The sequence below is a fragment of the Artemia sp. Qi Xiang Cuo genome, chromosome 7 (assembly GCF_049724085.1).
Source record: "Artemia sp. Qi Xiang Cuo chromosome 7, ASM4972408v1, whole genome shotgun sequence".
In the NCBI taxonomy this organism is placed as follows: domain Eukaryota; kingdom Metazoa; phylum Arthropoda; class Branchiopoda; order Anostraca; family Artemiidae; genus Artemia; species Artemia sp. Qi Xiang Cuo.
In genome coordinates this window covers 44,664,124-44,786,019 of record NC_142800.1, presented here as the reverse complement: position 1 = coordinate 44,786,019, position 121,896 = coordinate 44,664,124, and the positions used below count along the sequence as shown (strand labels likewise).

The 121,896-nt window shown below is 34.5% G+C and overlaps 1 protein-coding gene and 1 long non-coding RNA gene across 5 annotated transcripts; both read left to right on the top strand.

Moving 5' to 3' along the window:
• The first annotated feature begins 5,461 nt into the window (after positions 1–5,461).
• LOC148950320 (uncharacterized) lies at positions 5,462–17,684 on the top strand. Its single transcript, XM_089092297.1, has 2 exons — positions 5,462–5,585; positions 16,990–17,684. Exon 2 carries the CDS (start codon positions 16,990–16,992, stop codon positions 17,599–17,601), a length of 612 nt encoding a protein of 203 aa, XP_088948423.1. The 5' UTR covers positions 5,462–5,585; the 3' UTR covers positions 17,602–17,684.
• On the top strand, positions 17,005–59,247 carry LOC148950319 (uncharacterized). Of its 4 annotated transcripts, XR_016141997.1 has the most exons (6): positions 17,005–17,139; positions 17,704–17,818; positions 18,854–18,944; positions 22,095–22,212; positions 23,583–23,754; positions 58,956–59,247. It is a non-coding gene; the product is annotated as an uncharacterized LOC148950319 (long non-coding RNA). The 4 variants fall into 4 exon arrangements; XR_016141999.1 differs by lacking the exon at positions 23,583–23,754 and having other exon boundaries at positions 58,956–59,243; XR_016141998.1 differs by lacking the exons at positions 23,583–23,754; positions 58,956–59,247 and adding an exon at positions 26,254–26,453.
• Positions 59,248–121,896: the final 62,649 nt, after the last annotated feature.

Below are 121,896 nucleotides of genomic sequence, written 5' to 3'. Positions count from 1 at the left end.
ACTCAGCAGGTTTTTTTTACCTTTCTTAAAAATCTGCATTTCAAAGAAAACACCGATTGGTTTAAAATCGGTGTTTTTCAAAGAAAACAACGAGATAGGTTTAGAAATAACAGTCGCAAGAGTAGCGAAAAAGTAACCGAAGTGGGTTAATGTGGCATTCAATTCACGTGAGGAATATTATAGACGGTCAGTTTTAATTCCCCTGTTGGACATGATTATTCTTGACTTATAAAGCCGTTTTTCCGTTGAAATACTGGACACTTTTAAGTTCAGTTTGCTTGCCAATAACACGTCGGTGATACGATTTGTGGCTTGTCAGCGCGATACCGGTCAGGGTTTTCCCCTCCCAATCGGTTTGTGAATCTGCGCTGACAGGAGAACCAACAACATGAAAAGATCGGTGGGTTTGTCTGACAGAAAGCTATGCAGACACATAGAATTTAAATGAATAAAGGAATTTAATTTAAAAATTTCTTTCACAGGATGGTTGCCGAATTTGAATTTTCGTCACAAATAGCACTAGTATATATATATATATATACTATTGCTCCAGTATATATATATATATATATGTTTTCCTGTAAAGTTTCCCCTAGTGTTTCATCAAAACAACAATCCATGGAATCACGATCCAGTGAGAATCAAAACAACAATCCATGGAATGGTGACATTCATCATCACCCAAAAAAGTGAAATTTAAGCAAACAATTTCTGCCTGGGAAATTTCACTTTTTTGGGTGATGATGAATGTTGCCATTCCATGGATTGTTGTTTTGATTCTCACCCATTTCCTTACCATTCCATCACTCATAATGTTTTGTCTGTAAACTTCACAGATCTCACGATGAATATCGATCAGTTTTACGCCTTTAGCACTAAAGAAATCGTATAACCGCCCGTACTTCACAATCGGCGGGACTCACGATTGTCGGAGGCATCTTAAACACTCAGTAAACAACGTATACAGTTAAAAATCAGACTGTAATGGCGTCAGTGCGTAGACAAGAGATGTAGGTAACCAGCGTGCATGCGCAGAACGGCGACCGTAGCACTGGCGGCGTAATCGTAAAACGGTACTTACTTAAAAAACATGCCTCGTATATATATATATATATATATATATATATATATATATATATATATATATATGTATATATGTATATATATATATATATATATACATATATACTAGTGCTATTTGTGACGTAAAATTCAACCCTTGCCCTCAGACTCTGGGGTTTGTGTCAACCCCAAGGGCCTTGTTATGTGATCTTTGGACTATTTTCAAACAAATGGCTATCTCAAAGTTTCTACCAGATGCATTTAGAGAAAATATGACGTGGGTGGGGGTATAGCTGCCCTCAAATAAATTTGACTTTTAAAAGGGCCCTTAAACTTCCGATTTCCAATCCAATAAGCCCCCTTCGAAGTTTATACGACCACACTTTCCATTAAAACCTTACATTCCCTTGGTGCATAACTTACAAACCTTGCCCTGAGGTCAATGGGGGGGATTTCATCCTCAAAGATATGATTTCTGGACCTTTCAACTGCGCTGAACAAAATGTCTATCTAAAAATTTTGATTGGATGTGTTTGGACAAATGATTAGAATAGGAGGGAGGGGCTGGTTGACTTCCAATTACTTTTGACTGTTAAAAAGGCCACTAGAACTTTTGATTACCAATCCAATGAGCCCCCTCCGAGGTTTATATGACCACCCTTTTTATAAAAACATAATACCCCCCAGGACATAACTTACAACCCTTGGCCTGAAGGTTGGAGGGGGGGGTGTCCTCAAAGTCATAATTTTCGGACCTTTAAACTACGCTGAACAAAATGGTTGCCTCAAAATTTTGTTTGGATGTGTTTCAGGAAATGATTTGCGTGGGGGATTGGCGCTGGGTGCCCTCCAATCAATTTTGACTATTAAAAAGGGCACTAGCCCTCTCAATTTCCAATCGAATGGCCTCTTTTTGAAGTTTCTACGACATCGTTTTCTATAAGAAGTGCCCTTGTAAAAAAAATGAAATAAATAAATAATACATTGTGCCCACATCACTCTTTAGTCAGGCAGCGCTATCGCGCTGTTCATGATATTTTTGTTTTGTGATTTCTATTATACAGCTTTGGAAGTGCCGACTAGACCAGGTAAGCCCCCCTAACATTCAGCTTATGGGTGCCCTTGGAAACTATATCTTTAAAAAGTCAGAGCCCCGCCCATTGTTCAAGCATCTGGCAGCTGGTTCAAACTGTACCATGTAAAAAATTCTAAAAGTCTGTCACCTCTGCTAGCCACTTTGAATTTCCAAAATAATATCTTTTAACGTCATGACTATTTTCGGCTATATTTGGTTTGTTAGACTTTAGCACAGTCTTGTTCTATGTGTTATATGTGCACAGTCTTGCACAATCTATGTTTTTGCCCCGCTCAACAGTATTTTAACCACATCACTGTTGAGCGGAAGAGTTGAGGATTGGGTCAGTATTTCGAAAGGTAAGAACGAAAGTCTTAAACACTATTTTTCAGCTTGAATGTATATTCCATAAATTATTTAGCTGGTGCATTGTCGAGATTTGCGATTTACATGGGATCGACCACCATTTTGCGCTTTCAATCTGCATCAATCCACGTTTAATCACAGCCGATTAGCTTTCTGGTAAATTTAGGTGCCAACAGTTTCCAAACAGCTTGTGTGACAAACTATAAATAAGGAGCGACGCGGCTCAATAATAACTAAAACTCTAAATAAGCTGAATTTTAATATCAATAGATGCACCAAAAGAATTGGCTTATTATGCTGATTTCAAATATATAAGATTCGTTACGTTTACTGTTACCTATGAAAAGCTAAGCAAGTGGGAAAATTTGCCTTATTTTCAAAAAAGGGGAGAAACACACCCTAAAAGTCAAAGCATTAGATTCAGCGTATCTGAGAACTCTATTGTAGAAGTTTCAATCTCCCATCTGTAAAAATGTGGAATTTCATATTTTCTTGGCACAAAGAAAGATCACGGATGCGTGTTTATTTTTTTTATTTTTTTCCAGGGGTGGTCGCATCAAACCAATAGTCCTAGAATATTGACGAAACAGATCATTTGAATGGAAATTAAAAGTTCTAGTGCCCTTTTTAAGTGACAAAGAAATCAGAGGGTAACTAGCTTTCCTCCTACGCCACTTTTCCCCTCAAAATCATCCAAACAGAATTTTGAGATAGCCGTTTTAGTATTGTATAAAATTACCAAAGCTATGCCTTTGGAGATAACATGACCCCCTCCCAACCTCTAGGGAGAGGTTTTTAAGTTATAAAAGTTGCCCATTGTTACTTATGGTATTTTAATTGGGAAGTATGCAGATATTTTTGGGGGGAGGGAGGGGGATTTTGTGCTTGGGGTGGGTTTCTTAGGGGATTTTTTTTTGTGTGGAGGGAAATTTTTAGGGGGTGGACTTCCCTGGATAAATTTTAAACTAGGATAAATTTTAAACTAGGGGGGTTTGAAAGATTTCCTGTATGAAATTCTTTTTATTTGTCTTGCTCTCTCTTTTCTTACTCAATTTTGCGTGTGGAGAAGTTCCAGGAGAAACTTTCAGAGTGTTTGCATTTCCGGGAGGGCAACTAGTACCAAAACTTTAACTTTGGAGATAACATGACCCCCCCCCCACACAAACCCCTGGGGATAGGTTTTTAAGTTATAAAGTTGTCCCATTGTTTACGTATAGTATTTGTTATTGGGAAGTATACAGCCATTTTTCGGGGGGTGGAGGATCGGAATTTGTAATTGGGGCGGGTTTTCCTGGGGATATATTTCTGTGGAGAGGGAAATTTCCGGGGTTCACCTTTCCAGGTTAAATTTTACAGTGGGGGGATTCCTATTTGAAATTCTTTTTATCTGTCTTACTTACTATTTGCCTACTCAATTGTCAGGGGAAATTTTCAGTGTGTTTGGATTTCTGCGAAATAATTTCCACGCAACGGAGAATTTCTTGAGTAATCGGAAAAACGGTCATAACTTAGTCTATTTAAATTTTAAGTGGGCCAAGGAGAATTTTTCAGGTTGAATTTTGTGCAAGAACTTTCACGGAGGGGGAGGGGATTTTCAGCAAGGATGGAAATGCCCAGAAAAATTTTTACTGGGGTATTTATGTGGGAGGACCTTTCCACGGAGGACTTTCATAGGATGGGAGGATATTTTTCATGGATGGTGAGCTAGATTTATCGGCATTATTTGAAAAACAACCAGAATTAAATAAAAAACAAGGTTTTTCAACTGAAAGTAAGGAACAGCATTAAAACTCAAAACGAACAGAAATAATTCGCTATATGAAAGGGTTGCCCACCTCCTCAGTACCTTATTCTTTACGCTAAAGTTTGACTGTTTGTCTCACTTTTTTAAGAACGACTTCTGAAACACAAGGGCCGTTCAATTAGAATAGGAAGTTGTTTTTTTTAAGTGTTAAAAGTTTTACCATGAAGAGCAAGGTATTGAGAAGGGGGCAACCCCTTTCAACTACGGAATAATTTCTGTTCGTTTTGAGTTTTAATGTTGCTCCTTACTTTCATTGATCCTTTCTTGTTTTTTATTTAATTCAGATGAAAAACCGAGGTATTCAAAATTGAATCTTGCCTTCATTTCGGCGAGCGAATAATCACTGATGTGGATGTGTCGAAAAATCGGAATTGAATCCATTTTCGAGTCTTAAAATCCTGAATTTTCATTACAAGCTCGGTTTTTCAATTATATGGAAAATCCCTAGATATCTCAATCATCCCTGAAATTTCACATTCCTTTTAAAACAATTTCTGTATTAAGCGTAGATATCCAGCTAAAAAGAATGTACCAAAGAAGTGGAAATACTACTCTCTTTCCCCCAAAATGTAAAATTGTGATCCATTCGTCAAAAGTGATCGAAGGGCAACCAGCCCCCTTCCCTCCCCCTTTTCCCCGAATGCATCCAGTCAAAATTTTGAGATAACCTTTTTTTCAAACAAGTCCAAAGGCCAAACACTCCCATGGTTGACATCAGCCACAAGCCAAGAGCTGTAAGTTATGAAAATTGCTTAGATACTGTTTACTTTTATACTTTGATTTACTGATATAAAGGGCAACTTTGATTTACAGGGCAATGGCTCTAAGTTATGCAAGTTGGTTACTGTTATTTGAAAAACTTCTTTTTTGGACAGTTTTTTTCTATTAATAATTTTTTTAAATCAACCAGTTAGCCCATTTTTACTTGACACCTGTATGTTCATTGGGGAAGAGTTGATACGCCATCTAGAAATACAAGGCTGTACTGTTCTAAAAAGAATGTGAGTAAATAAAATTTATATATTGATAAGTATTTTTTTTCTTAGAATTTTAATTAGTATATGAGTACCAAACTTTCCAGAATATCTTAAATGATAGTTCAAATTTTATAAATCTTAGACCATTTTTGCCGTTAAACCTTGAAGAAATAATATTGCCACCGCCATTTTAATTACGCTCTGATATTTATGCCTGCAGAATAAAGCTAATTTTAAGGAATATAACTGTCAAATTTTTATTCCAATTGCTACAAGTAATTTTATTGCTGCTCAGATTAAGGTAAGACTTGAATTATAGGCCTATGTGTAGATTGCCTTTTTGGATACAGGCTAGGCCGTTTTGACCGTTCCTTGTGAATAGGTTTTGGTTGATATTTAGCTTACAAGATTCCATAACTGATATGGAGACAAGGTGAACACACTAATTGATCACTTAGTTATTTCCAAGTTTAAGCTCTTTCCAAATATAATAATCATTTTTGTTGGAAGTGAAATTTACCCCCACCCCTAGGCTGTATACCAATTTAGGGTATATAGGCTATTTGCACATTAGGGGGATGTGGGTAAAGTTTAAACTCACCTCTCATTGACATCAGAAATAAAATTGGTAAATTTTTACCAAATCATACTATTGACTTACAAATAAAGTAAGTAAACCACTTGATGCCTTTTTTTATGTTCTTTCCAAATATAATAACCTAATGATTTGGTAAATTTCTACCAAATCATATTATTGAGTTAGGAATAAAGTGAATACACCATTTGATGCCTTTTTATGCTGATTACAAATATAATAATCATTTCTATTGGAAATGAATTTCAGCCCCCCCCTATATATGTCAATTCAGGGTTAGGTTAGGTTGTAGAAATATATACCCTGAATTGGTATATATATATAGGGGGGGCTGAAATTTATTTCCGATAGAAATGATTACTATATTCATCAGCATAAAAAAAAGGCATCAGGTGGGGGTAAATTTTTTTTCTGATGTAAATGAGAGTTAAGATTAAACTTCCCCCCCCCCCCTAATGTGCAAATATATACCCTGAATTGGTATATATGGGGGTGGGGGCTAAAATTAATTTCCAATAAAAATTATTATTATATTTTTAAATAGCATAAAAAAAGGCATCAAGTGGTATATTCACTTTATTTGTAAGTCAATTATATGATTTGGTGAAAATTTGCACCCCCCCCCCTCCCCTAATGTGCAAATATATAGCCTACCCTGAATTGGTATATGGTAAATATTTACCAAATCACATTATTGAGTTACAACTAAAGTGAATATACCACTTGATGCCTTTTTTATGCTCTTTATGAAAATAATAATCAGTTTTGTCAGAAATGAATTTTTGCCCCCACCCCTATATATACCAATTCAGGGTATATATTTGCACATTAGGTGGGTGGGGGTAATTTTATTTCTGATGTAAATGAGAGGTAAGTTTAAACTTTCCCCCCCCCCCCCTAATGTGCAAAAACATACCCTGAAGTGTTACATATAGGGATGGTGACTCAAACTAATTTCCGAAAAAAATGATTATTATATGTTTAAATAGCATAAAAAAAGTCATCTATTAGTAGGCTATGTTCACTTTAGTTGTAACTCAATTATATGATTTGGTAAATATTTACCTGGTATATATAGGGGTGGGGGTAAAATTTATTTCCAACAAAAATGATTATTATATTTAGATAGAGCATAAAAAAGACATTGAGTGGTATATTTGCTTTGTCCATAAGTCAATAATATAAACAAAAAAAAAATTACTGCAGTTCTTGTTATGGTAAGATTCTAGATTAGGAAAATGAAACTTTCAGGGATGGGTCTATAGGCTAAGGTATGTCCTGGGAAGGTATTATGAAGTACCTACCTTCACTCCTTCCCACTCTAGAGGTGCCTGACCTTTGGTGACCTTTAAAAATCTGTGTGTTATAAAAGTGAAACCTTGCAAAATAGATCTTCTGCTTAAATGAAGTACAACAAAATTGTTTTCAGCTTCACAACTTTGCTCAATCCTAATTTATAAGGTTTAAAGATATGCAAATACATTTCCTAAATTTTGAGAGAAAAAACATTGATATGGCTTAAAATTCTACTCAAATAACAGGAATTGCATTTTCAGAGCTAAAGCCAGAGAAAAAGAAATGGATAACTATTGAAGTAAAATGTTGTTTTGTTGATAAATTTTTTGTAGTTCATATCATTGACTTACAAATAAAGTAAACATCAAACAGTTTGTGGTAACAAACTGTAAGTATGGAGCAACCCGGCTCAATGATAATTGAAACTATAGAAAACGGAATTTTGATACCAATAGATACATCAAAAGAATCAGATTTTAACGCTAATTTCGAATATATAAGTTCATCAAGTTTAGTCCTACCTATCAAAAGTTACGCACCTGAGAAAACTTGGCTGATTTTTCAAAAAAAGGGGGAAAGATCCCCTTAAAAATTATAAAACCTTAATGAAATTCACACCATCATATTCAGCATATCAGAGAACCCTTCTGCAGATGTTTCAAGCTCCTATCTACAAAAATATGGAATTTTGCATTTTTTGCCAGAAGACAGATCACAGGTGCATGTTTATTTGTTTGTTTCTTTTTTTTTTCTTTTTTTTCCAGGGGTGATCATATCAACCCAGTGGTCCTAGAATATCGAGGGAGGGCTTATTGGAATGGAAATTAAAAGTTCTAGTGCCCTTTTTATGTGACAAAAAAATGGAGGGCAACTAGGCCCCCTCCCATGCTCGTTTTTTCTCAAAGTCACCTGATCAAAATTTTGAGGTAGCCATTTTGTTCAGCATAGTCGAAAATCTCTTAGGATGACTTAATCCCCCACAGTTCCCAGGGGAAGGGCTGCAAGATATGAACTTTGCCCATTGCTTACATATTGTATTGGTTATTGGGAAGTATACAGACATTTTCAGGAAGGATTTTTTTCTGGTGGGGGGGATGGAGGAGGGGGTCACTTGGGAGAATCTTTCTGTGAAGGATGTTTCTTTGGGGTAAGGGACATTTCTATGAAGGGGGAGCCAGATTTCCAAGCATTATTTAAAAAACAATAAGAAATTAAATTAAAAAAAAAACAAGTTTTTTCAACTGAAAGTAAGAAGCAACATTAGGACTTAAAACGAACAGAAATTATTACGTATATGAGGGCGTTCTCCCCCAAGTCAATACCTTGCTCTTTACGCTACAGTTTTTTTTAGTGCTTTCAAAAGAGCTATCTATTCTAATAAATGGCCTTTGTGATTCAGGGGTTTATGAATTAAAAAAACTTTTAACATAAAGAGCATGGTATTGACTAAGGGGAGAACCCCCTGATATACGTAATAACATATAAGTATTAAAAAAAACAAGCAATATGGCTCAATAGTATTCAAAACTTTTAAAAACGGAATTTTGATGTCAATAAATGTATCAAAAGAAAGGGCTTATAATGTTGATTATAAATATATAAATTTTATTAAGTTTAATATTACTCATCAAAGGCTACGAGTCTGAGAAAATTTACCTAATTTTTTAAAGAGGGAGGAAACATCCCCTAAGAATTTTAATGAAAATCACACCATCAGATTCAGCATATCAGAAAACCCTCTTACATAGGTTTCAAGCTCATATCTGCAAAAATCTGCAGCTATATCTGCAATATATTTTTTGCCAGAAGAAAAATATACAAATATAGAAGTTCGTTTTGTAAGTTATTTTGTAAATTATGTCAGAACCAAATTTAGAGAGCCATTTAGCGAAAGAAGAGTAAAATTTTTATGCAAATTTTGTTTACTTATTCAATGGCAGTTGCCAAAATAAAAGCTGCATTAACTAAAAAACGATCATAAATTAAATAAAAAAAAACAAGTTTTTTAAACTGAAAGTAAGGAGCAACATTAAAACTTAAAACAAACAGATATTATTCTGTATATGAAAGAGGCTGTACCCTCCTCAACGCCTCGCTCTTTACGCTAAAGTTACTCTTTCTCACAACTCTATTCTTTAAAACAATAAAAAAACTTTAGCGTAAAGAGTGAGGCATTGAGGAGGGGACAGCCCCTTTCATATACGGAATAATTTCTGTTTGTTTTAAGTTTTAATGTCGCTCCTTACTTTCAGTTTAAAAAACTTGCTTTTTTTATTTTACCACTCAATGCCTTTTTTATGCTCTTTCCAAATATAATAATCATTTTTGTCAGAAACGAATTTTACCCACACCCCTATATATACTAATTCAGCATATATATTTGCACAGGGGGAGGGGTAAATTTTAGTTCCAATGTAAATGAGAGGTAAATTTAAGCTTTATCCCCACACCCCTAGTGTGCAAATGAATACCCTGAATTGGTATATATAGGGGTGGGGGTAAAATTCATTTCTGACAAAAATGATTATTATATTTGGAAAGAGCATAAAAAAAGGCATTGAGTGGTATGTTTACTTTATTTGTAAGTCAATAATATGAACTGCAAAATATTTACCATTTTGTCAAAATTTCAGGACCCACTAGAGGGAGGAGTGGAGGTAGGTACTTCAAAATACCTTCCTGGGACATACTTTAGCCTGTAGACCCATCCCTTAAAGTTTCATTTTCCTAACCTAACTCCTTTCCAAAAGTAGCTAAAGTAGAACTTTACCCATATTATTGACTTATGAATAAAGTAAATATACTACTCAATGCCTCTTTTATGCTCTTTCCAAATATAACAATCATTTTTGTTGGAAATGAAGGTACTCTTTCATTAGCTGGACTCTTATATAGTGCTAGTTTGGTTAATGATAATGAAATAAAATAGGATGACTATATAATAGTTTAGAAACAAATTTGGGCTATATATTTACACATTAGGGGGGTGGGGGCAAAGCATAGATTAAATACGTAACCTAACCTAGGTACCTCTTCCCCCCCCCCCAAAAAAAAAACAACACTTTAAATATTGTATACATAATTAAAATCACTCTATACATTGTGTTTCTCTACAGCAGAGTCTTGTATCATCCTGTTGAAAAACAGGTTTTTAACATGTCTCAAGTATGAGACATAAAAAGAGTACTGAAATGAATTTTACCCCCACTCCTATATATACCAATTCAGGGTAGGCTATATATTTGCGCATTAGGGGGGTGGGGGTAAAGTTTATTTCTGATACAAATGAGAGGCAAGTTTAAACTTTACCCCTGTCCCCCCCCCCCCGAATGTGCAAATATATACCCTGAATTATATAGGGGTGGGGGTAAAAAAATCTGACAAAAATGATTATTATATTTGTAAAGAGCATAAAAATAGGCATTGAGTAGCATAGATGCCCAGAGGCTGAATTTTAGAGGGGGGCTTACCTGGTCTGATCAGCACTTCCAGTACTGTATAATTGAAATCTCAAGACAAAATAACATAAGCAGTACAATAGCACTGCCTAAGTTAGGAGCAATGTGGGCCCAATATATTGTTTTGGTTTTTTAGACCAGGACACTTCTTATAGAAAGAAAATTTCATAGGAACTTCATAAAGACCTCATGGAGGGCAACCAGTTATAGTGCTTTTTTAAGTTATAGTGCCTTTTTAAGAGTCAAAGTGATCAGAAGGCAAATACCCTTGAACTTTAGAAGAGGCTCATTTGATTTGAAATGTATAGTTCTAGTTCCATTTTAAGAGTCAAGCTTGATGGAGAGAAAATAGCCCCCCCCTCCCCTGATATACTATTTTCCCCAAGTACATTTGATTGAAATTGTGAGATAGCCATGTTGCAGCCAATAGGCCAAAGAGAATATAACAATATCTTCAGTAATCAAATATAAGAAATATTTAGGCAGACATTGAACTAAATCAAAACAAACTATGAGCATGTGGACTTTCAAAAAGGTGACAAAGCAATACCTCAAGTACAACTTTTATAATTAAGTTGGATCTTTAAGAGTAAGTTGGAGGGGATTTTGAACTAGCCAGAAGGCACTATGTGTATACTTTTAGTACTACAACTACAGTTACTGTAAATAATGACACCAAGAGTATTAAGATGAAACTTTTAGGAAGTGTTAAGGGGGCATTCCAATTGAACAAAAAAACTGTATACAAGCAGGTTTTCAAAGAGGCATATAAGCAATATCACAGACAGCACCACTCTATAATAGCTAGAAATATCATTGAAACGTTTAAAGAAGCTAATTGAATTCAAAATTAAAAGTGCTAGGGTGTTTTCTAAGACTAAAAAGAGTTTGGGGGGCAATCAGCCCATCTCTCAAGCCAATTTATTTCCCAAACACATCTAGTCAAAATTTTGAGACAACTATTTTGTTCAGCATAGTAGAACGGTCCAGCAACTATTTCTTTAGGGATATTGGGCATGTCAAACCCTCAAAATTATGTCAAACTGAAGGTTATTATAGAAAAAAAAAAGTTATAAAAAAAAAATTCATGAAAATGACATCTTTGCCAATAAAAAACGAACAGAAATTCATCTAAAAAAAAACTTTCCACAAAACAAGATGTTCAAAGAAAACTAAAGGGCTCAATTAAGCCAAAAATGGGCAGAAATGAAGTCAAGTAATCATTCAAGCATAAAACTACTACAAATCCCTGTCAATAAATAAAAGAAACTTAAAATGAACAGAAATCAGAATAAATTGCTGAGACAAACTCAAAACGAGTAAAAACTGACATTAGTAGGGCTGATAACCCCCATGCCTTCTCAAGACCAGAACATATTTGCGCTTTACTGAAAACAAAATATGGTTTAATGTTTTCACTTTTTTTTTACTTACATAAGTAAAAAAAAAAATTACTCACTTTTGTTTACCCTTTTTTATTTTAAGTAATAAATAAAAGTATAGGTATAATAAACTTAAGATCCATGGTCGTTTTTTTTTGTTTTTTTTTTTCAGTAAAGCCTAAGTTATGTTCTGGTCTTGAGAAGGTATGGGGGTTGTCAGCCCTAGTTAGACTAGGCTATTTATTATAATTTCTGGTCGTTTTGAGTTTCATTTAATTGTTGATACTGATTTTTGGTAATTTTGCGCTTGAAAGATCATTTTATTGTTTTTCTGACCATTTTTGACTTAATAGAACTCTTTACTTTTCTCTGAAAACTTATTCGGTGGAAACAGTTTTTTAAATTAATACAAATATTTGAAACCATCATTCAGCGAGGGGGGCTGGTGCCCCCCTTGCCCCCTAATGGGCGCCTATGTTGAGTAGTATGTTCACTTTATTTGTAAGTCAATAATATGAACTGCTGAAAATTTACCAGTATATAGGCCTACTCTTAAACTATGATTTCATGCTCTATTGTATGCTGGATATATCTACTATTCAGTTCATTATGTTTATTTTGATTATAACCCACTTTTTGGAAATCATTTTGTCACAGCCCAGTCTTTTTGGTAGCTTTGGCTAAGTCTAGAACCTAGCTGCTAAGAAGGAATCATGTTAAGAAAATAAGTCATGCTTCATAACATGCAGATTAGCCTAGTTGTAGCCTAATGGCATAGACTTACGTCTAGAGAAGGAAACATTTTAAGAAAACAAATTATAGGCTACTTAATTTGAGCAAATTATGTAAAACATTAACTGTCACGTCTTGTTACCAAATATGAATTGATAAGAGTTAAAAATATCACTGAATAGCTGAAAATCTAAGCTGTGTATCAATATGGTTATTTTCAAAATTAATGAAGATCAAACAATTAAAATTATTAGTTTATTCACTTAGGCTACCTACAAGGACCTTGTTTTGGAAATACCAAAGTTCAGTGTTTCAGTTTTATTTGCATATTAACTGAAAGCTGATTTTCTTCTGATTCTAAAAATATATTTATTGCTTGATGTGTATTATATAAATCAAAGAATACTACTCTCACATTGCATCCTGTTGTAGTAATTGAGGGGTGGTCCAAAAACCCATCTCTATTTTTCCAGAATGCCAAAGAAAAGTGGTCTTTCCCAAAAAGAGGTCTTTTACCCTAATATGGAGAATAATTGTAGCTAACATCTTGCATGCAGCCCTGCTATACTTTATCCCCAGCCCCCCCCCCTCCCGAATGTGCAAATGCATAGCTGAAATTTGTCCAGTGTAGCTTACATGAAAATTGAATCAACTGTGACAAAACAAGAACCAGAAAAACAAGTGATGGGTGGCAGAATGCACTGGAAAAATATGATTTGGGCTATATATTTGTGCATTAGGGGAGGGGTTAGGGGTAAAATATGGTGGAACTACATGCAAATGTGTAGGCTACAATTATTTGGCATACTATGAAGTATGAATTATCTTTTAACATGTTTCCTTCTCTACATATCCTTCTCTAAACTGTTGTAGTTAGCACTTCGAATATTTCATCCCCCCCCTCTCCCCCTCATATGTGCAAATAAGCTATATTGCCCAAATTTTATATGGTAAAATTTTAGACAGGCTACTTTTTGCTCTCTTGGAAAGAGGTTAGGAAAAATGAAACTTGCAGGGATTGGTCTACATACTATAGTATGTCCTGTGAAGGTCTTTGGAAGTAGCCTACCCACCTCTACTCCTTTTAGAGGGCAGTGAGCTTTGGTGACATTTAATAATCTTTGTTATCAGCCCCTATTGCTTTTTTTTTTTTTTTTTTTTTTTTTTGTAAATCAGCTACCTCTTTGAATTTTTCTTCCTATGTATATACCTCAATGTCACCAATTTTGAGAGGTAATTTGTCAAATGACTTGAAATCACAAGGGTAAATTGAATACTACCCATTTTTGGACTTAACAAGTCCCCATGCTATACCAAAGAGTTGATACCATTTTAAGATTAATTAGTATTTTTGACATTACAATTTTTGTTTAATGTCAATCTGTTAAATTTTTTTTCTAATTTCTCATTCCTCTATTTTTTGTTGTTCCACTTCCCAGTCTCTCTTCATTATCAGTTTGGTCTCTGCAATTTAACAGGAAGTCAAAACATTTTATTTGGATTCTAAGTAGATCTGAATTGGTTATTTTAGGAATAATGTGCAATTTTTATATCATTTGAGACAATCATGGGCTCTAAAAAAAACACTTGCTAAAAATGTATTTCTACACGAGAATCTCTGCCCTTTTTTTTGGGTGGAACTCCCACAGAAATCTTATATGTGTAAAATGGTTGGGAAGAAAAATGAAGTTGTAGAGTTTTTTTTGGCATTGAAAGAAAAGGGATTACAAAAACTATCTTAACAAGTAAATATTTATGCAAATATTTTTTGTTAACAATAGTTTTAGCTTTAGTGTTAGCAGTTTAAAAGAAAACTTTTTTCAAATGAAACTAAAAAAACAACTTTAAAACTTTAAAAACAAACAGTAAATATCCAAAATATGGGGAGACTAATCCTCCTTTTAGCCCACCACTTTCTACAACAAATTAGATATACTAATTACACTCTCAAAAAGCATGTCACTAAAATTTCCATAAATAGTGAGAGACTAATGAAGGAACCACAAAGAAATGATACATGGATATTGCTTAAGACCTAAACAGCATTATGTGGTATTTGGTATTACAAGCTGTTACTATTATTACTAGCAACTCACTGCACCACCAAGCTGCCTGAAGCCAACACAGCTGCACACTCCCCTCCTCCAATCCAATCTATTCAATTGTTCTAATATGCCTTACCTGAGATTTCAAAAGCAGACTTATCCCAATTTTTTTTTAATATCCCCTTTACTGAAATTATAGAAAAATTTAAATATATTAGTACTTGCAACTCACAGCAGCACCAAGCTGCCTGAAACCAACACAGCAGCACACTCCCCTCCTACAATCCAATCTGTTGGAAGCTTCCTCCTTTGCCCCTCCCAAGAAGTTCCAATTTCCTTTAAATCCTTTCTTAGGAACTTGATAACAACTTGGAAATCAGGTACATGAGAAAAACAATTATGTGTATGGACTGCAGCCTTGACAGCTTAGTCATATAAAAAGGGACATTAATCTTATGTTGTTAAAATATTATACATCAAGTAATCACATTTAAAAGTAATATTTAAGAAAAAAACAACCAGAATGTTGAAGATCAGAAACTAAATAAGAACTTGGGTAAAATGACTAGCTTCCAAGAAGCAATTAAAGTGTACTTTAAAAAATGTCTGTGAATATCTTGAATACCCTCTTTGAATGATTTTCAAGGTTCTCATTTTTAAGTTTTTTTTTTTTTTTCATGGGTATTTGTCCTTAGGCATGGTTAGGTACAATTCCAAAATAGAGACAACTAAAATGTAACTGAAGCCCAAAAGTGCTTGCAGTGTATCTGACAAATTTGTCCCTCCACCTCCCTATTGGCAAGCCACAAATATATAGAGCAAAGTTATGCTATATGCAGTAATATATACATTTTACATTTATTCTCCCCTCTTCCTTCAATACAGGTATGGTGCTACCCTCTGTTGTCCCTTACTTTTAATAAAGTAGGAATTTTGAACTCTGGTATAAGTTGGACAATTTTGATAAGAGGAAAAATAACTACTATTCTAAGTAATTAAAATACTGTTAGACATATTCTATATACAACCAATCATGATAGCTAACTTTATAATCTCAGATGCTTTTACTTCAATTTTGTGCTTGTTGTCAGTCAGAAAAAAATGGAAAATCATATTCTTTTCTTATCTGACAAAATAGTATTCTGCCTTATGTGTATCAAAATTCTTATGATGTAGCTGTTTAAAACTTTAAAAACTTTACAATTTCTAAATCTTTTTCTGTAACCTTATTCTAAAAATAGTACTTTTTTATACTAATATAAAAGCATCATCTGACAGCATGTATCTAATTAATGTATTGTCCAAAACATAGGGGGGGATTACAAATTTGTAATTTTCACAATATTTTCAATAAAAATACCAAAAAAGGCATTTTTGAAATTAAAAAATACCCCCCCCCCCCATTTTTTTATATTATAGGGGGGGGCAAATTCCTGTTCCTTCCAATTGATGAAATCAGGGTGAGAAGCATTATGGTAAATGTTACGCCCATTTTCAGTTACAGCCTTATCAGCCAGTGTAATTTCTTAGAAGAAGGGCTTCCACTTAAAGATTTTGTTTGGTTTTGGTAGGCATTGGAAAGATTTTGCCGAAATCAGAAGCTATGCATACACACCTAGGGTTCCATAGGTTGACTGCTTGAGTATATATTTAAATGGTGGCATCAATATTTACTTGTACAGGCTGGGAAACCTCTACCTGGAATTCTCTGGAAAAGCTGGATTTCACAAGACTGATTTCAAATGCAATTTGCAATTTTGTATATATTATTTATAAGCAAGTAAATTCGGGATTCTTGCTACAAAAATAATTTAAAAGAAAGCTGTTGGAAATCAGTGGTTTGGCATAATCTGTTCAGTTTGAATCATAAATTAATATGTGTGAGTAGTCTAATGTGCTCTGTCACAACTTATATTTCTGCACTTAACTCCCTGGAAACTATGGGGAGTTGTGCTATAACATCTTCACCTTGGATACAAAAGGCTATCTAAGTCACATGGCTAGGCAATGGAACCCTTTTTTGTTGTTTGATTAATAACATTTTATGTATCTGGTTTTTCTTTTTTAATTTCATTTGTGATGTGTACATGTTGTATCCTTGTAGGAATTCATCTTCTGCTTGGTCCTTGGATTGTCTCTTTTTTTATTTGATAAGATTTACTATTGTCCAATTAAAACTCAGCTACTTCCTTTTTAGATGGTTTGTCAAAATGTATATGGTGAAATTGAGGTGAAAGACTACAGAGTGTCAGCTACAGAAGAATTAAATAGATGGTCAAATAAGTTAGCAGCATATACCTCACAGCTGAGGAGGGATAGAAGAGAAAACCTTCAAAGGCTGACAGTTGTAAGTTGTGCACTGAAACAATGTAGGAATACACTTAAAGCCAAATATGAAGAAAGACAAAGAAGATGGGCATCAGTCAGATCCACTTTACTAACCCAGTTGATACCTATTGCTCCTAGTTTTAATGAAAGTAATGAATCAGTTTCTTTGGCTGATTCTATGAGGGAAAGTAGGAGAAAGAGGGCTATGTACAGGTTTGAACTTGAAGACTTTCAACTTGAAAAGTGTTTTGGTAATTGCTCTGCTGAGAGTGGTTGTAAAGATTGTAGTAGAAAATCTGTTCTTGAAAATTTATCAGTTTCAATTGATCCTAAATCACCTAAAAATATATCCTCATTAGATTTGTGTAGGTTTGATAAAGTTTGTAATGATAGTTCTCGAAAGAGGCATTCTGTAGTCGATGCAATGGATGAGCTTGATAGGTTTCTTAGATGTCCCGAGAGTAAAATTAGAAAGTTGTGATTGTTATTTAGTTCTATTTTCTTATGTCAATTTTTGTACTGTGATAAATACAATTGATATTTTGATACATTTATGATTTTTACTAATTACCTTCAACTTCAGGAATGATTTGCATCACTTTTGGGCTTGGCTGAGGAAATGAGAGATGAGTTCTTGCTGATTGACATTGGGGCCTTCTGTCTTCTGTTCAGATCCTGCTGCCTGTTTTATGTCCATGGTAGTAATTTAATTTATTTTACTGTGGGAATTGGATGAAATTCTATTTTACTGCTTTGTTTCTACTTAAGATTATATTATACAACATCATCTAAAAAAAAACATCTGACACAAATGACACATTGCTTAAAATCTCTTTCAAATTTTTAAGATAAAAGAAAAATAAATAGAATATGTTTAGCATTGTTTCACTTTTGGCATGAAGTTTGAATACAGTGGAGATGGTTATAAAAGTAATTTTACTTGGTCTAAAAAAAGAAAATATCCAACACTATAAAGAAAAAAACCTCTGTAGTCCTTTATGCTATGATGAAATTTTTATTCCTGCTTAGACTTATTGTGATATCTGAGTCACGAAATAGAGTTACAGCTTTTGCAGTCCCTGCTAATATAGCAAACATGACTTGAAATACATAAAATGTATTGTTAAAATACAGTTTAAGCTTTCTCCTAGTACTCCAAATGCTGATGGTGAAAAAAGTATACTTATTCTGAAAGAAATTTAACTGAATATTTGAAATAATGGGCCAGTTTTAAGACTAAATATTGACTTTCAAATCGCAAAGTTGGAATTTAATTCTACTGTGACTTGCATTTGTATTTTTTCTAGAGCTGATACGAAATCCCTTACGTAGAGCTGATATTAAAGAGGACAACCCCTCCCCTTCTGTGCATTTTCAATAGTTGTTTGCTTAAAATATTTTGAGCTGTAGTATTTCTGAAAGACTTCAATATATGAACTGCAATAATCATCTGTCACATAGAGGCCCCTAACTAATTCTTTAATGTTATTTGCTAAAAATTAATATAAGGTAAATGGGATTCATTAATTTGTTGAAACGGATGCTCCTACCCAAAGTCTGCTGTTAAAAAAGTAATGAAATTAAACCAAAAAAACAAAGAACACAGAAATGGAAGGTTAAATCAGTATGCAAACATAGAGAAAGAAATTGTGTTTTTCTTCTTTTTTTTATATGTTTATAAGTAAATTGTATAGATTAGTGGTAAGCACATCTAGCTTATTTACTTTTTACAGAAACACTACTTGAGGCTGAATCAGCTTCCTCACGGTTATCCATGCTTATTGAATGCAAGATGTGATCCTGTTACCTTCTCATCATCTCTGTGTAAGTTATATTAATGACTACTCCTCCCTCTTGGATTTCTTGTCTAATATTTTTTATGTCAACGATGTATCCAGGTCTTCATTGAAATAGCTTCTTTTTTTTGTTTAAATGGAAGAATGGTAAAACGTTAATTCATTCATTTTGTTTTCTTGTAGTACGTAGTGTACTTAAATTCCGTGTAATGCTGATGAGAATCCTTATGATATATTTTTAATAGAATCAAAATGCTATTAGCCAAATGTTTGTTACATTGGTGGAATGTGGCTACTTAAAAATTGATTGGGAAAATCAACTAATAAAAAGGCACATATCTCTGATCAGGCAGGGTATTCCTATAAGCAATTAAAAAAAGAAAAAAAGGTTTCTGTATAGAAAGGTGCAGTCTTTTCTATTAATTGTTGGTAGCAAAACAAAGAAGAAGATACGTTGGCTCCTGCTTGATTTTGATTGACAACAAGGAACAAAAGACTGAAACTTGAAATCTGGATTGTAAATTCACCCGTTTCAAAAATGATTACCAATGCCTTTGTATTCTGCTATTTGCTTTTTACTTAAATCATGTTTTATTAATCCGTCGCCATCCTATATAAATACTTACTTACGCATTGAGGATTCATTTATAGGTTTCTCGCTTTTGCTTTCGTGAATCCTGCCCAGCTAAATTTCTTGTCAAAATTCACATTTTTTTTTTTTTTCAACTAAGATAATGACCAATGGTGGGGAGAACGTACACGTCTGATTAAATATAACCTAGTAAAATAAAATCCTACATTTTATGGGTATTGGGAATATATCCAGAAACATTTCTCTTTCTCTCTTGAAGATTCGAGCTTGGTTTAAAGTCCTTAGAAAGATCAAAGTGGAGGCCTTTCTCTTGTAATTTTACTGTGGGGTGTTTTGACTTTTGCCTTGATGTGCGCTTGGTTGATGTGTATTCTAGTTCAAAAAAGAAAACAAATTAGTTCCAGCACACCTGCGCTTGCCAAAGATAGACTCGGAATTTCTACTTAAAAAGCAAAAAAAAAAACAAAAAACAGAGTAAATATTCTAAGAGTTCAAGTTATGAAAGTGGATGTATGATTTATCATTTCTACTACTACTACTAACAACTCACCGCAGCACCAAGCCGCCTGTGGCCAACACAGCCACGCACGCTCCTCCTCCATCCCTATCTATTCAAAGCCTCCCTTTTTAAACCCTCCCAGAAAGTTCCCGTTTCCATCTTTCTTTATGAAGTCCTCCCACCCCAGGCGAGGACGACCTGCTTTCCGTTTAGCCCTAGACGGTTCCGGTATTTAACTACAGTTTTCGTACTGCCTATTGTTTGAAATACGGCCAGTCAGCCGAGTACCCAGAACAAATCGTAAGCAATTTCTTAGTTCGCTCCAATTTAAAGTTAAGCTGGATTTTAAAATCAATCATTTTATCTTCCATATTAGCTTCAAAAACTCATTGCACATTTTATGTTGTACATCTAGTTTTTATATTGCCGACTAATTAAACCAAATCTTACCAAAAAACATGCTTGTCACCGTATAATAAATATAGTTTTAGTGGCATCTCGAGATGGGTTTTTCGCAGCCTCTTTTATGTTGCCATTTGTCATTAAATTATATATGTATTCCTCCCAGATTCCTACACTCTATGATGAAGCCTGTGTGCTAGTTCTAACGACGGTAATTGAGGGGAAGGGACGTCCTTGAACTAGGTCAATGACAGTTGTTGGTTCAAAGAATCTGCTGACTGGAATGTGAAAAAAATGTTGTGTCTGATAATACTGTGGGATGACTGCCTTGCCGAGGTGCGTCCTGCAAAGTCATTGCTAAACGTCTCAGAGGTAATCTGAATATCTTAGCTGAATCGGTTTAGATTGAATATCTTAGCTGATCTTAGCTGAATATTATTAAAATTGTTTAATCATTTTTGTTCACCATCTTGCTTAAAATATTATGCCCTTTTTTTCAATATCTTCATTTGTTTAACTTTTGATAACCTTAGTCTCACAAAGGCTTGTTGCACTAAAACATGCGTATCGAAGAAAAAAAAATGTTTAATGTCTTTATAACCATATTGGAAGTCAAAGATATGTGATAGTTTTGGATATGTTTTATCTTGGTTGTCCCGTACTTTGAAACTTGTACGGATTGTTCTCCTGGGCAAAGAAAACGGTACCATTTCAATAATTATGGTCCAAAGCCCTTAAGTGAGGTTTATAAAACCCCTCACATATACTCCCTCTCTAGACCATCTTAGTAAGTCATAAATCGCCTACTCATCTTAAAAGTAAAAAATAATTGCGAAAAAAATTAACTGAAACTAAAAACTTTTCAACTGAAAATCTACCAAAATTAATTTTGAATGATCAACAGTTTTGAACTGAACCTTCAAACTTCACTCTGCGATGAAGCCTGTGTGCTAGTTCTAGCGGCGGTAATTGAGGGGAAAGGACGTCCTTGAACTAGGTCAATGACAGTTGTTGGTTCAAAGAGTCTGCTGACAGGAATATGAAAGAAACAAGGGTGGATCCAGGATTTTTTTTTCGGGGGGGGGGGGGTTACTAATTTTGACTCAGTTATTGACTAATTTTACTGATTTTACCTAGGTTTTACTAATTTTCGACTCGGTCAAAAATTTCGTGGGGGTTCAAACCGGGTAACCCCCCCCCCCCTGGATACGGCCTTGAAAAAAAATGTTGTGGGTGATAATACTGTGGGATGACTTCCTTACCGAGGTGCGTCCTGCAAAGCCATTGCTAAACGTCTCTGAGGTGATCTGAATATCTTAGCTGAATCTGTTTAGATTACGACGATTAAAGACACACGGTCCTATGGTATGGCATTCTCTAGGCCACAACAAAAACCAAATTATAGCCCTAACCATATTTATTCAAAATAGCTTGAAGTTCGACTATCCTCATTTGATTTCTAAGCCTAAAGTTAAACTCTGTGCATACATTTAGTCATCTATGGTATTGGCGGCTTGTAGTTGTGTGTTATGAGTGAGCAAGAATGATATCTAAAATAAATATTTTTTTTTACTTATTATGGGGTGAAACGAAAAAGCTATTTCCTCTATTTTTGTCTTTCCTTTCTATTATCACAAATAATGTCAATTATCTTGCACCTTCTGTTGAAATTTATATTTGTACAGAACAAAAACATACATGGAAGTGTTAATCATATCATTTGGAAGAAAAATAGCCACGCATTTCCGCTCGTTTGTCATTATCACGAATTTTACAGAACCAATGGAATGAAACATGGTCCAGGTATGGTTTAAAAATTGGCCTTCTTGATTCTAGCTTACTTATTTGTTCTTTTGAGATATTCAAGAGTGATCTCAGGTTAAAGAAAGTGTTTTGATTGAAAAACACATTGTATATAAGGGTCTTTGAAATACCTGTCAATACATCGTATGAAGATCAGATACAAATCGGGAGGCGTAATGAGCAAGATTCCTTAGAATTTCTTATGATTGTTAAAAAAAATAGAGAAGGGATCAGACCTTAAGTTTTGTTAAAATAAACCAAGCCTATAACCAGAATGTGATGTGATTTAGAATAGTTCCCGTTTTTTTTTTGCAGGTTCTAACACTCTTATGCCTCCCAGGCACTTTCGAGTGTTGCAAATCTTTCTTTATTGCTATTTAAAAAAAAACCCAACTAATAAATAATTCCTGCAACACTAAAAATTTACTTCGTCTTGAAAGCCTAATATTCGTTTAACCTTTTTGTTTAAAAGAGCTTTCTTTTTCTTGGCTATTTAAGCTGCTTAAAAAAAGTGCCCCTTATTTATATATGGTCTATAAATAATTTCATATGATTTTATGTGCTTTTAACTTAATTTATGGGGGGGGGGGAATTATTGACTAACGGTAACTTAACAATTTAAATAGGCCTTGTGGACAATTTGACTTATTCACGAAATGAACACAACAGGAATCATTTCCAAAATGTGTTGAAGAGATCACGTAAGATACTATTATTACTTCGTTATGTACGAAACGTAGCAAGTTTGGCTTTTCTGTTGGTGGCTCAAAAGTTCGGCTGATATTTACTCATAAAAATTAACTGCTTAAGACCATTTAAACTAAGAAGAAGCTCTTTACTTGTCCAATGAGAGAGTAAAATAGCATCTAAATATAGCTAGAAAAACAGCTATAGGAACTAAGCGATTAGTTTTCTGGTGAACCGGAGATTATTCTGTTGTAGAGAAATAAAATTTTAACCGTGAGATGAGGCAAAAAATGCCTGTCGCTAATTACCATCTGCTTGAAAGCGTGTTTGTACCTTACCATCCATCGCTTTGAAATATTGGCACATATTGCTTGTTCAATTACTTTCTCTTGTACCCAAAGAAACATGTACTTTTGGCTTTTTGTATCAATTTAGTTCTGTTTGTGAAACATATATTTCATGAGATTCAGTATCTGGTCATGCATTTATTTGTCTTGGTTACTTTTTTTGTTGCTGTTCCTGATCCATATATATTTTTTTCTCTGCAAATATACGTTTTCAGTAGCTCAATAGAAATTTACAGCTAGCTAATCATTTAAAACTTATTTTTGTGAAGAATATGCCAACTTCCAAAGGTAGGTGTTAACCACAGTTTATAGAATTATCCAGTAAGTTTATCGCAGATCATTTCTGGTCTTCATTCTCGGTGCGAACAAAAAGCTCCTCCCACTTATTCATGGATTAGCGGGTTAGTCTGTGTGCGTCAATCAATGAGAAATGGTTCGAAATTGTACCATTCATAATTGTGAAAGCAGAAAAAAACTTGGTGAGCCAGCCAAGTGTCCCATCTCACAGGTATGAATTAATGTATATAAAAATTATTACTTAATCTACTGTTTACATACAATGCAATCAACTGATTGGCTTATGTAGTATTTAAAAAAAAAAAGGGGGCGGGGGGTTGATGAAATTTGTGAAAATAAGGAATTTTTTTCTTATAAGTACTTGTAGAATAGGTGTGATGGTTTCAGGGGCGGATCCAGGATTTTTTTAGGGGAGGGGGGGCGCAAAAGAGGTTGATCCGATAAACTTACGTTAGGAGCAAGTTTCATTAATGCAAACTTGCGTTAATTAGGTAAATTACGCTACTTTAGACTACTATAGGGGGACACCCCTCGCCCCTCCCCCCCTCTTGATCCGCCACTGGCTGGGTTATCATTTTTTTTTTAACGTTGTGATGTTTATTTTATAGATAAGACTACTTTCGTTTTCAATCAATGTTTTCGTATGAAATGGGCAGACCTTTCCTGAACTTTAAACAATAAACACCTCTGTTTGAAAATCTTTGCACTTTGTGAATTTAGATAGCGATAAGGGTTCGTGATTGAGACCAATTTTAGGACTTGGGATCTAATGGATGCTTGGGATCTAAGGATGCTGTGGTAAAAGTTGCCACAATAGCCCTATCCAAGAAAATACCAAACGTCTGTTAAGAAGTGTTTTTCGTAAAATTCTTAGGGAGTTTTCAGAAATTTGAAGGACATCACACATTTTAGTGGCAGATCCAAATTTTTACGGGGCTTTACGTTAGAAAAGCTCCTATTATAGAATATTCTTCCAGTTTGTATATATATAGTTTATATATATATAGTTTATATATATATATATATATATATATATATATATATATATATATATATATATATATATATATATATATATATATATATATATATATATATATATCGGCGCGTATAACAGCTCCTCTTATTTGATCTGCCATCGACGGTCCAATTACCCTGGAACACGTATTTTGGCAGAAACTTTCTCAAAATGCCTTTGAAACCAACTCGAGACTTCGAAACCTACTTTTAATTCCTAAAAACATCTAATAATAACATTGCACTACTAATTACCGGTTTTTTATGTATGTATTGGAATAAATTAATTTAAAATTAGTTTCTTCAAAATTAGTGTTCCAACGTTGAAGCCAATTTTCGCGTTCAAGAGAAATCTGACTTGTCTACCCGTGAAAAGATCTAATGCCGCTTATGTTTTTACGTTCGTCGGAGCACTTGCACCTCGGTCCGGGTTTTTATAATGGGTGAGATAGGGAATGATCATACTGCTAATTCTATAAACTGTGGTGTTAACAGAGCAGGCAAGATTTAAAATTCCTTCGAAACAGATATTAAATTAGTAAGACATTAATAAAAACGTGGCATATATTCATAGTGAAAAGGAAAAAGAAAAGTTTAGAACAGCTTGATTGTCCTCATTGGCACAAGCTACAGGCTTTAAATCTCCACACGGCTATTAAAAATATCGACAGGGGCACTTCCATGAACCGTTTTCCTTCTGTTTAGCAAAGTAAATTTAAAATTTCGCTGCAACCCTTCTGGTGGATTTTTTTTCTTTCTACAAAACCCCTTATTCTCTAGATTTTACCCTTGAACATGTTCATTTTTTGTTCTTCAAAAATATTTAAATCGTAGATGAAGATTAAGCTGGTTAAAATCGGCAACTTAAAATTGGACGTTCAAGTTGGAGTTCACTAGATTCATGACGCAGCTTATTAGTCAGCTTAGATTGGATTTTAAAAGCATTTGTCTTACTAAATCAGAGACTTCTAAATGGCAACTATCTAAGGTGCGTGTTGGCTGAAATAAATGCATATCGAATTTGGCTTTACAATGTGTGGAAGTATTTTTAGGCATAACAGCTCGTTTGAAGTACATTGTAAAATTTGGGATGAGAACGTTTTCTTTACATGAAACGTTAAAATTCTAAGTCCCGACTAAATTAACATTTAGTCGATAATTTTGTTTTTGCTAAGAAGAATAATGGGAGGTTTAGGTACAAAAATCCGTAATTGAGGGTACTCAAGACATATCTCCTATTCACTCGACAGACTGTACCAAGTGAGCTATGACGGCATGACTTCTCAGGCATACCATCATAGCCTAGGTGGCAGCTCTACTCACACCCTTGATAATAAACGTCTTAAATTTAATCTATGCTGTTTTTAATGAGCGAAATTTGAAAAGGAAATACATTCTGCAATTGACAAAAGAAAAATACTCTAAGGATCACCAGAAAGTTTTATTTTCAAGGGTTACTTTTTGTGGACACAGTATGTAAGCATCTAAATCCTCAACGAAACTTTTCTTAGAAGATGATCTTAAACAAAAAAGCAGAGAATAATCTTACATGTGTTATTGAAGAAAAAAATTAGTCCTAGTTTTTGGCGGTTTAGGGAAATACAGAACATTCATTTACTTTTTGTTTATCTTTGTGTTTGTGCAGTTTCACGCAATATAGGTTGCAGTTTCTGTGGAGTTCACAATATCCTAGTTTTAAGAAGATGGACTGCAGCATAGTATGATTTTCTTGCATAGAAGTAAAGGAAACAAAATGGACTTCACGAGATATTGTGTACCACCCAGATTAAAGAAGAAATGAAGTACTTTCTGAGACTGCTGAATAGTGTCAGTGCAACTACATGACAAGATACCATTTGTTAATTTGTTTGTCAGATATGGTGAAATAGACATGAATGGTAATTATCGTTTACACAATATATTCTTGTTCTCTAATCCTTACGACTTTTAAATGACAATGAACGGCATTATCGCCTCTTGAACATTAGTTTGAACTGTCAATTCCCCCCCCCCCCCTTACCATTTCCTAACCACAATCATGATGTTTTGGAGTTTTCGTATATTTCAGCAGCCATTTACGATAGGAAAATGAATCTTTCATTGAAGGAATGTTTAAGATTAATCTACTTAAATTCTTAACATTGAAGACACAGACCAGGCGAATATGAAACACGCCCATTTACAACCCGCTCACTAATAGATTCCTTCTCACTAGCCCGCTCACTAATTATTCCTTGATTGTATTATGGGTATGTTGACTAAATGCTTGATCGGGAGATAATGCGAGTAAGCTGTATGACTTTATGTGGGCCTCAAATATTGAACAAGCCCCTGGTAATTTTTTGAGGGGGGGGGGGCGCTTTAGTTATTAGCACGATTGTACACGGCCTCTTTTTAATCCATCACTGTAGCAACAAAAGAAAATGCATTGCACCGATCTATTACCCATGGTCACTAACGTGACTATTGCGTCCTCCCCCTAGGAGCCAAGATATAGCCCTAAGTTCTGTATAATGTTACTGAAATTCTTTACCAAAATACATTTTTGTGGTATGAAGGCAAAGATGATGAGACAGCCGCCAAAAAATAATGCCAGCCAACAAAGGAAGTAACAGTTTTGTATAGAAATTAAATTAAAAAAAAAGTTTTTTAACCTGAATGTAAGGAGCAGCATTAAAACTCAAAACAAAAAGAAATGATTGCGTATATGATGGGGGTTGCTACTCCTTAAAACTTCGCTCTTCACGCTAGTTTCTTAGAACTTTAAAAAAGCTTCTTATTGTTCTAATTAAACGAACAGTGTTTCGGGAGTCGTTCTTGAAGAATTGGGACATAATTTAAACTAGTGTAAAGAGTGAGGTGTTGAGGAGGAGTAACCCTCATATGCGTAATAATTTCTGTTCGTTTTAAGTTTTAACGTTGCTCCTTACATTCAGTTGAAAAAACTTGTTTTTTATTTAATTTCTGACTTTTTTTAAGTAATGCCAGGAAATCTGGCAACATCTCCACGGATAAATCCCTCTTGCTCACAGATTTATTCTCTAGATAATTCAATCCCGGTGAAAATTTACCTCGGACAAGTACCCTTAACATCTCCACGCGTAAAATTGAGTCGGTAATAAGAAAGCAATAACTAGCAAGAATTTTCGAATAGGAATCCCGGCAAATTCCCCTAGTGTAAAATTTCCCCTGAAAAATTTATCGCCTTGAAACTACCCTCCCCATGAAAAATTATATCCATGGAGAATCCCACCAGCAGAAACCCCCCCTCCTCCTGAAAAATGTATGCAAAGTTCCCAATAACAAACACTATACGTGAATAATGGGCAAATTTTGTAACGTAAAGACCTTTCCCCACGGGCTATGGGGGGAGCCAAGATATCTCCAAAGGCATAGTTATTTGGCCTTTCAACAGTGGCGTCGTTTGGGATTTGCAAGGGGGCAGTTGCCCCCCCAATAAATTGAAAAAAGCTATTATATAGCCCATGCTCCTTGACTCTCTGGATGCGGAACTTGTTTGCCCCCTCAATAAAAATGCTGGAGCTACGCCCCTGCCTTTCAACTATGCTGAAGAAAATGGCTGTCTCAAAATTTTGTTTGGACCGTTTTGCGATAAAAGAGGCGTGTAAGGGGGCCTAGTTCCCCTCCAATTTTTTGTGTCACTTAAAAAGGGCCCTAGAACTTTTAATTTCCATTTTAATTAGCCCTATCAAAATCTTCTAGGACCAATGAGTCGATACGATCCCCCCCGGGTAACATTAAACTTAATGAAACCTACATATTTAAAACAAGCATAAAAATTCAACTTCTGATATATCTAATTGTATGAAAACTCTGTTTTTTAGAGTTTTGGTTACTATTGAGCCGGGTCGCTCCTTACTTAAAGTTCGTTACCACGAACTGTTTGACTAGGGCTATATCGAACCATATTTGGGAGGGGATCTGGGATACGGTATTATCACGGTAGCAGCCATTACATACGGGGATAGTGTTGAATGCATCTATAGGTCCCATGTTTTTACTAGTAGCCTATAATTTCTAGTCCAGAAAGCTATAATTCCAGAAAGCAGATCAAAGCAATGATAAATTGTAGGACAGTCATTGAAAACCAGATAATAGCAACAGACTGCCAATGAAAATATGGTAGTCGTTCAGTTATGTAGTTAATGAACTAGTAAGGGTGCGGAAACATCTTGTTCACTTTATAATTGAAATTGGAGTTCCATTTAAGTGTTTCTGAATGATATTCCACTCAATTCTCTTGACCAAATATAATTTTTATCCCATTGATTCAATATCACTAAGTCTTGTATGCAGAATCAATCAATAAGCAAACAATACTTGTTCGGATAATTTATAAGTTTTAATATGCACCCCCATCATCATATATAGATTTAGGCATATAAGGGTGGTGATTTTTTTAGTAAGAAGGATGTGTGCATGAATATTTTTTGGGGAAGGCTCTAAAATAAAATACAAAAATATAAAATATAATTTAAATAAGAAAAATGCAAAAATTTCCAGAAAAAAAAGGATATCAGGCCTCGGGTCTATTAGGATTTCAGCTTCCAGGTCCCGAGACCACTTGCATCAGTACAGTTTTTTTAAAGTGCATGGGAATAAAAACATGACTAAACTTAACTGAATCGTCCTTACGAAAAGAAAAACAATTCTGGAAGGTAAAAGAACGAAAGACAAAAAATAAGATCAGTTCTGTTACACAAATCGAGACTAATTTTTGGCTGTGTCAACTCATGAACCCCAAAATTAATTCGGTCTCAAATGGTCTTGAAACTTACAGTATTTGTGAAAAAGGGTCAATTAGATCCTAATAGAGACATAACATTTTAGAAGTTCGTTTGTATCAGTATTAAACACCTAAAACTGCCTGAAATACCTTTCCCAATTTCCTTAAACTTACTGGGACCAATGGAGGCCCCCTTTAATCAGCGTATAAAGATAAAGAAAGTATGAATAAAAACTAGTTACATCAAGTGGGGACACAAGAATTTCTAAAAACCTTAAATTTTCCTTTTTTTGGGTTGAAACTTACAGGGCATAAGAAAGGGATGAAGGGAAATAATTCGAAACACCTTTGCTTTCTAACAGCCAGAATATTCAGAAATTTAGTACTTAACTGAAAAAAAATCTTTTCAATGTTTTAATTTTTATAACTTTAAGTAATCAAAATTAATTAAGATTTTAAGGAATAAATATTAGCATATGTATACCAAACTGACAATACACATTTTTTTTCATTACATTCATTTGAATTTTTTCAGTAAATTAAAATTTATATTCTGGCTTTTGGAAGGCAGAGGGGTTTAGATCCCTGCTCACATTAATTCCTGCTCGTTTTGAGTTTGACTTTGTTAATTATTTTGATTTATGTTTGTTTTGTGTTACAGTTGTTTATTTATGCTTATTTGTGGTAGTTATATGCTTGGTATATTATTTGACTCTATTTTGTTCATTTCTGGTTTAATAGATTAATTTTTTTTTGAAAAAAACTTATTTCATGGAAAAAGTTTTTATAATTAATTTTTGAAAAATTCAGTTGTTGTGTATTGATTTGCCAATCCCCAAAATGGGACAGACATTATTATTCTTCGGTCAACTAAATTGATATTGGTTAGTAAATAAGACCGGGTCGAGACAGAATTTAAGCAAAATGATGAACTTTAGAAGAAAAAAATCGGCTATATTAATTCATAGTACGAAAAACTTCAGCGTTCTTCCTAGCTAATTGAAAACTACAAAATAACTGAACGTAAATGATAACATGGGAACCGCGATAGAAAAATAAGCCAAGAAGCACTAGTTGGAATTTTTTACGAATTCCGAATTCTTTATTTTATCTAAATACAACAAAACCGGATTTTTTATAAATCACATTGTCACGCATCTGTTGAAAAAAAAAAAAAACTAATAGCTCTGACAAAACAGTACATGAAACAATTCTTTGATAAATAGTAGAAAAGATAAAAGTATATTCAAGGGCTTATACTAGCTAAGGGTTGAAACAGCCTCAGGGCTATACTGAAAATTATAATACTCAATCCTTACAATTATAATTCCTCATACTCATCCACCCCATGCAAAAAATATTAGTGAACAGGTATTACAAGAAACGACGATCTATAGAAAATTTTGACATAATGTTTAAACTTTTATAATTTTATAAATCTATGTTGCATTCCATTAAATTTCGATTAAAAAAAAAACAAAAACAACTGACAAACCCAGTAGTGTAAAACTCTACCAACACTTCGACAATTCACCCTCAATGAAAATATTTAAATTGATGCTAATACTAGGATAAGTAACAAAAAAAAACTTTTCCATATAATTTTTTAAACTAAAAAAAACGCCCAATAATATACACTGACACGACTCGAAATAAATTATATAAAAATTCAAACTTAATATTAACACAAATGGCTATTAAACAATAAATAGAACATAAAACGAATATCAATTAAAATTACTAAATATATCAAAACTTGGAAAAAACACATTTTCCAAAAAGCTTTTCAGCAAAAAGTAAAGAGCCATAATACGAGTATAATCTCTGTATGTCTTGTATAATCTCTCTTTTTAGAAATTTTGCATGTGCACCTTTCTTCATTTTCACTAGATTATATAGATACGAAGTGTAGTTTTTCGTAACATGGTTTACACCCTCTTCTTTTTCAATAAGAGGACCTTTTGAGTTGTTCTTTTTCAATTTGTATAAAACACTCGAGTCTTCATCTTCAATAACACGACGGTACTGCAGTCCATGCATTTCATCGCTCACTCTAAAACCTTCAATAAGAATATCCGTCTCTATACTCTATGATGGGCCATCATAATTCATAAAACACAAATGTTGTAGAGGAGTTTTTACCTCTTTTTCGTCCGAAAACAAACATAGCAATATTTATTTTTTATGCCCACGTACAGCAATTTTTTGTTTAAGCGTCAATGATTACAGCCACAACCCTTAGCTGTATAATCATGCCCCTTACTCCGTTTGTTCCACCCACCATCACAAACCACTTTGGTCCAGTATGAATCATCAACATATCGATCTACGTGAATCGCACGCTGTAGGGATTCTTTTCCATTCTCTAGTAAAACATCTGTCAAAGTATCCATCCATACTTTCCCTACAGAAAATTCAGTTTTCAAAAATAAATTTTGTGACATGCCTTGCACACCTAGTACACTTAGAAACTCACAAAGTGTTGCCTGGCCTCCTCCTGAGCCCATGATACCCCAAGTAGCCTTCAAATTGAGGTCTCCATGCACATTCGTGTAATATCCAACTAATTATTTCGGATTTACTTAGGAAAAAGATGTCAAATAATCTTTTGTCTTTATCACGCGTGGGTCAAGTTCAGTTTTCACTTGTTTTTTCAACTTACAGGTAGTACATTCTGTCACTAGTGTACTTTTCAAGCCAACATTATATACACAAACGATGGAGATATCGGGGCTTTTTTCTCTACACTGAAATTTGTGCCGGCAACATTCAGCAAGCTCTTGGACGAAAAATAGAAGGTTCACTATGCAGCTGAGATTTAGAATGTTCCCCAAATCAACACCCTCCGGAATTATCTTATGTTTCTTAATGAGAGCTAGTCCTGCATCTGATACTGAATCACTAGCATCATCTGTAGACTCATTAGCAATAGAAGTTTCCCTTGGGAGGAAGGATCTGCAACACGAAAAGTAAGTTAGTAATCGAAGCAGACAGTGAGAGAACAGGCAATTTTAAAAGAAAATAATTATGTTGTTTTCCCAAAAACCATATTTAAAGGAATATCACTTTAGCTAAACTTTTTGGCGCGCAAAATGTATTTAGAATAGTGTAATTATCAATAATCATTTATGCGTAAAAGAGGTAAGGGTGGCTGAAAAATTAACTGAGTTTTTGAGGTAATCTAGTTGGCTCCTCTTGTTTCAAATCAGGGTTGTCAAATGCGTTCTTGTCAAATTTTATTTGATTATTTCAGGGATAACACCATACATCATTTGTTACTTTTGTGACTGGGATCAGGAACTCTTAAGAGGAATTCCGATTAAAAAATTAAAAAAAGTCTCTAGCATAAGACAGTAGTAAAGTAGAGCACATTTGCAACCACTTCCAAAACAAAACCTATAAGAGGGAAAAATAAGAAAAGAACCAAGAAGATAACCATTTTCCTCTTGAAAAGAAATGAAAGTATTCATTTTGTTTATCTAGGCCAGCTGAATTTTAAATGTACTTCACTCTTGTCGAGAGGCAGACTGAACCGCTGGTTCTCCTGTCACCTGGTAGGTGAGTCCTCAATAAAAATGGCACTTGACCCTTCGGATAAAAACCAAAAAAAAGACTGAGAAAAAAGTTGAAAAACAAAAAATATTAAACTTAACGAGTATTATATATATAGTATAAGCCTAGAAATTGAATTTTTTATGGATCCATTGGTATAAAAATTCTGTTTTTAAGAGCTTCGATTACTATTGGGCCAAGTCGCTCAATTTTTAAGATCCATTATACCACCCCCACTCTCCTCTGGTACGGTTTTCCCTCATAGAACCATTAAAATATTATTATGTTAATGAGAATGATTGTGTCGTTTTGTAACTTATATAAATTGCTACCCATACATTACACGTTACATACCACCCATATAAGCCTAATTTAACCTTGAAACAGGTTTTGGTTAGTTCCTTCCATTACAGGCTGCTCATCGCAAAATGAGTACTCCTTACTCCTATCTTCTCCCCTAAGATTTTTTTTTTAAATTTAATTAATGGGTACCCTCATTAGCTTAATCCAATACATTGGCGGTTATAGGTCGGGGCAGGGAGGGGGCAGCGCTTGTATTTTATATTTGTATACTCCTGTGGTATACCTTGCCCCCCCCCCTCCCAGATTATGAGGTCTAAGGCCGCTAAGGATCAAATACTATACAAAATTCTTAATCTAACCAAAAAGGAATCCTCCCTTTCCAGTTGAAAAATGCTTCCATGGATAATTTCCCCATAAAGTATTTTTTTCACGGATGTTCCCCCCTCTAGTGGAAAAATATTCTAGACAGTTCCAACCCAGGTGAAAACTTCTCCGGAAAATGTCCCCAGAACACCTCAGCATGTAAAATTGAGTTGGCAAGGAAAAAGTAAGTCAAATAACACCATTTTTGGTACTCTTCTATTATATAAAACACTCGAGAAGGGAATTTTAGTTAATACTAATTAGATAAAACAAAATTTGCATGAAAATACAATATTTTAGAAACAAATTTAGCCTATATATTTGGTCTTTAGGGTGGGGGGGGGTAAAGCATAGCATATATTAAATGCATAACCTAAACAAACCTATTTTAACCTAACCAAACCTATTTAACCTAATGAAAAAAACATGATGAAAATAGAATGCTTTATTAGCAAAATAGTGAAAACTACAACTTGGAAATATGCTCCCAGAGCATATTTAATTTATACAGTAAACTACGTATTTTATACAACGTAATTTATACAATAAATTCCATATAATTTATGTACTTACCGCACATGTTTGAGATTAAGCCATCCTTTGTTGATATTTTTTCTACTTGTCGTTTTCATACGATTCTTTCAGCGGTCAAACTCAAATTAAAAATGTTTTTGACCCGTCTTAGCCTTGGGTATGTTTCCATCTAGGGGGTGTATATTGGGGTTATGTAGAACAGGAGAAATAAATTAAAAATTTAATCTTTTTTATAAACTGATATGAAACTAACGACTCAGAATAAAAAGCTGAAAAGCTTGGAATATACCAAATAAAAAAAAAGTTACAACTTGAAGTCAATTTCGACTTCGTCGCTCTTACACAAGCCCTACAAGAGTCTAAATTGTGAAAATGTAAAAACAATCGTACAGGAATAAATCATATTTTCAACTGAGCTAATCAATTTTGAAAGTTCTTTTTTTATTTATGGTGCTTTAAGTTTTTTAAATTTTCCTTTTTTTACTCTTCAGACCTTTTTCAATAAAAGCTACCATGTTTAAATTTTGATTATTTTTTACTATTTCCTGGGAATTAAATCAGATAAAGCAAAACGACCAAATTTTAGATTCTTCTTCAAATATCCCTGGTGGAAAAATTTGTTTTGCTGACATGCCCGGTCATAGAGCTAGATCTCTTTTCATAGCATAGGAAAATTAACATTACTATGGATTTAGGGAGTTTAACCTTAATGCTTTTTCAATCAGATTTGTCCTATCGCATGAAAAAACGTGTTCAGAGACAATGATGATTAGGAAGCGACCTAATTGGTATCACTGCGAAAATTGAACAATGTCAGTTAAAATGCATGACTTGTCAGAATGTAGTCTAATAGATAATTAAGCGACGAAATACCTTTTTTTATAAAATATAGCTACATTTTTTTAGCAGCAATTACACTCTAGAACTGGCTCAGAGACTACACTGACTATACATGACGTACGAAAATATATATGTATATTATAAAAAAAAAATATTATTTGAAAGTAATCTTTTCGAAAAACTAGAGTTTCGTTAATTTTACTTCCAAAGGTTCGTTTTTATCTTTCATAGTAATAGTAATATTTTTGGAGCATAGAAGACGGCTTAGCGGAAATCTCTGTCGAAGTGTCTGTGACTTACTAGCAAAAAATGTCCTTAATGCTGTTAAATATTTCTATTCAGTCCTTACTTAAAAAAATTGCATTTTGAAGTTTGTCAATATAGGCCACAGTAGACAGAATATAGCAGTATGATCATTCTCGATCTCTCCCATTATAAAAACCCGGACAGGGGTGCGAGTGGAAAGAAACAGGCTAAACAAGCTAAGGCAGAATGAGGTGGGAGGAGCTTTTTGTTCACGATGACCAGAAATGATCTGCGATAATCTTACTGGTATATTCAGAAACAGGCTAAACAAGCTAAGGCAGAAAGAAGTGGGAGGAGCTTTTTGTTCACGATGACCAGAAATGATCTGCGATAAGCTTACTGTCTATAAACTGTGATATAGGCAGTCTATTTTGAAATTATTTAGTTCGATTTGAATATTTGCTCTTTTTAAATTTTATTCCTGAGCTTAAAAGAAAATAGGATACAGAAAAGAAGTGGAACTTCTAAAGTTTAACTTTGGCTTGGTATGAGTGAAAAAATAATTCTCACTTTCAATGCAGCTCTACGAAGCAGAACTAGAAAATTCAAAAAGGGAGAAAAACGTGTCCGTAGGTAATGAGTCTGATCTTTTGTTTTTAAAATTTTTTTCTCATATGAAAAGTCTAAGTTAAAAAGAAATAAATGAAATAAATAAAAATTATGAATAGATGATGTTTTAGAATTTCTATTACTTGACTAAAATCCTGGTAATTTGTAATTTTCAATTTACTTTTAATATTTAGGGAAAATAGTTTGTCCGATATAGTATGTTAAGGTAATTATTTGGTAAAAAAAAAACTTAACCTAACATAATTTTGTAACTGAGATGAATGAGCACTTGAACAAGGTCTACCTTACTCATCCATCCAATCACCTAGGACAAAACAGTAAATATAATCCAATAGCCAAAAACTCATGTCCAAATTAGAGCAAATTCAACGTTTATAAATGTAAGTCGTTGTCCAAAACCAAGCAGAAGCATATTAAGTCTATAAAAAATAATATTCCCCACCTATCAGGGCTCCTCAGAGGAAAACTCGCTAGCCAACACGGGTTTCGGTGCTTAAATTTCCTGACCCTGGCAAATGAGCGCGCCTGCCATAGAACCATATGGCATTCCCTTATGTAGCGACACCTGTGGAATATCTGCAAAAATTAAAAGAATCAAAAGTATAACAATACCCACAAAATTTTAGCAAAGCTTATTTTTCACCGCCACTCACCAGAACTGATTCAATATAATATCTACCCAAATCTGAAAGAATATCACATCGGCCAATTTACCTCCCGTATTTGCATAACAGCGAACTGTCAGAAAATACCCATTCACTTTCGTGCAAAACCTTCTAAGAACTTATTTCAACCTACCCCCTTTAACTAAACACCTGCTTGTGTCGAAACATACACTAAATTCAAAAAATATAGAGAAGAGAAAAAATATCCAACAAGTTCCATCAAAATATCATTAAAAATTTCTTGATAACTTTTATTATACTTATTTAAAAGTTCATTATACTGAAAACTTAAGTTTTTTAAATTGCCAAGCAAGTTTATTGGTGGAAAAACCTCTTACGATTAATTTATGGCTAAGTATTTGACTTCTACTTTTAAAATCAATATTGTTAGTACAAGTTCTCGCATATCTAAATAGTTGGGAATAATAGGCTGAATATGTGATATTTGAATGTATATTACTTTTAAGGAATGGGAAATTAACTTTCAAAGATAAAATAATCTGTTTTATTAAGCATTTAAAAAATTAATTTATTGTTATGGGAAACATTAATATCTAAATCTAAAAATGGTCATAATTGCCTTTCCCATCACTAGGTTCCAGACTTAACTCTGGTGGGTATATATTATTCGAAATCTATAAAAACTGCACAATTTATCACCAGAAGGTCATCTAAATATCTTATTATTTAAAAGCGAATATTTCATCTTACTTGGGTTCTTTTTATTAATCATAAACTCATATTCTAAATGGCTTAAAAACAGGTCCGCTATAAATGGGCTAGAATTCCCCCCCCCCCCCCGCCCCATAGGGATTCCAATACTTTGCTTATACAGATTACCATTAAATTTTATAAAAGTATTAAATAGAATAAATTCTAGTAAATCATAAACAATGTCCAAGCTATAACATCTTGAACTAGTAGTACTATTAAAGAAATTGGTCCATCTAGTCTTCTTATTGTAGGTATCAATTTTAGAAAAACCAAATTAGACAAAAGAAAAGCTTTCTTAATTATCTTTTTTTAATTTACAAACACTAAATTAATTGGTAGATTTGTATATAATGTAGTGAAATCAACTGAGTTTGGGTGAAACTATAGCCAGAGAATTTATTACTTGCAATGAATTATTGACACTCCAATATGGATTAAAGTTGCCGATTCTGTTTCTCAGTGATGCGTAGTTTTATTTACTTCGTCTCGGGGTTCGTCTCGGGGTTTGGGGTGCTTAGCCTTAGGCATTTTGTTCATAGCCCAAAAATGTGTCCTGAAAATTAAATTTAGCACGCTAGCAGTGGATGATTTAATACCACCTATCTGATTTAATAAAGTGCGGTCAGATTGTCAACTTACAGACGGTACTTGCGGGGATTTCCAGGATTATTTTTAACACCTACTTAGAAAATTAAGATAATAATTAGGTGACCAATCAGCTAGTATGAATTTTTATTTCTGTCTTGTAATGAATCCTGTTAAAATGCTGTTTTTATCGCTCATCATCTTACATATAAAACTACGCGAAGATCTGTTCTTGTAGCATGGAGAAATGACTGATATAGCTAGATATAAGCAGCAAGAAGTATTCAAATAAAAGTAAAAAGCAATATTAAAACCTTAATTGAGCAGAAATGAGCTATGATAAGCCCAACTTATTTTGTATGCTCCCTCCCAACACCAAGTTGGGCTATATTTTTGTCTGTGAGGTCTAAAATATGATACAGTTTTATTTACCAACATAAATGTAGATATGCTTATCTTGGCTGTTTGGGTAAGTTTAAAACTTGTAAGGGTTTTCTGGATTAAGGGCCTTCAAATTTCGTTTGGACGCGGGAGGGTGATGGTGTTTGGGGGATTGAAAACTCAATTTCTGGTCGGTTTGAAACGTAAATCATTAAGTCTAAAAGCCTTGGGGATTCTGAAATTAGGTTGGGGGCACTGACCTGACGAAGAATGGGTATAGAAAACTTTTTCCGACCAAATATATAATTATATCTGAAGTTCTTCGGCCTTAAGGGAATCGAGGTACTAATACATTGGTTTGCTCAAAAATGGCATAAAAACTTTTCCCGAAAGGCTTGAAGCTTAATTTTTTATATTCCTGGGCTACGGAGCTCAATATACTTTAAATTTAAAGTTAGGGCATTGGAACCCCATAAAACTGGCAGTAATTTCCTGTTTTAATGGATTCCTTGAATAGGATCACAAAAATTATTCTCTTTGAAAGGTTTGAAATCAACACATCGGACCCATGAGACGGATGTGCAAACAAATGTTTTTCGGTCGGTTTGAAACTTCTGTGTGTAAATCATTCAGTAGAGGGGAAGCTAATGCGCAAAAAAAAATATTAAAAGTTGCTATGCCATAAAATTTTTTCACTAGAATGCAGAATATTTTTTCTGCAGTCCAATCAGTTTTTTTCAAACAGTTCGTGGTGACGAATTGTAAGTAAGGAGCAACCTGGCTCAGTAGTAACCAAAACTCTAAAAATGGAATTTTGATGCCAATAGTTATATCAAAAGAATCGACTTATTATGCTGATTTCTTAATATACAAGTTTCATTAAGTTTAGTCTTACCCATTAATGGCTACGAGCCTGAGAAAATTTGCCTATTTGTCCAAAAAAAGGGGAATCACACCATCAGATTCAGCGTATAAGAAAACGTACTGTAGAGGTTTCAAGCTCTTATCTCCAAAAATGTGAACTTTCATATTTTTGCAAGAAGAAAGATCACGGATGCGTTTTTTTTTTTTTTTTTTAATTAAAAGTTCTATTGCCCTTTTTAAATAACCAAAAAGATTGGAGAGGAACTAGGCCCCTTCTCCTACCCCTTCCACCTCCCCCCCCCACAAAAAAAACGTCCGATCGAAATATTGAGATAACCATTCTGTTCATCATAGTTGTATGGCCCAATAACTATGCCTTTGGGTATAACCAGACCCCTAGTCCCAGTAGAAATGTATAAATTTCGCCCGTTGTTTACGCATAGTATTTGTTATTGGGAAGTATGAATACATTTTAGGGTGGGAGGGTGATGAATTTTCTGTTGGGGGTTTTTCAGGGGGTGAGCTTGTCAGGGGAAATTATACACTGAGGGAATTTGCAAGAATTTCTATACATAACTCTTTTTATATGTCTTGCTTTCTCTTTTCCGTCTGAATTTTACGCGTGGAGTTGTTAAGGGTTATTGTCCTGGAAAATTTTTTACCGGGATTGAATTATCTGGAAGATATTTCCGTGGGGAGGGTATTTCTCCATGAAGGTGGGGCCAGATTATTTAAAAATGATAAGAAATTAAATAAAAAAAAGGTTTTTCAACTGAAAGTAAAGATCATCATTAAAACTTAAAACGAACAGAAATTATTACGTATATGAAGGGGGTTGCCTCCTCAAGACCTCGCTCTTTACCCTAAAGTTTGAATTTTGTCCCAATTCTTTATGAACGACTCCTGAAACACAAGAAACGTTTAATTAGAACAATAAGAAGCTTTTTTAGAAGTACTAAAAAAAATTAGCGAAAAGAGTGAGGTGTTGAGGAGGAGGCAACCCCCTTTATATAAGTAATAATTTCTGTTCGTTTTAAGTTTTGATATACTTACTTAAACTAATTAAATGAATTACTGGGAAATTTGATACCAAACTTGAAAGAGAAAGAAAATGGTATGATGGAAAGAAGTGGTGTTTTTGCCTTATAACTAACATTCAATTACTACGAGTTAAAAACTAATTATCACTGACAATTAGTGTTGGGCGATATTTTGATTAATCGGTATATCGATATTTTTACTTTCGACATTCGATATATCGATATCGATATTTCGGATCAGTTTTTGCTATGTCATGGATTTGCCGAAGTTCAGTAATGTAAATGGTAAATAAAGGGTGTTTTGTAGTATTTTTTCAAAATTCAAATAATATAAAGTCAAACAATAAAAATAAACTTCGATTACATAAGTGAATATAATAAAAAACCAGATTTGGAATTATTCCGGCTCAGGAAAAGAGAAAAATAAGCTACTAGCTATCTAAAAACAGCAGCATGTCAATGTTTTTCCTGAGAGTCGGTTCCACTGTTCATAATTATCTGACCAGCTTTGGAAAACTCTTTCAGATGGGACACTGGTAACAGGCACAGACATGAATTTCATTGCAATTTCGTACAGTTGTTTTTGGGTCCCCATAGCGCGAGACTTTCACAATTTGAGCGTACAAGTTTCTCTTGAAACTATTTGCTACCTATTGAAAGTTTGCAGAGCCATGATATATTCGGCTGCTGTCGAAACATGTCCTGCATTGACTATAGGGACTTCATCGTGTGAACCCAACAAACTGGCTTGATTCTGATATGACTGCATCGGAGGGACTGCGATGGTACTTGTATCTTCTGATCGCGATTCAGCAGCCAGCAAGCCCAAATCTATCTCGTTTGCAATTTTGCTCTCAACTTGTAGAAGATCGTCAGGTGAAATATACGTTTTGTTTGGAACGCGGGTCAAGATATGTGGCAATTGCGACGGGTGTGACTTGGCCAAGACTTGTAAGCCTACAATGCATTTTCTTCAGCAAAGGCTTTCGAAGCTCATCAGCCACATCTAAGAACCCACCAAAATCTACCTGAGCAAGGTGGCGTCTCAAAATCTTGGACAAAGGCAGAACTTTCGAGATGGGAGCTTTACAAGAGAGCTCCATAGTCGCCTCTTCAAAGGGCGTAAGCACCGCAATCACGTTTGAAATAACACTCCACTGACTATCAGTTAGTATAAGGTCGACTTTACCGAGAAGCGCAAGCGAGCTTGTTACCAACTTTTTCAAATCTTGTTTCCTACGCAACATAGTGAGAAGCGAATTTCATCTAGTGGTCACATCAGGTTTTAGTTTTTTGGTGCAAACATTGTCAATAGAGATTTAAAACCTGGCGCAACTTGTCGGTAGCTACAACACTACGTCTAAAGAAGCTGACAATGTTTCTAGCCTTTTGGACGAGAGGCAACAATTCAGCAGCATCATTAATAGCAACCCCTGCATCAAATTTAGAGTATGTGCGAAGCACGAAACATGTGTCCCTCCTGTATCTACGTGGGATGCAACATCGTTTACGGTCCGAACTACATTTTCTCTATTATCAGTCACTACAGCAACAAACTTTTCCTTGATCCCCCACGCAGTGGCAATTTTCGTAAGGTGAGCCTTAATAGCATCAGCAGTATCTATTATATATATATATATATATATATATATATATATATATATATATATATATATATATACATGTATAATTACAATTAAGCTAGATTACCATATCTTAATTTATCTGTGACAGCTCCTTTTCCTTGACAGAATTTTTTAGATTGAGAAAATTCACCCCGTCTGATCGGCTAGTTTATCTTTGATGACATTCAAAATCTGAACTTTTCATTATAACATCACTTGTTGTGAACTTTCATTCTCAGTTGGTAATAATTCACATGTATCTGACTTGGGAATCGGAAGTAAATTCTTGCAAAAAAGATGCCAGGGTAAGATAAGGATAAATAAAACCAATTATAGATGAAAGAATTCAAACCTGCAAAGAATCTCGAAGATGTATGCTGTAAATTTGCAGAATTTTCATATGGTGGATTTTCTGCTGGAAATAGGGGGTTAGAGACCCTTAAAAATATCGGTTTTGATTGACAATACAACTCTAGCAAACAGAACAAACAGAATAGGTCTGGCTTTTTTTTTCAATATGAAAAGCGCAATTTAAGGAGTCTAATGAAATAAATGAAGACAAATTTGTAAATAGGTTGATGATTTTAAACTTATTCCACCTGATTAACGTACCATAAACGACGTTCATATTTGTATTGTTCTTCTTCTGAGAAATTTTGAAGGACAGTTTTGACCATGGGATGATTTTTTTTTTTATTATTATTATTTACACGGTTACAGCTTATGCAATATTTTAGTAACTAAGCTGTTTTCTTGTTCCATACTTTATCGAAAATAAATAAACTATCTTTGTTTATGACGCTTAGTGGAAATCTAGTGACAATGACTTGGTTTTCATTTAGCTTTTGCAAAAACAAGCTGGATAGAAAATCAGCCTAATGCGCAGACCGAGCGTCGCTCGTTCCCTGAAGCGGCAGCCTTGTATATATATGATTCTCGAATTGCGTATTAGAATAATTCTTTTTTGTCTTTAGTTTTAAGCCATGGGGTGGTTAATCAGCAATTTCAATTGAATTAAGCTATTCTGACGTGAGTTCCATTCCTCTTTACTGGTTATCCTTCATAGACCTATGACTTTATTGGACAACATTCTCCTGGGAGTTGATCGAAAATCCCAGCATTAGTTTTACTTATTTTTTATTTTATTTTTTTAGCGGCGCTGAAATAACACGTTCCTTCATTCCATTGTAACTTTGGTATGTCTTCTAACCACAGACTTCGTTGTGTAAAATTTAGTTTGAAATATTCAATTCCTCCTTGTTTATCTTTCACAAATACAAAAGTTTTTAGGATTTATATTCTCCTGGGAGGTGGTCGATAATCTCAGCATTATTTACATTCCATAAAAAAAAAAACATTCCAAAAAAGCAAAAAACATAAAATAACATTCCATTGTAATTTTAGTTTGTCTACTAACCGCAGATTTCGTTCTGCTAAGTTTTGTTTGCGATTCAGTGTGATTTTCGCGGCTGCTTGTTCGATGCCTTTTGTTTTAGCAGTTAGGAATCATTCCTCATTTTGCGTTATAGGTGCCAAAGATGATGCGGTCACTCTTGATGAAAAAAGGTCTAAGTTGCTCTTTAAATTCATTTAATGTGACGTCATTCCAATGAAAAGTATTTTCCCAAATTAAGTCTTTAAACAATTTTTTAAAACGTTAGTTTTTCAATTTTCAGAAAAAAAAATTTGAGCCGTTTTTGAGGAAAAATATAAATATATATACGCATTATTGCTTGCTTGAAGAGAGTATATATGTTTTCTGGAATGTATCTAATTTGCTTCGTCCCTTGGTCAGAATCGTTGCCGAGCTTAGAAATTTTGTACACATCCAAAAAAGTGTCATGAAACATTTGCTGTTAAATTAAATTTAGCATTATCAGTGGATGATTTATTGTCATCTATATGATTTGATATAGTTCAGTGAGATCGTCAACTTGGAGATGATATTTGCGTAGATTTTTAGGATTGTTTTTACGATCTGCTAATTAAATTTTTCACTAGCATCGGATGCCTTTATTGCTATCCATCTTAATAGTGCGTTGTAATCGTCAACTTATAGACGAAATTTGCCTGGGTTAATAGGATTCTATTTATTACCCACTTAAGAAATTTTTATGACAGTTATCAGACAGATTAGGTGAAGTATCAGCAGGTCGAAGGGCATTTCTCTTTCGTCTTCTGCTTAACGACTCGAGGGTTTCTAGCCAACCAATCAGCTTGTTTGAATTTTTGCTACTGTCATGTAATGAATCCTCTAATGATCGTCTCTGTGACGACCATCTCCTTACATTTATGATTACGTGAAGGTCCATCTTTAAGACTGACATGGAGGAAAGACTAATTCTTCAAAGAAAGGTAAAGAGCAATATTAAACTTAAAAGAAAAGTATAGCAATATAAAGAGCAATATGTGAACGTAAATACTTGAAGCCTAGGTGCAATTATATTTATGACTAAATCTCTTGTAAATAGACTTCAAAATGAACAAATGTTAAGCTGAATAGTAAGTTTCATATGGTGGATATTACTAAGGATGATTTGGCCAACCCGAACTAAATATAAAGTAAAGAATCTATCAAACTTAAAAACCAGCATAATATACCTCACATCAGATACCGGCTACAGTCCCTTTGGTAACCTAACTAATTTCTTAGACCATACTGCTTTTCCATTTACAAATTTAAAACAAATGAAAATATAGAAAAATGGGTATAATATTTTGAACAAACAGTGGACAAAAACAATAAAAACAAACTAATAATTAAAAAAAAGAAGACTATAATATTAAAAAAATATGCAAAATCCTTTTCTAATACAAATTTCTCGTTCTTTTCTTTCTTCTATCCTGTGGTATTTGGTTCATACTGAAGTATCCTAGATGCGGTGGCCGGCGTTTACCCCCCGGAAAATCCCCTCCCCCCGTGGAAAATAAGGCTTTCCGAATTTGAGAATTTTTTTTTTTAATTTCCGTAGGAGGAAGGAATTTTGTTACTTGTGTATTATGCGCCACTCACTCAAGTTCACGCTGTGTAAAATTCAAGAAAACCGGTTTTTCGTTATTTTCTTCGTTACTTTAGAAATAAATTTGGGCTATATATTTGCACTTGGGGGGGGGGGGGGGTAAAGTATAGCGGGTTTGCATGCAAAATGTGTTTGGTACAATTATTTTGCATATTAGATAGATAGATAAATAAGTGTATTCTAAAGCCAAATATACGGCCATGAACACAGTAAAATAACGTAAATGAAAGGCATAAATAATGTAAACTTTGATCAGCGATCATCATAAAACACTTAAATGAAACACTACGTTAATCTAATAATAGCATTTAATACTTGGAAAAATGGTCATTGAAAAAAAAAACATTTAAAAATACTTGGAAAAAACACTTAAGGAAACATTACATTTATTTTATACTGGGATTTTTTTTTTTTTAGTTAAACAAAATTTCCAGATTCCTCGCTATTCTTCTGTAATCTTTTAGTGGCTATATATTATGCCTAGAAAGGATTGTTTTCTGACTTCAAACTATCCAAATACTTTATCCCCCCCCCCCTATGTGCAAATATATAGCCCAAATCATATATTTCCCGTATATTCTGTCACTTGTCTCGTCTCGTGCTAAGCTGAAAAAAAAAACTAACGAAGAAACCGGTTTAGTTCTCAAGTTTTACGAAGCGTAAACTTGAGTGAGTTGCCCATAATACACAAGCAACAAAACTCCTTCCCCCTACGGAAATTAAAAATAAAACTCAAATAAGATTCTCAAACTTGGAAAGCCTTCTCTTCCACGGGGGGGGTATTTACCGGGGGTAAAGTATATGGACAGTTTGTAGTCAGAAAACAATTCTTTCTAGGTATATAACCACTAAAAAATTACAGAAGAATAGCGAGGTATCTGTAAATTTTTTTTAACTAAAAAAAATAAGAAGAAGAATCCCAGTATAAAGTAAATGTAATGTTTCATTTAAGTAATTTTTTCCAAGTGTTAAGTGTTTTTTTTTTGTTTTTTTTCAATGACCGTATTAAATGCTATTATTAGGTTAAATGTAATGTTCCATTTAAGTGTTTTATGATGATCGTTGATCAAAGTTTATGTTATTTGTGCTTTTCATTTATGTTATTTTACCGTGTTCATGGCCGTATACTTGGCTTTAAAATACACTTATTTATCTATCTATCTAATATGCAGAGTAATTGTACCAAACACATTTTGCATGCAGACCCGCTATACTTTACCCCCCCCCCTAATATTCCAATTTATAGTCCAAATTTATTTCTAAAGTAACGAAGAAACTTAACAAAATAAAACCGTTTTTCTTGAATTTTACACAGCGTGAACTTGAGTGAGTGGCGCATAAGCCACAAGTAACAAAATTCCTTCCCCCTGCGGAAATTAATAAACTCAAATTAAATTCTCAAATTTGGAAAGCCTTATTTTCCGGGGGGGTAATCGCCGGGGGGGGGACGCCAGGAACCCCTAGATGCAACCGCTCTGCTCGTTTCATTTTCTAGAAAATAATTTGTTACCTTCACATGTTTCTAACATAATCTTCCCACATTTCCTTTCACTACTCTTCTCTAACATTAAACTACTCAAATAAAATCTCAATTGAAAGAGAAAAAATCTTCCTATCGCTATCAAATACATTACCTCTGCGTTTCATAGCCACCATGATCTACTATTTGTCTACCCATATATCCTTTCATTTTATATTTCCCTATAACCCAAAAAGAAGGTTTCAATCGGTTTGTTTATTTTACAAATAATTCTCTTTTATTTCTTATTGCCCACGGTAGGAAGGGGCTCCTCCTCACTCTACTTTTTTTTCACTTCATAAAAAACCTTAACCATAACATCTAAAAGCCTTAATCAACGGAAAATAATATATAAAATAAAAGAAACCATTTTCAATAGCATTTTCTTGTACATCATCACGATTTGGCTAAAAATCCTTCAAAAAAGGAATAAAAATCACTATTATTTCTTATTGTCCACGACAAGAATGGGTTGCTCCCTTCTCACTGTACCTTTTTTTTTTTTTTTTTTTTTTTTTTTTTTTTTTTTTTCTTCAGGTTAAAACCTAACCATAACATCCAAAATCCTTAATCAACAGGAAAAAAAAATATATAAAATAAAAGAAACCAGCAGAAAAAAAATAAATAATAAACGCTATACAAAACAGACGAAAAGAAAACTTACGTTTAAATAAAAAAACAAAAACACTTCACAAACCACAAGATTTTTGTGTTCTTATCTCTTTTTTTTTATTATTATGCTTGGAAATTTACATGTTAAGATACAGAGGACTCTAATTTCCAAACAAATGATCAGGCTGAAGGGTACAAATGCCAGTGCACTAAAGATTGTCCTCGTTATTGTTGTTAATTAAACTTAGTATTTTAGCTGTTGATGCTTTTATTGCCATCTATGCAATATAACAGTTTGCTGATGTCAATATTAAAGATGGCATTCGCTTCGATTTGCAGGATTATTTTTGACCTGCTTTCAAAAATGTTTTGTGACAATAATCAGACAAATTAGATGGCAACTGGTTTAAGAGTATTTCATTTGAGTTTTTCAGCTTGTCATGTGAATTTTATCGCCAACCAATCAGCTTGCTTCAAATTTGGGCTACTGTCTTGTAATGGATCCTCTAGTAATCATCTTTGTGACGACCATCTCCTTACATATATTATAAGATGCCTTCTTGTAAGATAGAAAAAAGACTGATATAATTAGATATGACTAATCTAAAAAAAGTTTTTAAAAGAAAAGTAAAGCGTAATATTAAAACCTTAATCGAGCAGAAATAGAGCCATGATATATGATAAGCCAAACTTAATGTTGTTTCCTGTTTAAGTTTCTGATAGTTTTTTTTTTCATTTAGTTCTAGGATTTTAGTTTTTTTAAGGTAAGATGTTAATTCGATAGCCGAAACTCAATTTACCAGATTGTATTTTCAAAATTTACTTTGTTTTTTTTTATTATTATCATTGTTATTATGAGTATAAATTCGTCGAAAATAACTCAGAAACATGCAAAAAGCAAAATTTTACTATTTTGAAGTTTACATCACTCTTTTAAGAAAAAATCTCAGAAATAATGTAATCATTGTTCAGTGAGTGGGTCGAGCTGAAACTAGTGAAAAGGATGTAATAAGGATCTTGTCCCTTGTCAATTTAAAAAAAAAAAAAAAAACCTTACTGTTGTCAAATACATTACCCTTGCGTTCCATAGCCACCACACTCAGTCAATTTTTTTCTCCCTCTGCCCATTTACCCAACAATTCCAATTTAACATTTTCTTCTAACCAAAAAAAATATCATATACTAAGGTTTCAATCGGTTGACTTATTTAAGAAAAAATCACTTTTGTTTCTTATTGCCCACGACAAGAATGGGCTGCTCCCTTCTCACTGTGCTTTTTTTTTTTTTTTTTTTTTTTTTTTTTTCATGTTAAAACCTAACCCTAACATCCAAAAGCCTTAATCAACAGGAAATAATATACAAAATAAAAGAAACAAGCCTAAGCAAAACTTGAAAAAAACGAAGGTTTTTGTCTTGTGTATAAATTTTTTGTGTCCTTATCTTTGTTTTTTTTTTCATATTTTGCTTAGGCCATTTTACTTTCTTCATATTTACATATATATATATATATATATATATATATATATATATATATATATATATATATATATATATATATATATATATATATATATATATATATATATATATATATATATATATATATATATATATATATACGATGATTAAGGCTTCTTGATGTAACGGCAAAATATTCGGATTTTTTTTTTATTATTATTAAAATGGTTTAATTATTTTTGTTCCCCATCTTACTTAAAATATTATGCCCTTTTTTTCAATATTTTCATTTGTTTGACTTTTGATAACCTTAGTCTTACAAAGGCTTGTTGCACTAAAACATGCGTATCGAAGAAAAAAAATGTTTAATGTCTTTTTATAACCATATTGGAAGTCAAAGATATGTGATAGTTTTGGATATGTTTTTATCTTGGTTGTCCCGTACTTTGAAATCATACGGATTGTTCTCCTGGGCAAAGGCACCTCAGCTTTGTTTTGGACGGGGAGGGGGGCGCTGGGGGACCAAAAATCTAATTTTTGATAGGTATAAAACTTGCATCAATAAGTCTTCAGCTGAAAGTGGTTCTAAAATTAGGCCAAGGGTCACAGACTTGACGAAAAGGGGGACGGAAAAAACGGGCTTTTTTCGATCAGCTTGAAACTTGTATCCCCAAGTCCTTGGGCCTAGTGAACTCGAGACACCAAAAACTATTCGTTGGTCCAGAAATTAGGGAAAAAACTTCCCTGGGCGGATTGACACCTAAGTACGTAAATTTATCGCCTAAGAAGTCTATAAGTTTCACACTAAATTTTAGACTGGGTCTAGGAAGCTCTGGAAATAGCCTGTTTGGATTGAAATCTTGAGGACCACGGAACTGTTTTTTCGAATGCTTTGAAATTTACATCAGTAAGAAACACAGGATTCTAATTTGCAAACAAATGTTCAGGCTGAGGGGTAAACATTCCTCCAAAACGGAACAAAAAGACACCCATGTTTGTCAGGTAGCTGCAATTTTTTCATCTAAGGGGATGCCAATGCAATAAAATTATCCACGCTATTATTATTAATTAAATTTGGTGCTCTAGCTATTGATGCTTTTATTGCCGTCTATGCGATATGATGTAGTGCACTGATGTCAATATTACATATCAGGCATAGTTGGAACGTCCGAAAAAATTTGTACATTCTTCAGACAGTTTGCGTCACATCCTAGCTTTGCTCCGCCCTCGAATCATTGGTTAATGCTAAGTTAACCAAGAAAATGCAGAGGAAAATCTGACTGCCTTTAGGCAATCAACCCTCGCTGTCAAAGCGTACTTCTGAGAAGAAAGCGTACTGAGAATCAAAGCGTACTGAGCGAAGTAAAGAGCGAAGTTGAAACTTAAAATGGACAAAAATTATTACTTAATAGCCTATCTGATATATACAAATAAAACTAGTACAAATAAACCAACTAATTATGTATCCCTATGCTTTTAGGATTATAAAAAAGTAGTTCTTTACTGAAAACACAAAAGTCAAGTATAAAAAACAAGAATATTGATTTGAGAGTCAAAAGTGAGTATGTAGGCTAACAGCAATAAACTAATCTATTAAGCTTTTCATAGTGTTACGCCAGTTGTGACATCAGTAACTTTCAATATACAATTGAAATTATCTCCAGAACATAAGCGTAAAATTAAGTATTTTTTTTAATAACGGCGAAGTAATTGAACAGCATACAGAATATTGGATTGAATTATCAGGTATAATTTTAGTCTCGCCAGCTATAATACCAATAGTAAGTAGTATAAGGTCTGAAATTGTAAGAAATATACTTTAGTATTACTTGAAATGAAGATCAAATAAGATATAATATGAACTCTGGAAATCCGATTATTTCTCTCTATACAACAGTTATTTTTAAGCTATAATACAAATTCTAAAGGTAGTATATAGTCCTAATACTATCAAGAAGGCTTTACTTCGAACTTTTGTACAAACTAATCATGGCATGTCCTTTTCAGAATCAAAACGATAGCCAGTCATTGAACTGAGCCATTGTGCAGAAGTGACACCATATTAAATGTAAAAAAATGAATAAAGCAACAATCCTAAAATGGATTATTGCTTTATCTTAAAAGGGATTGATCATATTTCTATTCTGTAAAAAGTGTCCTTAATTGGTTTGCTTTTACTGTACAAAAACTCCTGTATTATTTTGTGTTTTCAGTAAAGCGCTAGCTTTTTGATAAACATAAAAGCATAGGTAAACATGGTTTATTTGTACTAGTTTTATTGATATATATTAGATACCCTGTGAAGTAATAATTTTTGTACGTTTTAAGTTTCAACTGCGCTCTTTGCCTCCCTCAGAAAAATTTTTTTTTTTTAATTAATCACATGTTAGAGTCAAAATGGTAATATTTTTAGCTTCAAATGGTATAAACTATGCCATTGGGGATAACATGACCCCCCCCCACAGTCCCTGGGGAAAGGTATGTAAGTTATGAATTTTCCCCATTGTTTACATATAATTTTTTATTGGGAAGTATATATACACTTTCTGGGGGGGGGGTGAATTTTCTGCTATGAAGACTCCACGGGGAGAATTTTCCGTGGAGAGGGAAATCTCCGCGGGGGGGGGGGGGGAACTTTCCTGTGGAAATTTTAGACGTGGGCAATTTGCCAGAATTTCTATACAAAATTGTTTCTATTTGTCTTACTTTATCGTTGCCGACTCAATTTTACACGTGGAGATGTTAGAAGAATCGTCCGGGGGGAATTTTTACCGGGTTGGAATTGTCTAGAATACCTCTCCGTAGGGGGGGGGGGGAATTTTCTACCAGAGAAATTCTCCATAGGAGAGTTTTCCATGGGACAAATTTTCCATTCGGAACTTTCTGCGGTAACAACTTTCTACTACGGTTGGCTGTGGGGCTATTTGCTGGAAAGCTTTTCAGCTTTTCCATGGATGAGAAGATTTCCGGTATGATTTTAAAGACAATCAGAAATAAGTCTTTTTCATTGAAAGTGCGTTAAGAAAAAAAATTCCCCTGGATTCGTCTGAAAGGGATTTTCCGGGTGGAATTTTCATCTAGAATGGAATTGCCTGGGAGAAAATTCCCTGGAGGGGAGGGGGTAGTTAAGTATATAGAACTTTTCATGGAGGAATTATCCGTGGCTGATGAAATTTTAAAGGAGGGGGGGCAGATTTTCTGGTAATATTTAAAAATGGTTCGAAATTAAATATAAAAATAAGTTTTTTTCAACTGAAAAAAATGAGCCACATCAAAATCTAAAACTAGCAGAAATGATTATGTATATGAAAGGAGTTGACCCCTCCTCAAGATCTTGTTCTTTACGCTAAAGTTTGATTTGTTGGTCTGACTCCTTAAGAACGACTCCTGAAACACAATGACCGTTTAATTAGAATAGTAAGATTTTTTAACTCTATAAAAAACACAAACTGTATATAGTACCGTAGAAAGGGGTAACTTTGAACGTTAGGGGTAACTCTGAACAAAATCAGTAACAAACATTAAGCCCTCTATCGCACGACGGTGGAATTGCTCGTTCGAACTTATTACTAGATTATTGCTAGATGGCGTCTGAATCAGTTGGTAGTTCTTGAAACCAGCATCTGACAAAATCTTATCTTGTGAATTGCAAGAAAATTTGAGCAGTTAAAAATGTGAAAAAGTGCTAAAAGCAAGTTACCCTTTTTTACTTAGATTAGCTAAACTATGACTTTCATTTTTGACATTTTTCTATAGCTGAGGAGCCGAATGGTTAGGTTTTCTGGTAAAATCTCTTCCTAATTCCATAGGTTCAATATGGCGGCAGTGTTCAATGTTTCCCGCAAGTATTTGTTTTTTCGGGGTAACTTTGAACAAATTAGCCTTGTCTTTCTACAATATGGATTTCAATGTTCTGTGCTGGCCAATTGCTAAAATTTGCGTTGAATTGGTGTAATAACAATTTATTTTTAACCCACTTTAAGCAAAGCAAGTGGAGTAAATTACACTAAAAAGATTACACTAAAATTGTTTGCTCTGCTATTCTGACCTTTAGGTATCTGTTGATACCAGGAAAACGCAAATCAAGTTCAGCTGTTAAACTTGGTTTTAACTACTGATTACATTTTGGACCAGTTCCTAATTCTTTCAGGCCTACTTTTGTTTCTTCTTTGATGGAAGTCCGTTTGCAATCAATGGGAGTGGTGGGGTAAATCTCATCTACCAAAATTGAAGTTTCTGTATTACCTTGCTCTAATAGAGCTTTCATGAATAATTTGAAAGAGTCTGACAATTGTTGATAAAAATTGGTGGGATTTCTCCTGTTTCTTATGGGAAAACCTACAAGTGTAAAACTATTTGAGTCATAGATAATATTCCTTTGAAATTTTTGGTTTTATTTCCTTCTCGTTTCATCGTTGTCAAATACCCCTCTGAAATAATGAATGAAACAAAGTAAGCAATATTCCCAATGATATGTTGAAATGCAGAAGGCGAACTGCTTCCACCATTTGTGTGCAATTAAGCTGAGGATATGTTTAGCTCATGGCGTAAAGGAGGCCCTAAAAGAGCTCGGTATGCTGTATCTAAGTCCGGATGGTTTGAGAGGGAAGTTTTTGAGGAGTGGGTTTATGTCGCTGGCACTCCCTCACCTGAAGAAGAGGGCGGGAGTGAAAGTTTTGTTGGGTGACAACCTGTCTTCCCACTTTTCTGCCAAAGTGTTGAAAGTCGGCAGAGAAAACAACATTTGATTTGTATGCCTCCCCCCAAACACTACAGATATACTGCAACCAATGGACGTTGCTTTTTTCGCTCCAATGAAAAGAGCATGGAGGAAAATGCTTGATGATTACAAAATGGACAACCCAAACGAAACCGCGGTAAGAAAAGACAATTTCCCCCAGCTTTTAAAGCTACTCCTGGAAATTCTAGCCACAAATGGAAAAGCATTTCTCAAAAATAGCTTTGTCAAGTGATTTTAACGCTCCAGAGTCCTCCAGGACCACCCACTTTCGGCCCAGCATACACTGCACAAGGTTGCAAACAACGTCAGAAAAGTTTTATTGGATGTCCTGCAAGCCCGCAGATTTAAAAAGTCTGTGAGGACGCAAACGTCTTAGCGTCACACCAGGGAAAAGTATTGGAGAAGCGGAGGATTCAAGTCATTAAGTTGCGAGTCTGACATGACTGACGTCCCAACAGGATGCGAGAGCGAGTCTGAAATGGAAGTTGATGAGTCAGTGAGCGCTGGGCTCTCTATGCTGTCAAGCGGGGCAGTAGCCACAGTGGGTTCAAACTACCTCCCCCAATCTCCGTGGATGGACGTTGGTTCATCGCGAAGCTCTTCATGGGCCGTATTTACAAGTATTTTGTAGTTTTGGAGGTAGATGCTCCTTCCTCTTACGGCTTGCTAACTGTGATCTGCCGGCGAAAAAACAAGAATGGATCCTTCTATTTTCCCAGGGTCAAAGACTCAGCATCCTTCTATTTTCCCAGGGTCAAAGACTCAGCATCAATCCATCATGACTAGGTACAGGGAGATCTTCCAGCCCCCTGACTCACTCACGGCGCAAAATTTGTATTTTATCATGACTTTGGTCAGCTGATACTGCACTAATTTGACTCTGATTTGCCTTTTTAATTTAGAAGTAATGCTTTTCTCCCAGTAAACGAGTTTTTTTTTTTAACTGGAAGTCTTACGCCAGAAGAACTCATTGACTGTTTAAAGTTACCTGTTGAAGTGTTTAAGTGTTGAAAGTTAAACACCCCTTGAGGTAACTTTGAACAGGATTTTTAGATAGGTGTAGCTCTTACAACAAAGACTAGTAGTTTGAGACAGTAGCCATTCGGTGCAGAATGACGTATTCCCCAAACGCCAAAAATAGTTTTTGAGTAAATACTAGTTTAAAGAAAAATATCGCAAAAAACCTCAATTTTTCACGATTTTTAGTTCAAAGTTACCCCGTTCCACGGTATTGGTTATTGGTAGTATATATAGTAATGTATACTGGTAATGTATATATAATATATAGTATTGGTTTTTGGTAAGTAACAAACTGTAAGTAAGGAGCGATGCGGCTCAATAATAACCAAAACTCTTAAGAAACAGAGTTTTGATAGCAATAGATACATTGAAAGAATCAAATTTTGATTCTGATTTAGAATATGAATAATTAATCAAATTTAACGGTAGGCTACCCATTAAAAGTTAAGAGCCCAAGAAAATTTGCCCAATTTTAAAAAGGGGGAAAACACCCCCAAAAAATCAAGTGATCTTAAAATTTGTTTTCAGTAAAATGTGAAAGAAAATATTACTGAAGTGCACTAGAACTACCTAATCAGTTTATTTCTCGTATGATAATTCAAGTAAAGTTTTTTCTTAAGGTGTATGTCGACCAGGGTTGCCACCCTGGCCAGGAAGAATTTACTAAATCTGAGAGGAAAAATTTACTAAATCGCATCTGTTTTTACTAAATGCTCAAAAAAAATTTTTGAGCACGCGCACCATCAAGAATCGATTTTCACTATAAGAGGATAATCAATGGGATTTTCACAAATCTTTTTTTGCTTTTTTCTTATTTTTTTCTCTTTTCTTCTTTTCTTTCGTTTTCATAGTATGATTGAAAATTCCGGGAACCTATAAGTTCAAAAATCCTTTTTTTTTTCTTTTTTTTTATCATTTGAATGTACTGCTGGATAGGCTTCATATTACAGATGCGGTGTATCCAAGACGTCAAACAATAGTCTGGAATCTTCGATTCTGTAAATCCTGCTGGTGAAGCCCGGCTTTAGATTTATCAATGGTCTTCAGGTCATAAAATTCAGATGTATTGAAAATTAAATAACAATCAACGAAGATGAAATGCTACAACTCATATTCACCAAGCAATTCAGGTGATGGGGTGCTTTGAATCTGAGGTGTGTTTGGAAGTGGCGGCTTTTGAAATGTGTCCCCCAGTTTCCGATTTTAGGTTTGAAATCTAAACCCTTCAATTTTGCATTTTTACGAGGAAATTTGCCACTTTTAAAACACTAATTGAGCTGGTTTTTAAATAAGGGAAAAGCTGCAATAAATTTTAAAGCAATTAATTTAGGATTTTTTGAACTGATTTTTTCGGATTCTCTTTCGTTCGTATTCAAGGGAATCAAAAACCAATACAATATATGTCAAATCAAAACGGAAAAGACATAATTGACTACCAGTTTAATTGTAAAAATAGATAAGTTAAAAAGTGCACCTAAAATTGGATTAGGATTGCCAAGAGAAAGAAACTTTACACTACATACAATAATTAGTTTAAAAATATATAATTGCGTCAATATTCTTCAGGTCAGGCAAATCATTCAAATTGAAAAGTAAGAAGAAAAATATGTAGTCACAATTAAAAAAAAGTTGCACTTAAAAGGCTTTAACCGTCCTCGGCCTCATCCGAATCTAAAGTATTCACTAGTGTCGAATTCTGAATAAAGGGATCTACTTGTTTCCATTTCTTGATAGCCCGAGTCAAATTGCTGGGGATCGCCCAGTCATGTACTCCTTGACGACCTGAGAACAAGTTACTTTGTATTCATCAGGGACGAAACACTCGAGACATTTAGCCTATTCCGGTTTTTAGTTCTGATGACCGACAAAATCAAGAACTGTCTCTGTGCTCCAGCACTTGGATGGGGGAAGGTGCAGAGAGTCAGAAAGAACTTGGGCAAGTATGGAAAAAGTTCGTTTCCAGCAGCGTCTTTAAAAAGGGACAAGGCTAACTAACAAACGTAGCAGCTGTTATGGCAGTCTGGGAAAATTTTCTGAAAATAGATTAAGCCAGCATACCAGTCCTGATTTTAAATAGTTTGCCTTTCAAAGCGAGTATCAAGAAGAAGCCAAAAGAGAAGTGTAAATTTTTAAGTGCTGGAGTTGACGCGAAATCGTAAGAATGAGAGCTATAGAAGCCATAATATCTAACGTAATAGAAAACAGATTTTAAATTGAATGGACCCTAATTTTTCCCCCTGAATTCATGGAAAATATCAACTGCTTCGCTTGTGATAAATAATGAATTTTTACTAGATTTTGGGAAATCTAATAAATCCCCGAATCTTACTAGATTTTTTTTTTTTTTACTAGATCTAGTAAAATCCTACTGACGGTGGCAACCCTGAGGTTGACACAAAGATTCTTCTTACAAATACTGAACACGTCGTATTCAGTAGCTCTGTATAAATTTAAAATCACATTTAATAATTTATCGATTCTCCTTTTCCGCAAAGGATTTGGCATATTAATTCCTTTTATTTAATAGGACAACCTATTAAGATCGACAAGAATAGAGTTGTCAAGATTTTCAGATAGTGTTGTTTTCATTTTTGAGGATCTCACGCCCTTTTCGAAATCCCAAAAAAATTGTTTCACTGCAACATTTTACTATTAATGTTAATTGAAATAATAATCACCATTCCTTATATTTGCTAAAAATGACAATCTTTTCTTACTAAAAATTCTTTTTTTTTTTCGAAACGCCTTTTATAGTTTTGGTTACAATAGGCTGCAGTTTGCTATTTACGAGGTTGCAGCTCCCGCTACCGCGAATACAGCAGCAGCTGGCCACCTACTTAATTAGCCATCTTATGACGGAACGATCAGTTGAATGATAAGGAAATTGTCAGTTCACGAGAATATTTGCTTTTGTTAATTTTCTTCCATTACTCAAGAAAGTTTAATTTCAACTTTGACAATTAGTGTTTAGTATGTCGTTAATTGAATTGGATTGAGCTATTATGATTTGTTACACTTTTGGAGCAATTTTTTCTAAGGTATTTTATTTTTCTTTGTTAAGTTAGAACAGCCTGCTTCCCACAATCCATGAATGAAGTTAAAGAAATTTCTTTCCTCAGTTTTACGATAATAATCTTGCTGATTTTTGGTAATTTAATTTATTTAAACGAAAATTTCAACAAAAACTGGAAACGTAGGTAGAATTTTATATTAGAAGGGGCACAACACTTAGAGGGGAGGTGGGGTACAAAACAGGTTAATTACATGTATTATAGTATAAATTGAAGACATCTCAGCGTTTTGGGGCCCCATTCCCCCTTGATCTTCCATGATTAACTGTCAATGTGGAATGCTTAATTTTTTTTATGTTGACAAACCAGATATAGAAGAGATTTAAGCAATTATTACATAAGCTGACCTTTCTGGTATTAAAAAAAACCACTATCATAGAGCTTCGGAATCTTAGTTTCCTTTTTTTGCCATTTGCCATGTGTTTATCAGGTTGTGGCACACTATTGACCCCGTTCCAAACCAAATAACCAGCGACACAGGGACTGGAACCCCTAACCTCAGGGTTTCAAGTCTGGAGCGCTAACTACTTGGCTAGGACTATTAAAAAAGGTATTTTAAAAATACTAGGAGGGAGGGCAAAAATCTAGGCATGTGGTCACTCCCCAATTGAAGCCTTTGGACAGTGATATTTTTTCTTGTGGTCATCCTAGTTATATCCCTGGTAAAACCGAAATTTACCTTCCTGAGACGGAATTACAAGTAAGTTTACATTTCTAAGCCTAAAATTTGGTAACAGCGAACGGTTAATAGTAAAGTACTGAATGCCAAATTTGATATTGTCTTCGAATTGTTACCGATGCCATAAAAAAAACACTAACAACAAATGTTCAGTATTTTGAATCGTACTGGAACAGAAATGGAATCTGGATTTGAATAGAGTTGGAACCAGCGAAATTTGAACGTAGTTAACCTCTAATTTAAACGTCACAAATATATTTAATGTCCTTGGATATTACGTCGATCCAGGGGTGGCTGAAAGTTAAAAGTTTTACTTCTCGAAGCTTAATCTATTTCTTGTAATATGAACTGTACTAAAGACAATTGAATTAATAGCTTAAACGTTTTGAATTTTAAAGCCAATACAAAAGGAAGTATTTAGCCTTTTTCACCAGGTTATTGACGTGTTATAATAATAATGAACAATTTTCTCTGTTTTTGTATGTAATTAGTCGTTGGTAAAGAAATCCCTAATTTGAAAACTTTCCAACGAAATTATTTATGTGAGTTGAACATCCTACTTCCCAGAGACAAATGCGATCCGTGGCCGTATATCCCTTCGTTGCCTAATATTCCCTGTGAGATTCCTTTGTAAATACTTCAGATTGACTAAAATCGAGCAAAACAAAACGGCAAGAAAAATACGGTGCAAAAAACGATAATGAAAAAAAAAGAATGATAAGGAAAGCAGACACAAATCCTTGTAATAGAAGGGTTTTGAAAAAGCAACTTTTGATATCTATCATATCTAAATATTTTCTCACCTAAAGCAACTGATGTTTGGAAATGTTTTTATCTCTGATTTAGTAAAGCCAGTGTTGATCTTGGAGGATATCTGCTAATTATTCCAGTTATGAGTCGAATTGAATGAAGGTCCTATGTTAAATCCGTCCAGTTTTGAATTACAATTTATAATTTTTCCTGGTTAAAAGCAGGTCGCAACTTGGAGCATATTTTTGAGTGGGGCTCCGATATATTCGTAGCGTAAGCGATCAGTAAGCATTGGTTGTGTTCAAAGGTCATGTTCAAAAGTCAAAAAATATTTTATGTGAAAAAGAAAGCTATTCCAAGGATTAATAGAGTGACCTGATTGCGTGCTCTGTTTTAAGTCGAAACTTCCCAAATGATTTAATTTTTTTTATTTAAGGGTTCTATGGATAAGCAATAGGTAAAGCAGACAATTTTTCACTGACATTTTTCATTAGAAAGCGGATCATAAAGCCAGGAATACAGAGAATGATGTTATCCGTGACCAAGAAAAAAAAATAGTTTGTTCAAATTACTGGTGATTTAAAGGTGTAAAAAAAGTTATTGTTGTGTGCAATTTCACAAAATAAAGATGTTTACATATCCTGGAGCTTTATAATAAGATGGACTGCTAAGATTTGAAGAAGAAGGTATATACCTCTTGACTGTTCAATTGTCTCGCTGCTACTGAATTGGAAGATATTATATATTACTTTGATTGTCAGGTATGGTCAAAATAGAGAAATGCTTATACTTGTCGTTTACACTATAACTTATTGTTTTTTAATCCTTGAAGTACCAAGGACATAAAAGAAAAACACTTAACAACCTCCCGGGCCCTTCTTCGGTCCATTCATATCTGAAAACAGCTATTCCTGTTATTTTTCTTCTACTTTTTTATCAATCTATTGTCAGGACATGACCACATTTTCATCAGTGTTGCCAAGTTCAACCGTCAAAAGTGAAAAAAAAATTAAACTAAATAAATTTGACAATGCTTTTCGTCTGATAAAACTTGAACACTAGCAATGCGTCGAATCTCAAGACAAATATATATACCATGGAAATTTGTACGTTCCTAAGCTATTTGGTGTTTTTTTTTTGTGCTAGCGACTACCGAAGAAATGTTTTTTCTTTTTTTTAGTTTAGAAAGGGACATATTAAATCTTTAAATTCCCGAATTTTTATTTGTTAAGAAATACGAGGTTGCGAAAGTTTTCATCTAATCATTTCAAACAATCAGCTTTCAGTTACACTGTCCTTAGATAAGATATTTATTTAAAAAAATGACTATCACAAGCCCTGAAAGGCCGAATTTGCATTTCGGAGTCATAAAAAGAAAATCATAAAAATAGCACAACAACTAAGAAACTGGCTATACAATGCCAAAAACAACAATATCAGAAAGGCAAAGCCATTCATTAGTCAAAAAAAAGCGTCAAATGTAAGAAAGTTATAAAGGTTAAAACTAAAACAAAACTAAAAAAGAGTGAGATAAAAAAAAAGCGTTAAAAGGGTTTAAAAGAGAACATATAAACAAGCGGGAGGGAACAAAAGAACCAAACGGACACAAACTTGGGCATCACCAGTATCCAAAAAACAAAACAAAAAAAAGCAAAAAATCTAGTGGTTTATTTTATCAGTAATGAAGGGGACAAAGGTTTTTTCATACCTGGAGGTCAAGCAACGGATAGGAGACAAGATAGGTACGGTTTCAGAAACAGTACGTGGCAGGCGGTGTCTGAATGGGGAATGTCTTTTGGGGAAAATGTTTTCCGTGCGAAGGTTTATTATTGCATTTTTTGCAAAACGGAGGCACATCGTTCCTCTCCTGTGCTCAAGAGTTTCCAACTTGGCCTTTTTTTAGAAGGAGTGAGTATGGTACCATAGCTTCTTTAAAATTATTCTTAGGGCTCTTTTTGAATAGATTCAATTTTTTCTGATTTCATCACGGGAGATGCCAAACTGGACAAGCATATTCAAGATGCGGGCAGACAAAGGAAGTATAGACCCTTAAAGAATAGGATGGGGGGACGTTAAATTTATTCAAGAGCTTAAGGAGAGACATGGACGCATTAGCTCTATGGACAATATCTTTCACGTGAATATCCCACTTCAAATTAGAGGAAATTGCAACCCCAAGTAATTTAAAGGAAGACACATAAATATCTGGGGGGATTGTGGTAGGAAAGAAATTGGCAATATCATAGATCTAGAGGGGTTTACTCTCATGTCTAACTCCGGAGAATCATCTGCCATATCACTGAAAATACTCATAGGGTTACTTACTAAGCTTCCGTAGTAGGTTTCAACAACCGTTAGCTCATCTACAAATTTTCATCTGGCGGGAAATTTCTTAGCGATGCTATTTGTCATGACAGAAAAAAAGGAGGGGACTTAGGAGAGTATCTTGGGGTATTCCGCTGTTTATAGGGAGAGGGCTGGAATAATGTTTATTATATTTGACTAACAGTGATCTAGTTGATAAAAAGGAGGCTACCAATAATTTAACCAGGAAAGAATCAATATTGAAATCAGTTACAAGTTTATCAACTAAAACATTGTGGTTAACAAGGTCAAATACTTTTTGAAGGTAAATGGAAATTAAATTTAGCCAGCAATTAGGTTTTTCGAGAATTTTCCCAACTGAGTCAATAAGAAAAACAAGGTAATGGGAAGTAGAGGTGGATTTGATGCTCCCGAATTGTCTCAGGTCAGTGAGAGGTAGGATTTTCTCCTTTAGCCAATCTGCGAGGAATTCTTCATATAGCTTAGAGAAAATGAAAGTGAGTGAAATAGGATGAACACCTTCAAAATCAGGTTTTCCGTCTTTCTTTTTCAAGGGGGTTGTGGAACTCTGCTTCCAAATTTGTGGATATTGGCCAGACTCAGTAATCTCATTGAAAATAACAGACAAGGGCTTTGCGAGACAGTCACTGAAAGCGCTAATAAGAGGAAACGGAATATCTGAAGGGCAGACACTTGTTTTGCGTAATTTCCCAATTCTTCTTTCGATCTCAGACGGAGATATGGAGGGGAAAACAGGCGTGAGAACATCAGTAGGTAATTAATAAGACAATGCTGGGAGGCTCTGGACGATGGAAGCAAGGGACTTGTTAAGATTATTAGCAGTAACTTCTGGGGATTCAGGTAGGTTGAAGTCAAGCTGGTCTAGACTCCTACCTCACAACTTTTTTACCTCAAAATACCAATTTTTTGGTTTATTGGTAAACAATTCTTTGACCTTATTCTTGTAGTAGGATCGGGAAGATTTACGTATTTCCTTTTTTATCGTTCTTCTTAGTTTATTAGCTTCATCCAGTTTACTATTTCTGAAAAGATTCAATTTTTTCCTAATGAGCGCTTTTATGGGTTGGTTAATGAATGGTTTGTCACTGGAGCACTTTTTGAATCTTTTTTCCTGGGAAAGAAAGTAGATATCTATAGTTTAGCTTTTTGTGAAAGGTAGTGATTTTTTCATCCAGATCATGCAAATTATAAATATCATACCAATCCTCAGTACTCAGCCACGTTCCAAAAGAAAGAAGGCCAGCATTTTGAAGGGGGAAAAAGAGCCATAAGTTACTGAGAATGTATGCTTAAAATTAAAAGAGCAGGGGAAAATGATAACTCCAAACCAATGGAGGCAAAGCTGAGGGGGGACTGTAAAAATTGTTCAGATTAGTTAGAATGACATCTAGAGAGAAGCAAATGGAATTCATTATAAGCTCATTTGCATCACCAACCGGAAAAAAGTTCAGTATTTGGGTACTTTGAGATAACAAAATCAGCGCTGGTCTGTAACTGCTGGAGAAATTTGTGTTTCGCATCAATATTTTGGTTTGGCGATTAATAGAAGACAGCTATTGCAATGATATTATAGGGACGGGGGAGTACTGTAGGTCTAATACTTAGCCAAAGGGTTTCATCGTACTCAGATTTAATTAGGAACAGGAATAATTTTTGGGTAAAGGTTGTATTTAGTAAAAAACATGACACCACCTCCTTTTTTTCCAAGTGCGTGATCCAAAAGACGAAGCTTAATAAATAATTTGACAAACGAAGAGAACTTAGGTCATGAGACTGTACTTCTGCGACCGATATAACGTCAATTCTATTTAATTCTGATAGCACCTTGAGTTCATTAAGTTTATTGAAATTAAGGCTTTTGACGTTAGTTATTGAATATTTTGGAAATTTAACGCAACTGGGGAAACGTGACTGTCGTTGAGTTTCAGTAATTCTTGGGATGGGTTTTAAATTTGAGGATGGTGCGGATAATTTTTGGGGCGGACTATTTATTGACGGATAATTTTTGCATGTATGAACTCTCAAACCAGAGTCCCATGAGTCGGATTTACTTTGGCAAATGACGGGCGGAGGCCCGAGCCAGTCAACAACATCTTGGGTGCATGGAGCGGATAGGGTATGAAAGGGGGTTTGTGACTGGGAGAGATATGAGTAAAAGAGAATTGTAGGAGGGTTTGGATGCAGTAATGTCTACGATGGTGATTGACTGGTCGTGAATAAGTTTCTGGGTTGGAGAGGCGTTTCGGGGAGAAGATACCTGGGATATGTTGCTTTGTATCGGATAGGGAGGTAGGTAACGAGGGGTATTTACTAAGGGAGGAATGGAATCCATAGTGCTGCCTAAAAATGGGGCTTTCCAGTGTGGAATCTGAATGGTAATCTCTGACTGCCCAAGTTTGTGTACTTGGCTTTTGTTTGCAGATTGATTTTTTTTTTTTGCAAAAAGGAAGAGGGGACATAAAAATGCAGGTTATCACACCCGAAACAACACCCGCTTGGTGCTAACTTACATAAAAGAACATGGTCAAAATTACACTTTGCTTTAGTACACTTGCCAGTGAGGTACAAACGACATAAATACAATAACCAGCACTTCTTTTGGTCGCACTTGTTATTTAAAAAACAGGAACAAACTCTTTGACTAGCTTCCGTTTGTTTTTGAGGTTATTGGTAATAGATCCATGATTATAGGGGCACTTCTGACCTAATTTGCAATTTCCTTGCTTAAAAAATTTGCAATTTTTCATATCAATATTATCAGGAATACTTTTTTCCTGAAGTTTGCTTGGAGCAACATCATGTTCAAAATCAAACTATCTCCTAATTTACAAAAACCTGCCAACATTATGTTAGCACATTTGCGAATATTAGCAGGGAAGTCTTTATTATTAGGATGATTCACTTCCGTTCCTTCAAAACAAATACAGACATCTGTAATTGAGTTCTCTAGGTCAGGATTGTAATTGGTTTGAATAGAGGTGAGATAGAGGTCAGGTACAATTTCTGAACGTATATTTATTTCACTTGTAGTGGCTAAAGTTGATTGACTTAATCCTCTGCTTCCTTCATTAATATTCATTGAGCTTTGGGACATTACGCTTTTTTCGATGATCAGAGTCTAAGTCTAAAGTGTAATTTACCCCGTTTGGGATGGAATTATTTGTCGCTTGACTTCTCGAATCACTTCCATAAACTGACAAAAAATCTGTAATAAGCATTAACACATCCGTTAACTTTTCTTTTAAAGTCAATATTTTTGTAAAATCTGGTTGTAAGGAGGGGGCTGCCGTAACGCTGTCTGTTTGAACATATTTATCCATGCTGTATTCAGTCGTTTGGCACGATACGTGCGTTGAGCCTTCGGGAAGAACTTCAAAGACTTGGCGTTGGGGTGGGGCAAGGGAAATTCTAGGACCGACTGAATTAGGCCCAGCTTCCTGAGGCACGTTTGATTTGTCTGTTAAAAAAGAGAGCTGGCTGTGTGGAGAGTCAGGAAAAGGAGTTGAACTGCTTAGGTCAATTAGGATGCTAAACATTCTTTTTCTTTCAACTGGGATACGAGGCGTTCGAGGTAAACCAGAACGGGGTACAGAAAGACCCGGAGAAGGAGTAAGGTTTACCTTTGATTTAGTAGAGCAATCAAGGCACATCCAGGAATTGCTCCAATTAATTAAATCTATCCTAGCACACTTTTCGGCCCCTGCGTGGAACCAAGAGTTGCAATTGGCACATTTAATTGAGTTAGATTTAACTCGAAGTCTGCATTCTGGACAATATTGTTTTGTTTTGCCATTTGGTTATGCAAAGGTCAACAATCACTGAATGTACAATAGCTTTGAGCTTAGAGAGATGCTGACAGGTTGAACTCTGACTACCACTTGAACTCTGGTACTTCGTGTGTATCAAATATACGTAGACGTTATTAGCGTTACTTGGAGATTAGTTTGAAGTAGCTTATAAACTCATTTTTTCAACCTTGTCAACATTTGTTGAGTTTCGGATTTATCATATACTTCTACGACCGTTTGTGAAAGGAAAAGTAAGTTTTTCATTGAACATTTAGGGGTTTTTGCGCTACATTTGTCTTGACAGATGAATTAATGGAACAACAATTTACATAGTGTTCAGATATGATGATGTGAGTGAAATTGACATCACAGGGCTGAAATAGAATATGGTGAATAAGAACCCATTAATATATATTGTGGAAATATGCCCCAATAAGTAAATGTTCTACGAAATTACAATTATATATCTATAGGCCACAATTAGTGATAAGCAGAGAGTGTAAGATTGGCAGAAAATTTTGAGAATGTGCTAAACCTTGATAGTTACAGCCAAAAAGATAAAGAAAAGAATAAAAAAGTTTGTGATACTTTAGTAGTAAATGAAGAATTATTTTGTAAGAAAGAAATAGTGACAGCACTAAAAGGATTAAAGGATAATAAAACCCCTGGTGCTGATAGTATGATAAATGAGATTTTAAAATATGGTAGTTGAGAAGTTAGAGTTAAATTACTGATGATTGTGAATATATGGGAAAAAAGGGGAAGTACCCAGCGATTTTAGGAAGTTATTTAAAGAAAGGTGACAACAGTGAGTGGAGTAACTATAAAGGTATTAGCTTGGTTTTTGTAGGAAGCAAATTGCTTAGACTTAGTTAAGTGTCGATGCAGATAAAGTTCAAAGGGAAGAACAGTGAGATTTTATGAAGAGGAGAGGACGCGTCAACCGAATTTTCATTCTTAGATCAATAGTTGAGAAGTGCCTTAGTCATCAGTTTTATAGATTTAGAGCAAGTATTTAATTCAGATGATGGAAGAGCTTTAGTGAAGATCCTATTCTTTTGATTGGTGCTATTTACGAGAATAAAATTGCCACAGTTAATAGCTGGTAGGAAATGATGTTAGTAGCTGGTTTCGTATTAAATAAGGAGCTAAGCAGGGTTGCTTTCTATCTTCTTGGACTTTGTCCTAAGGAGTATGAGCGCCCGTAGGCTGAATTCCAGGGGGGGCTTACCTGGTCTAATTGGCACTTTTAATGCTATATAATAGAAATCTCAAAACAAAAATGTAAAAAATAAGGCACAATTATTCAGCCAGGAGGGGGCTGGCGCCCCCTCCCCCCCCCCCTCATGGACGCCCGTGCTAAGGGCGCCTTTCTCCTTATTGCACAGCAATAAGGAGAAAGGCAATAGGAGAACATGGAATCAATTGGGGATGTAAAACTCTCTTAGACTTAGATTATGTTGATGATTGGAGTATCTTAGATGATAATGTGAGCAAAATGAATGCATTTTGGAGGTTTTGAGAGTTCAGAACGCAAGAATAGGTTTGAAAATCAAACAGTTCGCGGTAACGAACTGTAAGTAAGGAGTGACCCTGCTCAATAGTAACTGAAACTTAAAAAAACGGAATTTTGATACCCATAGAAACATCAAAAGAATCAGATTTTAATGCTCATTTTAAATATATAAGTTTCATTAAGTTTAGTCCTACCCATCAACAGTTATGAACCTGAGAAAATTTGCCTTATTTACGAAAAAAGGGGGAAACAACCCTTAAAAGTAATAGAATCTTAATGAAAATTGGAGGGCAACTAGGCCCCTCCCACGCTCATTTTTCCCCCAAGTCACCGGATCAAAATTTTGAGATAGCTATTTATTTTTTTTTCAGCAAAGTCGAAATATATAATAACTATGTCTTTGAGGACAGACTTAATCTCCCATAGTCCCCGGGGGAAGGTCTTCAAGTTATGAACTTTACCCATTGTTTCCACATAGTATTGGTTATTGGCAAGTATACAGACATTTTCAGGGGGGATTTTTTCTGGTGGGGGGAGGGGTCGGAAGGATTGGGTTACGTGGGAGGATCTTTCCATGGGGGAAGAGAATTTCCATGAAGGGGCGCCGGATTTCCCAGCAATATTTAAAAATAATAAGAAATTAGATTAAAAAAAACAAGTTTTTTTAAACTGAAAGTAAGGAGTAACATTAAAACTTAAAGCGAACAGAAATTATTACGTATATGAGGGGGTTCGTCCCCTCGTCAATATTTCACTCTTTTTGCTAAAGTGTTTTTATTAATTTCAAAAGAGCTATTTGTTCTAGTTAAACGGCCTTTGTTGTGATTCAGGGGTCATTCTTAAAGAATTGGAACAACATTCGAACTTAAGCGTAAAGAGCGAGGTTTTGACGAGAGAGGGAACCCCTCATATTACCTATATGAGGAAGTTTGCCCCCTCGTCAATACCTCGATCTTCACTCTAAAGTTCGAATTTGTAAAATAATAGCCGATATAACCAATAATTTGTTTGTGTTATTTTCCGGAAAATCTTAGCATTTAATTTTACCTTAAGCAGCTTCATAACTATGATTTTTATGTAATAATAAACCAAAGATATTGTAAGTCTTTGGCTTGTTGTTGTTATTGAATAAAAAAAACAAGTTTTTCCAACTGAAAGTAAGGAATAACACTAAAACTTAAAACGAACATAAATTATTGCACATATCTTTTAAATATCTTTTCTTTCATTCATTTCAGTCATTTGAGAATTAATAAACTTGTGACTTTCATTTTCACTAAGAGTTTCGACCTCTTTGGCCGTTTTGTTACTATGCCTTACAAAATTAGTTCCGTAAATATCGCTAATTTACGTGGGAGAATCTTCCCATGGAAAAATTTCTCGTGGGGGAAGGGAATTATGAAGGGGGAGCTGGATTTCCCGATATTATTTAAAAAACCATCAGCAATTAAATAAAAAACAAGTTTTTTCAACAAAAAGTAAGAAGCGACATTAAAAGTTAAAAAGAACAGAATTATTCCGTATATACAAGGGGATGTCCTCTCCTCAACGCCCCGTTCTTACGCTAAAGTTTTTTGGTACTTTCCCATTATATGGGCATTTCGGCTATAGACAGTCGAATGAATGCAGTGATGGAGACTCGTAAAGCGGGTAATTGTTATCTAAATTGATCGAAGAGCGTGGTTTCTCATTGAATTTACAATATTTAAACTGTTGTTTTTTGGGGTTTAGGGAGAGAAAAAGGTACCTAGGTTAGGTTACACATTTATTTTATACAATATTTTACAACCCCCCCCCCTACCGTACAATTATGTAGCCCATATTTGGATCTAAACTATTGTATAGGCCTATTCATCCTATTTTATTTCATTAGCATTAACCAAACTTGATTTTTTAGAAAGGCCCATATAATGGGAAAGTACCAGTTTTTTTATTGTTTTATAAAGTAGTTGTGAGAAAGAGTCAAACTTTTAGCGTAAAGAGCAGGGCGTTGATGAGGAAACAGTCCCTTTCATATACGGAATAATTTCTGTTCGTTTTAAGTTTTAATGTCGCTAATACATTCTTAGACCACACTGGCTATACGTGACAAATGAAACTCAGAGAGGAGAGAAAGTAACAAAATGAAAAATAAAATCAAAAAGGGTGAAAAAACGAGGATTTTGACAGCCAGCGAACCATGAAGATGACAAAATATAAGCAAATATTTCGACAAGGACCTGCAAGTCGTCCTCAGTGCTAAACAAAAAAGAAAAAAACACGAAAATCTAACCTTTCGAAGTTTACTATACAAAGACAGAACAGACACTGAATAAAAAACAAGGCAGGAATCAATGAAAATGAATTTACCAACATGATTGGGCAAGGATCTTTCGTCTTGCAATAGTTTTAGCTGGTCTACAATTTCGGTTTTCATCAGGTATGCAAATAGGTTTTTTTAAGTTTTTTCGGGTGAAAATATTGATAGAGTCCTTCAAGATTAAACTATCGTAAATTGGGCTTAATGAAATATCTCCAGTATCTCTATTTATTGCTAAATTTTGGTTCATATATTTTTTTTATCTCAATTACCTCTTTAAAAGTTTGTGGTACGCCATTTACAGTTGATATTAAGGTTGCCTCGTCAAACAGAACTAGATGGGTCGGATTTACGAAAATATGCGAAGCCAATGCCGAATCAAAGTTGTCATTGTTATTTTTTAATCTCAGGGACTTATCTATTGAAATTTTGTGCTCATGCAAACGTTCACCTAGTTGTTGATGGGTCCTACCAATGTAAAATTTTCCACAAGAACACGGGATTCTGTAGACACCACTACCCAGTACAGGGTCTGTTTTATCCTTTCCTGAATTGAAAAAGTGTTCAACTTTTTGTTCGGTTTTGAAAGAAACAGGAGATTCTGCTTCTTTAAAATTTTTCCAAGTTTGTCACCAAGTATCGAGATGCATGGTAAAGTGGTGAAAGTTTTGTTCTCAATTGCCGGTGTAACTGAATCAAGGAGGACAAGCTCCCTATTTTGTTCTTTTATCTTTTTTAATCGTCTATCTATTATATTTTCAATGAGTTTGATTGGGTAACCATTGCAGAAAAGAATATCCTTGACATAACTTAGTTAAGAATTTATATGATTACGGGAGCAAATTTTTAAAACTTTGTCGACTAAAGAGAGTATTACCCCTCTTTTCACAGAAGGAGGGTGATGGGAAGAGACATGTAGATATCGATCATTATGAGTCGGCTTTCTATATATAGAAAATTCAAGACCAGGATTAGTTTTTATAATCAAAACATCCAAGAAAGGCAGCTTACCTGAGTCTTCCAGTTCCATTGTGAAATGGAGGTTCGAATCAAAAGAGTTCAAATGTGCAAACAAATCTCTTATAGATTCCTATTCATGTTCCCAAACATAAAGGATATCAGCAACGAGACGAAACCAGAGAGAGTATTTTAAGTGGAAACTATTCAAAACAGATTATTCTATGAAATCCATGTAAAAATTTGCCAGATAAGGATACAAAACACTGCCCATGGATAAGCCCATTATTTGAAGGAAAAATTTGTTTCGAAATTTAAAATGCGAGGAGAACTTGTTGCAAAGACGGACAAGGGTCATTACTGTATCAATTTCCAAAGTTTTGTAATCCGACCAAGCTGAATTTTCCTCTAATTTTCTTTGTAAGGCCTGCTCAAATTTATGGACATCGCATGAAGTGTACATAGAAACTGCATCAAAACTAGCTAAGATAGTATGTTCTGTTGTACTTTGATTTTTTAACTTCTCAACAAGATCTATGGAGTTTTTAATATAGGATTTCTGTGTGCTTAAAAGAGGCTTAAAAATCCATAAGAAAGATATTCCGTTACGTCCAATTGTAGCATGTTATAGTTCTCCAGCTACGGGTATAGGAAGCTTCTTAGCCACCATTTTTAAGCCTCTTTTAAGCACACAGAAATCCTATATTAAAAACTCCATAGATCTTGTTGAGAAGTTAAAAAATCAAAGTACAACAGAAAATACCGTCTTATCTAGTTTTGATGCAGTTTCTCTGTACACTTCATGCGATGTCCATAAATGTGAGCAGGCTTTACTAAGAAAATTAGAGGAAAATTCAGCCCGGTCGAATTACAAAACTTTGGACATTGATACAGTAATGACCCTTGTCCATCATTGCAACAAGTTCTCCTCGCTTTTCAATTTTCGAAACAAAGTGTTCTTTCAAATAATGGGCTTATCTATGGGCACCGACTTGTCTCCTTATTTGGCAATTTTTTACATAGATTTCATAATACAGTCGGCTTTGAATAGTTTTCGCTTAAAAGACTATCTGGTTTCGTTTCGTTGATGATATCCTTTCTGTATGGGAACACGGACAAGACTCTCTAAGAGAGTTTTTGGCACATTTGAACTCTTTTGATTTGAATCTCCAGTTCACAATGGAACTCGAAGATTCAGGTAAGCTGCCTTTCTTGGATGTTTTGATTATAAAAACTACTCCTAGCCTTGAATTTTCTATATATAGAAAGCCGACTCATAATGATCGATATCTACATTTCTCTTCCCATCACCCTCCTTCTGTGAAAAGAGGGGTAATCATCTCTTTAGTCGAGAGAGTTTTAAAAATTTGTTCCCATAATCATATAAATTCTTAATTAAATTATGTCAAGGATATTCTTTTCTGCATTGATTACCCAATCAAACTCATTGAAAATATAATAGATAGACGATTAAAAAAGATAAAAGAACAAAATAGGGGGCTTGTCCCCCTTGATTCAGTTAAACCAGCAATTGAGAAAAAAACTTTCATGGTTTTACCATACATCCCGAAACCTGTCGATAAACTTGGAAAATTTAAAAAAAAAACATAATCTCTCTGTTTCTTTTAAGACCGAACAAAAATTTGAACACTTTTTTAAGTCAGGAATGGATAAAACTGACCCTGTACTAGGTAATTGTGTCTACAGAATCCCGTGTTCTTGTGGAAAATTTTGCATTGGTAAGACCCATCAACAACTAGGTGAACGTTTGCATGAGCACAAAATTTCAATGGATAAGTCCCTCATATTAAACAAAAACACTTACATATTTGTATCAGCTCTGGCTTTACACATTTTTATAAATCCAACCCATATGATTCTTTTGGACGAAGACACTTTAATAGCAACTATTAAGAACGTACCACACACTTTTAAAGCGCTACTTAAGATAAAAAACATATATAAACCAAAATTTAGCAATAAATAGAGATACTGGAGATATTTCATTAAGCCCAATATACGACACTTTAATCTTGAAGGACTCAATCAATATTTTCACCCGAAAAAACTTAAAAGAACCTATTTGCGTACCTAATGAAAACCAAAATTGTAGACCAGCTAAAACTATTGCAAGACGAAAGATCCTTGCCCAATCATCTTGGTAAATTCAATTTCATTGATTCCTGCCTTGTTTTTTATTCAGTGTCTGTTCTGTCTTTGTATAGTAAACTTCGAAAGGTTAGATTTTTTTTTTTTTTTTTTTTTTTTTTTTTTTTTTTTTTTTTTTTAGCACTGAGGACGACTTGGCGGAGGTCCTTGTCGAAATATTTTCTTATATTTTGTCATCTTCCTGTTTCGCTGGCTGACAAAATCCTCGTTTTTTCACCCTTTTTGATTTTATTTTTCATTTTGTTACTTTCTCTCCTCTCTGAGTTTCATTTGTTAATCTCGCTCCTTACTTTCAGTTAAAAACTTGTTTTTTTATTTAATTAATCTTTACCCCTTCACGCACGATTACAAGGGGTAAAAGTTTCTAGCTGAACCTGTGATGGCAAACCTGATTTTTGCGGTGTTCTCAGTCGAGGACAGTGTGCTTCACTTGATCAAAATCGGCTATATTTTAGGTAAAAAGCTATATTTGTCTAAAAGGCAAGTGCTGAATTAGCATACAACTAATCACTTAGCCTGAAATTCACCAAAACAATCGCGCCCATTGACATTACACAGAGGGATTTTGCGTTTCAAACACATTGTGCGAGTCTTCATAACACCTGGGGAGTTCTGGCAACAATTCTGCTTGTCGGTCTTTTCTGGCCAATGAGCCGTCTTGTCAGACCGAGCGCTCCGTCCGGGGCGCACACTATTCCTGTTCCTTTTCTTAGACGGCTCTCTAAGACCTTCCTCTGTTTCGTCATAATCCAAGTCACATGAAGTCCTTGGCCTGCCTCGCTTCTCGCCTGGAACAGCAGCGTGGGTGAGAGCCTTTGCAACGTCAAAATGAAAGCGAAGTAGGTCAAGACAGCTTTTGTTGCTTATTTTCAGTCGATCATAGTCACTCGTGCATTCTAGCCATCAGTTACAAACAGCGAGATCCACTATGTGGAAAATCATTCTGAGGGGTCCACTTTTTGATCGGATGAATGTTCTGTAACAAGACCAAAGCTGGTCTATTTTGTCAACTTCACCCATACTTCTGTTGTACTCCTTGACAATCTGTGGTCGTGCGATTTCTATCTTTTTCTTTGCAGCCTTTGACCATCTGTTTACTTTTCTGACCTCACCTACATCAATATATGCTGAAGCTAGCTGCAAGCTGCTGATAGCCAGCTAGCGTACCAATAAAAATTCATCTTGATCCCCAACTACTTCAAAAAAACTGTCCCTTCCTGTTTTCTTCAGGTCTTTCTCGGTTCCGAGTGGCACACTTCGGATCCCATCTGCCCGGATAGTACCCATGCAAAGTACTCCTTTTTCTTTCAATTCTAGAAGAAGGTCGGTTGAAGTAAAGAAATTGTCATAATACACATTTGTGTATGGCGAGGGATTGATCGCATTCACCAGCTGGAGGACTATACCAGCTTCCATACCATATTTTCTAAAGTCTTCCAAGATTTGTGTATTCTTCCCTTGGTAAACTTCAAAATTTAGCACGGTACCACCCGAAGTACATAAGAGAAAGACTTTGATGCCCCATGGACAAAGTATACCTCATATATATTGTTTTATTTCAAGATTGCCTGTATATGGTACCATCAGCTCGTCCACTGACAGGTTTTCTGTTTGTAGTAGTTGACGCACTCGTGTCAAGACCGTATCAATTGCTGGTCGAACTTTCCATAAATGGTCGTTCGTATTACTGTCATTCAAGTTGTCAACAACATGGAGTGAGGTCCGTAGACGATGGAATCTATTTGCATTCATGACGTCAGCAATCAAGGGTATCCTAGTGGTTGGGGACCAAAACCTCCTATATCTCAGGAACTTGAAGACACCCATTGCAACATGCATGCCAACGAGTCTCTTGATCTCTTCTCGAGTGGTACCAATGCTCACTCCATTTTTCTGTATGGAGTACAAGTTTGTGTAGTTGGCACGCCTCTCATAAAATTCTTCAGGAAAATACTTATTAAAGTAAACAACCGGGTCCAAGTTTTTGTTGTCATCAGAGGTTAAGGATGTTGAAGGGGGTTCCACTTCCCATTCTTGGAGGAAGAGGGGCTCTTATGGTAACGGAAGTTCCTTTTCCGGTTTTCCCCGTCTCTGCAGTGGGCTGTCGTGTCTCAACATCTAAGATATCAGAATCTTGGGTGTCTTCTTCTTTAGGAGTTTCGTCACCGTCAGTAGGCACGTAAGCTTCCTCCTCCTCGCTATCAGATAGGTCCTCCATTTCAGACTGCTCACTATCAATCTCGTCAATGATATCCCGGATATCACCTTCATTTTGGATGTGCCAACTTCTTCTAGAGGGTCTTAAAAAAGGAACTATTAGACTAGGACGAGAAAGAGCAATAAGCACCAGCTGGTATCACACTAATCACAGTTAGTATTATATCTTCCGTTACACACTGTCCTCAGCTGAGGACACGATAAGTAAGACTGCAGATGTCCTTCAAAACTTGTTTGACATCTGCATTCTGCATTTTTTTAACGACATGAAGATATGTTCTTGAGCCGGCTAGATGTCCCACAGATCGTTCCTTGTTGCTTTGTCTCTTTCTAGTGAAAAACATCAACTTATGCACACGGTCCTCAAATGAGAAAATGAGAACACTCAACTCTATACCAGCGCTCCCTAGCCAAAAAAGTCGCAGCCATTCGAAAAAGTTTTCTCTATTACTGTCAAAAGTTCAATTATTCATGCTAAAAAACACAAATGCCTCAGATTCATACTTACGGAGTTATAAAATTTCAACCGTTACCTGGTTCAGAACTTTTTCTTCCTTCTGACATGATAAATCCAAGAAAAATCTCCAAAATTCTGTCTATGCCGGGACTAAAGCGAAAAAAAGACGGCACGCGTGACTGACTTGTGCAAAACTACAGATATCACCACGAATGCGTTACGAGGTACCTAGCGGTACAAATTAAATCGCGAAGTTGATGTACTCAGATGAGGACACTATGCGTGAAGGGGTTAAGGAGTCAAAGGCGCTAATAATAGGGATAATTGAAGGTGCAGAGGTGATGATGGATAACGAGAAAATCGATAATGTGGACGGCTTCGTTAAGAGTGGAATAGCCAAGGCTTAGTGTGTTCTTTCACTGTTGAAAAAAAGTTTGGAAGGATAGAAAGCTAAGTCTGTGAGTCAAGATTAGAATATTGGAAGCCACGGTGGAGATGGTTGTACTTTGATTCATTGTTAATAAAGGATAAAATTTGAGCAGAAAAAGAATTGCAATGCTCATTATATTGAGGAGGGAGGGTAGAGGCAGGGACATTTATATGTACAATATGTAGTAAAAATTTAATTCAAGTTCGGCTGTCATGTACAAGCTATGAAAGAAGCATCACTAAATGAAACACGCCATTGAAGTGATAATCACTATTAAGAAAGGAATTAAATCATGCCCTAGCTGTTGGACTATTATATTGACCGTTAGTTTCTGTTTTAATGCTTTGACAGTTGTGGTCATTGAATTTGACCATAGCGAAATTGGCAAAGTTCCTCTTTTTTGGAGATGTGTAAATCACTAAAGATGGATGAGAACATTAGCCGCCCACACATTGCTTGGCTTTCAATATTAATCTAGTTACTCTGTGATTTATTGATAAAATTACCTAAATACATCGGGACAAGTCATTTAAAGCTAATACTTTTTTCCGCTTTGTCTATTTAGTCTAAACTTGTCACCAGTTTACCAGGGCGCCCTTAGACATTTTTAGGATTTTAGGAGGGATCTGCGAGTACTTTCAGGTTGGGATGCAGGTAAAGATTCGTATTTTTCTTAAAAAAAACTTATTTAATCCAAATATTTCAACATTGTGTATTTTTCTTCTTCCTGGGAATATATATATATATATATATATATATATATATATATATATATATATATATATATATATATATATATATATATATATATATATATAATCCTTTTTGTATGTAAAATATATCTATGTAATTTAAATACAAAGTGTTTTATTGTGTTTTCTTTCTGGGAAAGGAAGTGAAAAACGTTGGGGGTTAATGACCTGAGGTTTATTGTCGCAGGATGTGTCACATGCTAAAGACGCTAAAGTTACGACAAAATTTTGAAGATTTTCGACATTCAAAACTCCATTGTTCTTGATATAGGGTTACAGGAAATAACATCAATCACAATTTTACGTTTTTATTTTTGTATATTACAAACAGATTATTTTAGCTTGCGGTTACAAGGTTATATGAAAAATAATAGTTCAGATTTGGTTACGATCGTAGATATTTGCATAAAACTGAATATTATTTCAAGAATTACCAGGTATTTTTTATTTGGAAAAGCCGATAAACACATCATTTTCTTCTTTTCTAAAATTTATTTACATGATTATCGAGAGTAAGCTATCCTTTCGCTTGGCATTGATTTTTTTACACTGTCCATTAAGCCCTGCTCTGGTGAAAGAAACTCAAATTGCAAAGCCAACTTGTGTATAAATGTTTACGAACTTACCAACGTTAAGTGGCCTAAAAAACTCCAAATTATACATTTGGGACTTCATTTTAAACTGAATAGGCATAGCCAGGGATGTATGGATAATTTTTGCGTAATTTCCTCAATAATTATATAATTACCTTGGGTTCAACTATTCTTTCCTTTACCATGATCTTTTCCTTAACTTTAAATGTCTCTAGTTCAAGAACTACTTTACTTATTTGTATGCTCATAAGGGGTGTAGGCATTAGCCCCCCTCCGATATTCCCCCTGGATAATTCCTGATGTTCACTAAAAGGGAAATTGAAAGTTCTACTGTTTAAGTCAGAGGCGCCCTATATCGTCACGTCGCCTATAATAAATAGCCATGAGGGTTAAATGTATTAATATGTTTATTTTTGTCCCAGAGGCACTTGATATAGGGATGGTCGTATAAACTTGGGATTAAACTCATTTGATTGCAAATTAGTTTTCAAGTGCCCTTTTTAAGAGTCAAAAGTGATTGAAGGGTAACAAGCCACCCGCCACATTGTTTTTTTCCTCAAACGCATCCGATTCAAATTTTGAGATAGCCATTTTGTTCAAAATAGTCCAAAGGTCAGATAACCATTCTTCTGGTTTAGGCAACCCCCCTTTTCAGCGCGAGGGCCTGGACTGTAAGCTATGCAAGATGCACATTGTTAAGATTTCTGGGAATGTTTCTGGTCTACGCTCTTATTATGAAAGTAAGGAGTAACATTAAACCCTCAAATGAATAAAATTTATTCCGTATAGGACGAGGACCTCCCTTTCCTCATGGCCGTGTGGAGGATGCTCATTCTAGTCCTTTTTTAAGTCAAAGGTGATTGGAGACCAATCAGCCCTAAAAATATTTTTGATATCTGGTCCTTTTATTACCCCTTAGGGCATTTGATCGAAATTTTGAGGTACCTGTTTTATACTTTGTTCCAGGGGGGGAACGGTGGCTCCCCTTAAATTTATAGGTTAAAAATACTTGTTCGTCTTGGTTTTTCTTTATCGGGTCTTGGACTAGAGTATAGCTTTCAAACAAATCACAGCTACAAATTTTGTTAGTAAATTTCCGAACCATTCAACACATTCCCTGATCCATGAGTCGCCTTGATCCAGTAAACAAGCCTGAAAGTTTCAAGCTAAAAAAAAAAGTGCCCGTTTTGGTCTAAGAAAGTATTGAAATGGTTCGACATATATGCATCATATTGAACAAATGCAACAAGATATTTTACCAAACATGAAAAATTTTGATTGCATACAAGCAAGGCCGTACCCAGGATTTTTTTTTGGAGGGGGTTTTAGTCAGTTTTTTTTTTGGGGGGGGGGGGTTCACAAAAAAAACTCAGAAAAAGCACAAAAAATTCGTTTATATCCGTTTTTGTTACGTTTTTACGAGAAAAAAAAACATTTCGGGAGGGGTTCAAACCCCCTCCCCTCTGGGTACGGCCTTGCATACAAGTAATTTTACTAAATTTGGTCTCAATACACCAAATTTTGCCCGAGTTGGGGTGAATGTATTGAAAAAATGCAACACACTTTTGCCAGAACATCAAGGTATTTTTCCATTCATTGTTTTGATGTCAAGAGGAAAACAGAAAAAAAGGTTTCCAAGTACTTAGGGGCGTAGCTCTCAATACGCTAGAGAATAAAATTTTTGGTCCATATGGGCAAAACTTAATATTTTTCAGGTGCACTTTTTCTACGTTAAGATCAATTTGGAACAAGGACGTGTAATGATAGAAAAAGAACGTTGCCCTGTAGGAAACCCTTTCTTGTTGAACAACCATCGCTAAACAGAAGTTCTAGGCTTAAAATCATGGTTCTAAGAATTTATTTTTCTAAGCACATACATACAAAAGAAGAATTAATGTTATACCCTGAACCAGGAACACAGTGACTTACGGAGGGGAGGGTATACAATTCAATTAGGTCTATGGAGTACTAATAAATATCAAGCAATAGTGAGTACGAAGAGAAAATACCCTTTTGAGAATTCCCATGAAGGATTGTTGTACCAGAATATAAACTATGGAGTTAACACAAGTGCAACAAGGAGAGAAACCGAAGATGAAATCATTCGTTATCACCTATTGAAGCATATTTTTTTTTAACTCCGTGTGATTTTTGAACTTGCTTTATTTTTTTCATGTTTTAATTATTATGATTATTCTAAAATTAAGACCCAAATTGTGCAATATTTATACAATATTCGCATTCTATTTATAATTACCATAAGACCTCTTGTTTTTTATCTTATTAAGATAAACTGTATTTTTTTTTTCTTTACTATAGAAATAATATATTCTACAGTGTGCAACTTTGACGGTGTGACTCAACCGAAACCCTAGAATACTAACTGTTGCGGAGAAAAAGCTGAGAGAAGGTTATATAAGAATTAACAGCTAGCACCTGGCGTTGCAGCTCCTGTGGAAAAGCAGAGAAATCATTTTTGATGCTAGATCTGAATATAGACGCCGGTTGTGAAGAACTTTCACCAATAGAGTGCGATATCTGTCCTACAGTAGTTTGTAAATTACATATATTTCGTTACTCATTTTCTAGAGCACCAAATGGGATTATCAAGAAGATATCCCATTTGTTTGCGAGAATGTATTGGTGATATGAGACAACATCTAAGTTTACAAGGTCACTTACACCAAACATGTTTGGTGTAAGTTTTCACCAAACATGTCTGAATCAGACTTACAGGGGAATGCATCACTAGTAGTTTCACAGAATCCGTGTACAAGCGTTTGCTCACATTCCTTCGAATCGGAATTTGAAGCAAAAGGCTTCGACAACCACAAAACATTCGAATAGACGCTTGCGCACTAAAAAGCATAAAAAATTGGAAAGATCAGATAAGACAAAGGAGGAACAAATCATATAAATGTGATACATGTACGAAGAGCTTTTCTGTGATGAGCTCTTTGAACACGCACCATAGAGTGCATACATGTTAGAAGCCATTTAAATGTGATATATGTCAGAAGAGCTTTTTTGTATCAAGCAATTTGAATAGGCATCAAAGAGTGCATACAGGTGAGAAACCCTTTAAATGTGATGTATGCAAGAAGAACTTTTCGCAACTGAGCTCTTGGAATATGCATCAAAGGCTGCATACAGGTGAGAAACCGTTTAAATGTGACATAAGAGAGCGTTTTCATTTGAGTCAAATTTGAATCATCATCTAAAACTCCTTCCAGAATAAAAACTTGCTAGTTTACAGTTTATAATAAGAACGTGTAGGTTACGAACTTGCTAGGTTACAGTTTATGCAAAAGAGAAAGTTATAGTCAGATGAAAAAACAATTCTAAGAAAGCAAAATTCATGGAAGAGCAAGCAAAAATTATTCCCTAGGGTAAATGAATCAATTAATGAACTGAAGAAAATTACAAACAATAGACAAAACCTAAAAGGGCACAGTAAAACTACAGCAGACCTGCCTAAAAATCGGCATTCAGATAAACAAAATGGAGGATCTTGCCCCAATCCTAGATAGTTAGATTATCTAACCCCGGGCAGACTAGCTGGCAGCTGTCAAGGTTGGGTTTACATGGTATGAGCTAGGTCATGGTGAGGTCACCAAGCTGGAGTTCTTATGGAAAAGCTAGGAATGAAGATATCACTTTAAAGTCATCTCAGATATTCAGCACAGTCTTTTATGGAAATAAATAGCGTTGATCAAATAAAATAATCACAATCAAAAGGAAATGAAAAAGTATATGCCGGACACAATAAAACACATAAAATACAGACAATATACAAAACACACTTTTTTATATTTATAGAAGTTTTTTTATTAGGAAAAGAAATCGGATTCATTATGAGATGCATTTTATTATATTTTAAATTAGTAAATTTGCATTATTTCTTTTTAAATGAGGATGATAAAATTGTTAAAGGATCTAAACACAAAAAGAAACCAAAAGGAAAATTTAAAATCAAATTTAACGCAAATTAAAATCTAATTCGAAGTAAGCATTTCTATTTGCTTATGAGAATAATGAACATAAACTAATGATTTACCAGGATTTATCATCACAATTTAATTACATTACTTCTTATTAAAGCTCTTAATAAAAAAATAACATTTTCTGAAAGATAGAGGAATGAGGTACCAATAAGGCCATACCCAGGATTTTTTTTTCGGAGTGGGTTTTGCTCAATTTTTTTTTTTAGGGGGAAGGGGGGTTACACAAAAAAACTCAAAAAACGCATACAAAATTTGTTTATATCCATTTTTGTTACGTTTTTACGAATCAAACAAACATTTCGGGGGGGGGGGGTTCAAACCCCCCTCTGGGTACGGTCTTGGGTACCAACCCGACTTCCTTTTAATTTTTGTTATAACCTGGCGAATCTGCTTTGTCTCTATTGCGCTGTCTCTCTCCTTTCATTAGGTTTTTCAATTTTGTTCTATTTCTGTGAAATTAACAATGTTTGCTTCTCTCCAAGCATTATTTTGGTTTCCTATGTAATTTTTGATGGTTCAAAGTCCTGATAATCATATTTTCTAGACATTGTAGATTCTTCTGTTTCTATTGATATTGATGTCTTCTACTATATTGATGCATGATCGAAGCTCCGATACAGATCTGAGAATTAGCTTGTAACAGACAGCTTTAATTCGGTATCAAGTCTCCTTTTATATCACTATTGTCTTAAAAGTTCTCACCATAAACACTGAGATCACTCATTTACGAAAATATTTTATTGCAAACTACAAACTTGCATATTTCTGCTTCTGTAGTTTTATAAATGCATGGCTTATGGGATGAAAAATAAAGGTTCACTTGCTAAAAAACCATTTTTGCACACCTCACACACAAATTGCTCCCTTGTTCATTCATTGATGCATAACCGAAGCTCCTATGAACAGCTTTAACTGCCTATCAAGTCTTCTTTCTATGTAAATCACTTCTGTCTTAAATTTTTTTATTATAAACTCTATACTAGCAGATTTCTCCTAGAGTGGGCCTTCCGATGATGTTTGAAAATTGACTTCAATGGAAATGTTTTCTTGAACAAATTACATTGAAATGATTTACCATCTGTGTGTAGTTTACTGTGCGTATTCAATAAACTCTTCTTGCAATACATCACACTTAAAGGGTTTCTCAACTGTATGCACTCTTCGATGCCTATTCAAAATGTTTGATACATAAAAACTCTTCTGACAAACATCACATTTAAATGGTTTCTAACCTGTAAGCACTCCATGGTGCATATTCAAAGAGCTTATCACAGAAAAACTCGTCTTAAAAACATCACATTTATACAGTTTTCTCCTCCTGTCTATTCACTGATGTCTTTCAAATTTTCTTTACTTTTTAACATGCAAGCGACTATTCAAAACTGTTTTCAGGTTGTCTAAGCCTTGTGTTTGAAATTCAAATGTACATAAGCAAACGAACGGTTGTACGTGGATCCGTGAAATAACTAGTAATATTTTCTCCTGTAAATATAATTCAGACATGTTTGGTGAAAAGAGGCCTTGTAAACATAGATGTTGTCTCGTAAACAAATGGCATATCTTCTTGTCCCTTCTATTTGATGTTTCATAAAATAAGCAGCAACCATTGCTGCAATAACGAACTACCGCAGGACAAATATGGCACTATATTGGTGATGGTTCTTCACAACCAGTGCCTAAATGTAGATCTAGCATCAAAATTGATTTTTCCGCTTTTCAACAGGAGCTGCAACGTCAGATGCTAACTATTAATCCTTCGTCAGCCTCCTTTGTCAGCCTTTTCATCACAACGATTAGTTTCGGAATTTAGTGTTTCAGTTGAGTCACGGCTTCAGAGCTGCATACTTTAGAATGCATTATCTGTGCAATAAAGAAAAAAATATATGTTTGATTAAACAAAATAACAAAGATTATATAATAGAGGCATTACAGTTATTACAAATGAAAGGCAAGCATACCATAAATATTACATGATCATGATGTACATTGTCAACCCTTCATACACTAAATAAAAATGAAAGGAAAATGCCTCAAATTAGTTTTACTTCATTGAATATTTAGAATTATTCCAGAAAGAAGTATTACAGCTTAAGACTTGAAAGCTTTGAAAGTCGTTCGGGTTTTAAAAAAGCTATGTTTAAATAAGTAATAACGAATGATTTCCTCTTCTATTTACCAATTCTAGCTGTCCTTATATTAAATTTTACAAACAGTTTTTGTCTGATAGAAGTGAAAGCGAAGATGAATCTTTGAACAAAAAGTTCACCCTGGAAGTTTATCCGAACATAAGTAGGGGAGAGGGATACAATTTTAGTGGAGAAAGGACTTACAAACTTGTAGTGTTTTTCTGGTAAACAAAGAGCTTGGAAAACGACACTGTGTTGTACATAAAAACCCTGATCCAAGCTTCAACTTTAATTTATAGACTATCAATTTACAAATACATATCAATCGGGCAAGAGGTAGAAAAAACAAACAAAAAAACTCGCATACTCTGCAATGCTAGCATGTCCTTAAATATCAACGCAATCCATGCCAAAATATGATTCTTTATTTTTCAAGGTTGGGGGCAGTTTACCTCTAGACCAGTGGTTCCCAATCTCAGATACATGTTTTCCCAGGGTTAAATAGAAACTTGGGTGGGGGGGGAGCAAAAAATATCAGTATGACGGAATAAATATTTTTGTCATTGACTTTCAACTCCTATGCAGTATGATCGGAGGGAATACGTGTATGTCTGCATGCTATTCATAGGACAGTGAAGAAATATAAAACATACGGATGAAAAATCCGCAAATATAAAAATAAAAGACAACCACTGTTTGTGTTTACTGTGCTAAGATTACCGTATACAGACACAAAACTGTCACAATGACTGACGTTTGTAGTGTGGCAAGCAATCTTCCTCTTCCTTTTTGTTTTGCTCGATCCAATAATTTTACTCTACTTCAGCGCTACGTTCTTTTTGAAGTCAGTAACTTTTAATGTAATTTGCCTGAATATGACAATTATTAGCTGCTTTGCTACCGTTGTTTTATTTTTTTGTGTTTTACGTGGCTGTAAATACAAGCCCAGTTACCGAGTGATTGTTTGTCTTCATTTGGATAAGTGGTTTAAAACTGGAACGTTTAAGACCTCTGCTACTACTGAAGACATTGAGCAGGATGAGTTAGCAGCATCTGCAAGGAACAGTTAAAACCAATCTAATTGACAACAGCAATCAGATGAGTGAATCAACGATCATCAAAATGTTAGCGTTAACGAACTGTAAATAAGGAGCGACCCGGCTCAAAAGTAATCGAAACTATAAAAAACTGATTTTTGATCTCAATAAGTATATCAAAAGAATTGGATTTTTATGCTGATTTAAAATATTTAAGTTTGATTAAGTTTTGTCTTACCCATCAAAGGTTACAAGTCAGAAAAATTTGCCTTATTTTCGAAAAAAGGAGTAAACACCCCCTAAAAGTCATAGAATCTGAATAAAAATTACACCGCCAGATTCAGCGTATCAGAGAACCCTGCTGCAGAGGTTTCAACCTTCTATCCGCAAATATGTGGAATTTGTAATTTTTGCCAGAAAGAGCACGGATAGGTGTATTTTTTTTCTTCCCAGGGGTGATCATATCGACCCAGTAGGCCTAGAACATCTGGAGAGGGCCCATTCTAACAGACATTAAAAAGCTCTAGTGCCCTTTTTAAGTGACAAAAAGATGGACGGCAACTAGGCCCCCTCCGACTCCACTTTTGTCCCAAAATCATTCGATCAAAGTTTTGAGATAGCTATTTCGTTTAGTATTGTTGAAAGGCCTAATAATTATATCTTTGGAGATAACATGGCCCCCCACAGCCCCTGGGGAAATGTTTAAGTTATATAATTTGCCTGTTGTTTACGTATAGTATTTGTTATTGGGAAGTATGCGTGCATTTTTCCGTTGGTTAACTTTTTTAAAAGGGCCGAAAACCTTTAGCGTAAAGAGCAAGGTGTTAAAGTGGGGGAAACTCACCACATATACGTAATAATTTCTAGTCGTAGTTTTAATGTTGCACCTTATTTTGAGCTGAAAAAACTTGTTTTGTTATTTAATAAGTAACAAAAGTCAACCTCTATTAGAACAGCTAAAAAAATCAATAAAAGGGCTATCATTCACGGTTGATGATGACTCTCAGAAATCATTGTGAATCAATGAAATCATATCAAAAGGAATCATTTATAAAGGATTCTCTATAAATGCGACATTTACATACAAAACACCCAAAGTTTAAACAAAAATAGTCTTTGATAGTCTTTTCCAAAGACTATCAAAAGGCTTCAATGGGAATAGAACAAATGTCTTTTTTAATAAAACAAAGCCCCTTCTTTTCGATTCAAGTGGATGAAAGCACTGATGTTTCGAGTAGATCCATTTTGCTTCAAATTGCAGGGTATTTGAAGAACGATGTGCTTAAAAAAAAACCTGTTGTTATGCAATCCTTTCAAATGTTTAATGAAATTGAAAGTTACTTCAACCGACATGAAATCGGCTGGGAAAGTTTTTGTGTTTCTGCGGACTGGCGGCAAACCAATGTCTGGCTATTAGTAGTTTGAGAGGGCGCATCAAAGACGTTACTCCCCACGTTTCCTGGAGCCATTGCACAATCTGTAGACAAAACCTAGCTTCAAACCTTCAATCTTCAAAACCCCTTTGCCATTCATTGAGAGAAGTTCTCGACTTAAAGTCAAAGTCATGATTTATATTAAAGGAAGTACAACTAAATCAAGACTATTTAAATCGCAAGGCCGTATCCAGGGGGGGGTTACCCGGTTTGAACCCTCCCCCCCCGAAATTTTTTATCGAGTCAAAAATGAGTCTAAAAAATACCTGGAAAGACAAAACAACGAGGTGCTACACAAAGTCCACGGGAAAAAATCGGGTAGCCCCCCCCCGAACAAAAATCCTGGCGCCGCTCTGGTTAAATCGTTATGTGAAAATCAGAGGCAGTTTAAGAGAAGCAGAAAAGAGCGGTCACCTATCCCGGTCGGAAAAATTTTAGGGACGTAAAGTTTCAAGTAAATAATCTAACAATTATAATCTTTTTGTCATTTTTGAAATTTTATTTTCATTTAAATTTTCATTAAATTTAAAATAAAGTAGAGGACGGGGTTAATAAATGAAAATAATTAATAAACTATTAGTAAAATAAAACAAACTAAAAAATAAAAATGTTTTATTAATAATTAAATAATAATGATGAAAATAATTAGCAAAGATTAAATAATTAAATAGTTCAGGTAATAAATTTAAAATAAAATAAATGAATTATTAATTAATTAATCAGTTGAAAATAATTATTTTAATAAATGAAAATCGTGGTAAAATTTGGCCTAAAAATTTTGTGGGACATATGGGGGGGTGGGGCGCTAATCAAGATTTTGTCCCCGAAGCAAGAGGCCAGAACCGCCCCTGGTGAAAACATTGATGGCCTACATGTCATATTGCTTTTCATAGAGGTGCGTGCGATGGTCATCTCGAGGAATATTACTCAGAAGATGTTTGAATGGAGAAATTAAGCATAAATCTTTTTTTGAAAATCAGCCTTTTCATTTGACTTCCCGGTTCCCTTTTTTAATTGGCATCAAGGGCTGGGGTACGGGCGCGACATTTTTTTTTTTTTTTTTTTTCAGAAAATTTTACCATAAATTTAAAGGTATATTAAAAGAATTTTTACATTATAAAGAATTTACAATTTTATGAATACTGCTTAATTAAGAACCAATGTGCAGGTTTAGAACACTTCAGTTTTCTGATGGAGAACATTCTCCAACTATCAGGAGATCAAATATGATAGTGTATCACAATTAAAAGCACTTTATACGTCATTAAGGAAATTCTTCCAGCAGTGAAATAGTGAGGAGAACTGGGATTCAAATTACTTTGATCAAACGTTTTTTTTTTCGCAAACAAGTAACAAGTCAATATCAGGAAGAGGCATTAATTATAATTTCAGCAGATTGTTCTGTGCGTTCAGAGTTTAAACAAGCAAATCTTACTGAGTTCTGGGCAAGAACAAGGAAATATTGTTTATGGAAAATTGTTAAAAAATTACCATGCAAAACGATCTGTTACTTAGAAATTATATTCAAAAATTTAACCGAGTTAGATTCAATATTGTTTCTGACTTTTACAATAAGTTAAAAGATGTTCTTCTAATTTTGTTGAAAAAAGGATTCAAGGTAAATTTATTTTATTTTCTGATATTAAGAATAAATTCAATTTGTCATATATGCTGTATATTTGATTTGTGCCTTAAAAGCTCAGTCTGTATTAAAATGACAAAGAAAATTAAACTAATTCCTTAAGTATTACAGATGTTTAATAGTACCACGATGGAGAGGGTACTCTATAATTGAATTTTTTTAAGAGGTATGGAATGTCAAAAAGGTTGGAGAAACACTGCTTTAAACATATATTTCACGAATGCCGTGAAGGACAAATTTTGTTATTATAGTGTTGACTTTGAAAAAAGAATCTTGCATCAAGGTTCCCAAAAGTAGACTGCTATAGAATATAATTTTAGAACTGTATAACTGTAGCAATGCACTTTTATAAATTCTTCATCTCAGATAAACAAAAGTTAAAACGAAAAGCCTGTTTCATAAATATGAACAGATCTAGAACCATAAGTTTTAACTCGGTGGGCTGCTGAGTCTCAGAACTTCATTAATTGGACACAACATACGAAAAAAACATTCAGAATACAAAACTAGGCTAGCCCATCACTGAAGATGTTTTTGAAATACAAAAAGAACTGAGCCCTTTGTTGTTCTTCTACAAATTTCTGGTAGCCTGTTAGCATTAAAAGGAAGGGAGCACATTGGTGTTGTCCATACAAAAATATGACTGTCTTTGATTTTGAAAGTTGGGGGCACTTCACCTTTAGTCAAAATGTAATTTATGTTGCTAACACGCCTTCCATGCCCACCATTTCCCTAAACACACCCAATCAAAATTTTGAGATAGCCATTTTGTTCAGCCTAGTTGATTTACAGATAGAAATAATGTTTTTGAGGAGGATCTCCCCCCCTCCACAGCCCTCAGGGCAAGGGATGTTAGTTATGCCCTTTGGGCATATAAGCTTTTTTTTATATAAAGCTTTGTCGTAGAAACTTGAGAAAGGGGTCATTCAATTGGAAACTCAAAGGGCTAGTGCCCTTTTTAATAGTGAAAAGTGATTGGAGGGGCAACTAGCCCCCCTCTCACGCCCACCTTTTCCCCAAACACCTCCAATTAAAATTTTGAGATAGCCATTTTGTTCAACGGAGTTCGAAGTTTTGGACATTAGGTGTTTTAGGATGACAAAACCCCACACCCCTGAGGATAAGGGTTTTAAGTTAGGCTCTGGGGGCATATAAGTTTATTTTTTTTAAAAGCGTTGTCGTATAAACATAAAAATGGACTCTTTTTATAATGAACTTTTTAATAGTCTAAAGTGATTGGAAGGCTTGACATTTTTATAGTAAAGAGCGATGTAAGTACAATGTATTATTCTTTTTTTTAGACCAGGGCACTTCGTATCGAAGGAGTTGTCGTAGAAACTTCGAAAAGGGTTTATTCGATTGAAAATTGAAAGGGCTAGTGCCCTTTTTGATAGTTGAAAGTGATTGGAGGGCAATTAATCCCACGCCCCCCCCACCCTATGCCCCTATATTTTTAAAAATAAATTTTTCCTTAATATTAAATAAAAATTCACTGTGATAATGCTACTTACCAAAAATGAATCTCTGCATTATCCCAAGAACGACTGAGGGTATTATGTTCAAACTTTTGGGGCTACTTCTGCTCTTAAAATTTAACCAAATCAAAATAGTGTAAGTGTATCTAAGCTATCAAAGAGAGTAAACAGATTTTATTGCGAATGGTATCAAGTTTTCTATTTCAGGTGGTAGAGGAGGTATGAAACTAAATTAAAAACTACTATTTGTGTCCAGATTTTTAAAAGGGTGTATGTTGTTAAAATTTGCTGAATTTTTTTTTCCAGCATACAAATAGCAGGCCAAACTATAAATTCTTTAAAAAAAACGAAGATTTAAACTGTTATTTTCTTTTTCCCTGAAAAGACTATATCAATATAAAAAAAACAGAAATTAATTTAAAAAACTTTTTTCACAGAGTAAGTTTTTCAAAGAAAAGTAAAGAACTCCATTAAACCAAAAATAAAATCAATAATCTACCAAGCGTGAAACTACCACAAATCAGCATCGATAAATAAATGAAACCCAAAACGAACAGTGATTATAATAAATAACCGAGTCAAACACAAAACGAGCAGAAATTAACATGAGTAGGGCCCACACCCCCTATCCCTTCCCAAGGCCAGAACATAATTTTCAATTTACTGAAAAAAAATAAATGAATGAGCATTGTCAGTTTGATATACATCTACTGATATTTATTAATCCAAATTTTAATATTATTTGATTTATTAGTTATAAAAGTAAAAACATTTAAATTTTTTTAAGTCCATTCCTGAAGTATCTATGATACCTCAGGAATGGACAAGGAACTTTAAGTTTAAAACTTTCAGGGCATGTTGAAAGGGATGGTTGGTTAATATTTGTCTATAATTGTAGTCAAAACGGCTTCAGCTCTATAGAAGTTGTATTTTACAACTATTATTCAGATTTGTTGCAAAATTCTGTCCAAAAATAGAACTAGAAAGCCTAAATTTTTATTATTAAGGAGAAAAAAAAACTTTTAAGAATATTTTATATAAACAAATTAAAAACAATGCAAACTAAAATCAACAGCAATTAATAAAAAAAACTTCTCTGCAAAAACAGTTTTTCAATGAAAAGTGAAGAGCCACATTAAGCCAAGCATGATCAAAAATAAAGTCAAATAGTAATTCAAGTAGAAAATGAGCATAAATCGCTACCAACAAATAAGTTATCACAAAAACGAAAAGAAATTACAATAAAAGACCAAGTGAAACTTACAACGAACAAAAAGTACCACAAACAGGAGTAAGAATAACTCCCCTATAGATTATATAGATATATAATATAGATTATATAGATCTATAAGATTATATAGACAGTATAATATATATTATACTGCCAACCTACCCTTCATTAGTATTTTCAGCAATCTTAGTTATTAAGATGATTTTCTGTCTTTTTTGTTGTTGATATTATGACTAATAAAAGCACACAGATCAAAATCAAAATTATTCTCAGTTAACAACGGTCTGGTCCTTAATAACGGTTTGCGTTTTATTATGGTAATTTTTTCGATTATCTCACTTATGAGATAGTTAAGAGACATACTTTAAGAATCAGAATTTGATCCTGAACCCGAATAAAACATTCATTTCCTTCGGAAATGAACTTAATCTCTTTCCCCCAATTTGGCAATATATATCCCGAGTAAATATTTCAACATTGTGTATTTTTTCTTCTTCCTGGGAAAAAATATATGTATATATATATAAATATATATATATATATATATATATATATATATATATATATATATAATCCTTTTTGTATGTAAAATATATCTATGTAATTTAAATACAAAGTGTTCTATTTTGTTTTCTTTGTGGGAAAGGAAGTGAAAAACGTTGGAGGTTAATGACCTGAGGTTTATTGTCGCAGGATGTGTCACATGCTAAAGACGCTAAAGTTACGACAAAATTTTGAAGATTTTTGAGATTCAAAACTCCATTGTTCTTGATATAGGGTTACAGGAAATAACATCAATCACAATTTTACGTTTTTATTTTTGTATATTACAAACAGATTATTTTAGCTTGCGGTTACAAGGTTATATGAAAAATAATAGTTCAGATTTGGTTACGATCGTAGATATTTGCATAAAACTGAATATTATTTCAAGAATTACCAGGTATTTTTATTTGGAAAAGCCGATAAACACATCATTTTCTTCTTTTCTAAAATTTATTTACATGATTATCGAGAGTAAGCTATCCTTTCGCTTGGCATTGATTTTTTTACACTATCCATTAAGCCCTGCTCTGGCGACAGAAACTCAAATTGCAAAGCCAACTTGTGTATAAATGTTTACGAACTTACCAACGTTAAGTGGCCTAAAAAACTCCAAATTATACATTTGGGACTTCATTTTAAACTGAATAGGCATAGCCAGGGATGTATGGATAATTTTTGCGTAATTTCCTGAATAATTATATAATTACCTTGGGTTCAACTAGTCTTTCCTTTACCATGATCTTTTCCTTAACTTTAAATGTCTCTAGTTCAAGAACTACTTTACTTATTTGTATGCTCATAAGGGGTGTAGGCATTAGGCCCCCTCCGATATTCCCCCTGGATAATTCCTGATGTTCACTAAAAGGGAAATTGAAAGTTCTACTGTTTAAGTCAGAGGCGCCCTATATAGTCACGTCGCCTATAATAAATAGCCATGAGGGTTAAATGTATTAATATGTTTATTTTTGTCCCAGAGGCACTTGATGTAGGGATGGTCGTATAAACTTGGGATTAAACTCATTTGATTGCAAATTAGTTTTCAAGTCCCTTTTTAAGAGTCAAAAGTGATTGAAGGGTAACAAGCCACCCGCCACACTGTTTTTTTCCTCAAACGCATCCGATTCAAATTTTGAGATAGCCATTTTGTTCAAAATAGTCCAAAGGTCAGATAACCATTCTTCTGGTTTAGGCAACCCCCCTTTTCAGCGCGAGGGCCTGGACTGTAAGCTATGCAAGTTGCCCATTGTTAAGACGTCTGGGAATGTTTCTGGTCTACGCTGTTATTATGAAAGTAAGGAGTAACATTAAACCCTCAAATGAATAAAATTTATTCCGTATAGGACGAGGACCTCCCTTTCCTCATGGCCGTGTGGAGGATGCTCATTCTAGTCCTTTTTTAAGTGAAAGGTGATTGGAGACCAATCAGCTCTAAAAATATTTTTGATATCTGGTCCTTTTATTACCCCTTAGGGCATTTGATCGAAATTTTGAGGTACCTGTTTTATACTTTGTTCCAGGGGGGGGGGTAACGGTGGCTCCCCTTAAATTTATAGGTTAAAAATACTTGTGTGTCTTGGTTTTTCTTTATCGGGTCTTGGACTAGAGTATAGCTTTCAAACAAATCACAGCTACAAATTTTGTTAGTAAATTTCCGAACCATTCAACACAGTCCCTGATCCATGAGTCGCCTTGATCCAGTAAACAAGCCTGAAAGTTTCAAGCTAAAAAAAAAAGTGCCCGTTTTGGTCTAAGAAAGTATTGAAATGGTTCGACATATATGCATCATATTGAACAAATACAACAAGATATTTTACCAAACATGAAAAATTTTGATTGCATACAAGCACGGCCGTACCCAGGATTTTTTTTTGGAGGGGGTGTGAGTCAGTTTTTTTTTTTGGGGGGGGGGGTTAAACAAAAAAAACTCAGAAAAAGCATAAAAAATTTGTTTATAGCCGTTTTTTTTAATTTTTTAAGAGAAAAAAAACATTTCGGGAGGGGTTCAAACCCCCCTCCCCGCTGGGTATGGCCTTGCATACAAGTAATTTTACTAAATTTGGTCTCAATACACTAAATTTTGCCCGAGTTGGGGTGAATGTATTGAAAAAATGCAACACACTTTTGCCAGAACATCAAGGTATTTTTCCATTCATTGTTTTGATGTCAAGAGGAAAACAGAAAAAAAGGTTTCCAAGTACTTAGGGGCGTAGCTCTCAATACGCTAGAGAATAAAATTTTTGGTCCATATGGGCAAAACTTAATATTTTTCAGGTGCACTTTTTCTACGTTAAGATCAATTTGGAACAAGGACGTGTAATGATAGAAAAAGAACGTTGCCCTGTTGGAAACCCTTTCTTGTTGAACAACCATCGCTAAACAGAAGTTCTGCTTAAAATCATGGTTCTAAGAATTTATTTTTCTAAGCACATACATACAAAAGAAGAATTAATGTTATACCCTGAACCAGGAACACAGTGACTTACGGAGGGGAGGGTATACAATTCAATTAGGTCTATGGAGTACTAATAAATATCAAGCAATAGTGAGTACGAAGAGAAAATACCCTTTTGAGAATTCCCATGAAGGATTGTTGTACCAGAATATAAACTATGGAGTTAACACAAGTGCAACAAGGAGAGAAACCGAAGATGAAATCATTCGTTATCACCTATTGAAGCATATTTTTTTTTAACTCCGTGTGATTTTTGAACTTGCTTTATTTTTTTCATGTTTTAATTATTCTGATTATTCTAAAATTAAGACCCAAATTGTGCAATATTTATACAATATTCGCATTCTATTTATAATTACCATAAGACCTCTTGTTTTTTATCTTATTAAGATAAACTGTATTTTTTTTTCTTTACTACAGAAATAATATATTCTACAGTGTGCAACTTTGACGGTGTGACTCAACCGAAACCCTAAAATACTGACTGTTGCGGAGAAAAAGCTGAGAGAAGGTTATATAAGAATTAACAGCTAGCACCTGGCGTTGCAGCTCCTGTGGAAAAGCAGAGAAATCATTTTTGATGCTAGATCTGAATATAGACGCCGGTTGTGAAGAACTTTCACCAATAGAGTGCGATATCTGTCCTACAGTAGTTTGTAAATTACATATATTTCGTTACTCATTTTCTAGAGCACCAAATGGGATTATCAAGAAGATATCCCATTTGTTTGCGAGAATGTATTGGTGATATGAGACAACATCTAAGTTTACAAGGTCACTTACACCAAACATGTTTGGTGTAAGTTTACACCAAACATGTCTGAATCAGACTTACAGGGGAATACATTACTAGTAGTTTCACAGAATCCGTGTACAAGCGTTTGCTCAAATTCCTTCGAATCGGAATTTGAAGCAAAAGGCTTCGACAACCACAAAACATATTTGAATAGACGCTTGCGCACTAAAAAGCATAAAAAATTGGAAAGATCAGATAAGACAAAGGAGGAACAAATCATATAAATGTGATACATGTACGAAGAGCTTTTCTGTGATGAGCTCTTTGAATACGCACCATAGAGTGTATACATGTTAGAAGCCATTTAAATGTGATATATGTCAGAAGAGCTTTTTTGTATCAAGCAATTTGAATAGGCATCAAAGAGTGCATACATGTGAGAAACCCTTTAAATGTGATGTATGCAAGAAGAACTTTTCGCAACTGAGCTTTTGGAATATGCATCAAAGGCTGCATACAGGTGAGAAACCGTTTAAATGTGACATAAGAGAGCGTTTTCATTTGAGTCAAATTTGAATCATCATCTAAAACTCCTTCCAGAATAAAAACTTGATAGTTTACAGTTTATAATAAGAACGTGTAGGTTACGAACTTGCTAGGTTACAGTTTATGCAAAAGAGAAAGTTATAGTCAGATGAAAAAACAATTCTAAGAAAGCAAAATTCATGGAAGAGCAAGCAAAAATTATTCCCTAGGGTAAATGAATCAATTAATGAACTGAAGAAAATTACAAACAATAGACAAAACCTAAAAGGGCACAGTAAAACTACAGCAGACCTGCCTAAAAATCGGCATTCAGATAAACAAAATGGAGGATCTTGCCCCAATCCTAGATAGTTAGATTATCTAACCCCGGGCAGACTAGCTGGCAGCTGTCAAGGTTGGGTTTACATGGTATGAGCTAGGTCATGGTGAGGTCACCAAGCTGGAGTTCTTATGGAAAAGCTATGAATGAAGATATCACTTTAAAGTCATCTCAGATATTCAGCACAGTCTTTTATGGAAATAAATAGCGTTGATCAAATAAAATAATCACAATCAAAAGGAAATGAAAAAGTATATGCCGGACACAATAAAACACATAAAATACAGACAATATACAAAACACACTTATTTATGTTTATAGAAGTTTTTTTTATTATGAAAAGAAATCGGATTCATTATGAGATGCATTTTATTATATTTTAAATTAGTAAATTTGCATTATTTCTTTTTAAATGAGGATGATAAAATTGTTAAAGTATATAAACACAAAAAGAAACCAAAAGGAAAATTTAAAATCAAATTTAACGCAAATTAAAATCTAATTCGAAGTAAGCATTTCTATTTGCTTATGAGAATAATGAACATAAACTAATGATTTACCAGGATTTATCATCACAATTTAATTACATTACTTCTTATTAAAGCTCTTAATAAAAAATGAACATTTTCTGAAATATAGAGGAATGAGGTACCAATACGGCCATACCCAGGATTTTTTTTTCGGAGTGGGTTTTACTCAATTATTTTTTTTAGGGGGAAGGGGGGTTAAACAAAAAAAACTCAAAAAACTCATAAAAAATTTTTTTATATACATTTTTGTTACGTTTTTACGAGTCGAACAAACATTTCGGGGATGGGGGGAGGGGTTCAAACCCCCCTCTGGGTACGGTCGTGGGTACCAACCCGACTTCCGTTTAATTTTTGTTATAACTTGGCGACTCTGCGTTGTCTCTATTGCGCTGTCTCTCTCCTTTCATTAGGTTTTTCAATTTTGTTCTATTTCTGTGAAATTAACAATGTTTGCTTCTCTCCAAGCATTATTTTGGTTTCCTATGTAATTTTTGATGGTTCAAAGTCCTGATAATCATATTTTCTAGACATTGTAGATTCTTCTGTTTCTATTGATATTGATGTCTTCTACTATATTGATGCATGATCGAAGCTCCGATACAGATCTGAGAATTAGCTTGTAACAGACAGCTTTAATTCGGTATCAAGTCTCCTTTTATATCACTATTGTCTTGAAAGTTCTCATCATAAACACTGAGATCACTCATTTACGAAAATATTTTATTGCAAACTACAAACTTGCATATTTCTGCTTCTGTAGTTTTATAAATGCATGGCTTATGGGATGAAAAATAAAGGTTCACTTGCTAAAAAACCATTTTTGCACACCTCACACACAAATTGCTCCCTTGTTCATTCATTGATGCATAACCGAAGCTCCTATGAACAGCTTTAACTGCCTATCAAGTCTTCTTTCTATGTAAATCACTTCTGTCTTAAATTTTTTTATTATAAACTCTATACTAGCAGATTTCTCCTAGAGTGGGCCTTCCGATGATGTTTGAAAATTGACTTCAATGGAAATGTTTTCTTGAACAAATTACATTGAAATGATTTACCATCTGTGTGTAGTTTACTGTGCGTATTTAATAAACTCTTCTTGCAATACATCACACTTAAAGGGTTTCTCAACTGTATGCACTCTTCGATGCCTATTCAAAATGTTTGATACATAAAAACTCTTCTGACAAACATCACATTTAAATGGTTTCTAACCTGTAAGCACTCCATGGTGCATATTCAAAGAGCTTATCACAGAAAAACTCGTCTTAAAAATATCACATTTATACAGTTTTCTCCTCCTGTCTATTCACTAATGTCTTTCAAATTTTCTTTACTTTTTAACATGCAAGCGACTATTCAAAACTGTTTTCAGGTTGTCTAAGCCTTGTGTTTGAAATTCAAATGTACATAAGCAAACGAACGGTTGTACGTGGATCCGTGAAATAACTAGTAATATTTTCTCCTGTAAATATAATTCAGACATGTTTGGTGAAAAGAGGCCTTGTAAACATAGATGTTGTCTCATATCACCAATATATCCTCGTAAACAAATGGCATATCTTCTTGTCCCTTCTATTTGATGTTTCATAAAATAAGCAACAACCATTGCTGCAATAACGAACTACCGCAGGACAAATATGGCACTATATTGGTGATGGTTCTTCACAACCAGTGCCTAAATGTAGATCTAGCATCAAAATTGATTTTTCCGCTTTTCAACAGGAGCTGCAACGTCAGATGCTAACTATTAATCCTTCTACAACCTCCTTTGTCAGCCTTTTCATCACAACGATTAGTTTCGGAATTTAGTGTTTCAGTTGAGTCACGGCTTCAGAGCTGCATACTTTAGAATGCATTATCTGTGCAATAAAGAAAAAAGTATATGTTTGATTAAACAAAATAACAAAGATTATATAATAGAGGCATTACAGTTATTACAAATGAAAGGCAAGCATACCATAAATATTACATGATCATGATGTACATTGTCAACCCTTCATACACTAAATAAAAATGAAAGGAAAATGCCTCAAATTAGTTTTACTTCATTGAATATTTAGAATTATTCCAGAAAGAAGTATTACAGCTTAAGACTTGAAAGCTTTGAAAGTCGTTCGGGGTTTAAATAAGCTATGTTTAAATAAGTAATAACGAATGATTTCCTCTTCTATTTACCAATTCTAGCTGTCCTTATATTAAATTTTACAGATAGTTTTTGTCTGATAGAAGTGAAAGCGAAGATGAATCTTTGAACAAAAAATTCACCCTGGAAGTTAAAAGTCATAGAATCTGAATAAAAATTACACCGCCAGATTCAGCGTATCAGAGAACCCTGCTGCAGAGGTTTCAACCTTCTATCCGCAAATATGTGGAATTTGTAATTTTTGCCAGAAAGAGCACGGATAGGTGTACTTTTTTCTTCCCAGGGGTGATCATATCGACCCAGTAGGCCTAGAACATCTGGAGAGGGCCCATTCTAACGGACATTAAAAAGTTCTAGTGCCCTTTTTAAGTGAAAAAAGATGGACGGCAACTAGGCCCCCTCCCACTCCACTTTTGTCCCAAAATCATTCGATCAAAATTTTGAGATAGCTATTTCGTTTAGCATTGTTGAAAGGCCTAATAATTATATCTTTGGAGATAACATGGCCCCCCACAGCCCCTGGGGAAATGTTTAAGTTATATAATTTGCCTGTTGTTTACGTATAGTATTTGTTATTGGGAAGTATGCGTGCATTTTTCCGTTGGTTAACTTTTTAAAAAAGGCCGAAAAACTTTAGCGTAAAGAGCAAGGTGTTAAAGTGGGGGAAACTCACCACATATACGTAATAATTTCTAGTCGTAGTTTTGTTGCTCCTTATTTTGAGCTGAAAAAACTTGTTTTGTTATTTAATAAGTAACAAAAGTCAACCTCTATTAGAACAGCTAAAAAAATCAATAAAAGGGCTATCATTCACGGTTGATGATGACTCTCAGAAATCATTGTGAATCAATGAAATCATATCAAAAGGAATCATTTATAAAGGATTCTCTATAAATGCGACATTTACATACAAAACACCCAAAGTTTAAACAAAAATAGTCTTTGATAGTCTTTTCCAAAGACTATCAAAAGGCTTCAATGGGAATAGAACAAATGTCTTTTTTAATAAAACAAAGCCCCTTCTTTTCGATTCAAGTGGATGAAAGCACTGATGTTTCGAGTAGATCCATTTTGCTTCAAATTGCAGGGTATTTGAAGAACGATGTGCTTAAAAAAAACCTGTTGTTATGCAATCCTTTCAAATGTTTAATGAAATTGAAAGTTACTTCAACCAACATGAAATCGGCTGGGAAAGTTTTTGTGTTTCTGCGGACTGGCGGCAAACCAATGTCTGGCTGTTAGTAAAGTTTGAGAGGGCGCATCAAAGACGTTACTCCCCACGTTTCCTGGAGCCATTGCACAATCTGTAGACAAAACCTAGCTTCAAACCTTCAATCTTCAAAACCCCTTTGCCATTCATTGAGAGAAGTTCTCGACTTAAAGTCAAGTCATGATTTATATTAAAGGAAGTACAACTAAATCAAGACTATTTAAATCGCAAGGCCGTATCCAGGGGGGGGGGGTTACCCGGTTTGAACCCCCCCCCCCCGAAATTTTTGATCGAGTCAAAAATTAGTCTAAAAAATACCTGGAAACACAAACCACCGAGGTGCTACACAAAGTCCATGGGAAAAATCGGGTAGCCCCCCCCCCCGAACAAAGATCCTGGACCCGCTCTGGTTAAATCTTTATGTGAAAATCAGAGGCGGTTTAAGAGAAGCAGAAAAGAGCGGTCACCTATCCCGGGCGTAAAAATTTTAGGGACGTAAAGTTTCAAGTAAATAACCTAACAATTATAAACTTTTTGTCATTTTTGAAATTTTATTTTCATTTAAATTTTCATTAAATTTAAAATAAAGTAGAGGACGGGGTTAATAAATGAAAATAATTAATAAACTATTAGTAAAATAAAACAAACTAAAAAATAAAAATGTTTTATTGATAATTAAATAATAATGATGAAAATAATTAGCGAAGATTAAATAATTAAATAGTTCAGGTAATTAATTAAAAATAAAATGAATGAATTATTAATTAATTAATCAGTTGAAAATAATTATTTCAATAAATGAAAATCGTGGTAAAATTTGGCCTAAAAATTTTGTGGGACATATGGGGGGGGGGGGTGCGCTAATCAAGATTTTGTCCCCGAAGCAAGAGGCCAGAACCGCCCCTGGTGAAAACATTGATGGCCTACATGTCATATTGCTTTTCATAGAGGTGCGTGCGATGGTCATCTCGAGGAAAATTACTCAGAATATATTTGAATGGATAAATTAAGCATAAATCTTTTTTTGAAAATCAGCCTTTTCAGTTGAATTCCAGGTTCCCTTTTTTAATTGGCATAAAGGGGTGGCGTACGTGCGCGACATTTTTTTTTTTTTTTTTTTTTTTTTTTCAGAAAATTTTACAATAAATTTAAAGGTATCTGAAAAGAATTTGTACATTATAAGTAATTTAAAATTTTATGAATACTGCTTAATTAATAACCAATTTGCAGGTTTATAACACTTAAGTTTTCTGATGGAGAACATTCTCAAACTATCAGGAGATCAAATATGATAGTGTATCACAATTAAAAGCACTTTCTACGTCATTCAGGAAATTCTTCCAGCAGTGAAATAGTGAGGAGAACTGGGATTCAAATTTCTTTGATCAAACGTTTTTTTTTTCGCAAACAAGTAACAAGTCAATCTCAGGAAGAGGCATTAATTATAATTTCAGCAGATTGTTCTGTGCGTTCAGAGTTTAAACAAGCAAATCTTACTGAGTTCTGGGCAAGAACAAGGAAATATTGTTTATGGAAAATTGTTAAAAAATTACCATGCAAAACGATCTGTTACTTAGAAATTATATTCAAAAATTTAACCGAGTTAGATTCAATATTGTTTCTGACTTTTACAATAAGTTAAAAGATGTTCTTCTAATTTTGTTGAAAAAAGGATTCAAGGTAAATTTATTTTATTTTCTGATATTAAGAATAAATTCAATTTGTCATATATGCTGTATATTTAATTTTTTGCCTTAAAAGCTCAGTCTGTATTAAAATGAAAAAGAAAATTTAAACTAATTCCTTAAGTATTACAGATGTTTAATAGTACCACGATGGAGAGGGTACTCTATGATTCAATTTTTTTAAGGGGTATGGAATGTCAAAAAGGTTGGAGAAACACTGCTTTAAACATATATTTCACGAATGCCGTGAAGGACAAATTTTGTTATTATAGTGTTGACTTGGAAAAAAGAATCTTGCATCAAGGTTCCCAAAAGCAGACTGCTATAGAATATAATTTTAGAATAAGTGTATAACTGTAGCAATGCACTTTTAGAAATTCTTCATTTTAGATAAACAAAAGTTAAAACGAAAAGCCTCTACCATAAATATGAACAGATCTAGAACCATAAGTTTTAACTCGGTGGGCTGCTGAGTCTCAGAACTTCATTAATTGGACAACATACGAAAAAAACATTCAGAATACAAAACTAGGCTAGCCCATCACTGAAGATGTTTTTGAAATACAAAAAGAACTGAGCCCTTTGTTGTTCTTCTACAAATTTCTGGTAGCCTGTTAGCATTAAAAGGAAGGGAGCACATTGGTGTTGTCCATACAAAAATATGACTGTCTTTGATTTTGAAAGTTGGGGGCACTTCACCTTTAGTCAAAATGTAGATTTATGTTGCTAACACGCCTTCCACACCCAATAAAAATTTTGAGATAGCCATTTTGTTCAGCGTAGTTGATTTCCAGATAGAAATAATGTTTTTGAGGAGGATCCCCTACCTCCACAGCCCTCAGGGCAAGGGATGTAAGTTATGCCCTATGGGCATATAAGCTTTTTTATAGAAAGCTTTGTCGTAGAAACTTGAGAAAGGGGTCATTCAATTGGAAACTCAAAGGGCTAGTGCCCTTTTTAATAGTCGAAAGTGATTGAAGGGGCAACTAGCCCCCCTCTCACGCCCACTTTTTCCCCAAACACCTCCAATTAAAATTTTGAGATAGCCATTTTGTTCAACGTAGTTGAAAGTTCTGAAAATTAGGTCTTTGAAGATGACAAAACCCCACAGCCCTAAGGGCAAGGGTTTTAAGTTATGCCCTGAGGCCATATGAGGTTTTTTTTTTATAGAAAGCGTTGTCGTAGAAACTTCAAAATGCACTCTTTTTATACTGAACTTTTTAATAGTCGAAAGTGATTGGAAGGCTTGACATTTTTATAGTAAAGAGCGATGTGGGTACAATGTATTTTTTTTTAGACCAGGGCACTTCGTATCGAAGGAATTGTCGTAGAAACTTCGAAAAGGTCTCCTCGTTTGATTGAAAATAGAAAGGGCTAGTGCCCTTTTTGATAGTTAAAAGTGATCGGAGGGCAACTAATCCCATGCCCACCCACCCCATTTTCACTTATTTTTAAAAAATAAATTTTTCCGTAAGATTATATCGAAATGCACTGTGATAATGCTAATTCCCAATAAGGCATCTCTGCAGTATCCCAAGAACGACTGAGGGTATTATGTTCAAACTTTTGGGGCTACTTCTGCTCTTAAAATTTAACCAAATCAAAATAGTGTAAGTGTATCTAAGCTATCAAAGAGAGTAAACAGATTTTATTGCGAATGGTATCAAGTTTTCTATTTCAGGTCAACTAGAGGAGGTATGAAACTAAATTAAAAACTACTATTTGTGTCCAGATTTTTAAAAGGGTGTATGTTGTTAAAAATTGCTGATTTTTTTTTTTTCAGCATACAAATAGCAGGCCAAACTATAAATTCTTTAAAAAAACACGAAAAGATTTAAAGTATTATTTTCTTTTTCCCTGAAAAGACTATGTCAAGATAAAAAAAACAGAAATTAATTTAAAAAACTTTTTTCACAGAGTAAGTTTTTCAAAAAAAAGTAAAGAACTCCATTAAACCAAAAATGAGCAAAAATAAAATCAATAATCTACCAAGCGGGAAACTACCACAAATCAGCATCGATAAATAAATGAAACCCAAAACGAAGTAATTACAATAAATAACCGAGTCAAACTCAAAACGAGCAGAAATTAACATAAGTAGGGCCCAAAACCCCTATGCCTTCCCAAGGCCAGAACATAATTTACACTTTACTGAAAAAAATATAAATGAATGAGCATTGTCAGTTTAATATACATCTACTGATATTTATTAATCCAAATTTTAAAATTATTTGATTTATTAAGCTTATAAAAGTAAAAACATTTGTATATTTTTAAGTCCATTCCTGACGTATCTACGATACCTCAGGAATAGACAAGGAACTTTAATTTTAAAACTTTCAGGGCATGTTGAGAGGGATGGTTGGTTAATATTTGTCTATAATTGTAGTCAAAACGGCTTCAGCTCTATAGAAGTTGTATTTTACAACTATTATTCAGATTTGTTGCAAAATTCTGTCCAAAAATAGAACTAGCAAGCCTAAATTTTGATTATTAAGGAGAAAAAAAACTTTTAAGAATAATTTCTATTAACCAATTAAAAACCATGCCAACTAAAATGAAACCCAATTAATAAAAAAAACTTCTCTGCAAAAACAATTTTTCAATGAAAAGTGAAGAGCCACATTAAGCCAAGCATGATCAAAAATAAAGTCAAATAGTAATTCAAGTAGAAAATGAGCATAAATCGCTACCAACAAAATATTTATCACAAAAACGAAAAGAAATTACAATAAAAGACCAAGTGAAACTTACAACGAACAAAAAGTACCACAAACAGGAGTAAGAATAACTCCCCTATAGATTATATAGATATATAATATAGATTATATAGATCTATAAGATTATATAGACAGTATAATATAGATTATACTGTCAACCTACCCTTCATTAGTATTTTTCAGCAATCTTAGTTATTAAGATGATTTTCTGTCTTTTTTTTGTTGTTATTATGACTAATAAAAGCACACAGATCAAAATCAAAATTATTCTCAGTTAATAACGGTCTGACCCTTAGAAGACGTAGGGGGTTCGTTTTGGGTTTTATTATGGTAATTTTTTCGATTATCTCACTTATGAGACAGTTAAGAGACATACTTTTAGAATCAGAATTTGATCCTGAACCCGAATACAACATTCATTTCCTTCGGAAATGAACTTAATCTCTTTCCCCCAATTTGGCAATATATATCCTGAGTAAATATTTGAACTGATTTCTCCGTGAGACTCTTTTCTTCAAACTGATTTAACAGTTTGTCAAAATAATAGAAAATTCAATGCATATATACCATCCACGGTATATATATGTACATTAAAGGGGGGAGGAGGGGTAAAGTTATTTCCGACGGAAACGAATGGTATATTTGGATTCAAGATGAAATTCTGTTTCTAAAGGTATGTATTTCTCGGCTGTCTCGTTAGTGAGTGAGTCGAAAAATTTACCTTTATTTATTCAATTAGGAACGATCGGCCTTTTCTGACTGTGTGTAAATTTTAAGTAGAAGAGTAAACTAAAGAACTTTAGGCTGTAGCCTACAAATTTAAAAGTGAAAATAATCTCACAAATAACTTTTGGTTTGTGCAATTGCTCAATTGCTAAAACTTATTGTTCGTGGATTTGAAATGCGAACTGCGTTAATATGGATTTTAGTAGTACTATTTAAAAGCTCTAGGCGATTTTTTATATTTAGACCTGAAAAAACTTCTTTGAACAAAAGAATTTCTTGATCAAACTAAATCCACGGCAAAGATAGTTTCAAACAGCTTCTCATTGCTATCAACTTTCTTTGAAGTTCAACTGGAATCCAATAATAATATTTTATTTGTGCCCACTACAGAACAAAAGAAGGTAGCGGAGTAAATAATCAACAAAAGAAAAAAAAAGAGAACACTTCACGACATTTTTTTTTTTACATTACACACACAAAATTTAAGCAAAATCATACATAAGCCATGTCAGCGGAGAGAAATACAGGTGCGTCAGGGTTTTGGCACGAGCACGGCTTTCAATTTCTTCGCATTTTTCGGTAGGATCAATAATTCCGAACCTTCGACATAAGGAGGTAGTGGACGTCTAGGGCACGATTCCTAACAGATATTTTGGAAGGTTGAAGTATTTAGTGCGAAGTGGTCGTTTTTCGGACTGTGTAAGCAGATCAAATAAAGGAGAAATGTAAAGAAAATGCGGTGATGCCATTGCGTTAAAAGTTTCGCCAGAATCCTTCTGCTCATAATATTTTTCAGAGCTACCGCTTTTGCGTACCCGGTGCGCATGCCTCGATTTGCCAAGGACGAAACCAGGCCGCGCAGCATTCTAATTTAAGATTATTTGAAAAAACTACGTTTTCTAAAGAGTTAAAGAGGCTGAGTTACAAGGTCGAACCTTAAAACGTACAGGGATTAGGAGGCACAGTTGGGGGGCTGCTGCCCCCCAACCCCCCGCTTTCGCAGCCTTTAAATAAAAAAAAAAAGTTTTTTTAAACTGAAAGTAAGGAGCGACATTAAATCTTAAAACGAACAGAAATTATTCCGTATATGAAAGGGGCTGTGCCCTCCTCAACCCTTCGCTCTTTACGCTAAAGTTTGACTCTGTCTCACAACTTTATTTTTTAAAACAAAAAAAAACTTTAGCGTAAAGAGCGAGGCGTTGAGGAGGGCACAGCCTCTTTCATATACGGAATAATTTCTGTTCGTTTTAAGATTTAATGTCGCTCCTTACTTTCAGTTTAAAAAACTTTTGTTTTTTTTATTTAAAGGCTGCGAAAGCGGGGCGTTTGGGGGGCGGTAGCCCCCCCACAGTGCCTCCTAATCCCTGTACGTTTTAAGGTTCGACCTTGTAACTCAGCCTCTTTAACTCTTTAGAAAACGTAGTTTTTTTCAAATCATTTATGCACGTTTTTGTTCAGTTTATTACTTATTATTGCTTGAATAACTGTTAGCTGATCGTGTCAGGAGTTAAAGTTGGGGGACTGCCGCCCCCCAAACCCCCCGCTCTTGAACATTCTTGTGTTAAGGCTTTTAATTCCTGAATACTCAAATCACGTCGTACAGGGTGCCTCCTAATCCCTGTACGTTTTAAGGTTCGAACTTGTGACTCAGTCTCTTTAACAGCCCCCCAACTGTGCCTCCTAATCCCTGTACGTTTTAAGGGTCGACCTTGTAACTCAGCCTCTTTAACTCTTTAGAAAACGTAATTTTTTTCAAATAATTAAAAAAAGAAACTGAGTTTCTTTTTTAAGTTTAAATTCAGTATATAAAAAATTTGTTCTGACGGTGAATCGAACCCGGGTTTTCCACCTGACAGTCTGGAGTATCAACCGCTGGACTAAGAGACACAATTGTAATGGTTTTTTTAGTAAATGGAATCTAGTTTCGACGCAAGCAAATTCCCACAAAACTTGATATTTGGTTTTTGGAAAAACCAAATTTGGTTTTTGGTAAACAGTTTTGGTTTAAGGAGTGATCAGATTGAGCTGAAATTTTGAGGATAAGCTCCCAGGCCCCAGGAAAGCTTATCCTCTAAATTTCAGCCCGATCAGACAACGTTAAAGGGGGGTTCTGGTGAGAAAAATTAACATGGGCTAATATAGGAAAACGAGGTTTTTCGTAAATGTAAATTCGGGGGATAATTTTTTAGGTCTGAAAATATCAAAAGGCCCTAACAGGTCGAATTCTGCTTCGAATGAGTCCTCATTCACCTGGATCGGTTGCCAATTGTGGCCTGTAGGCTTGGATAAGAAAAAAAAGAAATGATGATGAATTTTAAGTGGCTACATTTGGTTTTTTGAAAACAGGGAAGGAGTTATCGGATTGAGCTGAAATTTAGAGGATAAGCTCCCGGGCCCTAGGAAAGCTGAACCTCTAAATCTCAGCCCAATCGGACAACGTTAAAGGGGGCTGTGGTGGGAGGGTCGAAACTTCCGGCCCAGTTTACCCCATGAAGATAAAGTCGGAGGAGGATGAAATTTTGCAAGTTTCTTAGTTTGAGCTTGGGCTACAAAATACGATTACCGCCGACTCTCTGCGACCTCTAGGACCTGAAATCGCTTAACATTGTGGTGGGTCGCCTCTTTATAGAGGCACAAGTGTGCCTCCTTGATCCGTAATGAATTCCTAGATACTCAATTGTCTCTGATCGAGCGACAGCAGGGCCATCACAAACCGAAAGAAGAGTTCTCACTCTATATGTACCGTTAAATACTACACATGCTGTCTTAGAGATATTAACACGTAGACCAATATCCTTGTAAAGGTTAACCAGCAGCTCAAGATTTTCTTTTAAAAGCGATAGTGAAGAACTTAGTAGAAGGAGGCCATCCGCCTACGATATGAGTTATTTGAAAAAACTACGTTTTCTAAAGAGTTAAAGAGGCTGAGTTACAAGTACAAACCTTAAAACGTACCGGGATTAGAAGGTGTAGTTTGGGGGCGTCTGTCTGTCAAACCTCTACGTCTATATATGAAAGAAGTTATGCCCTTTTCAACGCCTTGCACACTAAGCTAAAGTTTGACTTTCTCACAACTCTTTTTTTTAAACGGTAAAAAATTTCGCGTAAAGAGCGAGGCGTTGAGAAGGGGGCAGCCCCTTTCATATACGGAAGCGGGGTTTTGACCTAATCCCTGTACGTTTTAAGGTTCGAACTTGTGACTCAGCCTCTTTAAATCTTTAGAAAACGTAGTTTTTTTCAAATAATTTCTACACGTTTTTGTACAGTTTATAACTTATTATTGCTTGACCAACTGTTAGCTGATCTTTTGAGGAGTTAAAGATGGGGGACTGCCGCCTCCCAAACCCCCCGCTTTTGAAGATTCTTGTGTTAAGGCTTTTAATTCCTGAATACTCAAATCAAATGCACATTAATATTTTTATCAGTCGCCCCAGGCCCCATGTTATCAAAGCAGTGAAGACTTACATGTAACCTGAAGGCCGACTGTGATATTCTTCTGGAGACGTCTGTTGAGCCGAAGGATTTAATAGATTGGATTTAAAAAAGAAACTGAGTTTCTTTTTTAAACTTTAAATTCAATATATAAAAAAGTTTCTCTGACGGAGAATCGAACTCGGATCTCCCGCTTGACAGTCAGGAATAGCGACCACTGTACCACAGAGACATTACATTATTTTTATTCTGTGCGATGTATTTTTGACGCAAGCAAATCCCCACAAAACTTGATATTTGGTTCTTGGAAAACAGAGGAGTGATCGGATTGAGCTGAAATTTTGAGGATAAGCTCCCAGGGCTCAGGAAAGCTTATCCTCTAAATATCAGCCCGATCGAACAACGTTAAAGGGGGGATGTGGTGGGAAAAATTAATATGGGCTCTTATAGGAAATCGAGGTTTGTCATAAATGTAAATTCGGGGAATAATATTTTTTGTCTGAAAATATCAAAAGGCCCTAGCAGGTCGAATTCCGCTTCGAATGAGTCCTCATTCACCCGGATCCGTTGCCAACTGTGGCCTGTAGGTGTGGCTGATAAAAAAAAGAGAAATGAACATTAAGGGGCCCCATTTGTTTCTTTGAAAACAGGGAAGGGGTAATCCGATTAAGCTAAAGTCTTGAGGGTAAACTTCTGGGCCCTAGGACTACTCGAACTCCAAAATTAAACACCCTCGAAAAACGTTAAAGGGGAGCTGCGGTCGGAGGGTCGAAACTTCCGGCCAACTTTTACCCATGAAGATAAGTCGGAGGGGGTGAAATTTTGCACGTTTCTTAGTTGGAGCTTGGGCTACAAAATGCGATCACCGCTGTCTCTCTGCGACCGCTAGGACCGGAAATCACTTAACATTATGGTGGGTCGCCTCTTTACAGAGGCACAAGTGTGCCTCCTTGAACTAAAATCTACAACATTAACACGTAGACTAATATCAAGAAAGTAGCTACCATGGATATGCTTAGTAGCGCTGTAAATTGCCCCATTAAATAAAACCGGGCTAATTGCTGATCCTTGCCTGACTCCTTTCTTGAGGTGTATTTCTTCTGTAAGAATGTCACACGTTCCATTATACCGGTACAAACACGAATAACACAAGCTATATCAACACTTCACATGTCTTCGAGCTATATCAACATGTCTTCAAAGCTATATCAACGAAGCTATATAACATAACTTCAAAAAGCTATATCAACACGGCACATGTAACCGAGTCTTCGACTCGGTTACTCGCCTGAAAATCGTTTTCATTAATCTGTGCGCCGTTGCACAACCATGACGAGCCTTAAAACCAAACTGCTTAAAACCCGTAACACCAGATAGGACTAGATGCAACAGCAGAATACTTTTGAAATCCTTAATAAGAACCGAAGAAACTGTTATGGGGCGAAACGAGTAACATCTACTTTTGTCACCCCTTTTTTTCTGTATTAGTTGTTTTTCCGCAACAAAAATTCTGCGGGACCATACTAGTGTTCAGACACAGAAAAAAAGCAATGCAATCAACTCATAGCTTCGAACCTAACTTAAGGTGCTCACTTTTAATTTTATCAAGTCCCATTGCTTTCCCTTTTTTTCAATTTCATAATAACAGGTATAATTTGACCAGCACTCACATTGATTAAGCTACGCTGATTAGGGAAAATGCGTAGTGAGGCTTGAAGTCTTTTTTCATAATTAATTAAAAAAAAACTTTCTGAAAAATAAGTTTTTCAAAGAAAAGTAAAGGTCATTTTAAACTTAAGCTCAGCAGATACAAATACCTGTTAAAATTCAAACTCAAAACGACCAGAAATTACTATTAAACAACAAATGAAACCCAAAACGAACAGAAATATAATAAACAATCATAGCAAAAACAGACAACAAGTAATAATATAAATGAATAAATAGATCTTAAAGCGAGTAATGCTTAGATTGAATATGAAAATCAAGCTTAACAAAAATGTGGTTCTATTGAAATATAAATGAAACTTAGAACGAACAGAAATTAAATAAACAATCAATGCAAACAAACATACAATAGATATTAATGTTAAGGAATAAATAAATCTTGAAACGAGTGAAACTTAAATTGAATATGCAAATCAAGCTTGAAACGAACAAAAATCACTACAAACAAGAGTTTGGGTATCGCCTACTTCTCTCACTGTAAAAATCTAAAACCTACTACGTCATTGGTGCTTTACTGAAAACCATTTTTATGACAAATATCTTCTTTTGTACTTAACATTGAAATAAACATTAAAATTGTAGTAAAATTTGACAGGAAGGTGAATCTGACAAGGGTTTTTGACAGCATTTTCACATTTGGCACTTGCAGCTCATTAACTATTTGACTATATCGCTTTTTAGACTCGCGAAGTAGCCGGAACAGCGTCCCGGATCTAGGTCAATCTTGCAAATATAATATTTTATGTTCACTAAAAACTTACTAAAACCCTACAAAAGCTACTAATTTTATATTTCCTAAAAGACGATTTCCAGCAAATGTGACACTGAAGGGTTGATTACCTTGAAGATTATAAATCTAACGCTAATATTGTTGCATAAGCATTCACAATTAATTCACATAGGCTAATATTCGTTCTGCAGATATTGTACATATTGCACGTTGTAGAAAATCAGAGGCATGTACAAAACTTCACGGAGCGTTTAATATTAATTCACAAAGGCTAATATTCGTTCTGCAGATATTGGACATATCACGTGTTGTAGAAAATCAGAGATATGCACAAAATTCAACTGAGCGTTTAATATGTGGGCCCATTGAACCTGTTCTCCAACCACCCCCTCTTCCTGTATCTGTTTATAACTTCGCTTAGACATTTTTGAACCAAATTTGACTCCTAATCATTCAGGGGAGTATTTAAGGAATTGTAAAAATCCCTTCAATTATTATTTTTATAATTAAATTGATCATATTATTATTATTATACAAAAATATAATTACTACTATTATGATAATGATAATAATAATATTAACATAAGTGTTATTATAAAATTAATTAGGCCTTATAATTATTAAAAAGTAACAAGATCATAGGCCAATAGGAAACAAGATCATAGTTATTACGTATATAAGGGGGATTGTCCACTCCTCAACACCTTACTCCTTACGCTAAAGTTTAAATTTTGTCCTAATTTTTTTTAAACGACTCCTAAAAAAACAAGAGTCGTTTAATTAGAACAATGAGAAACTTTTTTAAAAGTAGCCTACTAAAAGCTTTCGCGTGAAGAGCGAGTTGTTGAGGAGGGGGCCACCCCCTCTTATATGTAATAATTTCTGTTCGTTTTAGTTTTAACATTACTCCTTTCTTTCATTTGAAAAAAAAAAAAACTTGTTTTGAACAATTCTTAATTGTTTTTTTTAAATAACGACGGGATATCTGGCTCCGTCTCCGAAAATATCTCGCTCCCCATGGAAATATCCACTGGACAATTCAATCAAGGCCAACGTTCCTTCAAACGGGCCAACCCCACCCAGTATGTTTATAATATGGAAAAGCATGTTATGTGGCTTTAACAGATTCAAAGGCCTTAAATCAAGGTCCTGCAACACCGATTGCTGCATTCAAAGGCTGCAAGAGTAAATTTATTCAATATCCTACAAGAAATAGAAGAAGAGGACCAAAACCTGGTTGAAATAAAAAGAAGAATGTCCATAAATGTATCAGCCCAGGGCTAGATAATATTGTCAAACTTATTAGGAGAGCACCATTTTCAAGGATAGCCTCTACTCCCCCCACTCCTATTCAGGTAAGACGGTAAAGGTCTAGAGTAGGGGCTAATGAGAAAGAAATATGTTGAGAAAACAATTCTTACTTCATAATATGCAGAGTAATTATAGCTAACACATTTTGACTGCAGCCCCACTATACTTTACCCCTCACGCTAATGTGCAAATATACAGCGCAAATTATATATTTCCCATTCATTCTACCAATGCGTCTCTCCGAAAAAAAAAAAAAAAAAAAAAAAAAACAGAAAAGAAAAGAAGAACAATATGACGGGTGGCGGAATTCATGGGAAGCATAAATTTTGACTATATATTTGCATATTGGGGGATTGGGGGTAAAGTATAGTGGAGCTGCAGTCAAAATGTGTTAGTGTAAAAGTTTAGCTACTTTTTGCAATCTTGGAAAGCAGTTAGGCTAGAAAATAAAACTTTCAGGGATGGGTCTACAGACTAAAGTATGTTCTGGGAAGGTATCTTTAAAGTACCTACCCTCACCCCTTCTCCCTCTAGAGGGTAGTGACCTTTGATGACCTTTAAAAAAACTATGTTTTATGAAAGTGAATTCTTGCAAAACAGATTTTCTGCTTAAATCAAGTACAAGAAAATTGTTTTCAGCTTCACAACTTTGCCCAATCCCATTGATGAGGTTTCAAAGATCTTAGAAAGATCATAAGATCTATAAGGATTTAGGAAGAAAAAAAAAATCACTGATATGGCTTAAGATTCTGCTCAAATAACAGGAATCGCATTTTCAAAACTAAAACGAGATAGAATGAAACTGATAACTGAAAATTAAAAATTCTAGTTTAGCTACTTTTTTCTATCTTGGAAAGGGCGTATGTTAGGAAAATGAAACTTTCAGCAGTGAATCCAAGACAAGACATACACTGGGAAGGCATTGCCAAGCCTCTATGTTAACCCTCTTCTGGTTTCAAAGTCTTAGAAACTTGCCTACTTGACAGGTCTATTACCTATTGAAATTTTGATACTGGTGCACTATACGGGCCCACAGCTATAGACTGTATCAAGGAAATGAGAGACGAAACCCGTCAAACGACTATTTCATTAGCAGACAACTGGTGATTTGCTAGATAAATTGATGACAGCGTGGTTTTCATTGCTTTTATGATAAACTGTTGTTTTTTGGGATTTAGGGAGGAAAAAAGATACCTAGGTTAGGTATTTAATATATGGGTATGCTTTACCCCCCCCCCCCTCCCCTTATGTACAAATATATAGGCCAAATTTGTTTCTAAACTATTATATATTCATCCTATTTTATTTTATTAGCACTAACCAAACTTGAATTCTTTTGTGGGCCCGTATAATGCACCAGTACCAAAATTTTGACTAAACAACTTTTACCTAAATGCTGTTATTTGAGTAGAATTTTAAGCCATATCATTCTGGGTTTTTCTAAATTTAGGAAATGCATTTGCAGATCATTGACACCTCATAACAAACTACTGGCTGCCTTTTTTTATGCTCTTTACGAATATAATAATCATTTTTGTCGGGTAAATTTTTCGTTATTCATATTATTGACTTACCAATAAAGTAACATACCCTGAATTGGTATATATAGGGGTGGGGGTAAAATTCATTTTTGACAAAAATGATTATTATATTTGGAAAGAGCATAAAAAAGGCATCGAGTGGTATGTTTACTTTATTCGTAACTCAATAATATGAATAACGAAAAATTGGTACTTTCCCTTTATCCGGACCTCTCTAAAAAGTCAAGTTTGGTTAATGTTAATGAAATAAAATAGGATGAATATATAAGTTTGGATACAAATTTGGGCTATATATTTGCACATTGGGGGGGGGGGAGGTGGGGGGTAAAACATAGCATATATTAAATATGTAACCTAACCTAGGTACCTTTCCCCTCCCCTAAACCCCAAAAAAAACAATTTAACATCGTATGCGCTATGAAAACCACGCTATCATTGCCTACTCTATAAAAGTTAACATGTCAAAAACGAGTTTATAATTGCCTACTTTTTAGTGGTTAACCCGAGAGGCCCGCATAATGGGAAAGTATAAAAAAATTTACCTTTGTCGGAAATAAATTTTACCCCCACCCCTATATACACCAATTCAGGGTGTATATGCACATTAGGGGGTTGGGGGTAAAGTTTATTTCTGATGGAAACAAAAGGCAAGTTCAAACTTTAACTCCCCTAATGTCCAAATATATGGGTACTTTCCCATTATGTGGGCACTTCAGCTATAGACAGTCACGAATGCAGTGATCGAGACTCGTAAAGCGGGTAATTGTTATCTAAATTGATCAAAGAGCGCGGTTTCTCATTGAATTTTTAATATTTAAACTGTTGTTTTTTGGGGGTTTAGGGAGAGAAAAAGGTACCTAGGAGGCTAGGTTACGTAATAATATATGCTATGCTTGCTCCTTTCCTATGCTATATGCTTTGAACTGCTAAAAATTTACCCAGTTTTCTTGCACTTCATTTAAACTGAAATCTGTTTTGCAAGGTTTCACTTTTATAACACGAAAAATTTGAAGGTCATCAAAGGTTAGGGCCCTCTAGAGGGAGAAGGAGTGGAGGTAGGGGTAAATATCTACCAAATCATATTATTGAGTTAGGACTAAAGTGAATACACCATTTGATGCCTTTTTTTTATGCTGATTATGAATATAATAAGCATTTCTATTGGAAAGGAATTTCAGCCCCCCCCTCCCCCTATATATGCCAATTCAGGGTTAGGTTAGGTATATATAAGGGGGGGGGGCTTAAATTCATTTACGATATAAATGATTTTTATATTCATAATCAGCATAAAAAAGGCATCAAATGGTGTATTCACTTTAGTCCTAACTCAATAATATGATTTGGTAAATGTTTACCGAGGTAGGTACGTCAAAAGGTCAATATCTACGAAATCATATTATTGAGTTAGGAATAAAGTGAATACACCATTCGATGCATTTTTTTTATGCTGATTACGAATATAATAAGCATTTCTATCGGAAATGAATTTGAGCCCCCCCCCCTATATAGGCTACACCTACCCTAACCCAACCCAACCTAACCCTGAATTGGCCTATATAGGGGGGGGGCTGAAACTCATTTCCGATAGAAATGCTTATTATATTCGTAATCAGCATAAAAAAAAGGCATCGAATGGTGTATTCACTTTATTCCTAACTCAATAATATGATTTCGCAGATATTGACCTTTTGACATACCTACCTCGGTAAATATCTACCAAATCATATTATTGAGTTAGGAATAAAGTGATTACACCATTCGATGCCTTTTTTATGCTGATGCCATGCCAAAGACTCTAGGCAGGTATGCCTTTCCAAAAACTAACCTGACAAGTAGCCTATGTGTCCAATAAGAGAGTCATTCATACTCCTGCCATTTACCCGTGCCTCAGCCATTGAAACATTTGCCTCTCAATTACTTAGACTATCTGGTCTTGACTTTTCTCTGTCTATAATTACCCAGCCCAGTCTTGATGCAACCTATTGCCCAAAATACTTGATAACTTCAATTCAAAAGACTCTCAATTACTTGGACTATCTGGTCTTGGCTTTTCTCTGTCTACAATTACCAGCCCAGTCTTGATGCAACCTATTGCCCAAAATACTTGATAACTTCAATTCACTATAACGCCTATTCACTTTTGTCCTAACTTAATAATGATTTCGTAGATATTGACCCGTCAAAATATCTTCCCTGGACATGCTTTTGTCTTTAGACCCATCCCTGAAAGTTTTATTTTCCTAACCTAACCCCTTCCCAAGATAGCAAAAACTAGCACTAGAATTTGACCCAGAAAAAAAAAACAAGAATTGTGTAGTCAACCTGTTTCCATCTCACTAGCACCCATTCTAAATGCTAAATATTTACCCTAAAACTATACTGGTAAGACTTAATCTAATGGAACTTACCCTTGAGATGTGTTTCTGCCCTTGTTGAAGTTTCTTCTATAGAAAAGCCAATAAGTTGCTACACACCGGCAATTCTACTTCTACATCCATCTGCTCCCAGTGCAGATCCATACTAGACTCTGATAATCGACTCAGTCAGTCAGTCAATACATTACAATTCAGAGGACAAAGACTTCCGGCGCATTCAGACACAAAACATGTTCAGAGTTGCGAAATTCTTAACATCTGGACGAACCCTTAGGCTGTACCTTTGGAATTGGACAAAGAAACTCGGGAACTATATTTAACAGCTGAATGTCTATGTCTATAGGTTCCAAACAAATAACAATGAATGAAGCCAGAGTTTACATGACCCTGGATTTTGCATTTCTTGTTAACTTTTGCATTAAAAATATCATAGCCGAAAGAATTTTTAAAAAATCTAGGCCTGTAAAAAAGAAGGGCAATAAGTCTGAGGATAATTGGTAGATATATACGACACTAACTCGATCGTAGTTGATGCATACGACAGTAACTTAAAAAAAGATTGTTAAAGTAAAGAACGAAACTTAAAACAAATAAAACTACTATTTTGTAATAATTATATAATCCGTTTCAAATAAATTGGCTCTAAGTATCTCCTAATAATTGTATAATTCGGATAAATTAGCTTTTTATAGAAAATCGACACAACAATTACGATTAAAGGCTGAAAATCCACGATTAGCCTACATAAAAATAAAATACTAATTTATAAAGCTGTCCAAGAGTGGCGGCAAAAAATTTCCAGGGGGACAGACAATAAAATAGCAGTGGTGTGTGTGTGATAGGGAATATATTTCAGGATTTTTTGTTGGAATAAGTTTATTTTTAAATACTTTTAGGAAAAAAAACAAATAAACAGAGCAATTAAATTGCATGCAAAATGAAACAGAACACAGTAAATTTGAAACAACAAGGATTCCTGGCAAAAGGATCTCTTTATTTAATCAATAATATATATTAGAGGAGAATAGTTTAATTGAAAATATAGAAGAAAGGATTTTGAAAAAATACTCCCCATCCCCTAATGTGCAAATGTCTAGCCCAAATTTGTTTCTAAGCTATTATATATTCATCCTATTTTATTTCATTAGCATTGACCAACTTGACTTCTTTCGTGTGTAGCATATAATGCACAAGTACCAAAGCTTTATTCCTTCCATAGGTTATAACAGACGTACACTTCACTTAACAGACGTGACTTGTCTTTATGCAATTTCATAAGCCTTAGAATAGTTTACAGAAAGAGTAGAGATACTCAAAAATCATCCTGCCTGCATAGATACCACGTTTCGATTTTATACCGGCCATGTAAATGTAACTTTCATAACAGGACAATTCTGCCGGAACAATACAACAGGACAATAATATATTTAATTATTATGCATTTAATCTTAAAAGAAAATCAGATTCAAACCAACATTACAGAAAGGTTTATTGCTTCTGTAGGTTATAACAGATGTGGACTTGTCTTTATGCAAGTTCTTACGCCTTAGAACAGTTAACAGGAGGATTAGAGATGCTCAAAAATCATCCTGCCTGCATAGATACCACGTTTTGATTTTATACCGGCCATGTAAATGTAACTTTTATAACAGGACAATTCTCCCGGAACAGTACAACAGGACAATAATATATTTAATTATTATGCATTTAATCTTAAAAGGACAATCGTAACAGGACAATTCTCCCGGAACAGTACAACAGGACAATAATATATTTAATTATTATGCATTTAATCTTTAAACAAATTTAGGCTATTTGTTTGCACATTAGGGGATGGGGGGTATTGAATATCATATATTAAATACGTAACCTAACCTAGGTACCTCCCCCCCCTAAACCCCCAAAAAACATTGTTTAAATATTGTAAACTCGATAAGAAACTTCACTTTGCAATCAATTTAGATAGCAAATACCCGTTTGATGGGTCTCTACGTCTGGTTCGCCTTCACAGTCTATAGTGCTATGCAGCATATAATGCACCAGTACCAAACCTTTCTGTAATTTTGGTTTGAGTCTGATATTCTTTTAAGATTCAATGCCTAATAATTATAATGTTTTAGAGGTAATTTACTTGGCGAGAAAAAAAAGGAGAGAGAGATGAGAGAGAGAAGAAGAAGAAAAGGACTGTCATCCTAATCCAGTAATTGAGACAAATCTGCACTTGAACGAGGTTTTAACCTTACTCATCTATCCAATTACCTAGACAAAACAGTATAACCGAACCATCAATCAAATCGAAATGTCCAAATCCATGCAAAGTCGTCATCAATAAATGTAACTCGTTGTAAATTTACAAGCAAAGGCACCTTAAATCTAGCGAAATATTTCCAAGTAGTACCTATCATTAGGGCTCATCAGAAGAAATACCACCTGCCTTAACGGGTTTCGAGGCTTTACATTCTTTACCTGGCACAGTGGAGTCTCTACCGTAAGATCTTTATGGTATCCCTATGTTAGTTAAAACTTGTGAAATACATGCATACTAGTAAAACTATTCAAAAAATACAAATAAAATGAGATTGGTTCTTTCCCTAGTGAAATCCCACAGGTTAATGAAAGCAAAGGCAATTCTGGAGCAAATAAAGACTGGTCTGGACGTGTGTTATAAATAAAGTGTTTTATTGGTATCTGGAACCAATTGTAGATTTAAAGTCCTTCAAGCTGGTTTGAAAACAATGTACAAATTCATAATCCCAAAAAAGAAAAGTGAAAGAGAAGTTATATTAAAATATCATTCAGTATTTTTTGATAATTTTATTATATTTACCTAAAAGTTCATTATACAGAAAACTAAATTTCTTAAATTACCAACTAATTTTATTGGCAGAAAAACCTCTTAAGATCAATTTTTGGATAAGCGTTTCATATCTATTTCATAATCTGTGTAATTACTGCAAATTCTTGCATACCTAAATAATTGGTAATAATAAGCTGAATAAGTAATATTTGAATGTATATTACTAGTAGATATCTATGTTCCATTTCTGCTGCCTGTATAGCAATTCTTATGTTATTTGCGTACGGCACGTTCCATGGTAGCTTTCCAAGACATAGTCTACAGCCAGCGGTTATTTGGCAGTGTATAATGTGGTCAAACAGTTTTTTTTTCTGTTTTTGTTGTCAATTACACAATGAATGTACTTCATGAGTTCACATACACATTCTTAAAACTACACGTGATTAAACACGTCATGAAACTACTAGCTATTTGCTTATGTCCTGTTGGTACCATTCCAAACGAGTGGGGATTCCCCGCATGTTCCTAAACATTGCAAAAAAGATAACAGTATGAACGGGGGGATTCCCCGCACAAATTTGTTTCAACTCCAAGTTTTTCAACCAGACTGGTTTTTTGAAAGCATAGTGTGTACATGTGTGTATGCTTTGTTATTAAAAACTTGGACACTACAATCAGAATTGTTTGATTGACATTTGAAAAGGGGTAATGAGATTTGCGAATTGGAGTGTAGGATTCGCGAATTTGATCATATTAAGGATTTACTTGAAATAAAAAATTTTATCTAGAAATTGCTGAAAAGTATTTTGGGGGAGATGGGGTGATTGTGTACTGTATAATACACATGGGATGTTTGGACTGTGTTGTAAGTTTAAAATCGTTTATCTTTCCCTTCGTCCCACAATTTCGGCGGGCCGGGGCGGGGGGCGGTAAAATGTTGTGTGCAAAAACAACTATAAACTAAAAGAAACAAAATGGGATCAGACTCACTGGGAAGGCTCAGAGGACCTTCGTTCCCCCCTTTCTGAGGGCAGTGTAAGGGGGGGCCTTCTCATGGTGATGACTCCATGCCTAAACTCAGCCATGAGACCCGAGAACCTCTAAATAAGCCTCAATAGACGAAATGAACATAGTGAGAGAGATATCTTGACATAAAACCCTAATCATCGTAATAAAATATTCAAGACAACACAGGTATAAGAAAGACTAAGATTTTATTATTAAAGAAGAGAACTTTTTAGCTATTTCATTTCATAGCTATTTCATAGTTATTTCATTAAAAATTAAAATTCAATAATTATTATTCACAATCAAAGATTAATTCTTGTTCATATAATTGCTAGAAGTAAAATTTATTATTATTAAAGGAACGCAAGCATTATAACTAATATATTAAGACTAATATGTTCCTGCTTAAAAGAATCTAAGAATAATATTAAAGAATGGGATATATACCCATTTACTAGGATTTTAACATAATAAAATTAAGAAAGAGCAAGGAACACATTAGACTTACATTCTACATGCATGCGAGAAGCTTGAGCAATGCCAAAAACCCAACTGACTTCTCTCGTCAGGCTCACGCTATATAAAAGGATATGTTCTGTCAAACAAACGTATCTAAATTCAATCCTTCTTAGAAAGGGTTTGTATTGCAAAATAAGGAAATTGTGTTAAAAAGGGAAAGGGTTACAAAATTAGTTCATCGGAAATATACTCTGAAAGAACATTGGCTTAAGCCGGATTCTACCAAATTCATCGCAACTTGATATTAATTCTAAAATTAGAAGGACATTTCTTACAAATCCGACCTTGTAATATAAGCTTGCGTAAAAGTTTTTAAAGATATTATTATGCTAGTATCTTCGAATAACTATAGAAAACTATTATAGTCGTCCAACTCAATTGCGCTGGCCTTTACAAGTATAAATCATGAGACAAGAAAACACAGAAACACAGAATTAAATACATAATTAGTATGCAGCAATAGAAAATCAATTGAATTTTAGGCTGCAACGCTATTGAATGAGTAAGTGACCAAGAAAATTGCAAGACTATTAATCGACAGAAGATTATCAGCTAAAGGTAGTTTCTGTTCGCTAGCCTTTAATGATTTAATACTATTTTATCATTTGCGGTACTGGGTCTATTTTCCTCACATCTACGATCGTGCATTATCGTTTAATTAAGTAACTTATAAACTTTTTACAACCCTATTCACTTTTCTTTTCTTGACTCCATTTTAACGTAATAAATAAAACACAAGACTATAATTTTTGTTATAAATAAAAGGCTCTAGATGGTCAAATATAATTTAAAACTAAGTATTCTAATTAATAAATTATATATATATACATATTTTTTTTTCTATTAATTATTACATACATTATTGTTATATTAATTGGTGCTTAAAATTTAATAGAAACTCAGTAACTAGGGAAGAATCACACATAAACCAAACATCAAGCTAAAACATAACCAAACCATCTATCACAACTAAATCCGTCACCATCTTTCTAAGTTAAGTACTAATTACATCTAATCCGTCGGGGCTAAGGGCAAAAGAAGAAAGCAAGAAAAGATCAATTCTAATGAATTGCAATTTTTTTGTAGTTTCATTCCGTGACCATTGTACTCAGTTGACCAGTTCACTCTTAATTTGGAATCAAACTTTCCGGTCTTCAGATATTTTTGGTTTCTCAGTAATATTGGAATTATTTGGCAACAATATCATAAGAAGGAAATTAATTTAAAACACAACATCGATCCATTGTAATAAACATCTGAAAAAAATTGAAATTCATATGATTAAAATGAATATGAGACAATGAATATTCCCCTAAGTTAACCCAAAATCTCTAGGGTTTTAAATTATTAACTCAAAATTCAGCAAAATTTTTATCACTTTTTTTTTCTTGTTGAAAAGGAGGATATAACAATCAGTGTATGTAAGAACTACATAAATAGCAAGAGTTCAATTTACTATTGAAAGAAACGGATGAGGTTGCTGGAAAATTTAGAAGTGATGAAGGCTAATATGGATAAGCTGGATACAACAGTTATTTTAACTTTCTTAAGGAGTAGAATGGATTACCCTCTCTTCCTTTTGTTACATTCTGTTGTTCTACAACTACTGGATCAGAATCTGTATTTTGTATAGAGGATTGAATTTTGGTGTTAATTAAAGGTTCCTGCTGCATAGCAGATAGTTGCGTATCATTATTTTCGGAAGCACAATCTTCCAATTGGGAAGATTGATCAGAAGGAGAATACGGAGTCTCTTGCTCCGTTCCTGAGTCAGGAGCAGATCCATGTATTACACTTTCCAACATTAATAGTGGATTTATTCTTTTTGTCCTAAGATTATAGGGTGCTTTTTCACCTGCATCAGGTGTATAGTCATTGCATTCTGACTTGGAATTTTCCATCCTTTTCTCTGAATTAGTGATGAGCTTATCATAAGGCTCCGCGTATTTTGGATTATACTTTAAAAAAGGTTCATGATCCAATTTTTTTAAATGCCTGGCATTGGCAGTTCTTTTACGTCCTTCAGAGGGATTTAATGATCCTAAATAGAAAACATTCCCATACAATTTTGCCAAAACAACATATGGACCTCGAAAAGAGTAAATGGTTGTCTTTCTTCCTACTGAAGTAATGTCCCGACAATATACGATGTCACCCACCTCAATAATAACCTCCTTTGATGTCTTATTATAATGGTGAGCTTGTTTGGCTCTCTGAATTTTAATTTCATTAGCACACACTTGGTGTATTTCACTTATATTCTGCACTAACCATCTTACATATGATTCATAGCCGTCGAAGTAACTTACAGTTGTTGGTTTTCCGATTGCCAAATCGGCCAAGGTTCTCCCATTAAACTCATATGCTATTAAAAAACTAGAAAATTTCCTCACACTATTTAAAGATGCATTCATGCTTAACACAATAAGCGGTAACTTTTTATTCCATTCTACTTGATAAAGATTTGCACATGTGTGTGAAAGAATCTTTTTCAGTATCTTTACTTTATGTTCCACATAGTCGTTGCTTTGTGGGTTATACGGACTGGAATATCTCTTTTTGCAATTTATTTCTTTGAACATTTTCTGATCTCTGTGGAGTCAAAATTTGACCCACGGTCAGAGATTCCAGCCTCGGGTAGTCCATAACAAGCGAAAATTCTTTCCCTTAATAATTTCATAGTAAATTCGGTATTTAACAAAGGTTCACTCTGCAAAACAATTAATCCTCTGAAAATATCTACCCCTAACAATACGTAGCGATTACCTGCACTTGTTATTGGGATCGGGCGTGCAGCATCTATTCCCCAAGCCAAAAAGGTAATAATTCGTGTCACATCGTCTCTTAGAGGAGGTTTAATTTTCTTACAATTTGCGCTGTTGCATAAATCACAACTAGTGACAAATTCCTTAATAATGGAGGCCATATTTTCAAAAATACAAAACTGTAGGAGTTTCCATAACGTTCTTTCGTAGCTGGCATGGCTACCAATCGATAAATGATCATGAAATAATTTTAAGATGCCCGAAATCATCGCTCTAGGTAAAACTATCCGAATAGATGGTTCTGCAGCTGCTTTTTTTTTTATACTAGAATTACTTTTTTTAGCAAAGTAAATTCTATAGAGACCATAATATATTAAAAAAGACTATTTATTAATATGAATGAACCACGACGAGACTTTACTAAATATCATATTCTTTTTTTCAATCTCCCTCTTATCAAAATTAAAAATGCGGTAGACACTATGCTCACCGCGAATTGGCCAACCCTTCTGGTTCCCTGGTTCACACCAGGAATGTGGGTCAGTATCCGCTTGTGACTCAGCGGGCTTATCATATATGAAGCTCCTCTTTTGAGCATGGTGGTCCTTCAACACATCCGGCTATTTCAATAAATCAAGAACATTTATTATCTCGGTATCCCGTATTTGTCCATGGCTAATTTCCTCAGCTTGCAGACATAATCAATCTATATTAATTTTAATAATAAAAACGCCCGCTGCTAAAAATTCTAGTTCGTTATGAACCAGATATAAGGTCTGACTGCTGTCTATAATCTCCAGACATGGCCTCGATAAAATATCAGCTATAGTTTTAGTCCCAGGAATGGGTCTATACGCATATAAGGGATTATCCATCAGTAATGATACTCGGTACATCTTACTAGAGAGATCCCGGTGTTTACGTAAATACTCTAAATTTTTAGCGTCCACATAAATATTACACCGTCTTCCCCAAATATAATACTGAATCTGAGAGCTTTTTAGAGTTTCAAATAAGCCGTATAATTCCCTAACGATAGAAGACTGCTTGGAAAATGGTTTAGATAAAACTCTACTAAAAGAA

Bases quoted from the DNA above. Each gene is read 5' to 3' on its own strand.
- LOC148950320 (XM_089092297.1), top strand. From the start codon at position 16,990: ATGGTTTGTCAAAATGTATATGGTGAAATTGAGGTGAAAGACTACAGA.